The 143,396-nt window shown below is 46.1% G+C and overlaps 3 protein-coding genes across 4 annotated transcripts in view; 1 reads left to right on the forward strand and 2 right to left on the reverse strand.

Moving 5' to 3' along the window:
• The first annotated feature begins 6,224 nt into the window (after positions 1-6,224).
• Positions 6,225-69,866, forward strand: Drd2 (dopamine receptor D2). 2 transcript variants are annotated; one of them, XM_021633303.2, is made up of 8 exons: positions 6,225-6,547; positions 55,908-56,223; positions 60,273-60,382; positions 61,486-61,622; positions 63,800-63,990; positions 64,938-65,024; positions 66,453-66,783; positions 68,578-69,866. In XM_021633303.2, the coding sequence occupies exons 2-8, from the start codon at positions 55,939-55,941 to the stop codon at positions 68,769-68,771; spliced, it is 1,335 nt and encodes a 444-aa protein (XP_021488978.1). In that variant the 5' UTR covers positions 6,225-6,547; positions 55,908-55,938; the 3' UTR covers positions 68,772-69,866. The 2 variants fall into 2 exon arrangements, with proteins under 2 accessions (XP_021488978.1, XP_021488979.1); XM_021633304.2 differs by lacking the exon at positions 64,938-65,024.
• Positions 69,867-76,753: 6,887 nt separating this feature from the next.
• Positions 76,754-88,576, reverse strand: Ankk1 (ankyrin repeat and kinase domain containing 1). The gene is made up of 8 exons (XM_021633309.2): positions 88,306-88,576; positions 82,696-82,990; positions 81,568-81,719; positions 81,280-81,329; positions 80,639-80,794; positions 79,851-79,969; positions 79,221-79,257; positions 76,754-78,383 (listed from the first exon to the last, which is right to left on the reverse strand). Exons 1-8 carry the CDS (start codon positions 88,488-88,490, stop codon positions 77,116-77,118), a joined length of 2,262 nt encoding a protein of 753 aa, XP_021488984.1. The 5' UTR covers positions 88,491-88,576; the 3' UTR covers positions 76,754-77,115.
• A 13,052-nt stretch (positions 88,577-101,628) lies between these two features.
• The window catches only part of Ttc12 (tetratricopeptide repeat domain 12), a 46,874-nt gene continuing 5,106 nt past the window's right edge, over positions 101,629-143,396 (reverse strand). The window contains exons 3-22 of the mRNA XM_060377677.1: positions 137,532-137,692; positions 137,010-137,031; positions 136,273-136,350; positions 135,483-135,604; positions 132,280-132,339; positions 126,366-126,437; positions 124,554-124,614; positions 123,702-123,890; positions 122,627-122,696; positions 118,862-118,950; positions 116,665-116,833; positions 110,784-110,876; positions 109,626-109,686; positions 108,888-109,025; positions 108,324-108,422; positions 107,777-107,845; positions 106,791-106,892; positions 104,698-104,797; positions 103,509-103,734; positions 101,629-101,785 (exon numbers count right to left, since the gene is read on the reverse strand). Of these exons, the coding sequence (XP_060233660.1) occupies positions 101,710-101,785; positions 103,509-103,734; positions 104,698-104,797; positions 106,791-106,892; positions 107,777-107,845; positions 108,324-108,422; positions 108,888-109,025; positions 109,626-109,686; positions 110,784-110,876; positions 116,665-116,833; positions 118,862-118,950; positions 122,627-122,696; positions 123,702-123,890; positions 124,554-124,614; positions 126,366-126,437; positions 132,280-132,339; positions 135,483-135,604; positions 136,273-136,350; positions 137,010-137,031; positions 137,532-137,692 (2,057 nt within the window). The 3' untranslated portion in view covers positions 101,629-101,709. The remainder of the gene's footprint in view (positions 101,786-103,508; positions 103,735-104,697; positions 104,798-106,790; positions 106,893-107,776; positions 107,846-108,323; positions 108,423-108,887; positions 109,026-109,625; positions 109,687-110,783; positions 110,877-116,664; positions 116,834-118,861; positions 118,951-122,626; positions 122,697-123,701; positions 123,891-124,553; positions 124,615-126,365; positions 126,438-132,279; positions 132,340-135,482; positions 135,605-136,272; positions 136,351-137,009; positions 137,032-137,531; positions 137,693-143,396) is intronic.

A 143,396-nucleotide genomic window follows, 5' to 3' on the forward strand; every position in this document is an offset into this window, starting at 1 on the left:
CCTGACCTTTGTGCTATGTTTGGCCATGACCACTTTGGACCCTCTCCATACTCTTATTATGAGCTTGTTTTTCTCAGTTGACCTATAGAACCCATCTTTACAGAAGATATCACATGCACTTGAGTTTGGATGTAGTCGTGTCTTTCTTAAGCTTTTCTGTACTTAAAATTCTCACAGGACTGAGTTAATTGTTACCAGGAAACTTTGCACAAAATTGTGCTGTTCTTAAATGTGCCTAAAACAAACTCAGTGTCAGGCCAGAAGTTTGAACCGACACTGCCTACTTAGTCATGTTGAACAGAATGACCTTCTTGCCTCCCATGGATCCTTATTCTGCTGACCATGGTGGATGCAGAGATTTCTGCATGACTTACGGAGTAAAGTGTCTGCTATGTAAGCATTAGGACCTGAGTTCTATTTCCAGAACCTACATTCAAAAGCTAGTTACAAGGGCAGGTACTTATAATACCAAGGCTGGGGAGCAGAGACAAGGCAGATTTTTTGTGACTTTCTGGCAGGCTAGGTTCAACAAACCAGCGAGTTCCAGTAAAACTGAGAGACCCTCTCTCTCTCTCTCTCTCTCTCTCTCTCTCTCAATCAAGCAATCAATCAAAAATAGCAAATCAACAAATAAATACATTTAAAAAATTAAAAGTAAGAAGCGCCCAAGAATGATACCAGAGGTTTCCTTCTGAATACATGAATACATATACATACATGCATATGTAACCACACACATAATATGTCTTTGTTATTCTCTATTACTCTGAGGAGACACCATGACCAAGGCAATATAATAGAAAAAAAGTTTATGGGGGCTTTCAGTTTCAGAGCTTTAGTCCACGACCATCTTGGTAGGAGCCATGGCATCAGGCAGGCAAGCATGGTACTAGAGTAGTAGCTGAGAGGCAGAAAGGGGAGAGAGAGAGAGAGAGAGAGAGAGAGAGAGTATTAAAATGTACTATGCCTATGGAAGCCATTCTTATTTAAACTACCACGTGATTAAAAAGATAACTTCTTATATGTTCACTGTTAAATGACTCCACATTTCTTAATACATCACTTTGTAAGTGTCCAGGTCAGTAACAGTAAGTATGTATATACTCTTGTAAAGCCATCAGCAGCAGCCACCCTTCGAACTACTTTATCTTCCAAAACTGAACTTCTGAGCCTTTCAAATAGCTCCCCACTCACCTCTGCCCGCAGCCTCTTGCAAACACCAGTCACTGTCTTATGGATCAGCTTCTTCAGGCATCGTGTATAAGTGAGGTCACACAATGTCTGTCCTTTTGTGAATGAGCCACTTTATTCAGCATGCTATCGTCATAATTCATTCACACGGTAGCATTTGTGAGAAGACTACTCTTAGAGGCTGAATTTCTATTCCATGTATGTACACATAGTATTTTATTTATCCATGTTGATATCATCTCTGCTTTTTGGCTACATTAATGTTGTTGAAGATGTGGCTAAATTTGTAGAGTGCTCACTTGTCTACCATGCATGAAACCCGGGGTTCAAACTGCAGTCCTAGTTTCAAGAGGTCTCACTCATTAATGGTAGATCTTAGAGCCTGAGCTGTTGGTGTTCTGTTCAGGAAGTTGTTTCCTGCCAATGAATTCTAGGCTCTTACCCTCATTCTCCTCTAGCAGATTTAGTGTATCTGGTTTTATGTTAAGGTCTTTGATTCACTTTTTGTGCAGGGCAAAAAATATGAATCTATTTGCATTTTTCTACATGTAGACATCCAGTTAGACCAGAACCATTTGTTGAAGATGTTGTCTGTTTGGCTTCTTTGTTAAAATCAGATGTGCATAGGTGTGTGCGTTTATTTCTGGGTCTTCAATTTGATGCCGTTGATCAGCCAGCCAATTTCTATGCCAGTACCATGCAGTTGTTGTTACTATTGTTCTGTAGTATAGCTTGAGGTAAGGTATGTAAATACCTCCAGAAATTCTAATATTTGTATAGGAATGTTTTTTAGCTATTCTGGGTTTTTTGTTTTTCCATATGAAGCTTGGAATTGTTCTTTCAAGGTCTGTGAAAAACTATGTTGGTATTTGGCTAAGATCAAAAACTCAAGTGACAACTAATGCTGGTGAGGATGTGGGAAAAGGGGAACACACCTCTCTTGCTGGTTGGAGTGCAAACCTGTACGACCACTTTGGAAATCAATCTGGCCATTCTCAGAAAAATGGAAATAGCCATACCTCAAGACCCAGCTATACCACTTCTGGGCATACATCCGAAAAATGCTCCACCATGCAACAAGGACATTTGCTCAAGCATGTTCACAGTAGCTTTATTTGAAATAGTCAGAAACTGGAAACAACCTAGATGTCCCTCAACCGAAGAATGGATAAATTCTATAAATGATACATTTATACAACCTAATACTACTCAGCCATTAAAAACAAGGAATTATGAAATTTGCAGGCAAATGGATAGAACTAGAAATGATCATCCTGAGTGAGGTAACACAGACCCAGAAAGACACACATTACCATGTATATACTCACTTATAGTGAATTTTTGTCATATAGTACAGGATAGACATACTACAATGTACAGACCCTAAAAACATAAGTAACAAGGAGGACCCTAGGGAAGACACATAAATCTCAGTCAGAAGGAGAAACAGACTAGATAGAGGTAATGGTGGAAGAGTGGAAACAAGGACCAGCAGAACTAATCAACCTGCTCCCAGAGAGGCCTAGGAATTCTGAAGCACCAACCAAGGACAATGCATGGTCTGGACCTAGGTCCTCTAGTTATAAAGATCCGATGGGCATCTTAGGCTTCATGTGAGCCCAATAGTCAGAGGAGTGGAGGATATCTCTGATATGGACTATGCTACCCCCTTCCTTCTGTTGAGATTGCCCTACCAGGGCCACAGGGAAGGAAGATGAACTTAATCTCATGCAAACAGATAAGCTTAGATGGGGGGCTCCCCTGTTCTGAAGAAATAGGGGGAGGGAGGATGCAGGAGAGCAGATGAGACTGGGAGGAGAGGAGGGAGGGACCTATGACGGAGATGTAAATTGAATTAATTAACAAAAACAAACAAACTGCAGCACTACACGAAGCAAGCCTGAAAAGCAGACATTTTATAATACAAGTACTTTGGGAGGAGAGGAAATAGGATTCGCTGTTCAAAGTCATCTTCATCTATATGAGAACTTCAAGGACAGCCCAAGTATTTGAACACCCTCAGAAAGAAAGTTAAGAGTCATCTGCTGAAAATACTATTTCTGTGAGCATGGATGTATAAATAAATCATATACTTTCACAACTCCTTTCCACAAGGCAAGTAAATAAACTACATGGGGAGCTACTGTTTTGTAATGGGGAGGAGTTGGATAGCCGAATTTCTTAAAGTGGGTCACACCTGTGTCTTTACTGTTTATCATTAGAAGGATGCAAGAAACATTTACAAATGTCCATTTCACACTGAGGTGCAAAGCTCCATTAGAATCCGCTTTTAAGGAAATTGGTCTGTACAGGTGACTTTCACACACAGCTGTCAAAGCTCTCAGGTAACTGTTCTCCTGTGTTGGTGCCCTGAATGGCCGTCCTTCTGGAAGAGGTTTTTCTTCTTCTTTTTTTCCCCATCAAAGTGGTTAGTCTAGCCCACCATCACTATCTTCACTAGGCTTTTCCATCGAGGGCTGAGGACACCGCACCTCTCTAAGGGTTTCTGTACTAGGACAGAAACAACCAAGCACAGAAGGCCAAACTCATTGTTTGCTCCATTTGCCTGACCCACTGAGTGCCATCATAGCCTTCCCGGGAAGCAGACCCACACCAGATGCTGAATCTTCCAGCTCCTTGATCTTAGACCTCACAGACATTTCAGTCAATAAGGTGATTGCAACACAGACATGAGAGCCTTAGCCTGGATTCCCCAGGACACAGAAAAGCCTATAACCCCAGCACTGGGGAGGCAGGGACAGGTGTGTCACTGGCTAGCCAGCTTAGCCAAATTGACGAGCTTCGATACAATGAGAAATAAGGTGGAGAAAGACTGAGGGAGACATCTGATGTTGTCCACAGGCCCACACGAATGTGCATATATACCTTTCCCCTATAATGCCAAAGGTAGAGGGAAATTAAGGATTTAGAAGCCATATGAGGTAGATCATCCCCCCCCTCAAGCTCTGTAGCATACAATTAAGGAGTTAAAAAAAGATGATTGTACCCCCTTTCCAGAAAGCATATGAGAAAAAGGGGGCATCTTGCTCCCACCTGACCTACTTGGATCGGGTCCACTTCTTTCTGGTGGTAGGGAAGGCACTGAATGACCTCCAGAGGGCCCTGGCAGCCAGGAAGCTGAGGCTTTGGTGCAGCCACTTCCTGGCCACAGATGTTCCCTGCCATCAATCACCCAGAGCATCTGCTTGCTGCACTGCTTGTTTAAAAAGCAAGGTGCTCGCTAATTGAAAACTAAAAGATCCATCCGTCTCACTCACAGCCAGCGTGAAATCACTCGGGCATGCACGATGTGGGTAAAAGAGGCGTGGGGAGGTGTGTTGTCCTTGGGTGCAGGCCTCTTCCCTGAGGTCACATCGATCTCGCTTCTGCCTCCTCAGCCTAACCTCCCCACCCAAGAGCAGCCAGAGTGCTCACTATAGTTCATGTGTGAGAGTTCACCTCTTATCCTCAGTGCATCCCAGGGAATAAGATGGGATGCCATCTTATTCGCCAATGTAGAGATGTGACCACTGAGACCCAGAGACTTTAAACTACTTAGGCAACATCTACGGCTGGTGAGTGACGGAGGCAGGACCCCAGGCTGGGTGAAACTACACAGAGGTTGAGGAGGACCGAATCCCTCCGTAAGCGTGTTACTTCTTGGGAAGAACATGCCAAGGGCACACAGGGAACCAGCGGGGATCCAACCATATCTGTAATGTTTGAGTGCCTTACAAGCAAATGTGAAAAACTCTAATGTTTCTGGCGGTCCTAATACTGCTCTACTAAGCCTAAAGGAGAGCAGGGAAAAGGCTATACCATAGAATAGTGAACAGGGGCAAGGGAGGGTACAGCGTGCCCACTCAGAGTTTTCCCTCCTTTGAATGTCTTCATAGACAGCCATACTGGTTTCCCCTCCTCCAAATGTCTCCATAGTTGGCCTAAGGAAAATGTGCCAGACACAGGGACTTTTCCACTGCTCAGTCCCTGTGGAGTTTGGAAGGTCACATCTTCTCCCTGGGCCCCAGTATACACCTCTAAACCAAACAGGGATTAGTTGAATATCAAGGTGTTTTCCCGGTCCTGATTTTCTAGAATTATGTGGGTTCTTCCGTGTGGCTAAGTGGCATGACTCTAGCTGTGTAGGGTTGGCCCCCTGCTGTATGCAGACAGCCCTTTGTTGTTGTTGGGATTCTGTGCCACCTTCTCCTTGGGGGCTTGCATCGCTTTGCAGTGCTCAGTTCCCATGAGGTCTCTTTTTTGGTTCTCCACAGGACTTGTTTAGGCCACAGTATTAGGGTGTCTCTACTCTGAATTGACCCATGTGACTTCTCAGTCTGACAAAGAGGCCAACATAGACATGACAAACGCACCATCTGCTGAAAAGGATGCAAGAGAAAGAGGATGGAAAGGGGAACAGGTTTACCCGGGTGGGAAATGATCCTGAGCAGGGCTGAAGAAGATCGTGTTTCTCTTCCTCCTCCAGGTGCCTGGACACACCTCGGTGCCGAGGCAAGGGTGAGCTGGAGCTCCCAGGGCCTTCTTTATTACTTCCATCTGCCCAGGTCTTCCTCTGGGAAAGCACAGCAGCAGGACTAGTCACTGTGGTTTTCAGACCTGAGGCCTGTACCTGGACCCTGGACGCCTTTCCAGAATCTGTTTCTTCTTCAAAGACTTGATGTACTATAGGTATGTATGGCTCTGCCCAGCCCATGGCCCTGATCCTCAAAGGAGGGATCTACCGGCTGGTGTTGGGAATGCTGGACCAGAGTAGGTTTTGAAGAACAAGGTGTTACTTGATGAGTGTAGGGGGACACTGATGGGCGGTCCGGAGTTCAGGCTATTCAGTACTCTGATCTCAGCTCTCTGGGGTTTCTTCCCCAGGTACCATAGTGCAAGAGATAGCGCTGGGGCCCTGGGTGGGTGGGGCCTGTCCCAGGGGCGGGGTTCCTGGGCGCCTCGTGGCCAGGGCGGCCCCGCCCCCTCCTCCCGCGCTCGCTGCCGCGCTCTGACTCCGCGGAGCTGTCCAGCCTCAGTGCTGGAGCTGGTCGCCTCTGGCACGCAGCGCCGCCTGGCCGCCTCCGCGCCTGGTCCCCGCGCTGCGCTCCCACCCTCCCGCCCAACCTCGCCCTGCCCCGCCGCGGCCCGTCCACTGCTCCCCGCGGGCCCGAGCCGGCCGAGCGGCTGCCCGCCGGGGATCTGAACGGCGCGGCGGGGCCGGGAGCCGAGGGACCCGCGGAGGGGACCGGCGGCCCCGGACGGCTGCCGGAGGGGCGGCCGTGCGTGGATGCGGCGGGAGCCGGAAGCCTCGAGCAGCCGGTGCCGTCTCTGCCCCCGGGCCCCCTATGGCTTGAAGGTAAGAACCAGCGGGATGGAGCGACAAGCCGTCCGTGGCCTCTACAAGAGTCGCAGGGAGAGGACAGGGAGCGTCCAGAGCTGACTGGCCGGGAACAGAAGTTTGTCGGGCCACTCCAGCGCCGCCTGTCCCGGAGTACCCTTTCCACTGAGTCTTCGTCGGGCAGATTGCGCCCCGGACGACACCATCCCCTCTTCTTTCTACTTAGCTTCCTTTGCGCTGTCCGGGTGGGAGTCCTTATCCTAGGTACCAGGGAGTGTATCTTAATGCTTCGGAGGCTGGCTGACCTTCGAGAATTTTGGTAAATCGCTGTCCTCCTGGTATCCAAGACTAGGACCTCAGGTGCGTGCGGGAGTTTCCCACCACCCCGAAGGAAGAAGGGTTGTTTTTGATATCTCTGTTATCGGTGCAACCTGAGACTTCTGAAGGGTGCTGGACAGAGAGGCTGCTTCCTGGAGCAGCCTTCCACCCATAGGCTTTCCTCTGTCCTCGGTGCTGAAACCGCGTTCTCTGTCAGCTTCTCTGTGAAGCAGTCTGGAAGAAGGCTGGAGATTTCAGACCCATTTTCCCTTGGGAATGCGGGTGACAGTGGGGGCAGGGGACAGTGGCAGAGGGTGACTGTCCAGCTTTGGGATGGGTCAAGAGCCCTCACTAAGTCCCTATGCAGAGACGAGAAGCTTCTCTCAGCGTCAAGCAGAGCGCTTCTCCGTCCCTTTTTGCAGTGGGCAGCCTGTGAGGTCCTCTTGAAGATCAGAGGTAAGAGAGTGCGCTGCCATCTACACAACAGGCTTTGCCATGGACACAGGCATGGTGCTGTCATTCCCTGGGGATAGGCCCTTGTTCTCAGGAACGGGGAAGCTGCTTTGGCAGTCATCATTTCCTCACTGGGTACCCAGCTGCTTTCTGTTCTGGGGCTCAGGCTGGATGAGGCGCAAGCCAGTTTGTGGACTCCCTTCCAGGGTCCTTATGGCACACTAAAAAAAAAAATCTATGGATTCTGACCAGGATACAAATCTTTTAAGCCAATTCTTGGTTCTCTCCTTGGAACTAGACGTTCAGTGTTTTCCCCCAACCGTGCTTCAGATGCAAATACTATGCTTATGCTTGATTCATCCTGCAGCATTGGGGCTACTTGAGAAATCATTCTTTTCATCTTTCCCTGTGCTGTTGTTTGATGAGGGTGGGCAGAGAGTGGCCTAAGTGAATGCAACCAATTTCAAGAGAATCGGGAAGCTGATTTGCTGGGTCTCATCCTTCCACTTTGCTGTTTCATGTTTACAAATGCACTGCTAAACTGTTTTCTTGGGGCTTTGATAACATCTCTGAAACCAAGTGTGGAATAGGGATGATATTTGGGAGGGTTAGACCCAGAAATAAGGGGGACCTCCTGGCTGTGGTCTTCTTGCTTGTTTGTAGAGCTGGGGATCAATCCCAGGGTCTTGTATACACTAAGCAACTGCTCCACTATTGAGATACATCGCCAGCATTTCTCAGCTTTGGTCTTCTAAAGGATGCTCTGAGTTCCATCAACCTGCCTTGACTGGAAAGTGAAGACTGTGGTCTGCTGTCGAGGTCCTAGGCAGCATTTCCCTAATGGGTTGCAAAGATGCCTCTGTGTCTGAATCACCCGGGAAGCTGGTTAAAATGCATATTTTTACTTCTTTACCAAATAAAGTGCTGAATTAGAATCTAAAGTCGAGGGCCATGATGTTATGTTTTACCAAATCTATAGTTATGATTTGGAGAAGTCACCTCTCATGAAACTCAGGCTTCCAAGAGAGTCTGTGCACACTTTTAATGGATACAAATTAAAGTCTCTCATTTATCACATTGTCTACTAAAGTAAATCATGTTAAATTCTTCAAATACGGGTCTGGGGTGGAAGAACCATCCACCTGATTCAGTCCCTTTACTGGGACCAAAGGTGCAATGCAATTTCCTCTCTCTAAGACTCAGCAATATGGATGCAGATAGCCTTGTGTAAATACTACCTTTCTCTGAGAGCCAGCTTAATGTGTGCCTCCTTCCCACCTCATCTTGTGAGTGATGGTCTTTTCTGCCAGCACAACTGCTCTTGAAATGCCAAGACAAGATTAGTTCAGCCTAGTAGCACGTCATGCTTCCCAAGGCTGGTAGCCACTCATGCTCTCTTGGCAGTGACTCCCTAACTCCACTGTTGATTCTTTGTTCCATCAACTGGAAGGTCCTTTACCTTCCAAGTGGATTATTTCTGTCTATAACATGCAAATGTAGTCTTGAGAATACTTTAGAAGAACCTCGATGTGAGGGAAACTCAGCTTTTCCTCTGATACCAAGGGAAGCAGGGGAGGGGGGAGCTTTAAATATTACTTTAAATATTTAAATATTGCTTTAAATATCAATCTGCTGAGGCCAAATAGGTCTCATGTCACTGTTCTCTGAGAAATAAGGACAAAGGGAAAGACACATGGACTCTCTTGGAGAGCACTGTCTCCGTCTCCCCTGCTAGGGAAAGCTGCACTAAGATATTACAAAGCATGGCTGTGAAGGTCATACAGTGTGTGTGTGTGTGTAGCATGTGTGCTGCAAACATGCATACATACATGCACACATGGGTAGAATATGATGTATGAGACATCCTTGAGCCAACCTTCCTTCTTCCAGAGACTCATTTTCTCACCTTCTCTCTCTCTCTTTCTCTCTCTCTCGCTCTCGCTGTCTCTCATAGTTAATAGCTACAAAACTTGAGCAAGGAAGGTGTTTTTTTCACCTTCACAGGTTATGGAGAATCCAAGCTGTGATTTTTAGGAAGCGATATTTGTGTAAACTCCCAGAATTGTGTGTCAATTGCTCACTTTCGCCTAAGGTTTTAGGTCTTGGAGAAAACTCAGAATATGGCTCAGTCTCCATATTTCTCTCAGATACTTGGTAATAGGACCTTAGAATCTTAGGTTCTTTGGACTCTTTGGAGGTCATCCTGGATGACTTTGTTCCAAAACAAGACAACTGCTCCCTAATACTGAGTCTCCTCTTATTACTATCTCCCAAAAGAGTAGTGTCAGGTTTCTAGTTCCTGGACTCTCTGATTCGACGTATTGACCAAAGTGTCTCAATCCTACCAGGTGCTCTGCTTGACAGGGACACTCCTGGTCATATAAGAAATGTGTCAAAACCATGGACACTAGAAAGGAAACAGCTTGGCTCAGCTTCTCACCAGGAGCCCTCCTCTGTGCCTGTGTTTCTACTTAATTGGGGGAATTCTAGTCTCATGTTCTCTTCCTATAATCCACAAAAGGCATCTTGAGGCCCAAGGCAGGATGCTATGGCTTGTTTTGGAGCCTATGCATCTCCAAGATTTCCATGATAATTTATGAAGAGACTGGGTATGTGGAAGCTATTTATTCACCACGTTTGGGTAGTGAGGCTAATGCTATCACTCTAAAAGGACCTCTAAGAGTGCTGGAATCCAGGGCTAAAATTCCCTGCCTCTCACTTTTTCCCATCATAAGTCTAACTGAAGATTTTTTTTTTTACTTAAAAGTATAATTGAATCATGTTATCTAAATGCATAGACTTGGAAAATACCTTCATTACAGTGTCAATATGTGGTGATGGAGTGACATAAAACCAAGACTTGGCCACTTGGTTTGCAGATGAGTCCAGAGAAAGGAGAGAAACTTGCCTTTTGGAAAACAGAGGCTTTGCCTCATTTTCCCCTTTACCTCAATATGACAAATGGGTTAAATTGACACCCATGGCAGACAAGCTGCCCATGGGAGAGAGTGCTCTATTCTCTCCCTAGGAGGCACAGAGGTGATCTTCTTCAGAGGAACCCAGGCTCCTGTTGGCTCCAGTGTACAGGGAGGAGCCAGAAATGAGTCACTGGAGCCTGGGGACTTTCTGTCTCCCTTGGATAGAAGAGGCTGTATTGCTGCAATGCCCCAGATTAATAGACCTGAAAGTTAAGTTGATTGGAGCATTTTGGAGATTATGTGTCAGTGTGTGTGTGTGTGTGTGTGTGTGTGTGTGTGTGTATTTAAAGGTAGGAGCGGAGGAAAATCGCTTGCAGGGACTCCTAGAACAAGATGAATTAAGAGTGCACTGAACACAAGCAATTATGTCATAATCTTAGGTCACCTGCAAGGATTTCCACTTTTTCCAGGAGGCAAAATGGGAAGTCTGCTCTCTGCCCAGAGAGAAGGGAGAGAAGGGAGGACCACTGACTTCCCCGGAGCCCTGGAATGATGTCAGCTTGTTCCCATGGAGAGCATTAGTCTCCAGTGGCCCAAGGCACTGCCTATCAGCACAGAACTGCAGCTGTGGCTCCAGGGAACTCTCTGCTGTAGATGTCTGAGAGACAAAAATGAGTCCTGGGGCCCCTTCTATTCATCACCAAGCTCCTCCAGAAAGTGCCTGCCTTGCTTGTTCCCAGTTCCGCCTTGTTGTTATTGTTTGGGTCTAAGTGGCCCAGCAGGAGAAAGGCATTAGAAATGAAATCATTTCTGTCGCATACTGTATAATTGCCTCAGTTCCTTCCTGTTACCCCAGGCAGCAACATCACGAGCGGTTCCCTGGGAACCCTTGGTCTGAGAAAGATCCTGGCTCAGGACAGCTTCCTTGGAATGGCTGCTTATGACACATGGGTCTGCTTACCACCACCATCCCAGCCTCATTGCTGGCCTCAACATTACAGCAGCCAACATTTAGCACTCACTTTCTGTGCACAGGGCATTGTGCTCATCACTTGACATGTGTTTTTCCATCTCAACTCACCATCGTGTAACAACTCTGGATATGGGTGCTTTCATTATCCACATTTGGCAAAATGGCCCTAGAGAAGTAAGTGGCTCATACAAGGTCACACAGCTGAAGTGTGTGTGGGGTGGAGATACAAAGCCAGACTGTATGATGGTTAAATAATAGGCCTTGCTGACTTACGTAAGTAGCATAAATAATGAGCGAGGGAGAAGACTGGGGAGGCGGCGGTTTAGTCTTCTTTTATTTCTTTCGTGTGTGGCGAATGGGGAGAGGGAAAGAGAAATGTGTGTTTGTTCCTGTGCCCTTGCACAAGTGCAGAGGCTGTGGGTGCCCTGATTTATCACTTTCTACCTAATTTTCTCAAAACAGGGCCCCTCATCGAAGCTAGAGCTTTTCCTTTTCATGTCGACTGGCTGGTGTCCTCCTCCATCACTCCCGTGCTGGCGTTAAGTACTCATGGATAGGATTGAATTTTATGTGGGCACTGGAGATATGAACTCTGGTCCCTATGCTTGCACAGTGAGTGCTCTTAGGTCCTGAGCCCTCTCTTCAGTCTGCATATATCTTCTTTAATAGACAGTGTGCTGCTAAATTTTACAGTGATACCGTGAAAGGAGAGGATGGGTGAATTTACTCTGTGGCATTCTTAAGTATGTGGACTAGCTGAGAAGTGTCGCTCCACCCTGGATCTGAGCTTCTTTGGCTGCAGTGCACTAGGAATGTCGCTGAGTGATCGATGGAGTCCTAGGTGTAGGAGGCAGGGGCAGAATGGAGGCCAGAATGGTTATACGAGTCCTCCAACTTGGAAGGAGGAAGGAGGGGCAAGGTATGAATAGGGCATCTTTTACACTGGACTGGAGCTCAGTGACCAGCCTTCTTTCCCACACGTGAGTGACTCAATCTGTCCAAAGAATGAAAAGCAAACTTCTGTTAACATCTAGGCTGTTGTTGCTTTCTTCAACACCTGTGCTGAATGAAAGCTAGTCTTCACGCCTCAGCTTCCTGGCTAAATAGACAGGAGAGGGTGCACAGTCCTGAGATCCAACCAATACCAGGGCAATTCCTGAGAGATGCCTTTAAGGACTAACCAACTGGTGTTTTTCTAGTGGGCAAAGACAGGAGAGGCCTGAGTGTTGTTGATCAGAACATCTAACCCACACGTGAGTTTCTTCGGGAACAAAAAAAGGGAGCCAATATGCTTCTTAATACAGAACTCCTCCAGGATTCAGCATCAAAGGTTCCATTAAACTGATGGAAAAATTATATTTACCTTGGAAAAAGCTAGCCAGTTTCTGGCCTGTTGTTGAATCTCGCCGTGTGTTTTATGAATATTGTGTACCAATGTTTTGCTCCTTATTTAACCCTTTAAAGAAACCTAGGATGGCAGGTATGCCTGTGGACTCTAACCTCAAAGGCTTGGAGTCTGGTTCTAACCCTGACAATTTTTGGCTATGTGATGAGAGGCAGACTGATTAATCTCTGTTGACCTGGGTTTCTGTATGAGTTGGATGTCAGTGATAACAGTGTTTGGTGATGATGACTACAGGTAACAGACGAAAGGCATTGGAAAGACCCTTGTTTAGTAATGTCGGGGTGCCCACTGTAGAGGCTGTTACTGAGAACTACCTTTCCCCCTTATTCAGAAGCTGATTTTACATCTCTGAAATTATGTTCCTAAACTTCCAAAGATTGAAGCTTATGCTTCTTTCTTATGCTCCACATATATCCTTACCAAAATTATTTGGCAGGCACCTGTCAGGAATGCTTGCTCATCCAGAGGGAGAGGGTCTTGAATTCCTTTGTCACCCCTTTGAATTAGGCACTGCTGAGCTCCCATACCACCCCACACAAGCCATAAGGAGATGTCAGTCTTCCTGTTGATGGCTTCACATGGTCCCATTTTCCCCCATAGCATCCCAAGTCCTTCACCTGCTACCTTGTGTTTGATCCTTCCTAATTGACAGAGATTTGTGGTGTGGTGTGCACTTTGGAAAAGGCCGTTTTAAAATTCAAGGTAGGAGAAAAGGGCTGAGGAGATACTCAGTAAATGAGCACTTGCTGTCCATGTGGGGGGATCTTAGTTTGAATTCCAGCTGTCGTGTAGAGAGATGGGCATGGTCAGGTGCTTGTGTTATCCCATCAGCATAGGAGAGGGCAGAGACAGGAGAATGGCTCTCGGTGCCAGCCTTTGCTAGCAAGAAACTCCATCTCCAGGGAATAAGGCAGAGCACAATAGAACAGGACCCCTCTAAACATCTTCTTTTGGCCTATGAACCTGTGTGCATGACCATGAACACTAGCATATACAACACACACACACACGTACACACACCCCAAGATAAAACAAAACAACAACCCCACCCACCCCCCGAAAACCAACCCTTATACTTTCTGTCTTCCGGGGATGTTAAATGTCATTCATGTATTGGCATGAGGCACAGTCCTGCCTGAGAAAGGAGTGGAATTTAGCAGCTTCTGGTGCTGATGTCTTCCAAACCAGAAATAGACTTATCCTTGTGGGCCTTGTCATTTGTCTATGAATCTTTCCCTGGGAAGGACTCTTGTATGTGATGTAGCTACAGGCCAACTACATGTACTTGCTTCTTTGTGATGGGAAGAGATTTCAGAATAATGGTGCAGATTCTGTTCCCAGGTCAGCCTCCTCAGCTGTTCCTGTTTTAGACTCTGAGCATCTTTATCTCTTCCATTCATTTATAGCAGACCCAATAAGAGAAGTACTGACAAACAGAAACTAGCATTCAAGACCCAAGCAAAGGATTCAGGGATCTATGCAGTGGATCCATGTTCTGATACACAGAATTTCTTTAGCGATGTATACAGCCAAGGGCCTGATATGATTTAATAAGAGGTAACACATCTGTGGCCAGTATTCTCTAGAGAGCTGGGGATCAACACTGACCTCCAATTATCCCAGCAGCTTTCTTAGTTACAATCGATGGTAGCCAACATCTAGAGTGGCCCTCAGACTCCTCTCCATCTCCTGGCATTCATGTTCTTATGTATCTGTTCCTACACTGAGCAGGGCATGCCTGGAGCCCTCTAGAAAGGTCTACTGGAGTTTCAGCCATTGGGTAAACTGTGTTAGAAGCAGGGTTTCCCTGTCCAGATGGGCCTTCAAGTGACAATAGTCCATGTCTTCACTGGAACGTTTTGAAAGACTCTGTGGCAGACTCTCCTACCTGAGTTCTCTACATTCCTGATCCACAGAATCTACAAGGCAACATATTTCTTGTTCTAAGTTGCTACATTCTGGGACAATTGATTATGGAACAATAGATAACAGATACTCAGTCAGAAATCATTCTCTACGATTATGCCAATTTGTCTTCTGAAATGCCATGAAGTACACTCACTGACTGCTGTATACAAATGGCCTGGCTGCCTCTTGTAAGCCTCCTCAATGGCCCCTCTGCTTGTGTTATCCCTCGTGTTTTGCATACCATGGCCAGGAATCCCTGCCACTAACGTCTTTTCAGACCTGCTTCTGGTTTCCATGTTCTGTCTTCCACGTCCCTGTTCTCTGGTATCCTTTGCTATGGTAGCCATGCATCATAAATTCTGTTTCTTATTCTCTCATTGAACTGGCATCACTGAACATCTACTGTATGTCAGGTATTCATTTTGGTTGCAGACATGTCTGTGAACACAACAAAGATCTCTGCTTTCTTGGAATTTATGTTCTATTGGAAGGAGACAAATGGTAAACCATGTTGTAAAGAGCAAATTACTGAGTATGTCAGAAGGTAACACATACCAGGGAGCAGAGGGAACAGATTAGGATTACAGCAATCTGGAAGGCAGAGGTGTGGGACCAGAGATAACTTTGTAGAATTAAATAACATGTGCAGGAAGGATGGATGGACCATGTGGAGAGAAAGACACTTGAGGGAAAGAGTTAAAGGATGTGGAAGTGAGCTGTTCAGACATCGAGGGGAAGGCAAACATCCCAGACAGTGAAATCATCCAGTCTGTGTTCACTTTCACACATTTAAAATAATTGTCTTATTCCCTGTGAAACAATAGTAATGATACTCTGTATTTTTGGAATCCTCTTTTAATTTTCAGAAGCCATCAAGCAATAATAATCTCTTTCATCTGTGAGGCACTTTCGTATATGCTGTCCCAAAAGCTCCTTGCAGTAACCTACCAGGTAGTGATTCTGACCTGTTGTAAAGATTGGCTCAGAATGTTTTCAGTGCTGGGGCTGAGCCCAGATCCCAAGTATGCTCAGCAAGAGCTGTACCACTTAGCCACACTCTCTGCCCTCTCATAGTCATTTAGTATTGACATCTTGCTTTTCCAAAGTGTGTGTGTGTGTGTGTGTGTGTGTGTGTGTGTGTGTGTGTATGCATGTGTATGCATATGTGTGTCAGTGTTCTCACTCCTGTGTGCACATGTGGAGGACAGAGTCAACATCTCCTGCCTTCCTCTTTCTCTTTACCTTGTGTTTTGAGACAACGTATCTCATTGAACTTGGAACTCACTGCTTCAGCTATATCGACCATCCAGCAAGCGCTGTGTGTGTGTGTGTGTGTGTGTGTGTGTGTGTGTGTGTGTGTGTGCAGGGGGTCCACCTGTCTCACCCACTCATTTCAATACTAAGGCTGCAAATATGCACTGCCACTTCTGGCTTTTATTTGGGTGCGTGAAATCTGAACTAGGGTTCTCATGCTAAAGAACCAGGCACTTTACCCACTCAACCCCAGATCCTTATATTGCCATCATACTGCTGGTATTTTGATTGTACCTTTTCTATTACCCCTACTAGACTATGAGGGTTTTGAAGTGGAGACTCTGTCTCATACTTCCATGGAAACTGCTATCGCTGAAAGTGATGCTGGGCGCCATGGAGTCACTTAAGTTGTGGAATGGGTGAGTTATGGGTCAGTGAGTGATGTGTTGTAATTCCTGACAGCTTCACACCCTCTAATCACTTGAAGCTCAACATGAGGTGGGCAGTATATATAGTGTTCTTTATGTTAGTGGGCCAGCAAGGTGCTATATGCTTCTTCTCCTTCATCCTCAACCAGTACTAGCTAGCTGCCGTGGCTACGTTGTGGTTTGGCCTACGGGAAGGGGAGATACTGAGTTGCTAGTGTTTGCATCAGCCAGACATGTATGCCAAGATGAAGGTGCTGAGAAGCCGGAAAACATGGACTGATATATGGGTGCAGGTCAGCCTGGGTACCCAAAGACACTCAGTGTGGAGCTGTGCTCGGCATGGTTTACAGTGTTCTTTGGGGATCATGTGTTTTGAAGCTGGGACTTGCAGTTTAGAAAAGCAGATAAGTTCTCAGTTTGTAAAGTATCATTTAACCCTAGACTGTCTAAAAGTCTTAAGCTCTGTACCTATGTTTCCCAAAAGTATTTTTTAATGGTGAATTAAGTTGCTTTCTATTCAAACATGTAGAACTTAGTTAGGATCCTTAGTACACATGTAAAAAGTAAGGCATGGCAGGCTACATCTAGCTATAATCCCAGAGCTGGACAGGTATTCAGAGATAGAAGTCTCTGGAGCTAGCTGTCCAGCCAGCTGAGCTCAGCAAGGCTCAGGCTCACTCAGAGACCAACTTGAAATGGAGAAGTGATAGAAAAAGACACCTGATATCAACCACTGGCTTCTACACATGCACACACTCACATGTATGTACACATATGTATACACATGTACACACACAGAGATAGACATAAAGTGGGATGGGCCCTCTAGCTATTTATCAGCATCACAAAGCAATTCAGATTATGAACTTGGAAACTGGAGTGATAGAGGCTCAGATTTTTCTTTTCTTTTTTTGTCACTGAGGTATGTGATCTTTCTCAAGTTACTATTTCCTTATTTTAAATGGAGAATTTTCTTTCATCTCATAAAATGATGGTGGCACCTACTTGATGATGTTTTGTGCTGTGTCAATGAATCATGCATAGCAAGTGTTTGGCTTGGCACATGACATACAGCAATCTCTCAAACAGCTTTTACTAAGGCCTGACGAGACGAACCCGTGGTTAAGAGCACTTGCTGCTCTTGCAGAGGAAACCGGGTTTGGTTCCCAGCACTCACAGCAGGCAGTTCACTACCACCTGTATCTTGACTTCCAGGAATCAGACATTGTCTCTGGCCTCTCTGCATACCTGTTCTGTGCCCACGTGGTGCATATGAATCCACACAGGCACACCTACATACACATGAAACAAACTATGTTTTAAAAACATTTGTTTGTATTATTCTTATAATTATCAGTCTGTCCTAGGGATGTCCACAAGTCCCTTCCCAATGTGTGATCTGCATTTTATCTTCTCTTCTGGAGAAAAATAAGACCCCATTGCAGTTAAGTCAACTAGACAAGTAGTATCTGAGTTCCTTCTGAAAGGGCCCAGGATCACACAGCAAGGGAACAGCAGGGCTGGGTTACACTCTCTTCTACCCCAGGCCTTTTTTTCTTTTCTTCTACCCTCTGTGTAGCTGGCCTCAAAATAGAGCATGGATTATTTTATAAACACAGTGGATAAAGAATAGAATTTGGATTAGAGCTGGTACAAAGTATGGCCAGAGGCATCAGCAGGGACCACACTGTGAACCTCCAGACCTCATGAAGGAGATGGGTGTCTACTACCCTAAGGAAACCAAAAACCATTTTGAAGGGTTAGATTTTGAGCAGGAGAATATCTCCATTGGTTTGAATTGCATAAAAAAAAATTCAGAGCCTCCTGTGTGGGAGAACTAATTACAAGGAGGAGAAGATGTACTGGCAGAGACACAGTAGAGTGTTTGCAATTGTTCAGGACAGTGATGTAGGTGACCTAGACAAAGGTGGGCAGTGGAGCAAGGAAGGCACTAGAACCTGAGGATTTGTGGGCTATAGAGGATGAGGTGAAAAGAGAAGCCAAGGATGGTTATGGGGCAGTGAGGCAAAGTGTGTTAAGGATAAAAGTATCTTGACTCTGGGCTGGAAATCTGGATCTGTGAAAAGGCTGTGAATATAGGAGGAAACAGTCAACAGGTTGATGGTGCTGGTGGGGACAGGCAACTGGAATAAGCTAGGCTTGTTGAGTGATGGTGCTGGGACACAGAAGCAGTTGTGGGCACAGAGTGGGGGGAGCATAGAACAGACAACTCAGGGCCCAAGATGCAGTCATGGGAAACACTGGTTGGATTGGAAGGTCTGAAGGTCACAGAGCTGAAACATGAAGCTGTTTCCAGATAATTCCACCCACATCATTGTAAGGACTTGGAGTTGGGTGAAAACCATTCAGCTAGATGCTAACAGCTTCAGTGAAACAGGGGAACAGACCAGGAATCCACAGACAGCCATAACAAAAGGGATGGAGACACCATGGTGGGAGGCATGGGCCTCGAGGATAGACAGGGTCTTTACAAGAGAGTATAGGAGTGGTGACGAGGCATAGGGATTGGAAAGGGTGCAGAGGAAGTGATGCTCTCAGATGAAGCTGGAAGAGGTTGATCTATACCTCTGTCCTGGGTCATTTTTGAACATTTTTTTTTCCTGTTTCCTCACTAGCTCATAGAGTCACTAGATCTTATTCCTCTCCCATCTACAGAACAAGAGAGAAAGAGGAGAGAGGGTGGTAAGTTGACAGAAATGAGAGATGAAAGGAATAGAGGTTAAAAGAAAGGGAAGGAGAATAGATGAGCTGTATCCATTACTTATCTGCACCCAGTATATCAGAACCAGTCACTTAACGTAATATTTCTCTACCTGGATGCCTGCGCCATTGATCTTGAAGGCTGATTTCTACTCAGTCTTCACAACTGAAAAAAAGCACCAGCTCTTCTAAAGAGCCATCTCTGGGTTTGTTTGTTTGTTTTTCTATATTGCCTGGCCTGTTCGGAGTGGGGTCTCTTCCTACATGTTCCACATCATACAGTATAGGATTCCACGCTACTGCATTGCAATTGTCTACTGGCTGGCTTGTTTACCTCATTTGATGGTTAAATTTCTTGAAGGTGGTAATGGGATCCTTATCACTCAACATGAGGCAATCAGCCCACTGCAAGTGTCCATACTGGGATAGTGGTCATTTCCCACAGCAATACACATGTTCAGTTGTAAGAGAGCAGTGGTCTTGGAAGACAAGCTTAAGCCTTGTGGTTGCTCCTGGAATCTTTCGCATGGTTAAGGCAGGCTGGGAATCCCTCCAGCAAATGGTTCAATGTGGGAAGATCTCAGAATGCCAAGAGTATAAAGAGCTTTGAGGATGTAGGGCACTCTTCATGTGTGGGTGAAAACGTCCTCAGAGAAGAAAGCAATGTGACTGCACTCTCAACGGACTGCTTTTCAGATAGCCAGACCCTGACCTTGATTCTGGATATGCCATACACCTAGGTCATTTTAACAAACCAGGCCCACCCTGGGCCTCATGGCCAAAGATGATGTACTTCACACCCTTCTCTTTTTCTTTCCGCTTTCCATATCTGATGAACACTTAACTGCATCATCTGTCTTCTAAGAAATCTTAGGAAGTAGAACATTAGTTAGAGCCAGGCTAGTACTTACACATTTTGGAGGGTTTATGGACTGTAGAGCCACCAGTGGTCTCATTATTTTATAAGTGCGTGCATGTGTGCACACACACACACAAGCATATGATGGACAGGTTGGTGTTCTGTATGTCAAATGATAATAACATGTAGTTGGTCACTGGAGTACCTGCCTCGCATGTGTGATGACCTGAGTCTGCTCTCTGTCTTAGTCATGACCAAAAAGCAAGTTGGGGAGAGAAGGCTTATTTGGCTTACATTTCTAGATCACAGTCAATCACTGGAAGGAGTCAGAACTGGGACTCAACCAGGTTGGAATCTGGAGGCAGGAGCTGATGCAGAGGCCATGGAGGGGTGATATTTATTGACTTGCCATGGCTTGCTCAGCCTGCTTTTTTAGAGAACCCAGGGCCACCATCACAGGGCTGGAGCTGTCCACCATGAGCTGGCTCCTCCACCATTGATCACTAATTGAGAAAATGCTGTATGGCTGGATCTCATGGAGGCATTTCCTCAACTGAGGCTTCTTCCTCTCTGATGACTCCAGCCTATGTCAAGTTGACATATAAAACCAGTCAGCACAATCCCTGTTATCAAGTGCAGTGGTGCATGTCTGTGATCCCATTTCATAGGAGGTAGAGACAGGAGGATCAGGGGTTCAGGGTCATCTTCAGCTACATATTAACCTCAAGGACAACCTGGGTTATATGAGATCTTGTCTCCAAACACAAATAGAAAGTCCCACAGCCTATTGGATGTTGTGCTGTTGTCATTCAAAATAATAGATCAAGTATGGTGGCAACTCTTATGTCACTAGTCAGATCTTATGGACTGGCCAGTGAGGAATGGACAGTAGAAAGGTCAGTTCCTAGGCTCTATACATAGCACACACTCAGACATTAGTAGAGCATCAGTAGATGAACGAATGAAATACCTCAAAGATAGTGGGCTCTGGGGAAGGGTATTTTGGTGCTTGACTAGTATAACAAAGCTTTGGGTTCCATCTACAACGTCCCTAAAGACTAGAGAGCACATGGTTGCACATCTGACTGGAAAACTAAAGGCCTAAGGCATTGAGAAGATCTCCAGAGACAGAGGGGATCTGGGAAGACCCCTGCCAAGTTCACAAATGTTGTAAAGCTAGGTAAACTTGAGGGATCTATTAGCTTCATGTAGCTGGCATAATAAAATACTCCAAGCTGGGAGTTTTAATATAAGAGACACTTCTCTTCCCATTTCGGGGAGAGGGGCAAGAAATCCAGTGCCAATACATTGGCAGTATGTGCATCTTCTGAAGGCTCCTGGGAGGAGCAGCCTGAGAGGCTTTCAGCTCCTTGTGGTTCCTGTTTCTTGGCTTGTGGGACCAGCACTCCAGTGTTTGCCCCCACTCCCATCTTCACAATGTCTTTCCTGTGGGAATAATAGACCTTGATTTAGGTCCCACTGTGAGTCAACATCCTTACTAACTATATCTACCAAAGCCCTGTCTCCAAATGAGGTCACATTCTGAGGTTCTGTGTGGCCGTAGACTTGGAGGTGATACTTTCAACCTAGTTCAGAGAGCTTCCTGCCCTCCTGGTCTCTGAAGGCATCTTCTGCATCCTCCAGGGAAGGACCACTTCCTTCCCAGTCACCTATTTGGGAACAGCTGCCAACATACCTAACTGTAGTCTCACCTCCCAAGTTGGAAGGCAAATAAGGACGAGAAAGAAAGCAATTAGAACAACTGGGATCTGGGGCTTAAGGGGATTCGCTGGCCTGCTGGCAAGGTAGCTAGTGTGGAGGAGCAAGATAGGGTAGTTTGGAGGAAAATGAGTGGAGGAAGAGAGTCACTTGAGTCCAGAAAGGGGGTCCCATGGGAATCTGATGTCCAGGGTACTCAGTGATCCTAAGGGCTGGGTGCAAATGTTGGGTTACTTATACAGTTTCAAAGAACTCAGATAGTGGGGTTGTCCACTTGATATCCATTATGTAAGTGTTTATTTAGTGTTGTCTGTGTACTAGGCTGTATTTAATGCACTTATTTGAAAAATGACCACACTGAGGCCCTGGTAGGCCAGGGTAATTGTCTAAGACCCAAACTTAGTCCTTGTAAGTCTCAGTGTACCTCACACAAAGCCAAGCTCTTCTCCTTCAGGCTGCAGTTTGCCAAGGGTACCTGTGACTTCTCTAGGTAACAATTTGTCCCTTTGGCTGGGTGGGGCTTGACTGTGAACAGTGTTTGTTTCCACAAGTCAATTTACTGTTGCTATCTGTTGTGACAGGGCCAGAGGGAGGGACAAGGAGGTTTCTGGATTCTTGTCATCAAGTTCAGCTTCACCAGAGTGACAAAAGGAAGGCATGGGATGCAAGTTCCCATGAAGAAGAGAAAGGACTTCACAGACAGACTAATAGGGCCTGAGGGAGTTGTGTTAAGTGTACCTAGCCAGCCAATGTGCAAGGACATAGTGGCTACTATTGGTGCCAGGTAGGTTTTTTGTTTTGTTTTGTTTTTGTTTTTGTTTTTTGTTGTTGTTTTTTGGTCAGGCCACTTGAGTGACACTTGAATCCAGAGAGAAGGCTGAATGGTCTCATTGTGGTAAGAAAGGAAGGAATAGGAGTAGAGTGGGTCTTGAGCTCTCAAAGGCTCCAACTGGGACATGGCTTGCAGCCCACACTGGCATCCTGAACTCTCGATTGCCCATTGCCTCCAGCCTCTCTCGCTTCCATCTCTTCTATATCCCTACCTGCCCTCTGTTACATCTCTCCATACCCGGTCTCCATGGTAATGTCACAGCTGCTAAGCCTATGGTCCTGGTGGAGGAGAGAGGAGAAAAGGGCAAAGGCAGGAGGGCATGTGGCCAGCAGTGCCCACATTCTGCTTCTGCACAGTGTAGCTGCAATGGGCCATGAGACAGTGAGGAGGCGTGAGGAGGAGGGATATACTCAGTGCCCCTGAGCATGTGTCTCCCCAGAAACACAAACAAACAAGCCAAAACTAAACCAAACCACCACCACCAACAACAAAAACCCAACCAACCAACCAAACAGGTGGCTCCTGAGCAGCAAAGAGACTGTCTGTCTTCAGGAGGCTCTTAGAGGTCAGTGATTTGTGTGTATGTGGGCCTTTCTTAGGTAAGAATCACACTTAGTTTATAACCCAAGTTCTGTGTAGCCCCAGAAAGCCCCTCATGTCACTAAGTTTTCTTGTTGCTGGCATCAAATACCTGCTGTGAAGAAACTAAAGAGAAATAGGGTTTATTTTGTGTTTTGGTTAGAGGGATGTACAGTCCGTCATGGCGGGAAAGGGGTGGTGGGGGAGGCATGTAGTGAGCCTGCTCATGATCTCACATCTCTGCAGAACAGGAAGTAGAGAGATGAATGCCGATACCCAGCTGGCTTTTTTCCTTTTCCTCCTTTAGTTGAGTTCGGGACTCCAGTCCATGGGAGGGTGAGGGCCACATCCAGAGCAGATCTCACCACTCAGTTATCCTCTTATCTTCTCGGGAAGGCCCTGACAGGTCCACCAAAATGCAGGCCCTGAAAATGCCCTAGTTGTTGTTTTTTTTCCAAGCAAGCTGACAAAATTAACCACTACATACATGCATGCATGCATACACACACACACACACACACACACACACACACACACACACACACACCTGGTGGTCACTAAGTTCTTCTCCAAACTCCATTCTGCCTGCTGGCAGCAGCTTGTCAGCTCTGTAAGGCCTGGGGTAGTTGAGGACATGGAAGACATGGCTGCCTGCAAAGACGCAGGGTCCTCATCAGATAGCCGCTGGCGTTCTGGCCCTGGGAACAGTGTGACCAACGTGAATTGTAATGATGATGGAAATAAGCCACTTGTCTGGACAGTCAATTTGATAGTGTCCCTAATGACAGCCTTCAACTTTCTGCCCTCCAGACAGAGTCACTGGAAAATCTAACAGAAGGAAAAAAAAATCCAAAGCACTGACAAAGCAGAGCTAGAGCCCAGTGCTCATCTTTTAAACCTGTGGCTCTGCTCCTAGCTGCTCATCTGCAGGCTCTGCCTGCGTGTGCCCGACTCGTGGGGCTCCCAGCCATCTCTGGAGTCTGGAGTCTGGAGTCTCCTGGTTCTAGTTTCACTTCTCCACCCTAAAAGCAGCCTGTGTGTGTTAAATGTTCCTTTCCCTGCTTCCCTATTTCTAGAAAGATGGATGAAGTTGGATTGGGCTTTTCCAGACTACCATGTCTAACAGTTGCTCTTGTGACACATCCTTCCATCCAGAGCTTCCTTAGAGGGTCCAAAATCTCATCTGCATGTGGACACTACTAACTTCCATCTTGAAGGCTAGACACTTCTTACCTACAGCGGTATTCTATTTACGCTATTCTGGTTGTTTTATCTACAGTTTAAAAATATAGCGGGCATGGTGGTGTATCCCTTTAATCTTAGCACCCGACAGAGGCAGGCGATCTTTGCCAGCCTGGTCTACACGGCGAATTGCAATACGTATTTAGGGTATTGGTGAGATAGAGGCAAGCACTCTGGCTTTCACTGGATTTCATGAGCTCCAGGTTCTAGTGAGGGACTGCCTCAGGAAGGAAGGTAGACAACAACTGAGGAATTGACAATAGATTGCTCTCTGGCACACACACAGTCACACACACACACACACACCACACGAGAGAGAGAGAGAGAGAGAGAGAGAGAGAGAGAGAGAGAGAGAGAGAGAGAGAGGGAGGAGCTATAGAATGTCATTTCCCTTATCCACACTATTTTTAATTGTTGCAACAGACATAATAATTAAGGATTATAATTAATATTCCCGTTCTTCAGATGAGAACATTGAGACTCCAAGACTCTATGTGTCCACACGTGTGATGAGAGCTGAAGCTGGTGTGGAGCCTGGACTTGTCACCCCCGAGTCACACTGAATTCTACCACATGCGACCCTGCTCTTTTCCACATTCATTACAATGTATAGTGCAGGGTAGTGTCATGAATTACCTCTTTCTTCCTGTTGCCTCTTCTGTGGCCCAGCACAGGTTAGTGAAGGCCCCTTAGGGCCATTTGAAGAATGACTCTAAGAGAGACAGAATGGTACATTGCAAAATTTAAAACACAGATAACTTAGAGACATAAAAAATAAATGTGTAAGTGCAGCTCACAGCACCATGAACCAGGAGAGTGGGCCGACCTAACGTGAACTCACACACCAAACACACTTAATAAATTGCATTTATTTTTAACAGCAACAATCCGTGCTCCCCCCTAGATCATGAGCACACACCCTTTCAAATAAATTAAGGCTTTAATTTTGGCTGATGCCTTGGGAGCAGGCGGAAGGGAAGCCCGGCAGTGCATGGCTGACCTCTGTGGCCTGTCCATTAGAAACTATCCAGGGCCGGTGAAGCAGTTCGACACTCCTCCTGCAGAAGCAATCTGACACAACTCCTCTCTCGCCTGTGCCTTCCTGGTGAAACCTCTCTGTTGGTTCAGGCCTGGCATCCTACCTCACCCACATAGGCCAGAGGATGCAAAATTTAGGGAGAAGGGAGTCAAGGTGGAAAGGACTTCAGAAAGCATTTGTAAAATGCATATTCGTTGCACTCTGCTCCCTACAGGGATGTGTGTGTTTGTGTGTGAGACCTGCTAAATGCCCGGCTTAGACACTGTTTAATCAGCTGATCTGTGGCCTCGGGTAGTTGTTTTTCTAATTGCAGGTCTTGTCTGTGTCACCAGCTAGCTGGGAGCCTTTAGGGAGCTAAGCTAATTATTATTTTTATTATTATCTTAATGTCTAGCCTCCCTCCGCACTGCCTTGTAGAACTCAAGTCTTTTGCTAACAGTCCCCAGAGACGCTGGGGCCTGACCTGCCAGATCCCACCCACGGTGGAGGCAGCCCTCAGAGCCAGAGGCTCAGCTTGCTGGGCTGGCAGTAACCGGCCCTGTCTCTAATGAGCCGACCAAGGTGACAGCCTATGGCTGATTGGAGCTGCTGCCTGCAAAGGGACCTGGATCAGCATTAAGCTACTGGCCTGGAGAGCAGCCTCGAACAGCCCATAATTTCCAAATTAGATGCTTCTGAGGCCTGGATTATTTTGTGGTGCAGACAAATCTCTGAGGCAGCTCTGGCAGAAGCTGGCAAAGGCAGACATAAGAATCTGACTGGGGAAATGATTTCATTCAGAGTCAAGCAGGCCCAACCCTAGCCCATTTCATTTAGATGCAAATAGAGCTTTAGTTCCCAGAAAGCCTCTGGATGCTTTGGTCCTTCTTCTGGGGGTGATGTTGTGTAGTGTGTGTGTGTGTGTGTGTGTGTGTGTGTGTGTGTGACTTTAGAGCCTCTTTCTGGCCTCTCAGAGTCTCTGGCAGTAGGAGGAGGTATTTGCTAGAAAAACCAAACTGGCTTAGAGCTCATTCTATGACTGCAAGGATCTCACGTGGAAGAAGAACTGCAAATGCTGAGGAGTTAGCTCACAGTTCACTGCGTTGGCACAGGCAGGGCTGTACAGGCCAGGAAGAACACAGGAGACTGCTTTTCTCTCTCTCTCTCTCTCTCTCTGTGCACATGCATGCATGTGTGTTTGTGGGAGTGAGTGCACCAGTGTGTGTCTATGTATTGGTGTGTGCGTTGTTTGTTCACTTCGTTTGAGACAGATTCCCATAGGGCCTAGAGTTCACCAAAGCAGGCTGAACACGGAGTCCCTATCTCTACCTCTCTAATGCTGGGGTTTCAAGCCTGTGCTTTCCTGTGGGCTCTGGAGACTGAATTCAAGTCCTCATGACTTTAATGGACGCACTTGATTGACTGAGCTACTGCCTCTGCCTGATCACGGCTTCCTTTTTTCTCATAAAAAAAAAGGATTTATTTCATTTTTAAAAATGTGCATATATGTGTGTATGGTGATACATATTCATGAGTGCAAGCCCTTGTAGAGGCCAGGAGCAGGCGTCAGATCCTCTGGAGCTGGAATTGCAGGCATTGTAAGCTGCCTGACATGGGCGCTGGGGACTGAAGTTGGGTCTTGCGCAAGAGCAATGTGTGCTCTTAATGGCTGGTTCAAGGCTCCAGCCTCCGGGGCTGCAGATTAAGGTCCTCCATTACTTCTTTGCCTCCTTCTGTTAAATGAATGGGTATTCACCGAATCAAGCCACACTCTGCAGCAGACATTGTACCTTTAATGGTCCAGGCTCTGAGGAAAGATGTGCTCTGATGTGGCCCCCAAGCCTCTCAGAGATTGAGTGCCTCATGACGGGATTCACACGGTCGGGACGCATGTGTAGCGCCATCTTTCTAAGCACCCTTACCTCTCCCAACTGACTGGAGGGCACAAGGAGAAGCATCCCGCTGTCTTTACATCTCTTACAGGCCCGGAGAAAGGTTTGCAGACAGTAGACATAGGTGTCTGCTGATAAATAAAACATAGGCATTCATTTCCAAAACCTAACTGCAGAGCTAGTTGAATGAACCATTTGAGGTCAGACCCTTGTCTCAGCAGCTCCCACGGGGATGGCTGCCCGGGAGATCATGTGCACAGGGTCCACCGTATCCACTCATTTAGGTGTGGGGTGGGATGTGAATCCCACTAAAGACTAACTTTGTTTGTGTGTGAGTGTGTGTATGTGTGTGCACACGTCTGTGTATGCCTGCGTGTGGAGGACAGAGGACTTCCTCTATTGCTACTTTATGGAACCAGGTCTTTCACTGAACCTGGAGCTAACCAATCCAGCTAAGCTGGCTGCCCATAAACTCTAGGGGTTCTCCAGTCTCTGCATCCCTGGTGCTGGGATTGCAGGCATGTGTGGTCTGGGCAATTTTTTACATGGTTCATGCAATAGAACTTGAGTCCTCCCATTTGTGCAGCACGCTCTTGACTGAGCCATCCTCCCCTCCCCCAGCCCGGTGATGGATTGTTATAAGCGTACAGTTGAACACCGTTAGGAATTATCTTCACTGCTGTACAGCAGTCTCTGGCACACATTCCTCTTGCAAGGTGGAGCCTCTGTACCACTGAACACAAGCTCCGCATCTCCCCAGCCTCCTGCACCTCCCAGCTAGTGTGATTGTACAGTATGTCTTTTTTTTTTCTGCTTAGCATAATGCCCTTGAGATTCGTCAATATTGTAGCATGTGGTAGGATTTCCCTTAAAATAAAAAAAACAACTACTTCTTAAAACAATTAGCTTCATTACAGCATCTTCCATTGAACTTTATTATTACCATTTGTTCACGTCCCTAACTATTCTCCCTCCCCCACTCTCTTCCCTCCCATACAATTATTTTTATTGAAAGTGATAATTGCACATATTTAGGACTGCAGGATGAGGCTTTGACACGTGTTTTATTGCGGAATGAGCAAAGCAGGCAAATTAATGTCTGTCATTTTCCATCACTTCTCTGTAGTGAGAACAATTCAAATATACTCTTTCAGATATGTGAAAATACTCAGTGTATTCCTATTAGTGACAACCACCTTGCTATGGAGTGGACAGCTAGAACATAGTCCTTTCCTTAGCTGGAACTTGGCACCTTTTGACCAGCACTGATTTCCTGGTCCACTCCTCTCCTTCATATTTTGGTAGCCACCACTCAGACACCCTCCTTTTGACAGTGATGTTTTTCAGATTGTTGACAGAAGTGAAATCATGTAATGTTTATATCTCTATGGCCAGGGCATTATATAGTATGACGCTCTCCACGTTTGTGTTATTTCAAGTGAAAGGAGTTCAGTTTTTTTTTTTTTTTTTTTAAGGCTGAATAATGCTCTACTGTATACACATACCACATATTTTTAAAAAATCCCTTCAGCTGTGCTGCGGAAGTTAGTTTTCTGATCCCGATTGTAAATAACTCTGCAATAAATATAGGCGCGTAAATATCTTTTCCACATATGGTTTATCAATTATGTGTGTATATACCAGAAGCAAGATTGCTATGTAATGGGGTAATTATATTTTTCGTTTTTATTTAATTTATTTACTCATTGTGTGTGTGTGTGTGTGTGTGTGCTGTTCATCACACGTGAGTGCATGCGTGTGTACCGTGACGTGCATGTGGAGGTCACAGGGTATCTTGCAGGAGTCAGTACTTTCCTTCTGCCATGTGTGCCCAGGGATAGAATCGTGCTGTCAGCTTGTCACAAAGTGCCTTTGCCACCTAAGCCTTTTTGCTGGTACTTTATCTTCATCTTTTTTTTTTTCCTAAAATGGCTACACTACATCCCTTTCCCACCAACGCACAAACGCTCTTCTTTCTCTGCCCCTTTAGTGCCTGTTGTCTTCCGGCTTGTCGACAACAGCTCCCCTAACAGTGTGAGGTGGGGTCCTATGATTTTAACTTCCTCATCTTCACGTTTGTTTCAGTTTTACTTTTGGAAAAACGGTCTCATGTCATAGACCAAGCTTGTCTGAGACCAACTGAATAGCCCAGGCTCCTTGGCCCTGTGCCAATCCTCCTGCCTTAGCTTCTTCCCGAGTTCTAAGATGGCGATCATGAATGGCCCTGCCTAGATCAAACTTTTTTCATTTGTTTGTCTGAGTTTTGTATGTCTTTTTTTTTTTTTTTTTTTTTTTTTTTGAGAAATAATCACGCAGCCATCTAGATCTGTTTATAAAGTTGTGTGTATATTGCTGTGTATGTGCAGGTGCCTTTGAAGGGCAGAAGAAGGCATCAGATGCCCCGGGCCTGGAATGGGTGGTTATGAGCTACCAAGTGTGGGTGCTCTGAACTGAACTCTGGTAGTGTGCAAGAACAGCAAGCGCTCTTAAATGCTGAGCTCTAACTTCACCACTTTTTAATGCTTGCTTGTTTTCCTGTTGCTAAAGAGTGTGGGTTTCCAGTGTGTTTGGGGTTTGAGCTTCTTGACTGATTAAGGTTTTGCGAATATTCTCTCACAATGTACAGGCTTCATTCTTCCAGCCATTTCCTTTACTCTGCAGAAGCTGTGGGCCTGATTTAACTCTTTGCCGAGGTGTGCTTTTGTCGCCTGTGCTTTGGGGTCATGTGAAAGCAGGGTATAACTGCCCGGTTTTTATCTTGTAGCCGTTCTTGTTTTTTTTTAGTAGTTGTGCAGTCTTAGGTCTTGGGGTTAAATTTTTAATCCCTTTTGAGTAGACTGCTAAGTAAGGGGTGATGTAAGTGTCCTAACTCATTATTCTGCTTGTGCATAATCATCTTTCTTCAAAACCACTTATTAAAGAGACTGTTCTGCTTATTTGTGACCCCTCAGGTTGAAAATCAACCGATAAAAGCAGGGAAGGTTTCCCTCTGATATCTCTATTCCATCAGGTCTTCTTTCCTTATTAAAAGGTGTGTAATAGTCTATCTTACGGGCAGCCCACATTTTCTTTATCATCTCTCACTGGGCTGCTGCAGCTTCTGCTACTGTGAATAATGCTTTTACCAAGCGTGGGTGCGTTGTTCTTTCAATTATTTTGGGCCTCTCCCCAGAAATGGGATTGCTAGAGCTTATAATTTTAGCTGTAGTTTTTCGAAGTACCCCTTGCTGTTCACTGTAGCAGTTACACCGTTTTATAGTGGTATTAAGAGGTTTATAAGGGTTCTGATCACCTCACATCCTTGCCAGTACTTGTTCTCTTGTTTTCTCACAATGGCCACAGTAACCAAGTGAGCTGATGCTTCCATGCCTGTACTGATTGAGGCTAAATATCTCCTCACAGGTTCACCCTTTCTGATGGAACTGAACAAGGACCCTCAAAGTAAATAATAAAAGAGACAGATATTATAACATGGGGTTTCCTGGCCTAGGTTGAGAGAATCCCGAGGCTTTTTGGGAATCTGAATAGAGGTAGCACTTCTCTTTTCCTTTTAGCCAGGGCAAGGAAGAGGTAGGCGGTGGGCTGGTCCCTTATCAAGCAACCAAGGGTCAAAGGGTGGGCCAAAAGAAAAGATGGGGTTCTGAGTGGACTGAGGTCCTTAACGACTCTGAGCTTTCATTTCCTCATCTGTGAAAAGGATTCATTGAGGACTATTTTAACAGCCAACCTGCCAAGAAAAATAACACTATCATGTGTGGCACCTGGCAGACAGGTTGTTGTACAAATATCCTAAGTGCAGCCGCTAGCAAACTGCAGCAAACTGCCTGCCAGACACCGGACTGCCAGGCTGGGGAGAGCAAGCCATACAGTGAGTGTTAGCACACCACGCAGGTACCTGTGAAAATGCCTTTCTTGGTGCCTCAGATGAGTGAGGCCCTTCCTTTGCCATGGCAGAGGAACTCTGCATGACCCACACACTAACGAAAGTCATTCAACTCCATGGACAGTCAACAAATCTATGCTGACCTTCTGTGACGTACAAAGCTGTGTTCTAGCAGCAGAGCATAAAGATGGGAGGAACAAGGAGGCCTGCTTTGTAAGTCACAGGAGCCAACTTTGCCCTCAGGGATCTCAGCCTGATCACATGGCCTGTGGGAGTTGTCATATCATCCTGTGCTATGTTAATCACTTCCACCCTTGTTTTTTTCTGTGAGGTGTGGTCTTCTTGATGACCAGACATTGTCTGGTTTATTTTGGTATTTACACTTACTGGAATTTTTAAATAATTCGATAGGTGTATCCGAAGAGTCAAAAGTCACAAATCTGAAGCAGGATAATAAATGAAAATAGATAATCACACAGTACTTCTCAGTTGATTCAAACCCCACTGTTTCAGAGAGTTTTTAGCTAAGAGAATTAGGACTTATGCAATACTTATGGTATATGAGGCATTGATATAATTACTCAACACACACTGTGCTGCACCGAAGGTAAACTTTATAATGATCCCATCTTTATATTTTCCAGTATGTTCTCAGTATCTTCTCAGTATGCTCCCAGTATCTTCAGTTCCTACAGGAGTGAAATGAGCAGTGGCAGCAGCTAAGAAGGTACCCCTAAATTATTTGCTTGTTGGCACTGTATGTGGAGAGCGGAGATCCAAGTCTGTTACTCAACTGTCCCATTAAGTAAGAAAGGAGCTGTTACTCTCCTTTGAGAAAACTGGAGCTTTATGGGAGGGAAGGACAGAGAGAGACAGAGACAGAAAGACACACACACACACACACACAGAGAGAGAGAGAGAGAGAGAGAAAGTGACTAACCTTAACCATGCAGCTAATAAAAAGCAGAGCTAAGGTGGTGACCCAGACCTTCTAATCCCTGAGCAAATGACCAGCAAAACCAAGCGTAGTCTGCAATAGTCTAGACTACAAGGGCTGGCTCGCAGAAGGGAAGAGCTGACGTCAGTCAGGGAAGCTTGTAGATGTGTGGGCATTTGTACTCTGGGGACCAAAAGGCTCCCTTGTTAGCAGATGCTATCTCCCACCTTCCAGCCTGGGCGCGTGCGTCACACACACACACACACACACACACACACACACACACACACCACACACGGGTACTGTGACCCTATACCCACTCCCCAGTGTGGAGAGCAAAGGAAAAAGCCTTAGGCAAACTCACCTCATCTAATGGGACCGACAGGGGAAAGGCTGTGCAGCTTTTGTCTTTCTCATGTGTTTGTTTTCTAACTGTAGGTACCTAAAGAAGCCGCCTGTCCTCAGGCTATGCCAACAATACTGGCCTTTCTTGTAGTGTGGTTGTGTTGTCTGAGACTGGAGTGTGTCTATCTTTCACATATATGGGCAGGTTATCCTGAATCCCTCAAGTGCTGATGGGTGGCTTATAGGAATCCAGTGTGCTAGGTTGCAGGGTCTAGGTGAGAGGAGAAGAGGAGACATCAGACATTATTCTGACTTCTACTCCAGCCAGCTGATTCTTCTCAGGAATTTAAATTTTGAGTCACATAAACCGTTAAAGTAATAATTTTCAAAAGGTTAAAAACCTATCTCTCAAACATGTTTGTGCCAAAGATTTGCATAATTCATTAGCTGGGGAGTTTGTGAGATGACAAAGCTGGCTTTGCAAAAGAATACAAGAAATACCTGTGCTGGGTGTCTGGTACATGTCTGTAATCCCAGCACTTCAGAGGTGGAGGCAGAAGGATCACAGGGAGTTCAAGGCCAGCCTTCATTACATAGTGTATGCCAGATTAGCCTGGGTAATATAGCAAGACCTTGTCTCAAAAAAATCAAAGAGTGTCATGTATGGGGAGGAGCTCCTCAGGCACCAACCCTACTTGAGGATCTGCTGGCCGCTAATGGCTACTGGGGATAGGGGGTTGTCTTCTTCAGTAGTGGAGCCACTGAGAAGTTGCCCGTACTCTAGTCAATAACTGCACACTCACTTACACGCAGGCATCCCTAAGTAAACCCAGGAGTCACACACACAAAATAAGCACATGAAGGTAGGTGGGGGGCATTCTCAGGGGAGAATAGAGTCAGAGGAAGTAGAGGGGAGAAAGAGAAGGGAATGGAGAGTGTGAATTTGGTCAAAATATATTTGATACATAGATGTAATTGTCAAAGTGTATATAAATATTATTTAAAAAACAACACAAAAAGCAAACGAGATATATGTGTATTTACATGTACATATCAGTTGAAGAAACCTGGAATGGGATTGCTATAAAAGGCAGTGTTCTATAGATTATAGAATTCAATACAATCATTATGCATGAGGTTATCTTCATCTGTCCTAATGAGTAGTAATGTTTCTCAGGTTTTCAGGTTTTAGCCTTATTAACATCTACCATATTGGGAAAACCTTATGGGTAGTAAACCCTAAACACATAAAATGCAGCTCCCTAGGTTGGCATGACCCTTAAGATACCTTCTTAACAGCTCTAAGAAATTCAACTGGTCCTGTGGTATGGAGGATTCTCCAAGTTGCTGGTTAGGATTATCTGAGCTATAAATTCTGAAGCCATAAAAATAACTAAAGGCCAGTTTGGGGGACTTTCTGGACCCACTTGGAGAAGGACCTAAGATAAAGATAATTGACTCCATGGTCATAAGTGGAACTCCACAGTGATGTCTTGGACCACCTGGAATTAGTGTCATTCGTAGCAACTACCCAGTGCACACCATAGACAGATTGCTTCAGTTTTGCAATGTACAGTTAGTTATCCTGTGAAGTTCAGAGGTCCCTCTGAGGAATGCTGGCAAATAGCTTACCTTGTGACTTTTGAAAAAGAAGCTATGACCTCTGTCAAGAGGACCTGGCCTCCCTAGGAGTTGATGGAAGACCATGATTGTTTGAGTGATTCAAAGATGGTATCTGTCCAACTCATCTAGCATTCCAGATTTAGCCTCTAGAGACTAAATGAGCGTTCAATAGACTGTCTCTCCATTCCTTTTTTAAAGATATCAAGACCAGCAGCCAATGCCATAGGCCTCAGACTGTCCTAATAACAAAGCTCTTTCATCCATTCCATCCTGGAGATAATATGGAATCTAGGAGAAATGCTATGGAGAGAGTATTGAGATGTGAGTTCTGATCTTGCCTCTTCTACTAACTAGCTGAAAGATTCTGAGCAAATTAAGGACAGTTTCTTCAACACTTAAAGAATGCCCTTGTGAGGACTTTGGAGAGTCCAATCTTTTTATTATGGCTTTGGATGGAGGAAGCAAGCTGGATCTGCCCCATGGGAGACCTCTGGCCTATAGAGTACTATCAGTCAGAGAGTTTCAAATAAAAGCACACATTTCTGTGTTCTTTGGAAAGATAGAAAGGCCTTTCTGATTTCAACTGTGGGCAACACACTTGTGTGAGTACATTCACTCGCCAGAGATGAAGGCCAATTCTGACCTTTCCTTCACTTCCCTTACAGCTTAAAATCTTGGGTCTAACCCCTAATAGCTATCCCATGGGAGACGTCATTTTGTTGGGGACATCTCTGTCATGTCTGTCACTCTGTGTACTTGTTACTCTATGTTGCTGTAACCACAAACTACACATACACAAAGTACATCAAGGAAAGATGTGTTTTGGCTTATAGTTTGAGAGGTGTCTGTATTATCAGGGTAGAGCATTATCCTGAACAAGAAGTAGAGAAAGGGAGCATGGGAAAGGAATAGGGCAAGATATAACTCCCAGGTGCACCACCCCCAGGAGCCCACTTCTATTACCTGGGACCTACCTTCTACCTTGTAGTAACACCATAGAATACCATTAAATTATGACTCTGTCCAGTGATTAGTTCTTGATTAGGTCAAAGCCTCATCATCTAATTGCTTCTGGAAATGCCAAAGCAGATACTGCCAGAAATGAGCTTCTCTAATTATCTAAGTGTTTGTCAGTCCAATCAAGTTGACAATAGTATTAACCACCACACTCTGCTAACAAAGGCCTTTATCTACCCAACCCGTTTCACCGAATGCTTTCTCCAGTCACTGGGAAAACACTGTTCACAACTGGCCCTGGCCTCATGTATTGGTCCTAGCTGAATGGAAGCTGACCAGTCACTGCTCATGTATGGTACACAAATGGTTTCCATTTTAAAACTGAAGGAATGCCAAGATCTTTCTTCCCTACCTGCCTAACTTCGCAGGACATGTCAGGTGCCCTTCTTTCCCAAGGACCTAGGATATTTGTCCGCATCATCTCTTTTGGACCCTCTGTCAGAACACAGGGGGAGCAGAAGAAAGAGGGTGCAATGAGCCCAGTGGTTGGGGCTTCCATCAGGAAGTCAAAGGATTGATGAGATTTAGACAGGCCTGGGAGTGGAGACAAGTGGAGAAATAGTGACATTCAAGTTGATGGACTCAGCAGATGATGTAACACATGGAGGCAACAAAAGAAGAGCCAGAGGCTTAATTTAGGAAGGCAGACATGACAATACAGACCTAATGCCGTGGCTCTGGGCAGTGAGTAGGAGTAGGTCAAGGGAACTCCTGAGTCCATCCCTATCCAGGATCTAGGCCTGTGGACCTGGCTTCATTGACATACACTTGGCATGAATCGATCAAAGAGGCCACAGAGAGCCAGCCTTTTATTGATGAATTTTTCATACCTGGGGACAACCCACATGCAAGAATGGGATTGAGGAAGGGATGGAACAGGCTGCTGGGCCTTTAAGGGAGGACTGCTAAGAATACCAGGCCTTGGAGTTATGCCTCCTCAACTTCCTTCTCCATTTTAATGGTGCTGGGGACAAGAGGAGATGTTCAGTGCTGTTGTGGAAGAACCATCATGGGGCCATCACCGTGAGGCCACATCCTGCAGTATGTGGCAGTGATTTCTGGGCTTACAGAGTGGGGAACTGCTCTGAGATGTCAGAAGTCTTCTTATTCCAAGAGGACCTGGGGACTTGCAGCTCATCTAAGCTGGGGTATATAGCTGTGAGCTGCTTGCTTCCAAATCAGGAATGCCCCAGGCTGAGGCTAGACTCTCTTTCTCATCGTTCTAGGCTGTCTTCTAGGACACTCTACTGCCCTAAGGATTGGGAATCTCATTATGATTGGAAGAGTGTAAGACTTACCTCCTGTTTGGAAACATCTGGCTCCATTTCACAGACTGATGATGACTTCTTAGCTTGGTTGATATTTATATGTATGTGGACATATATGTGTATTACCCTCATCATAGCCACAGACTCCTGCTGGACAGGTACGGTGGCCACAGCATTCTAACATAACCTGACTGACAACCCAGAAGCTTCTGGGCAACCTTCGGCACAGATAGGTCTGGAGACCCCAACATAGTAAGTTCAATTTAGGGCTTGGAAGATGACACATCTGGCAAAGCCATACATATTTAACCTGAGAGCCAGAGGAGCAGGTAAGATGCTTAGGTTACATAGTTAGAAAGGAGGACAGAGTTGGGGACAGATTCAGGTACTGACTTTAACCTTGGAGCTCTTTGGTCACATCCTGCTCCTGCTTCTGTCCTCCCTCATTTCATCTGTGTACGCCCTTTGGCCCAGTGACCCACCTGCATCTTTGGATGCTCACTGAGTCCCTGTGGGATTGCTTATATGCAAGGGAAGCACATTTGCTGGCAGGCTACCTCACATCTTTTATGAATGTGGTCCAAGATTTTTTTTTTCCACAAAGGCTCAAATAGGCATCTTGAATGGGGCCAAACCTTTCCCTTTCTGGCTCTCAAGGTCACTTCCATCCATGCCCATCCAACATCCTGTACTATAAAATATTCCAAGAACAGACTAGCCAATAGGAAACCTGAGAGAAGGCTGCAGAATGATGCAGGAATGCATGAGGGGAGGCTGTGTCGTGGCTGGAGCTGCTCCACTGGAGAAAGGCACAGGTACCATAGAGCAGAGTATGGCTGCTCAGCTCTGTCAGTCTCCTCAGCCCACGCCTTTCTCAATCCAGGCCCCGGGCATGTGTGGGCTCCTATCTGTGAATGCTGGAGCACTGCGTGGGATAGGCTGAGTCTTCAAGGGCTACAAGATCCTTTCCACAGTGCCAGAGAACGTCTACACAGGTCTGTGTTTATTCAGTGTTTGTTGAGCAGCCTTGTTGGCTGGGCACTAATTGTTCATAGGTATCATAGCCACAGACAGCTCTGCTTGAAGAGTGGAGTCAAGTCTCAAGAATGCCCTTCCAAGCAACATAAATGTGGGAAGCTACTGTGCTGTACCTCTGTGGATGTAGAGTAGCTTGTACCTGCTTTGTGATGCATAGTAGTGACCGCACTTTATCAAGGTTGTTTTCAATGCTTTTACTCAGAATGTTTTACTTTCAGATAATGATTGAGAATATAACAACAACAACAATAACAATAATAATAATATAATAATAAAGCAAGCCAGGTACCACAATAGTTACAGAACGATGCTGCTTTGTAGGCATTTGTTTTTATTTATTATTGTTTTTAATAGTGTGAACTGGTTCTCTCTGCTATTTTGTTCAGATGACTGCAGAACCTGGAAAAGCTATTGCTGTTATATATATATATATATATATATACTTTATTTATATGTTTACATATGTTAATTTAAATTTTTGGAACTTTAGTTATGCTGTCACTCTGTGAAAAAAAAATAAGTCTCCCAGCTTACCCTGTTGAGCTGGTATTTACAGAAATTAATAGCCATACTGGTCTATGTCTTACTTTTGTATTGGTGTGATAAGATATCAGACCAAGAAAGAGTTTACTGGGGCTCATCGTTTCAGAAGGTCAGAGTCCACGGCTATCATGGTGTAGAGCATGGCAGCAGGCAGGCACGGTGCTGCAGCAGTAGCTGAGAGCTTGCACAAGACAGAGAGTTAACAGGGAACACCATCAGATTTGAAACCTCAGAGCCAGCCTCTAGTGACACAATTCCTCCAACAAGACCACACCTCCTAATCCTTCCCAAACAGTTCTACTAGCTGCGGACCAAGTATCAAAACATACGAATTTATGGGACCATCTCTCTCTCCCTTTCTCTCATTTTCTCTTTTACTTCTTATAACTTTTTAATTTTAATTTTTTTTTAAAAAATGTATTCACTATATATCCTGATTGAAGCCTCCTCCCTCAACTCCCTCTTCCCCTATCCCCTTCCCATTGAAAGAGGGAGTTCTCCTCCTCTGCCATCTGCCCATAGCTTATCAAGTCTCATCAGGACTGCCTAGATCCTCTTACTCTGTGGCCTGGCAAGGCCGCATCAACAGGGGCAAGTGATCAAAGAGCAGACAACCAAGTTCCTGATGGAGGCAGCTTCTGCTCCACTTATTTGGGATCCCATATGGAGACTGAACTGCCTATGGGCTACATCTAAGCAGGGGGTCTAGGTCCTCTTCATGCATGGTCCTTGGTTGGTGCATCAGTCTCTCCAGGACCACCTGGTCTCATATATTTTTAACTCTGTTAATCTCCTTGTGGGGTTCCTGAACCCTCCATGTCCTTCTATCACCCCTTCTTCCATAAAAGTCCCTGCGCTCTGCCCAAGGTTTGGCTGTGAGTCTCAGCATCTGCTTCGATCCCCTGTTGGGTGGAGCCTTTCAGAGGACCCTCTATAGCAGGCATGGGAGATTTTCCCATTCCAACCATCATAGTCTCAAAACATTGCATTTAATTCTCCCCCATTTGTACAGGGATAATGTATTATACTAATTATATAAGTTCTTATTTTTCTGGGTTTGATTATAAAGTATTTCTGAGTTTAAAAACAGTCACAGACAGCCAGTTAGGAATTCTGTCCCACCATCACATGTGCACATTTAGCAGGAAACTGTGATGGCTTCCTGAAGACAGTGTCTTTCTGTACCTGGTGATGCCATGATGCTACCTCCCAACAGAGGTTTCTGACCATCTGTTTACTACGAGAAGGCCAAGGTTAGTGGAACCTGGCTCTGAAGTTGGTGGAGAGTACAGGTTAGAGCCCATGGGTTAGCCATAGGATCAATCATTTCTCCAAGGAATGATCTTGGAAACAGACTCCCTCTTGTTCCAAGAGAGATGGCTTGCATGCCTGCTTGCATTAGCACAAAGAAATGCTGCAGGGTTCTTAGCCTTGTTTCCAGAGGTGCCCGAGTCAATCAACACTGCCACATTCACGGAACTGATTTTGGATTTATTGTGTATATCAACAGCCACATGGCTACAATATCTGTATAAATCCCATCATATTTTCAGAGTATAATGGTGAGTGGTGGCCTTGTGGTGGAGGAGACCAGGACTTTACTGGTAAGTAGCTCAGGCTTTTAGTTCTCTGCTGATGCCTACTAGCCATCTTACACCATTGGCCTCCCTTGGACCTCCTGCTTTGCCTGTAATAAGAAGGGGTTTGTAATATTTACCACTTATGCCTCTTTGAGGGCTGGGGAAAGAGGTGTGTCGAGTGGGCTACGTGGTGCTCGCTACCTGATGAACCACCTTGCGCTGTTATGATCGCTCTTACTCTTGTCCTAATGGTAAACAAGAATCCATTTTCTCCAGCATTGGTCACGTGGGACTCTCAATGTAGAAGGAAGGGACCCATCTTCTTAGTAGAAATGACATAGCAACCACTAGGATGACAAGGATCTGGTAATTAGCGGTGAGATCCAGGCTAGCCCACAGGGTTGTCTCACATCAAGCAGCAGAGATGTGAAAGGAGTGAGTAGACAGCTGGAGCTGAAGACCAAGTGGGATCCTGGCCAGGAAAAGGACATTAGTTAAAAACTAGTGAAGTATCTAGGAAAAAAAATCTGCCCTTTTGTTAATAACATTGAAGAGCAGTTTCTTGGTTGTGTAAAATGATGATATTAAGGAGAGCTTGGTAAAGGGTATATGGAAACTCTGAACTGCTTTTGCAGCTTTCTGTAAGTCTCTAGTTAGTTCAGATAAAGCACACGTATCAGGCTGGGCATGTTGGTACATGCGAATAATCCCAATACTCAGGAGGCAGTGGAAGGAGAATAAAAGTTTTAGGCCATCCTTGACTACTCAGAGAGTGTGAATCCAACCTGAGGTATGTGAGGTCCTATGCCAAACAAACACAGACAGACCTGCAGCTGCCCCAGAATGGTCAGGTGAGATGTGCCTCTGACGGTCAAGTACCCATGCCAAGGGACAGCTTCACAGCTTCTTGACTGTCCAGAAACTACATTCCCTCCAGCTCCAACCTGCACATAAGGAGATGGCTCTCTGTCAAGCCCCCTAAGGCTTTTCTAACCTGGAACAATTCCCTCCTCTTTCACTGTCTTTCGTGACCTTTGAGACTTTTGGAGGGCTGCAGTGAGGCATTATCGAATATGTGACACCTACTTTGAACATCCGTGGCGGAACGGGCAGTACAGACCTTGGCGGGCTTGCTCTCATACACTTGCTTGCTTATATTTTTCTGCTGCCAGAGATACTGCTTCTGCCAAGAATCTGCCCTGCGGAGCGACAGATCCTACGCAGCTACAAGAGTGGCGGCGAGTTAATCTGTTTAGCTTGCTACATTAGCCATGCCACCTTCCCTTTGCAGGAGGTGCGTCCTTTTTTCTTCTCGCCCTGGCCAGCTTGTGCTCACAGTCACTCTAACTGAATAGACTCCCTAAGGACAAGGCGACTGGCCTGTCTTCTGTAGTGCTGTACTCACGGCTCTTAATCAAGGCTGCAGATAATACGGGTTCAGTAAGATATACTGCATCAATGGCGAGTCATTCTAATCAGCATCAGCAGCCACCCACCTACAGAAGTCCTCTGTACTTGTTACCTTCCTAATTACTGTTTCAAAGTACAAAGTCTCACAGTTTTAAGGATGCAGGGAAGTCCTGGCTGGCGGTGGAGGCCGCTGGATACATGTATCCTCAGTGGGCAGTGAATTCTGTGGTTTAGCTTGCTTTCTCCTGTCTATCCAGTCCACGACCCAACATCCCACCTCAACAACCCAGTCTAGAAGCTTCCCAAACTGACAGCAGTCTGTTTCCTAGGTGCTTCTAGATCCTGTCAAGTCAACAATATTTTATTAACCATCACAGCCTTTTATTCAGCATGCTTGATGGGCTCATTGAAAAAGGCCTTTAGAGAAAGGAATTACTAAACATAATAGATTAATCATTGTGTTTTACCTTACAGAACTCATGTATGTTCATTTTCCAAATTATTTGGGTACATCTTAGGTTCTGCCTTTATGTCTGAATCCACTATTTAAAGTGGATAATAATAATCTCAAATTATTTGAAGTAGCATAGCTATACTGTTGCTTTTACAAATTCTAATATTTTTAAAGAAAAAACATATTTAAGTTTCCGAAAATATAAACACACATTTTAAACAATTTTTTAGAATGATCTCATTCCTTTGTAATTAGTCAGGATTCCCCCACCCTTCTGCCCTTTTACTTTTGTTGTTGTTTTCATCTCTTTTTATAGTTTTAATTTAAAAAGAATTTTATGTGCAATTTTTCTTTGTCAGAAAACTTCCCCCATGTGTTCCATTTCATTTTCATGGGTCAATAATATACATTGGTGCCTGTATGTCACGGTGTATGAAATAGTGAACTGAATTAACGACACTTGTCAAAAACAAAACAACCTTCTGGCCTGAGGAGGTCTGGCTGCTATTGCTGGATTCGTGGAGACTGACCAGGTTAGTCAGCAGCCTTGATTTTCCCAGCCTTCACTGTTATCCATCTCTCTCTCTGTAATAACGACTGATTTTGTGTTATGGGCTGTTCAAGGTTGCTGCTTCCCAGGAGCTTCTGGCAAGTGCCTGGCTCATTATAAGCTTGTTTCCTATAGTTCTTCCAGTATTGACTTGATGGGCAGAGCCCTGGAGCCTTCCAAGAACTGCACATGAAGGGCAGGGCTCTGTACTCTCCCTGAGATTGTTCATGATGGGCATCTCTTAGCATCCTTCCAGCAATAGCATGCCTGCTATGGGCATCCATCTGTTTCCTTTCCTGAAATAATGATTGGAGAGTGGTGACTCCTTCACTGCTCAAGAACTCTGAGGTCACTGGAGAACTTCTGACGCATATGGTCTTTCATTAGCCACTGTGGAACTCCCACTCCACTCCAGGAAATCCTAGATGCTCACATGGCTAAGAATGAATATAATGTAAACCTTGCTGTTGATGAGCCTAGGACACAGGAGTGACGGACTTGTGGATTGTGATACCCCAGCACCAATATCAATCAAATGCTGTGACTCTGAATGGGGAGTAAGTAAATAATTCTTCCGGGAGAGATCACAACAAGCTTCCTGAAGGAGGTAGTCTTTGAGGAGCAATAGATCTGTAGAGAGAAAGAATTTTGACATTGTTCTCTCAAATGAACCAATTTTACCAGTGAGCATGCTCACAAGGTTGCTCCCTGCCATGGAAATTGCAGGTACTAGTGGCTGAATGCACGTTACATGTTTTATCATCAGCATCCTGGAGAGGAATGGAATCCTGTGATCCTGTACCATTCAGCAATTCTTAGCATGTGCGTTAGAATTACAAATGAGGAAAGGAAATGAGGTAGCAGCAGACGGCAGCCATTTCTCAGAGGTTTGGGGACTGCAGAGGAAAGGCAACAGGCAGGGCCTGGCCTAGGTCACCAGTAGCCTTGCCCATGAGGCTGGCATACCAGGCAGATGCCCCCTCTCCACTTACCACATGCTAGGAAGATGGAATGTTTTGTTTCAGCCTGCAGTGTGCACCCCAGTTCCTGGAGAGATAAACACTTTCTGAGCTGCTGATGTAATTAGATGATCAGTCATAGAAAATCTAAAGCAAATACAACTTTTGGGGAGGGAGGTTTAATTATTATTATGATTATGATGATGATGCTGTCATTTCTATTATTATTAGGAAGGGAAAGAGGCCCAAGGGAAATAATCTGGAGACTGGGCTCCTGTGTCCATGGAGGGCTGGAGACGTACACAAAATCACTGCCCTGCCCAAAAGGTTACCTCCAGCCTCCTCAACCCCATTCTTCTGCTGCAACCCTGTGATGGGGACAGGGGTTATGGGAGAGAGTGCTAGAGTCTCATTCACATATAGCCCTTGTTGTTCAGTAGCTGTTCAACTCAGTTGCTCTAAAAATGTAAAACAGGAGACAGAGCTTAAGTGCTTTCTGGAATCTGACAGTAAATATGAAACCCGTTGGTTGTAGGATTATAAAGATTGGTAGCATCTACGGTACACCCAAGAGCTTGTGTCCCCAGCCAGCCAAGACAGGGTGTCATGACAGGTAGGAATGTTGCCAAATTCTTCAGGTCTAAGATCTCCTAAGATGAGGTAATTGATGAGAGCATAACAGGAGGTGTAGGGGAGAAATGGCGGCCGTCCACGTCTCGTATCCTTGGAATACCGTCATACCTCATGCACAGCCCTCTAGCTGCCATCTTCAGTCTTGAGTAAAGCTGGTTGCCTCTCTCTGGATCCAACATGTTCCTGCCATGCAAGAATGCTGATCCAGAGCCAGATGTGGCTCCTTCCATAATTCCAGCGCTGGAGGTGGAAGCAGGAGCATCAGTAGTTCAACACAGGCAATTCAAAGCTAACTCTAGGCAGCGTAAGACCGCATCCAAAAATAAACTAAACTAATAAATAAACTGATCCAGAATTCCAAAAACTTAGCATTCTTTAAATAAGAAAAGCTGTAGATCCATATTTTAATATGAAATCTCTAAATATTAAATATTGACATCAAATTCCTTTCCTCCACAATGTTGTGTGAGTCCAACACATTCTATCTGCAAAATTAAATGTTACCCATAAGCTGTTAGGTTGCACGTTTGAGCTGAAAAGGATTAGCAACCATTGCTGGATTAGTGGAGACTGGCCAGAGAGTAGGCAGCATTGAACACTGCAGCCTGCTATGATTGGCCTCCATCTCCTCCCATATACAAACATGGACTGATGTCTGTTCTAGGTGGTTCAGGGTTGCTGCTGCCTGAGAGCTATGACAAGCGGATGACTCCAGTTTCTCAGATCTGCAGAGGCTGGGCATTCTCAGACCCACCTTCATGTGTGAGGGAGAGATCATGATTTACAGGTGAAGCCGAGGTGCATGAACTTGGCAGCACGCTGATGCTGCAAGGAAAGGAGTCCCCCTCCTTCGTGCCACAGCCATCAAAGCTCTCATCAAGCCTGTGCCTCGGGGAGCTGTCACAGCCTCATTACTGCTAATTCATCTTCACTTAGTGCATCAAAAGGCTGATTTATGAAATTGGGTGGGTGCATAGGAAGTTTGATTAGTAACATTATGTTGTTTGCCACGGGCTCAGGGAACTTAGCTCATCCACATCCCAGGAGCTCAAGATAAGACCTAAGTATTTGTTCTGCCTCTGAAATTCTCAGGATCATGGAAAGGTGTGGTAGTTCCCTGGGGGTACCTTCTCTATTTCTCCCTTACCCCATAAGTGGGTCTCTGAGGTTCACCGTTGGCCTGTTATCAAAACAAAGGAGGAGGGTAAATGCGGGTGGCTCCATGGTAAATGGCTCTCACTAGCATGGCTTAACTCTCGACACCAAAAGAAATGAAAATAACACAATGCAAGGATTGCACGTGCCAACACACAAGGTTTATACAGTGCTGAGGGTAGATTCCAGGGCTTGGTCATGCTAGGTAAGCACTCTACCAGCTGAGATTTATCCCTGGCATCTTCCTCACCTAGTGATAATATAGGTGTCATAAATCTGGTTGTTTAAAGGAAGACCTGAACAGGAAAGGCAAGAGAACACTACTTTTTATGTAAGACTTTCAAGTTAGCAAGCTATTTTGAAATATCATTTTATTTGATTCCTCTGCTACCCTCTGAAATAGAAACAAGAGCACTCATTATCAAATTCTTATTGAGTATTAATTATTTAACTGAGAATTAGAGGCATGGCTCATCAAGGCAACACAATTAAATGGCTGCATATCAGACACCTGCAGTTGGATGAACTAATTCAGGTTGATGATGCCCTTACCAATCACAGAGTCTAACGGTCTTGACTGAGTTCTCTGCTTGCCCACCTCTGCCTTCAGGGAAAGAGGGTGTCTCATATCCCTTGTCCTTCCAATTTATCAGAAAGGCTACAGGCCAGCTATGATGTACTTTTGTGTGATTCAGAGCGTCAAGGTTGCTGCAATCTGCAAGGTATACATCAAGAACATTTTTAGGGTAACTATAATGTGCCCTAGCATGTCAGGCTTTCAGCTCATGGATGTTGGTGGGAATTTTGTAGCCTCATAGCTGAAGTCTCTAGGTATGAAGATGACTGGGCGCTATGGATAAATCACAAGGTCCTCTCACATCCATTCATCCTAGTATGAATTTTTTGCTTGTTTGTTTTTCTCTGGGATTCATACACAAATCAGGTGAATCTATCTCTCTGGCAGTTGTCACATTCCTCTTTAAAAACAGTCGCTGTCAGCTACTGGACTTGCTGCTAGTGGGGTTACATTTCCTAAGTTAATTTCAGGGCAATTCCAACAAGGGAGGAATTATTGCTCAATTGTCCAGATAAGAAAACTGAGATACAAAGACAGGCAGAGTGGCACATACCTTTAATTCCAGCACTTGGGAGGCAGAGGCAGGTAGATTTCTGTGATTTTTGAGGCTAGCTTGGTCTACAGAGTGAGTTCCAATCCAGCCAGAGCTACAGAGTAAGACCCTGTCTTAAAACAACAAACAAAAAATTCAAAATAACAACAAAACACACACACATACACACACACACACACAAAAACAACCCTGAGGCACACAGTGCTTGAAGTGTTCAAGCTGTGACCAGAACCATGTGTATCTCTGTGGTGAAAATAAACACAGGCTACATCAACCTGTGTCCATTACACTGGGTTGGGGTTCTCACTGTCTAGAAAAGTCTGAAAGATTGAAGGATTGGAAGCAGGAAGCCCTATGCATGCTTCCTGCCTGTCCTTCCTGCCTGTAGTTGAGACAGGGCCACTGCTTTAATGCTTCCTTCTGCAAATGCACATCTTGATTTCCTCTAAGTAAGGATCCAACAACCCAGGGAAACAAGTGGGTCCATACCCATAGTACTGCTGGGAAGTAGATGAGAAGGACTCAAAGGAAGCCCTAATGGACAGGAAGCAGTCAGGCTGACTGGGCCTGAGGGAAGATCTTTGAGGATACTCTGGAGCCAAGAGAGAATGAGTCACCCAAGTTTTTTTTCCATACATACTGGTTCTACCCAGAATTCTCTGGGCTCAGTGCTCCCCAGAACTCATTTTTTTTCAGAGCAGTTTGGTTACCCCAGGTAGTCCAAGAATGTTTAGTGTGGGGGGTGTGATAAAGAAATTATAAAGAGGTGATTAGAAAAATCATTTTGTGAGAGAAATTTGAGACATATACTGAAGCAGGAAGAGCAGCAGCAGGAGCTCAAGGTCTCCATCGCCTCATTTCAAACACAACTTACAGACACTTTTATTTGCATTGTGCCTCCATTTTTATACAATTTTCAAATAAATCTCAGACAACATGTTAAAGTCATGTATAACGATTTCATTCTGTACCTCTACATCATAAAGACTCACCAAAATTTAAGCTGAATGTAGCTGGGCATGCTGGTATATGCCAGGGATCTCAGCACTTGGGAGGTGGGGGCAGAAAGATCAAGAGTTCAAGGTCATCCTTAACTATACAGTGACCCTGAAACAAGACTGGGCTATTTGGGACCTTGCTTCTAAAAGGAAAAACATTCAGCCAGAGCACCCTTATTGTGCCTATAAAATGTTATTCATAGTCCTAATACACAAAAACCTCCTGCCAAGATTCTCAGTTGTCTTAGAAATGTCATGGACTTTGAGCAGCTGGTTTTTCTGAATCAGCACCCAAATATGTTCACACATTGTAACTGGCCAAAGGAGCACTGGAGTAGCTTTTATACCAGATGCTTCTCTATCTTTTGGTTTCATTTGTTTGTTTCCTTGGAATTTATTTTTTGAAGAAAGCAGGCCATTTGCCCTGTAGCACTTTCTGCTATCTCGATTTTGTATACCTTTGGTGAAGTTCACTGTCAATTGGTCTTTGAGGTCCTGAAACTAAATTGCTATTTATTTGGGAGCGATAAAGTTCTTGCGTGGCCTATTCACTCTACTGCAGCAAGGACTGGGGGTGGGGGGTCTTTCGCCCTTTTTGCCTGAGACAGAAATGGTCCTCACGCTAGCTTGCTGCACCCTATGGAGGAGAGGTTGGGGAGAGCTTCCTGAATGTTCCCAGCAGCAAGATCGAAATCCTGCTGTTATTTAGACTGAAGCTGGTGGATCCAACCAATGTAGTCTGTGTCTGTGCCATTTTTTTATTTTTTATTTTTTTTTATGAACAGGGCTGCTTTTTCATAAAGCAGAACAATTTTCTGCCAAATAGCCAGGGTTGTTTTCCCTCTTTCTAGAGCAATAAGGCTCAGGATTTGTTTCCCTCTTGACTTTCAAGAGCATGTTTTCTCAATTCTTTCCTGAAATTAAAGTAAAGGTCAAGGAGGCTGGTCCGAGATTCTCGGCTCTCTCCTTTTCAAGCTCCTGCAGAAGGGGAGTTGCTGCTGTCTGCATCTTGGGCTCAGATGACCAGCCCAGCACCTTTGGGAAAATCAAACTTATCAGGTCTTTTCTTGGTTGTTGTTGAAGGGAGGGAAAGAGAGAGAGAGAGAGAGAGAGAGAGAGAGAGAGAGAGAGAGACAGACAGACAGACAGACAGAGAGACAGAGAGACAGAGAGACAGAAGAGCCAGTCTGTGGGATCCTTTCTGGTTTAGATCAGAACAGTTTCCAGAGGCTTCGCTCTCCCCTCTGTGTTCCCTTTCTCAAGGAGGGGGCCCTGGCCCCCATCCCTCTGACTGCATCCCACCTGTCAATTCCGGTGAGCTGCCCTGGAGATCTGCCCCTTCCCTCACACTGTGAAGATTTTTAATCAAAAGGCGGCACATGCTGAATGCTACCTCGCTTAGAACCAACTGAAGCTTTCCTCCCCGCCCCTCCCCACACTGAGTCACTCAGCTAACAGTTAATTAATGTGTGACACTTTGACAGTTTGTGCGGAGACATTTTTACGGAGCTATCAAAATCCACAGGGATAAGGCTGGGAGCCACACATGCCTGCTTGCCTTTACTGAGTCTCCGGTAACTGCCTTACTCCAATGCAGATCTCGAAGGCCAGCAACCAGGGAAGATGACAAAGCTCAGCCGTCACTCCATTGCTGCCAGGGCCTTCCGGGGGACAGCCACATTGTCGCCTGGACATACCAGTGACACCTGGTCGCTTTGATAAGGAGACAAGCAGGGAAGTGTGCCTGGGATGAAAATCCTAGAGGCAACACTCCAGCCACTTTCAGCTGGGAACAGAAATAGCCCACACGGTCAGCACACTCAGCTCCCCGAGAAGATTCTCAGTCAGGGGTCCCTCTGTGGCTGAATGAGGAGGAGCTGTGTGTGCTGACCCCAGACTCCTCTCCATATCCCACAGAATAGCTGGCTCTCAGTTTACCTCTGCAATGCTTTAACATCCTACTCGGCACTGTTGTGTGGTGAAAGCTCTGGGGACAACATTGCTTCTTCAGTGGGACACTATGAAAAGGCTGGGGGATTCTGGGTTCCCTGGCCTTCAGCAGCCCAGAGTCCAGCTCTGGGCTCCCTTTCCACAGAAAGCAAGTTACCTGGGACCCAGCTCTGGCCTGCCTATGCCCTCACGTATCCATGCACTCTCTATTGCTGATACTGTAACTCTGGGTGCTACAGTATACACTTTGGGGAATATCTTAGAAGGACCCTGAGAGCAAGGACTCTGTCACTGGGGCCCAGAAAGTCAAGTGGGTTCCCAGAAGAGGAGTGTGGTCCCCATGAAGAAGGATCCAGGGGTCTAAATAGTATAGACCTGTTCCCTTCACTTTGAGGGTGGAACTCACTGAGGCTGTGGAGGGGGCTATTCCTCTGACCGTCACAAACACGTGAGCCAGTTGACGTAGGAGAAAGGGTTTGTCTGGAGAGAAAGATAGCGGTCTCTTGGTCCTGTTGTCTGGGGACCTGTGTGGAGGTGACACATCACGGCAGGAGCCTCTGGTGGAGGAAGCTGCTCTCCTCACAGCACCTGAAGACAAAGAGAGGAAGAGGGTCAGTTTCTGAGGGCTCACCCCGTGCTTTGAAACCTTCCACATGCTCCACCTCTTAACGCTGTCACCGTCTTCCAATAATGCCAACCTGGGAGTAAGCCGTGAATTAGCACATGGGCCTTGGGGGACATCTAAGACCCCAACCACAGAGCACCTTTCCTTCCAAAATCTTTATTCAACTATTGACACCTGCGAAGGACCCAGCTTCTCAGTATACCTAGGCTTGGGTGTTGAGAAAGATGTTCAGGGGTGAGAAGGGCCGTATACCTAGAGCTAACAGCATATATACACCCCATGCACACACCCCCTCCTCCATGGCTCTGTGCCATCCTAATAGTTTTATCTTTCCTCTTTGTCCTTTCCACAGACACCAAAGACCCTCAGCCCAGGAACTAAGAAACTCTGCCATTCAAATGCTCATGTTTCTGGCCACCATTCCAGGTTCTTGGAGTCTAGGTCTAGGGGGCCTCAATGGTGGGCACCTTTGGGGTGCATGCCTGGCAGTAGGCCCCTGGAAGATGATCCACCTAGGACTCTTAGTCTGAGATCTGTCCATCCCCATCCCAGACTGAGGCTGCCTCCAGGTCAAGAACCTATAAAGGTCTGCCATTTGATGAGAGTGCCTTCTTCCTTCCCAACCCCAGCCCCTCCTGGAGCCCACAGAGACACTAGAGAAAGAGCCACTCCTGAACCACAGCCTGGCCCTCCACGGAGAGGAGAGGTAGTGGCTTGTTTCCAGGGGCCCTGGAGAGAAGCACCCTACCTACTCACGCCCAATTTCCATCCAGCAAATCACTCCACCAAGCTGCTTTTGACATGTAAATGAGAAATGCCCCCCCTTACTTTTTCATTGAAATGCTTAAAGTCTTAGAAAAGAAGAAAAAAAAAATTGATGTGTTTAAGACAGCAGTGTCTCACCCGCCATCGAGCCTGATAAGGGATTGTTAAATTTTAATTAGACAATTAGATTCCTTCAAGTGCCAAACTTCAGAGGAGGCAGCACAAGAGAAGCTGAGAGAGCGCAGGAAACCGGCTGCTTGGGTTCACGAAGCGCCGGGGTTGCTCTTCCCCCACCTGCCAGCTCTGTGCACCCTTGGAACAGAGATGAGAGGGCACAGAGGCGGGAGTGGGCATGAAAAGGATGACCTCCCCTTCCTGGACCAACCAGCTTTCCTTTGGCAACCCAAGCTGCCCCAACAGATGGAAGGAAAGCTTTGGCCTCACCCCAGCGGGTCTGGGGACTAAACTTGATCACTGCCCGCCCTGCTCTCCCCCCCCATCCCCACCCCGTACCCGCTAAAGTTCATTCTCGGAGAAAACGCCTTATTTGGGAGTCATCCTTCAATTGTGGCGCCTCAAAGCAGCCCTTTTTCTCCCCACCTGCTTGTGAGGAGCCACTTCTGCTGACAGGCTGAGAGCCTGCCTGTGTCTAGAAGTGTGTGTGTGGGGTCCCTCCACGCCATAACCTCTGTTCCCCTCTCTGTCCCACACTGTGTGGCTCCAGCGTTTGGCTCAGCAGTGGGTGGTCTCTGCAGGGTGTCAGCCTAGGCTGCCTGGGGGTTCGCCTCTCTGCACCAACCAATCTCTCAGCTTCTCCCCAGGGAAGGCTGGCTTATTTCCAAGTTAGGGAGCACACACGAGGTAGGCCTTCATGAGGCCCATGGGGCAAACGGCAGAAGCCACTGAGGTTGGATACCCCAGCTCTATGTTCTTGGCTTGCTATTTCCACACACCCGCTCCTTCCAGTCATCTACTCTACGCTTCTGAAGAGGACCACGGTTGGTGCAGGCTGGAGCTAGGCTCGATGCTTGAGGGAAACTTGATGGGGACAGGTACTGAGCACCAGAGTAGATGGCTCTGGAGGACCTTTTAGTTGACCTTTGCCTTTCTAAGCAAGGGTAGAAACAGTGAATCAGTGAATGCTGAGAACAGATGAGGGACAGATGGTTTCTGTGGCTTCAGCGGCCTGAGGCTTAATAAACCACCTACATGAAAGATCTCCCTGTGATCCTGTCTGTCACAGGATCAGCTGAGAAGAAAAGCTCAGAGGTCCCATAGAACCCATGGGTCCTTGTCTCCTAGTGAGATGGGTGGGGAGCAGTTGTCATCACCCCTTGATGATCAGGGAGATATAGGGGGTACTTTAGGGAGACTGACCCAGACATCCCTTGAATGAGCCTAGCATCTCTGGATTAAATCATTCAATTATTCCTCAGAAGAAACAGTGCAGCGGCTACGTTTGTAAGGCTGAGATATGGCCATGACCACATCTCCATGTGTTGTTCCACTAAGTGCTCATTGACTGGGAACTGTAAACTGGGAGATTATGTATTTTTTCAGGAGGAGGTAGGAGCCACCTACTAGGAAATGGAGGTTGCATTTGGAGGGCGATGAGCAATTCTTCTGTATTTTTAAAAACCCAGCCAAAATCTTTGTTCTTACATGTGATCATATTTATCTGAAAATTCTTATGACTAGAATAATAATTCAATGTGAGCAATAGTCTCAGCAAAAAGAAAACAACAAAAATGTCAGTCATTCTCAGCCAATCCAGGGTCCCGGTTGCTGTGTGGCTTCTCATGCTCTGCATATAATTCTGGGAGCAGACACTGACCTCATTTGGCTTTTTTGGAGTGAAAAATCCAGCCCATGATGCCTCAACACAGGCTTTCCATTGTCTTTCCTATAAGGATAACCTCTGGCAAAATCTAAAAAGCCCGAGGGTTAGAGGATAAGGACCTAGGTGATAGGAGAAAGTCCTCTGGGGCTCTCACATCTCTTGCTATTTCTGGAGGGTCCAACAATCTGTGCAATCCAAAGGTTGAAAGAAAAGAGGAAGGGGATGATGAGTGCAGAAACCTGATCCTGTCAGGTTTTCTCATGCTTTCCAGAGGTGCCAGAGTGGTAATCTGCTTCACCTGTTCTAAGATTCCTTCCTCCCGTTTCCATGTCTATAAAGTTAGAGTGCTTTTTGTAACTGGCAGCTTCTGAGGTCTGTGCTGAAGTTCCTCCTGTGCTGAGATTCTTCTGCTTTCCTGGTGTTGCATAAACCAACACCAAAGCTTACATCCTACTCTGTCAGTGCCTCTGAAATGTGGTCAGTCTTATAGCTGTGGACTTTAGCAGGTGACCCGGGAAAGCAGAATCCTTCTGGTTAGCTGTCACCTCACCTGGAGTGTTTGTTCTGCAGCAAGGGCCCAGGCACAAGCTTTGCCTCATCTTGGACCATTTTTTTTTCCTTCCTGAAGCATCTCCATGTGGTCTTTCTTCTGTTCCTGCAATGTTGGAAACTCCTTCTGTGTCTAAAGTTCCTCTTCTAATGGGACACAAGTCAGCTTGGAGTAGGGTCTACCTTGGTGGCCTCATTTCAGTTAATTCCCATTTAAAGATTCCATCTCCAAATGCATTCTGATACTGGGGTTAGGGCATTAACACATGAATTTTGTAAGGCAGATGAGAGGAACACAATGCCAGGAGCCATTACTGGAGCTGACATGCAATATCTGTGGTGCTCTTAAGCTGCATTACTTCTGGACATTTGTGAATCTAGTGGCCTACATTAGCCAGAACATTTCAGGGGTGGAGGGGTTTTCTTCCCAGGTCTACTAGCTGAACTATCTCCCCTGATTCAGTTCAGCAAACATGCTCACTGCCGACAGACCGCAGAGTAGGGAGGTCTGAAAGAACGAAACAGTGTGCTTTTTATATGTTTGCTCCATGAAAACAAAGCAGGGGTCACACGTGGTGCATCCTTGAGAAAACTGGATGGAGAAATCAGACACACAAGTGTGGGTGTCCAGGACAGAGCCTGGAATGAGCAGTGGGAGCCCCAAGGAAGGTGGCAGACGGTCCAGGCTCGTTCTAGGAAAGGAGACTTCTGAGTCAGTCTTTCTTTGAAGCATGTGTAGGCTCAGACTAGAGTTTCTCAGATATGTCCCTTGTTTATAAAGAGGCAGTAATATTGAAAGCTTGCAGACTGTAGTTTTGAGGTTGAGACAGTGCATCTAAAATCACTTGGCAAACTCCTAAGACTTTTATAAGTCTGGTTTCATCACTTTATATCACTATTATGTTGCAGAACCATGAGTTTGGTCTGACATTAGAACAGGTGGAGGAAGGGGACACAGGGAGCTGAGAATCATGAAAGGGGACACAGGGAGATGAGGATCATGGGAACAGACACAGGGCATTGAAGATCATGGTAGATACCACTGGCTACACTAGGAGCAGGACCAAGACAACAAGAAGGGGAGCAGAGAGATCTGGGGTAGAGCCAGGCCTAATAGTAAATTCCTGTTGTTCTGGTGACTAAGAAGCCTGAGGCAAGAGGATCACTAGCTAAAGGCCTTTCTGGGTTACAGAGTAAGTTCAAGGCTAGCTTGAGTGACTTAGTAAGACTGTCTCTAAATACAAAGAAAAAGAGCACTGGGAGGTGGCTTGGAAGTTCTGCTTTGCAGGTACCAAGCCTTTAGTTCAATCGCCCCAGTGCTGAGAAAGAAAGCAAATGAGAGTGAAGAGTTCCTCTAGACTTCAGTGAATTGCCTGGAGTTTCTGTGTAGCAGGTTCAATAGATGCTGATTGAATAAATTAATGTCAGAAGCAACCAGCTGCCTGGTCAATATGTACATACAGGCATCCTGCTGTGTGCTCCAGGAGGGAAGACAAGACGAGTTGGTTTTGCTGAATATATCGTCAATTCGACACGATGCTTCACTGCCTTTGAATTAGGAAACTTGCTGCAGGATTGCATTCCATGTCACCCCACACTGAATCCCCAGAGATCTCAGAGTGGGGCGTCATCTGTCTGCTTCTTTCCCATTTTTGTCTCAAATGGCATTGACTGGTTGTTTTCACATCCACCTGGGTGGAAGAGTACCTGGAGGTCACCGTGCTTTGTGTGGACTGCCTCGGAATGCCAATACATTTTTCTGCATCCTGTGGAACAGGACCACCTTTGTTAGCAGCTGATACTGCATTGTGTGTGTGTGTGTTGTTTTAATCACAATAACCCAAGCCAAGCCTGAAGCCTCCCAAGTCTGCTCTTGAGCCCCCTTCTTTGTTTTCTCTGTGAGTGGTTCCCCTTCTTTGTTTTCTATGTGAGTTTTGCTACCAGTTTTCCAGAGCCCTAGGGAAATCATGAGCTGCCATAGATTTTTTTTTTCCCCACCTTCTCAGCCTCTTTTCCTCTGCTGTGCCCAACTACTTAACCACCAGGCTTCATGACACCAGTTTCTAAGGTCTATTTATGTCCACTTCCATGACTTCCACTTAAGTGACTGCCATCTCTTAGCTGAAGTATGGTTATCTCATTTTGCTCTATGCTCTCTTCCACCCCAAAAGGCCAGTGAACTTTCAGTAACCCCACTTGAATGGTATCATTCTTTCACTCCTGTTTCCATGGAGACTGAAGCTGACAAGACCCAGTCATGTTGGCTTAAGAAGGACCCTCTGGCTTAATTTTTCTCAACCTCATTGAGACACTCTACATTTTTAGCTGAACAGAATCATTTGCTGTTGAGACTGTGCTATTTCCTCCTTGGATAAAACATCTTCCAACATTTAGTTGCTTAAGAAGCTCTTCCTACTTCATCTCAGGAATGGGGTGGGGTATGTTCTGTGGAGCCTCATTATTTCCTGCTCAGATTCCTGCAGTGGCTTTCTTCAGGTGTCCTGTTTCTGCTGTGGACCTTGCCCATCCACTATCTACGATGCTCAGCTTCATCACTCTGCAAGGCAAATATGAATGTGTAGCAGGTTCAATAGATGTTGGCTTTTCAGGCCCTCTGTGGTCTCGCCTATATAGCTGCTCTGATTCAACTCATGCTGAGACTCTTTAGGCTTCTGCTCTCTCAAATCTCTTTTAAGTCCTCTAATATGGCATTTGCTGCTTTCTGCCTGGACCCTACCCATAATCTCCAGCTCTATAGGTGTCTAATTTCTACATATATTTCAAGTCTCAGTTGACTGTCACTTTCATCAGAAAGCTTTGCTTGAGTACATAAAGTAAGATGTGTATCTATCTCCCCATTCCATTTCCTTTTCCCTACTATCACAAAGTTAGCTGCTTTATTACTTGGCTATCTTTTTCTTTCTTTCTTTATATAACTAAAGATTGAGCCAATGGTCTTCTGTACCACAGAAATATATCCAAACCTCTCTTTTTATTTTATTTTTTTAAGTTTTGAGACAGGGTTTCACTAAGTTGTTAGGCTGATTTTGAACTTACTCTGTAGCCCAGGCTAGCCTTGAACTTTCTATCCCCCTGAATCAACATTTGGAGCAACTAGAATTACAGGTATGTGCCACTGAGCAGAGTATCTATTATTTCCTCTAGAATGTAAGATATAAAGCCATGTATATTTTGTTTGCTCGTATTTTCTAGCTACATATAAAATAATGATTAATAAATGTTAATAGCATCAAGAATTAATGGGTTCCCATTTCTATTTCTACCACCAGACGCTAGAACTCTTATCTAATTTACCATGCATATGAGTGGGTTGAGCAAATGAAAGAATGGATGAGTAGTTCTTTTGGAGCTTATTTATTTTATTATACTTGGAAAATGTATATTTTTTTCATTTATTAAACCAACTGTTAGGAGAACAGAAGCAGGCCCCAACATTGTAATATTACTGGATATGAGCCTACAGACCATAGATTGGAGAATTCTCTACTCTGCTAGCTCTTGGGTTTTCCACAGGGATCTCTCTACGGGAGGAAGCATGCTTTGGAAACCTTCACACTCCTTCTCTGTGTTCATTTCTCCTGGCCAGAGCCTTGCCACCCAGTGGCCCCGCTGCCCCAATGGATCCCCTGAACCTTTCCTGGTACGAGGATGATCTGGAAGGGCGAAACTGGAGCCGGCCCTTCAATGGGTCGGAAGGAAAGGCAGACAGGCCCCACTACAACTACTATGCCATGCTGCTCACCCTCCTCATCTTTATCATCGTCTTTGGCAATGTGCTGGTGTGCATGGCTGTATCCAGAGAGAAGGCTTTGCAGACCACCACCAACTACCTGATAGTCAGCCTTGCTGTGGCCGACCTGCTGGTGGCCACACTGGTCATGCCCTGGGTCGTCTACCTAGAGGTAGGTCTGGCTCCCTGCTTGCTCCAGGAGGACCTTATACCTAAATCTAGATTCTTAAGTCCCTGGTGGTTTCTGCCTGTCCCCCCAGATGGCCTTTCCCTCTCCTCTGGACTAGTTTTTCTCTTTATGGAACACACAGGGATCATGTTTATGACTGTCATACACAGTGTGCTTCCTAAGCACAGGGCCCCCTGGTAAGTATTTTATACACAGCAGCTCTGGAGAGCGATACCACTAACACCATCTTGCAGATAATGGGCCAGCTGGTCAGAGAAGATAAATGTATATTCAACTCACACAGCTGGAAGGTCCAAGCTAGAATCCTGTCTTGCCTTGGAACTGCTTCAGTCGATTGTACTAGAAGTGGGACTAAGTGGTGAGAACCCGTAAGCAAGGGGCAATGTCTGTGCTCCACGCCTAAAAGCTGTCATCACTTTCTCCCATCTCAGAAATGGGGGCTGCTATTTTGTGCTGTTCTTATCTCCCATTTTCAGTGTATTCTCATGCCTATATGTTGGTAGAGGCAACAGTGGGCAGTCCATGCTGCAGCTCCTTTCCAGGGAGGATAGTGCAGCCTCCAAGGACAGAGCCCAGCTTCAGTATATCAAGCTGGAGGGTAGGCAGCACCCTGCTGAGGGCCTTGTAGCAGACACATTGCAGACATTGGTGGAGAACCTCTGAGAACTGACACTTCTCTGCTTGGTTCCTAGAACAGGAATCAGAGGCTTTGAGAAGCGGTCCATCTTGACTCAAGCCTCACAGTAAAGGGAAAAGCTGCTGGTAGAGAAATCCCAACATGGGTCCTTTCTTCCTGAGGATACTGTCCAGGTCTAGCAAGAAGATATGGGGGGCTGGAAAATTCCAGAGCCACAAGTGAGGTGACACTTTGTCTACCTAGGAGTCTGGGGTGGTGTGTCCAGGGCCGAAGGCAGTCTCAAGTCTGGGTATGAGGGAAGATTACTGGGTATTAAGGATTGTTGTCATTTTTGTTGTTGTTGTTTCTGTTGCTATGATAAAATACTCTGACAAAAAGCAACTTAGGGCAGAAGTGGTTATCATGGCTCATAATTCCAAGTTACAGATCATTATGGGGACAAGGGAAGACAGTTACTTGAAGCAGATGGTCACATCTTGTCTACAGTCAAAAGCAGATAGAAATAAATGTGTGTGTTTAATGCTTGGCTTATTCTCTCAACTCTTATAGGGTCTGGAACCCTACTCATGGAATAGAGCCACCCCCATTTATGGTAGCTCCTCCTACCTCAATTAACCCATTAATACAACACAACACAACAACACAAAACAGAAAACAACAACCAAAAAACTTCCAGGCATTGACACAGGCCTTCCCAACACTCAGTGAGACTCTCTTTCCAGGTGATTCTGGGTTGCATCAGGTTGACAATTGAAACTAAACACCCACAGGCTCCCACCTCCTTTCCTCCATGTCCCTCTTGTTTGTGAGGGCACAGAATTTCTCCCTGAAGAACCTTTTGATTCTCATGCTTGATCTGCCCCTGCTACCTTCCAAAAAAGGGTCCCTACACCTCTAAAGAGTCCTATTCATGCAACAGTGATGAGGAAAATAGGACTGCAAGTGACCTTTGTGTCCCCTGGCTTCCTTGCTTATAAGTTAGAAATAACAACAGTATCTGCCATGTAGAAGAGTTTGCAAATCAATTGAGTCACTATATGAAAAGTGATTAGAATGGTCCATGGCTCCTACTATATGACAAGGCTGATGAAAGTGACAGAGTGACAGATATTCAGCATCCCTTGACTTAGAGAAGATTTCCCTTTCTCCTTTCCCATTCTTTTCTCTCTTCATGTACAGGCAAAGAGACACCCTCTTTCCAGAGTGAAACATATTCTGTCCAGGGCTATGACATGGGTTTTGTTAGCTTCCAGCCTCCATGTGTTTATTAGGCTGCAAGATAGAGACAAATCTCTACAGAAACTGTATTGTGATCTCATTCCCTCATGAAGATGAATTATTCCCAAATTTTCACCATTTTTTTTTCAGAGATGAAGCTGAGTGCCTCAAGAGGCAAGGTACAGAAAGCCTTTCCTGGCTCCACCAATTTCCACTTGGATAGCTAAGGGAGAGAGTCTTAAGAGAGGGCAGGGAGGGATCTCCTACTTCCTGGGGACTTCAAGATCTCATATCATTCATAGTAACAGTCACTGTGAGCCTTTTCTAGAAGAGGTGTGATTGCAAAGAGGCTTCAGAGTTATTCGTTCACTTATTCAACACTAATTAAACAATTTATCCTACTCCTGCCTTGGGCCTGGGGTCTAAGGAATTTTGTGCCATGAATAAAAAACAAACAAACAAACAAACAAAAAACAAAACAATGAAAAGAAAATAAAAAACAACCCTGAGGGCTTAGACAATTCAGTCAGCTTGAGGCAGCATGAATAGATCTCAGTCTCAGACTGGGAACTTGTACCCAGGCTGGAAATATTGAGAAGGCTTGCAGCAAGGAGGACTAGCCATTCCCAACTACTTTCCAAGAGAAGCTGCTCTGAGGATCATAAAAAAATCATCTTCCTTCTTCACTAGGGATCTGGACAAGCTAGAGAGGAATAAGTTTGAGAGCTCCTCAAAGGAGGGGCTGTGTGGACCATTCCCCTCTGTATTCAGAAATCTAGGCCTGAATGTGGAACACACCAAGTTTCTAAATAGGTGTTTGTCAAAAGGAAGAATGGAAGGTGGGAGAGAAGAAGAGCAGAGAAGATGGGCAGGAGGTCCTTAATATCTTAGACCTGGGTCCTCAGGAACATGAAGGCAGCCTTTCAGACACCAGTCCCAGGAGGACTCCAAAGCTATTGTGAACCAGATGGGCCCAGAGGTGCCTTGAAAATAAATTGTAAAGCATGGAAGCCCTGTCCATGCTTTACACCTGGATATCCAGTCTTTGGCTCCCACAGAGCAGGAACAGGCTTGTGTGAACCCCTATGTATGCAGGAAAACTGCTGCTTTGTCCATGGAAGGCCGAGGCTACTCTACTGCCCTCATGGAGCTTACATGACACTGTTTGGTTTTGTGTCTGGGAAGGGAAGAGAGGGCAGTCAGTGTTGATGAGGAACAATAATACAATTAGTATGGGGCTCTCCTATGAGTAGAAACCAAAGATTTCCTCCACAGTTAGGGTACTCCAGACTTGCAGAGTTAGCTAACCCTGGGAGGGATAACTTCACCCTGGATCTGTGTGCTGCCACCCCCTGCCAAAAAAAAAAAAAAAAAAAACAGAGCAGCAGAGAGTAGTGACTATAGTTTGTCTGTGTGGTGAATAGATGCCAAATAGACAAGACAAACAGAATTTTGGAAGACACATAGATACCATTAGGTAAATCACCGAGGTGTTTTACAGATTAAGGTTCGAAGTTGAGGCACTCAGGTAAGGTGAGTCATCCTTCTTCTAACATAAAGTTCTTCGCATGAAGTAGAGCTCCATGTCTGAAAGAAGAGAGGCAAGGGGTACAGGTCCCAAGTCTTCACAGGGACTATGTGCTCCCCACTGCTACTCAGCTGGTGACCTGTAAGATTCCTGTGATGGACCGTAGGGAATGCCCCCCAGACAGGACCTAGAACCACCTAGGAGACAAACCTCTGGGTATGTCTGTGAGGGAGTTTTTAGTATTAAGTGACCTAAACTGGGAAATGCCATTCTGAATGAGGGCATTGCTATTCTATGGGGTTGAAGACACGGGCTGAATATGAAGGAAAAATCAAGATTTTTTTGAACACAAGCTTTCATCTTTCTTTGCTTCCTGACTGATGACTCAATGTGACCAGAAGCCTCAAGCTCCGACCACCACGCCTTTCCACCATGCTGGACAGTATCCTAAAATTGTGAGCCAAAATAAACCCGTCATTACATTGTCTTTTGTCAGGTGTTTTATTACACACAGAGAGAAGTCGTTAATACAACTTCGAGGTCCATCCCCTGAGATTGTTTCCGAACCTTCCCCATTAGGTATGAGCCACCGGTAAAATAATCACCCCACCACCCTGCTTTCCCCGAATGTTATTGTTTTGTTTCCAGGTGGTGGGCGAGTGGAAATTCAGCAGGATTCACTGCGACATCTTTGTCACTTTGGATGTCATGATGTGCACAGCAAGCATCCTGAACCTGTGTGCCATCAGCATCGACAGGTGAGGACGGCCATGTTGGGTGAGGGGATCCTGGTCATTCACCTTTTTGCTGCATGCCTCACCTCTTCTCAGAATTAGGTTCTGTAATGACTGGCTATGTGTGTGTGTGGTGTGTGGTGAGTATGGGAGTGGTGTGTGTGTGTGATGTGTGTGTGTGTTAAGTGTGTATTGTATGTGATGAGTGCCCCTCCATTCACAGTACTTTTCCTGCATACATAGGGGTTCACACAAGCCTGTTCCTGCTCTGTGGGAGCCAAAGACTGGATATCCAGTTGTAAAGCATGGACAGGGCTTCCATGCTTTACAGTTTATTTTCAAGGCACCTCTGGGCCCATCTGGTTCACAATAGCTTTGGAGTCCTCCTGGGACTGGTGTCCAAAAGGCTGCCTTTGTGTCCCTGAGGACCCAGGTCTGAGATATTAAGGACCTCCTGCCCATCTTCTCTGCTCTGCTTCTCTCCCACCTTCCATTCCTCTTTTTGACAAATGCCTATTTTGAAACTTAGTGTGTGCCACACTCAGGCATTTGTGTGTGATTGTGTGTGGGGCTGTGGTGGTGTGTGTGCATGTGTGTGTGCATGTGTTTACTAAACTGTATTCTTAGAGCCTTTCAATTACATAGCTGGATATGTCATAAGGCTTCCAGAGGCCCGGCACTTCTCTCTCAGAGGACTGTTGGAAGGTGAGATGTTATTGAACGAGGAGTGAGTGCTTGGCAGAGAAATGTGAGGGAAGATTAGAAAGGGTTGTTATCATTATCACTTATTGCTAAATGGAGCCTTGCTCCAAGGGACAGAAGTACCAGTTGTTAACAAATTCTTTTACCTTCTGCAGTCTAATACAGTAAGGGTGGTTTCAAATGTGCAAAGATCCATGGGAAAGTCTACAATCCAGGTGGGGAAACTGAGTAGGGAATGGCTTAAGAGTACATAGTAGCTGATGCTCGTGGGTGCTTGTGTTTGAAAGTGGGGACCACGGAAAGAGCTGAGTGACTTAGGCAGGCTTCACAGAGTCAGGCAGAAGGAGCATCTGTGGTGTGGTGCATCTTGTAGAGTGAGGGGTTTTATGGCCTGCAACCCAGACTTACAATCCCCGCCTTTGCAGGTACACGGCCGTGGCCATGCCCATGCTGTACAACACTCGCTATAGCTCCAAGCGCCGAGTCACTGTCATGATTGCCATTGTCTGGGTCCTGTCCTTCACCATCTCCTGCCCACTGCTCTTTGGACTCAACAACACAGGCAAGTCTGGCCTTTGTCTGGGGCTCAGATGGCTCCATCACTCTGTTCTGTTCAGGATAGTGAGTGGCTGAGTCTTAGATACAGATACAATGGTGGCCTATTCCTACCCCAAAGGGGGTGGATGTATTGCCCACATCCAGTTCAACTTAGAGTTGTTCCAGATTGTGCAGGAGAGGAAACGGTGCCTCTAGGCACATTGGAACTTGGTGAGGAGTAGGGTAAATGGATGAAGAGAAGGTCTGGCCACTTCCAATCTTATTCAATATGTTGAAGCAAGCCAAACAGCCTTACAAGCTGCACATGTGTTTGTATGCTCATGTATATAACCAAGGAAGTTACTCCATCCACATCCACGTCTGATAGTGGTATTTGGGGGATGAGGTTGCAACCCAGTGGGTCAGCTGAGCCAAGGTCTCATGCTGACTGGAGCAAGAAAGGTAGAAACAAGTAGGAGGTGAGCCAACCTCAAGCCCCTTTTTGTAGGAGGCAGAGTTTGGAGCAAAAGGACAGAATTCTTGTAGTACGGAGCATCTGCTCTGCAGAGAGACAAGTGCTATACTGGTACCTCCGTGGGGCAAAGACAGAGAAGTCTTGGAAGTTTGTAGTTCACACTATAGGTGCTACAGGAATTCCCATTAGTGGGAAGAAGGCTGATTATACTTGAATTAATTCGTAATGGACTTGATACCAACAGATATCTGGTCTAGTTGGAAGGGACTATGGATGCATATTAAGCACTAGAACACAGGTGGGTTAGTTCAGTAAGTAGGTGAAGTTATTTCATTGTCAAAGTTATGGACTAGCAGGACCTCTCCTCCCCACCCCCTATTATATATGAAAGGCTAAAGTAACGGCTTCTCTTATTTATTTATTTATCTATCTATTTATTTATTTATTTATTCTCAATGCAGTTTATTCAGGAACCTTGAACAATCATCTGACCCTGGGGAAAGCCAGCCCACAGCTTAAATAGCCTCTGGGTAGCCAACCCCAGCATGCCACGTGGGCAATGCAGATAGGTCCACAAACATGGAAGCAAGCCAGATCCTCAGCCTTAGCCAAATGTAGAGTTGTTTGTGACAGACAGCACTCACCATCGGGAAGGTGGAAGGCGGAAACCAGCTCCATCTTTAGGGCTTGGCATTATGCAGCTCTCTACAGCTCCCCCTTTTTGTTTTAGACGCATCAGGCAAGAGTAGAGGTCTGATCTCTGATATTAGAAATAAATTGGGACTTTGTACCGATGTTCATTTAGGTGTCATCCACCCAAAGAGCATCAGACCCGTCTGATACCTTTTTCTCAGAGGCGGGACCTGGGGCATCAACCCGCATGCAATCAGACTTGCTCTTCTCTGGGTCGAAAGTGGCTGACCCTGAGTGCAGTGCTTAGCCTCACATCCTGAGCATAACATTTTAGCTTTTTATGATAGCCAACCATGCTTGGGGAAACTGTCCTGCTTCAATGGCTGTAAAGGACTGAATGATCATGGCTGCATTACGCTGTTGTGAGACTCTAATCTTGCATATACACCACAGGCAAACCAAGGAGACCAACACCAGAAGGCCTGCTAACACTCCCATGCCCGCCCATTCCTTCAGATGATTCATGTCTGCAGCAATCCATGATGATAATCCTGTGGCTAGTCCTGCGTCCACTCTGGTAGAATTTACTGTGATAATGGCCACTCTCAGCTGCTCCATCGTAGTACCGAATTCTCCAGTCCAATTACCTAAAATATAGCTAGACAATTGTTTAGACAGATTTGCAGCACAGGAAAAATTCTCATGTTGTATGCTAGTGACACAAAGTCCAGCATACTTTCATTGACAACGGCTTCTCTTTTTTTGAAAATACATTTCCTTGTGTCATATCTTCTGAATCATGGCTTTCATATGTGTGTAGAAATGACAAAAACAATGAACAAGTAACTAGAGGAGGGTAATGAAAAACTTGAAAGCAGTTAGCCCAGCTTTACTTCTTACTCTTAGCTGAGGATTTCATACTTTTTTTTTTTTAACTGAGCATTCATTTGTATCTACCATTTCTAGGCAACACTGAGTACATAGTCTGTAAGATTGTCTCTGATGCCCACCAAGGATGTGTGTGTCCTCTGGTGCTGCTATGGCCTGGTGGGCCTGCTGACACATTGCCCATCTGAGTTTCTCCTTTCCCCTAGACCAGAATGAGTGTATCATCGCCAACCCTGCCTTTGTGGTCTACTCCTCTATCGTCTCATTCTACGTGCCCTTCATCGTTACCCTGCTGGTCTATATCAAAATATACATCGTCCTCCGCAAGCGCCGAAAGCGGGTCAACACCAAGCGCAGCAGCCGTGCGTTCAGAGCCAACCTGAAGACCCCACTCAAGGTCTCAGATCTCAGCCCCAGCAAGGGTCCCTAGCTTTATCAAGGGAGCTAATACTACATCTGGGCAGGGCCTGGAACACTGCAGCAAGGTGGAGGTCTAGGCTGGAAAAGCTTCCTGGGTCTGGGTGAGGGAGTGGACATCAGAGGAGTGACAGAATCCTTAGAAAAGGAAGCTGGGGTCCATCGTGGGAGCTCAGGAGGATTCTCGATGTGAAGATCTTGTGGCTGCATAAACCAATTCTTTCTTGATCTGGTTCTTTGTCTCTTCCTCCTCATGTAGTTTTACCTTTCTCATTGTGACCTCCATGCTTCTTTTCCCCGCCCTCCATCTTCTTTGTACGCTCTGTTCCTGCTATGCTCTGCCCTTCTTTCCATGTAATCCCTGCCTCTTTTTTTCTACTTTCTTCCTCAGCCCAAATTCTTTCCCTGTGTTTTTTTCTTTTTAAGTCATATACTCTCTCTCTTCCACTCAGCACTCTACAATAAAGATAGTATGGGGGTACAGAAGAAAAACAAGAACTTATGAGTTAGATGCATCAGGTCCAAATCCTGACGTCATCGCATTTTTTATGTGTGTCCTTGGGAATGTTGCTTAGCTTCTGTGAGCCTCGGTTTCCTCGTCTGTTAAATGGGAGTCACCACGTGCAGTTGACAGGGTTGTCCTGAAGATTTGATGTGAGAAGGAATGTGAGCATGTGCCTAGCATGATTCTGGGTAGGTTCTCTACAAAGAACAAGGTCCTTTGGCCTCTTGCCCTGCCCACTTTCTCTCATCACAGCACCTGCCTTCACTCTTGCCCCGACTGTCTCTGGGGCCCACACTTCTCTAGCTGAGGAGCCCCTGCTCAGAGTCTGAGTTCTCCATGGACTCCCTTGTCTCGGGTTTCTAGCCCCTGGCCACCTCTCCCTCCACTGTCTTGTGTGACCCATGTGCTGGCTCACTCCACAGGGCAACTGTACTCACCCTGAGGACATGAAACTCTGCACCGTTATCATGAAGTCTAATGGGAGTTTCCCAGTGAACAGGCGGAGAATGGTAAGTGTTCAGGTCAGAGACTCAATGGTATCTTTCTGTTCCCAATGGAGCCCACAATCCCTGACCCTGGGACTTCAATAGCTATTTCAAGGGGGAGAAGTGCTTCCTGGCACCCCTCCTTTTCCTCAGCTAAGAGCACATTTACCTTGCACACATCTGAGCATGGGTGCAGTGAGACACCTCAATTCTGCAAGGCACAGATACATAGAAGCTTGTTGGAAGAAGTGAACTATCCATATAACCTAGTAAAAGTGACAATGTGAGCTAGTTCCACTTCTCAAACACCTGCCATGCTTTCTGTTATCTCATCAAATCCTCATGTGACCCTGGGAAGTCAGTCTTACTGGTCTTTAGCTCACAGATGAGGAAGCCGAGGCTCAGAGAGTATAGGGTAGTGATGGAGTGCATATTCGAGCCCAGATCTATATAACCTCTAAATCCAACCTCTAAGCTCAAGTCATTCCATTCAGCGTCTGCCACCTTCTGGATAGGAAGCTTCTGAAGTTGTGGGATAATGGCCATCAGTGGGGTGGGGGAGGAGCAGATCAGCTGGGGTGGACCGGAAGCATATCCTGAGAGTAGAACCAGTAAGTGCAGACTCATAGCACCAGAGTTCAAGAGGCAGGCCTTTCATCCTCCTGCTGAGGAGGGTTATATGAAGTCCAGCAATACGTCTCCACAGCAGGGTTCCCACAATTTGCCTGCATTGCAAGGACAGGACTGTAATGAGCTATTTGTGAAGCAGCTACTAAAACAGATTTCAGTTTATATTCAAGGCAGCAGCCCATCTTCTCCATCTGGGCACACAGACCGTATTTTGGAGGATGATCTAAGATTACCAAAGCCTGGGACATGGGAGTCTAAAGAGGAACTGGGAAACCATGTGTGGATCCATGCTGGACCTTCCAGGTCAGCCTGGCAGGGGAGATACGGAACTTCCAGATCAGCCCCGGGCTTCTGGATCAGGCTAGTCATCCTACATGCTCGTGCTGGTGCAGGAGCCTGAACTCTAGCAGAGAGGGAAGGACGAGGGAAGGCTTTTTATGTAGTTGGAACTGAGTTCTTGAAGGTGAGGCAAGACTGAATGTTAATCAGGGGGATTGTCTTAGCAGCCAAATTGGTGTCTGACCCTTAGGGCTCAGGAAGTGTCACTCATGTTACAAAAAGAGAAGTGCCCTGTGCTAGCACCCACGTTTTTCTAGCGGATTGGGGCTTCAGGGGATTGCTCTGGGAAGTGGGCCAGGAGTGACCGCCATGAGTCTGAGTGCTGTATTCAGATGGTTCCTGCCTCTCCATGATGGCTCTCTTTGTGCTCCTGACAGAGGAGCCCTGTTGTTTGCAGGAGTGTGCAGAGGGGCAGGAAGACCAAAGAAGGCTTGGTAGCTTCTGCCCAGGAATTTCACCCTAAGTTTTCTGCCTCCACCACAGGACGCTGCCCGCCGAGCTCAGGAACTGGAAATGGAGATGCTGTCAAGCACCAGCCCACCAGAGAGGACCCGGTACAGCCCCATCCCTCCCAGTCACCACCAGCTAACTCTCCCCGATCCATCCCATCATGGCCTCCACAGCAACCCTGACAGTCCTGCCAAACCAGAGAAGAATGGGCATGCCAAGATTGTCAACCCCAGGATTGCCAAGTTCTTTGAGATCCAGACCATGCCCAACGGCAAAACTCGGACCTCCCTGAAGACGATGAGCCGCAGGAAGCTCTCCCAGCAGAAGGAGAAGAAAGCCACTCAGATGCTTGCCATTGTCCTGGGTGAGTCGGCTCTGGCTGATGGCCGAGGCTGTGCCATGCCCAGCCCTGGCTGGAGAAAGGGAACAACCCTGCAGGTCCCAGACTCTGCCTTGCTGACTGTGGCTAGAGGGTCATGAGTTGGGTACTTCTTCAGGCACAGGCCACACTCCTTACAGGCAATCAATAGTGAGTAAAATACCCTGTTGGGCCTGTTGTACAGAAAGGTTTTGTGTAGTTATATACACATGCTCAACCTAAGCAGTTTGACCTATGTCTGAGTTTCACTGGTCTCTGGTAAGACACCAGAGGAAGTTGCCTCTCAGGGTTTTTGTCATAGTCAGGATAACACAGGCTTGGGAAAGCATCACATATGTGCATTACTGAATGTTTTGTTGCTATTACTGATGCTGAGGAATTGACACATACACATTTTCACTCAACTTAAGTCCCTATGGGACAAAACTATGGAAAATAAGCTAAGTCTTTGAGAGGAAACTACAGATTTGCTTGAGCAGGACTTTTGAATAAAGTTCTTCTATGGGCTGGGGAGATGACTCAGCTGGTAAAGTGCTTGCCACCACTAAACCTGACAACCTAAGTTCAATCCTTCAGTCTCATATGTCTGACTGAGAGAACCAATTCCCACAAGTTGTCAGTCTGATTTCCATGTGGCATGTGGATGCTTCCCCACACCCTCATACACACACACACACACACACACACACACACACACACACACACTAAAGAGCAATTATTATTTTTTAACTTATAGAAAATTGTGTGAGGAAGGACAAAAGCTGGAAAGTAGACTGATTCAGGTTGTTGCAAAAGGAGGGCAGGGTGTGAGTTTGCTATTCTCATGACACTGGGACCCCATCTGATGGCGTGGAAATCGCAGCACATGCATGGAGAGGGCCTAATGCCCTCCTGTGCAGAATCACAGGCCCCAGAAGTGTAACAAGTATCTGAGGTGTGGCAAGATGGGTTTGAAGCCAGGCGCTACATGGCAGTCACCGGTTCTGCTCTAGGGTCTTAATACTCCAGGACACTGCTCTACGCCTAAAATATCTCCTACCCTTGCATGCTGAGTGTACAACTGGAGCTAGTGCTTTTGAAGCCTTCCTGAGTAAGACAGCATGGTCTCCAGGTAGGACCAACAAACGGTGTGCCTCCCAACACTGAACAGTCTTGGGAAAGGCTGGAGGAAGGGCCTTGCCATATGAGGAGCCTAGACAGATGGGAATCAGATCTCAGTTGTGTCACTCAGTAGCAAAATGGTCTCGGGGATGTTGTGGAGCCAAAATGAATGTTTGTTTCCCATTGAATTCAACAGGCCACCATGAAAATTAAGTAAGATGGATATTTAGCTTTCTCTTTTTCTAAATTTTATGTCCCGTGCTGCTGAGAACAAATTCTTCCTGTTGTCATCAGCTTGAGGATAACATTGCCCCCATTGGTGACTGGGAAGTGACCAATGGTGACTTGGTGTGCCCATTTGCAGAGACAGACTAGGGTAAGAAGGCTCACATCTCCAATTTGTTTTCAGGCCACTTTTTTTCCTAGCAGTCAGATACCATACTAATTTAGCAAAGTGAGGAAAATGAGGCTGAGGGAGGTGCAGGGACCCTTTCCCTACAGATGACTGTCAATGTTTAGATCTGAAGCCAGGGGGTTCCCTTTGCTACCACCAGCAGTTAGCAGTCGCGGTGCCCACAGGGAAGCCTGTGGCGGAGCAGACAGGAGGACAGGGAGCACGGTCCACCCAGGCCAGTTTCTCCTTGGCCCAGTGCCAGTCTGACCCTGCCCTCTCCCCAGGTGTGTTCATCATCTGCTGGCTGCCCTTCTTCATCACGCACATCCTGAACATACACTGTGACTGCAACATCCCGCCAGTCCTCTACAGCGCCTTCACATGGCTGGGCTATGTCAACAGTGCCGTGAACCCCATCATCTACACCACCTTCAACATCGAGTTCCGCAAGGCCTTCATGAAGATCCTGCACTGCTGAGTCCGCCCCCGCCCTCACAGCAGCTGCTTCCCGCCTTCCTGCCCAGGCAGGCCGGACTGCACCCCTGCGAGCTGCGGGCAGAAAGGCCCAGACGGACTCGGCCTTCTCCCAGCCCAGCAGGCCCTGCAGTGTTAGCTTGGCTCGGTGCCCCTCTCTGCCCACATACCCTCATCCTGCCGGGGTAGGGCCAGGGAGACTGGTATCTTACCAGCTCTAGGGTTGGATCCATGGCTCAGGGCAGCTCACAGAGTGCCCCTCTCACATCCTGACCTTGTCTCCTTGGCACCAAAGATGCAACGGCTTTCTTTGACCTTTCTCTAGGGCACCAGAGTTCCTAAGGCCAGAAACTATGTCAATGGCCGAGCACACCCTGGCGGCTGGCTTGGCCTGGCCCTTGCTTGTCTGTGTTGGATCAGGTGGTGGGAGGGAGACAGTTCTTATTTCACAGGGACTGCACAGAAAAGCAGGGAACATGCCAAGGCCTCCAGGCCACATTGGTGTCAGGAGACACATATAAACACCAGATAGCTCCACAGACCCCAGAGAAAACTGAGGCTGAGAATCTGTTTTCTGCCCCAACTCCAGTGTGAGCCACTTCTTCTCATAGCAGTGGGTGCCACTATGTCCGACCTTGTTATAGCACCCCATGTGGTTTTGTGCCATTTGGGGGGATGGGAACAACTTTAATTCTCAAGGGCCCTAAGAAGGACTGTAAGGAGAAAACTAGCTGATCTCCTTCTACCCTCCAACCTACTCTGCCACTCCTGACCTGCCTTGGACATATCCGTTCCTCACAGCAAATGCTGACCAGCCTGGGAAGTCAGGCCTTGGACCAGTGTTGGAGCTCAAGCTGGAGGTGGTAACTTGGGGCTCTTTGGGGAGTGATGACCTCTTCTATCTCCCACTTTCCTTCCTTTCCAGTGCCTCTGCCTTGGAGGAGGTTGTGGATGGGGGCAGGGGTGCTGCTGAGATCATTGGACCTGGCCTAGTCCAGCCCTGAGTGGGGACGGGAAGCTGCAGCTTGGAGGGTCCTGGGCTCCAACTCTGTAACATCACTATACATGCACCAAACCAATAAAACTTTGACAAGAGTCATTTCCATGGGCCCTTGGGTGGCCTGGAACACCACCAACACCATCTTTAACACGTAGGTATAGTACATAGGGAACAACAATAATAGGGGATCCAGCTACTCTGGCTCCTGGTGCCTCTGCAGGACCAATTTTTAGCCACCATGGCAGAGAGAACTCCACAGTAAAGGTGGCCTCTGAGGTATTAGCTTTGCTGGTAGCTGTTTGTTCCCAGCCCCACCTCTAGCATGGCAGTGTGAGGCGGGCAAAGCCTGAATGCAGTGTACCGGGCAGATGTCCATCTTCTCATTTCCAGGCATGATCAAGGCTCCAGGTTTTCCAGGTCTCAGGCTGGCAATGCCCCGACAACAGAAGCTTGACTCCTTAAAAGTGAAATAGAAATCAACCCAGTGAAAGGGGAATGTTCTTGGCACCTTAAAAAGCAGGGATAATGACAAACAAGGCAGGGGCACCCACGGGCTCAGGCTCTGGGGAGCTGTCAGGGCATGATTTGCATGCTAAATGTAATATTTTTAGCACCAAAGTTTGGAGCACTTAACTTGCCCTGAACATTTAATTATGGACTTTGATCTTCTTGCTGAACTTGAATCTAGTGCTAAGCTTTGGGAAAGGCTCTTGTCCCCAGGAGCACCCTGGTTCCAGAAGGTAAGCTAAGCAGATCCCTTAGGGTAGCTCAGAGCCACCAATGACTTGGTGCCCATCTCCTGAAAGGGATCCATTTAGTTCAGATCCTCATTTAGTCCAGAATCCCCAGAAAACTCTGCGCTGCTGACACTCACTCACTAATCAACCAACACAACCCAACCAAACCACCCCCCCACACACACACACACGTGTGATATGCTGTCACCCTATGGATGGATGGCTGATCTTGACCTGTCTGGGAGACTCAAAGTTTGTTTCATCGTCAGAAGTCTTACGAGAATATTCAAGTTTACAAGCTTCGAGAACTGGAGGAGGGGAAGGAGGGAAGGAGGGAGGGAGTAAGACAGACAGACGGACAGAGGGACATAGAGCACACACCTGCAAGTGGGAGAGAGAGAGAGAGAGAGAGAGAGAGAGAGAGAGAGAGAGCACTCACCTGAAAGTGAGGTGGGGAGGCAATCCAAGGAGCAATCAGAGAAGAACCCTGTCAGAGAGAAAAGGGGAAGAGGGCAGGGCAGGGGCGGGAGGCGGGGCAGGAGAGAGTTGCCCACAATTGTCAGGAGGCTTCAAGTCTTTCTTCCAGACAGCAGATTGACAGCTAGAGTGGGCAGGGGGAGGGCTGGGCTCCACCCTCTCCCCATTAAGCGCTAAGGAGCAAAGGAATGGGAGGAATGGGACCCAGAAACACATAGCAGAAATGGGTATCCCAGGCTCCGGCTTTCCAAAAAAGGCCCCACCCTTTCCTTGATGGGTTTGGGACGGAAACCTCAGAACTTTTCCTCCCTACTACCTTTCTGACATTTCCAGTGTTCCTATATACCCATTTTAGACTGTCCTTGCTCCAGAGACTGCATGGCTTTCTTTGCCTGCTGTCCAGTCTTCTCTGGAGCCAACCAGAGAGGACTGTCCTCTTGAATGCAAGAACAGAGTCTGTATCTGTGACTTTGGAATCTATCAGTACTGAGTATCTTTGGCTTTGTTTTCACGGATGCTCTTCTCCTAGTCCCAGGGGGCTATTCCTGTGCTCTGGCCTCACTTTAGGAAGGTGGTTTACCTAGGTGAAAAACCTGGATCCCTGACTAAATCTTATGCCATCTGTTCTGTGCAGTGTAGTTGGAATGGCTAGTGCGGGCAGATTTATTTTATTATTTTATTTTATTTAGATAGAGATAGAAAAGCTTTTTGAGACCAGACCTTTAGGGTGGTACCCGGAGATCCATGCAAACAGCAATTTTCTGCCCAGTAGCAGGTGGTGGAAAGCGAAAGGGGACAAAGTTAGTAATAGCAGGAGGTTAGAGTCTGGGAGTTTTATGTTTCTGAGGGTCCTTTCCTATTTATTATGTGTCGGTAGCCCTGTCTCACCAGGTGAAGCAAGAGGCTGGAAGATAGAAAGTAGCATCTTCTAAGTGAGAAGACCTGTGTGACCCAGCCCCCAGTCTTATGGGTGAAGTGGGGAGGTCTCTGATGAATACCTTTTACCGAATCTTCACTCTGCCCCGGTTACTTCTAGGGCAGAGAGCAGGGTGATGGCTGCTGCTCTGTCTAGAGAGCTCCTTTACTGCCAGGTTCATTTTTTTTTAAAAGTCCCCTCATGTGCATTGCTTCTACCTTACCCTGTTCTTAAGGATGCAGACATGATGCGTTGGCTCGATCTACTTTAGACTGCTGGAGCCTTTTGTACTATAGCCTGTAGATCACCTTCACTCCTGTGTCTCAGTGGTTAGAGCTAGTGAGCTGAGGGAGGGGGGTTGCCCTTGCCTTGTAGTGAGTGACCTAGCACTATTGTAGGTGTGTTCCAAGGTCACAGCCCACCCCAAGGCCCAGAGAGTGTCTCTCCCCTTCCTTCCCAGAATGCATGGCCATGGAAAACTAGGCTGCTGTGTCTTTGGGCATCACTTTCACAAGGTCCCCAAAGTTTGATTATCTGTGCTCTATTCTAAGAGAAAAAATTTTCTCTTGTTTAGGAGAAACTGCAAGAAACTGAAATGTTGAGTGCTTATTAACTGCCATGCTATCTCATAGGCTTGGCATCAGATTCAAGCGTGACAGCACCCCAAGGACCAGTGCTGCTAAGTGTCATGACTGAAGCTAAGGAACTTTCAGCAACTTGAGGTCCTTGAAGGCTGTGACACAGTCAGGCTTCGTATTCAGGTCTCCTGCCTGGACCTACATTGCCAGCCTTTTCCAGCTTCCTTCTGCTCACAGAAGGAAGTGTAGTCTGGCTTACACCCTTTGTACTTTATATGGCATTGCACAAAATTCTCCAGCCCCCATTGCCTGTAATCTGTCCAAACCACCATGGGTAGTACATGTGTCCTGGGCACTAAGAGGGGAGAGAAGGAGATATAGAAATACCAGGTTGTACACCTGAGCAAGCAACACAGCAGATATCAGGGGGTGTCAGCTCGGTGCCTTCAAGAGGAGTGGCCTTCTCCAACAAGGCCAGCAGGAAAAGCTTCTCAGGTAAAAATAAGTGGGCTGGATCTGGTGGCACGGGGGATACTTACAACACCATCAGCCACAGAGGGAGGAAAGGAACTCAGGGTTAGCACGAAGGGCTTGTCGTATGATCCTAGGGCTGGTGAGCTCCATAAAGGGACGGTCTTGAACAGATGACTAGGGCAGCCATGTGAATGTCCAGAAGGCTCCCTGCTGACTGCCCTCTCCTCTCCCACAAGATTGGAGAGATTGGCTTCTCTTTCAACTTCACTCGGTGTCCTCCCCAGCATATATTCTCAAGGCTGTAAAGATGCACCCACAGGTGACTGAGAAAGTTTTCTGCAGATCACTGAAAGCCCATGTCCCATCTGAGAAGGTCACACAGGCCAATTGGAACTTCCGGTCTGCAGTTTAACTCCCTGGCTGTGACTTACTAAAATACGCTGCTCCTTCTGGTTCCCTGCTCTCACATCTAGAGGCGTCCCATCTAGTCTTCAAAGCACAAGGAACCATTTAATCAGAGGTTTAGAATAGGGATTTACCTCTGTACATGGTAAGGAAAGAGCAGGTAAGTGGAATAATGCTGTTGAGGAAGGACAAGAGCTGGAAGACAGAAGAGAAACAGAGCAAAGGTGAGTGCCGATGCATCCCGGGGTTGTGTGTGGGCCCAGAGCATCCTCACTTCAAAAATCTACACACAGTGACTGGAGCACCCACAAGCCTCCCTGTGCAGGGAACGCCTACATCGAACAGAGCATAAAACCAAGACTCTAGTCCAGATTTGTCTGGCCACCTCTAAATCCTCTCATAGCATGGTATTCCGATTTTCCACCACATCATCCAGTTTCCTCATTGCACTCAGTTCCTGGAGGTCTTTGCAATGCATTGGACAACCAGACTTTATCCACCCTCTGCTTGCAAAGAGGTAGGAGCTCTCCTCATCCTCTCACAGTGAGACTAAGCCCTAGACTCAAGATGGACATCAGAGTCTCACCCACCGGGAATCTATCCCATTGTCTGCCTGTTGAAATAATCTGTCCCTTCCACATCCTGGAGCTTATGGAGTACCTCCTATGCCAGCCTCTGGCCCTTCTCAGCTCCATCCATGCCACCTTCAACATTTACATCTTTCAGGAGGCTCTTTGTGATCACCAATGCTTAGATTGGAAACTGACTCGAGGAGGCCAAGAAAGGAGAAATCAGCAACTGCCTCTATCCAGTATGACTACTTAAGTTTAGCGATATTGAAAACCCAATCCTTCAGCCACACTTATCACACTTCAAAGACTCAGTCCCACAAGTGACTAGTGGTACCCTACCCACTAAGCAACATGAATCCCAGAGATTCTTTCCCTCCCTTACAGTTTTATTGGAGATACTCATCTTAGGTTAGCAATTTGGGGACCTTCAGCTAAGATGGAAACAAAGGGTGAGGAACAGGTTTGTGGATGGGAAGGCAATATTCACTTTGGGGTGATTTGAGTTTGAGGGTTCTCTAGGACCTCCAAGTAGAAATGTACAGTAAGGAATCAGGGTTCCAATTTCTAGTGCCCCAACCCCTAGGTACTTTAAACATAGTGGAAACCCACAAGAGACTCCCTTCCAGCAATTTTAAGGACCTCCTTTAAATCCAGCCCAAATCCCTACATAACTGAGGAGGCAGGTGTGTCCAAATGAAGCTTACTATAGATGCCATATGTATCTGTCTAGGGTAACTTGAGAATAGAGCAGACAACAAAGTCATTTTGTTCAAGACTGAGCCCAAACTATCACCTCTGTTAGCTCTTGGAGGACATGATTCAAAAAAGCAGGCATCTGAGAACCTCCATGCATTCAGGACCATCAGAGCCAAAGTGATTCGCAGGCACAGTCCTGACCATACCTCCATGACACCCTTGCCATGCACTGGATAACAAATGCCAATGCATTCCCCCACTTCCCCACAACAGTTTTCTTCAAGGTTATCTGTGATAAGCCAGACACCATCTTGTACTATGGCTGTTCTATGCTTACTTGGGTGTGAATATGCAGTCCCTACCATCTCCTCTGGCTCTTCTAGATTCCTAGACTTGGGGCTACATCACTATGTCAGGGTTTAAGAGGGGCACACAGCTGCCTCTTCCCTCTTCTTCCTCATTGTTCTAGGAGACAGAACTAAGTTCTCTGAACATGATATTTAGGCAGATGGCGTAGAATAGGGTGGAGAAGCTGTTATAGAACAGAGAACTAAACAATCTGCCGAGTGGTTCTCAAACCCCAGGAGTTTCTATTACCTCTCTGGACGAAGACTTGCTATCCTCGCTGTGCCATAGGCATGGTTCTGTTGAGAAAAGGCCTAGAGACAGCCTTGGTTACAGCTCCTGGTGGTCATCCTTAGCCCTGGCTGCTCTACTGCAGAGTCATTGAGCTCACTCACATCAGGTATGCCCTGCAGATTCTGGTTTAATCGTTGGAGAACACATTTAAAGAATCCCTCTTTAGGAAATCCTAATGTGTAGACTAGTCTGACAGCTGCTTCTTGAGGATACAACCCAGCCAAATTCTGACCCCAGACTCACCCTTGGCTGTCCCAAACTGGCCAGAGCACACCCAGAGCTGGTCCAGAGACCCCAAGGCAGAAGAAGTAAGGCTGCCACAGAGAACTCATGCCCAAGGAAGGGTGGCACATAGGGCAGGCAGGGCTCCTCTGCCCTATCTTTCACCACATGATGATGCCAGGGTGCTGATGGGGTGGGAAGATGAGGCAGAGGGAGAACCTGCCCTCCTCATACCCCGTCAGAGCCACTGCCTCACTGATCATTGAACCAGGCTTCGTAACACACACAGTGGACATTAGCAGCCCTGGCGCTTTTCCATCCTGCCCACAACTGCTGGGTAGTCCAACGGGTGGGTGGCCTGTATGTGTTCATAGAGGGCAGTTCTTGGAGCAGCTGACAAGGAAGGAGTCAAGTCCCTGCTGCTGCAGCCCCACCCCAAGCCCAGACAACCCCCTCTCACTACCAACTTCAGCTGTCCTACCTGCCCCCACACATTAACTTACACACATGTTCCACACACATGCATATATTATGCCTCCATACCTCCATCCTCTCTTCCCTACCCTGCCCGCTCCCCTGCATGAATTTACAAATGCATTCTATACGCATGCGTGCGTTATGCACACGCCTGCAACTAATCTTAGCTACCCTGCCTCCTTCCACATAAACTCACATGTGAGTATTTTATATGTACACAGACCATACCAGAAAAATCACATGTGCATGCATACACAGTCACCCCACTCCCCTCAGCTGCCCGTTTCTCTGCCCTTCTATGCTCACATACATGTATTATGCACACATAAAATATATCGGTCACTACACACAGGTATAAGCCATGTTAACCTCCCTGGCTCCCATGGGTCCGCAGTTGATGTATGTCTAGTTGAGACAATCAGATCATCAGCTTTATTCACTCTGAGGTTTGGAACCTGACAATATAACTGGGTACAGAGAAGTGTGGGGTTGGAGACAGGAATCTGGCATCCCATTGACGAGCACATATCTGTAGTTTGGTAATATCTTTCCCTCACTCCAAAAAGAATATATAGGACCCCAGAGGCTGAGACCAGTGCCAGCAGAAGTTACAGCCATTGAGGTGACAGGAGCATGTCTGAGACTAACAGTGAGCTGATATGTCCTTTTAGTTCCAAGTGCATGATCCCTGTGTAACGTAGCTATCCGACTCTCCTCTTTCCATCTATGGTAAAGTGCCTAGAATACAAAATTGAAGCTGAGAAGAGCCCTCTCTTCTCATTTTTAGGCCTTCCTTTATTTGGGGGCATGTTTCTTGGAACACAGGACTCCATTATTCAGAAGCAAGTGGCAAATGATGGCAGGGGAGGAAGTTTATCTTGGGTACATGTGCTCATTTAAGGAGAAGGAAGAGCAAGGCTGAGCTGGAGATGACGTGGAGAGGAACTGGAATCATTTTTTTTTTAGGCAGACTGTAGTCTCCTCAGCTCACTGGAACCTTCCTGGTTCCTTCCATCAGCAAGGACCTGGTTCCTCTCAGGGTCAAATGGGCAGGTAGGAAGTGGCTTCCCAGATGACAAATTTCACTCTTACAAACTTCTCCCCTTCCAGGCAAAGAGACCCTGGTACACCTAAACTTCTGTCTGGGATCAAGGCTCAGAAACTCCCAGAATGGCTAGCCGAAGGCTCCTTGCCCTCCAGGAAGGCCACTATGCCCTGCTTTGGGCTACGAAGGGCCAGCTGCAGGGGTGTGCAGCCAACTCCATCCTTGACATCCAGCTGAGCACCAGCTTTGACTAGCACTTTAAGGATGGCTGTGTTGCCCTTGAGAGCAGCCAAGTGGGCAGGTGTCCAGCCAGCCTTGTTGCATGCGTGGACATCAGCACCATGCTCCAGAAGGTGGATGATGCCCAGGAAGGTCCCTTTCTGCACTGCCAGGTGGAGAGGAGTCCAGCCTGACTGTTCAGCAGTATTGGGGTTGGCCCCACCCTGAAGAAGTGCCAACATCACCCCCTCCTCTCCATGGAAGGCAGCCAGGTGCAGGGCAGTCCATTGCATACTTCCAAGAGCATCTAGGTCTGCATGGCTCTTGGCTAGCAGATGGGTGATCTCCAGGTGGCCCTTGTAAGCTGCTAGGTGCAGGGGTGTCCATCCCTGTTGTGTGGGTAGCTCAAGGCTGGCCCCATATCTGAGAAGCATCTTGAAGATAAGGTACTTACCCCTGGCTGCAGCAATGTGCAGTGGGCTGTAGCCACTATGGTCAAGTGCGTCAGGGAATGCCCCACTCTTTAGCAGGTGTTGGATGGCTCTCACTTTCCCCCTCTCCACTGCCAGGTGCAGGGGTGTCCTCAGGTTTCTCTGCTGAGCATCCAGCTCAGCTCCCTGTCCTGTCAGCAGCTTGACCAAGCCAATGTGGCCAAAGTAGGCGGCCACATGGAGCGGTGTCTTGCCCTCAGCCTCATGTGGGTTGAGGTTAGCCTGACGGGAGACCAGAAGCCGTGCCACATTCTCGAAGTTATTCTGTGCAGCCAAGTGGAGTGGGGTCCAGCCCTCATGCTCCTGGACATCCACCAGGGCCCCATTGTCCAGAAGCAGCCGGGCAGTGTGGTCATCCCCATTCTGGGCTGCAAAATGCAGTGGGGCCCAGCCATCCTCATCTGCCAGATTGGTATCAGCACCATGTGCCAAGAGTAGGGCACAGAGGTCAGGCTGCTGGTCCTGGGTGGCGATGAGGAGCGGCGTATAGCCAGAGGCTGTCTGGCAGTCCACATCAACCTCATGGGAAAGTAGCAGCCTCACTTGCTCCAAGCTGCCCCGGGCCACTAGAAAGTGGAGGGGAGTCACCTTGTTCTCATAGACATCACTTGGGACCAAGCTCTTGCTGTCAGAGAGCTGTAGGATCCACTTCAAGGAGTCGCCTGAGTCTGCTTAGATAAAGGGATAGATTGAAAAAAAAAACCCATCAGATCATAACCTGTTCAGAGGTCACCTTGAGCATCCCCCTGCCTCCTGGAGACAGTTTGCAGAGAGAGCCTAGTCTTGAGGGCAATAGCTTTTGTGGTATCAGGGTTCACTGACTCTGTTAGAGCTTTGAGCCTGTGGTTTTTGCAGAGGAGGAAGGTTGATCTGGGGCTGGGAGGCCTGGATGAAAATTCATCCTCCACCCATGAGCATCCTCTGACTCTGCTAGTGGTCTGCCTCTTTGAGCATCCACACGTAGCTCTTTAAAGGGGAGATGAACTATACTGGCTTGTTTGACCGGTGGAAAGACAGATTAGGCAGGAACAAATGTTCAGAGAAGAACACGAGAAAAAGGCAGGCTGTGAAAATCAGAACTCCACTAGAACTTGGGCTTGTGTGATATAAGATCTTCAGGACTTACGCCCTTCTGCTCCATCTACTGTGTATCAAAGCTACATGGTGAGTATTGCCAAGAGTCACTCACTTAAGATTCTGGTATGTATGGGATAGGCACTGGATACATCTTTTTCTCATTTTTTTTTCAAAGAAGTCTAACAAAAAGCCAGTATTGAGAGCCAGTGTTCTGTTCTATCTCTCAGGGATTCTAATCTTTAAAGAGCACAGACATGAAGAGGGAACTGATCTAGAACTTCAAGAACCTTGTTGTTTCTGAACTACCCCTGATATGTGATAGGCCTGAAAATGAGAGAGGACAAGGAAGATGAGTAAAGAGAACAGAGAGATTTCCCCCCTTGTCTCCATGCAGAGTCTTGGCTTCCATCTCGGCACAATTGACTCACCATAGTCTGCACGCTCCTGGTTGACCTCCCTGCTGACCTGGGAAGTAATACACATGGTAGGTGGGTCATCAGGGTTCAGTTCTGGCCCTCCCTGCCTTTCCTCTCTGCAGATTTACATTCTACTGTTCCTGGGACACCTTCCTATAGCATTGTCCCCCCGCCCCAGCATATGTATAGAAGAAATCAAAACAGGGGGAGTTCTGGGGCTTGGCCCTCATTTAAAGACTTCAGAGTAGACCTCTGGAATCCCTGATAGTTTCTGTCAGTTGCAGTGTCACAGTAGTGACAGGAGATTTGAAGGACAATGTTGACATCCACAGAGTGACAGCTTCGAATAGGATCCTTCCCAGGGCTCTGAGCCACAGCACCCACGGCCTTCAGAGAACAGTTGGGTAAATAAGGAAAGGTGGCCTTCCCTATGGGCTCTGGCAGCCCCCAGCTAGTCTCCCTGAGAGCTAAGTGTGGGCTAGCTTGGCTTGTACTTCCCACGTCCCTCTCAGCAGTCAAGTGGCCTTGTAAATGACAACCTTTGCCTATCCTAAATGACCTCGCAGGTTATCTAGAGACAATGGATGTCACACAGTGGCTTCCAGTACCCCTAAAGTGGTCTGTTCAGCCTGTCATGTACACCTTGTGTGGTCGGCTCAGTGATGGCTTGCAAGACACCTTCCGGGTCAGGGCTTCACACTCAGGTTCTGCCACAGGGCTCTGGAGCAGGGACAGCAGCATGTCTGTCTCGATGGTCACATCTGTCCCACAAGAAATAGGGGTAGAGAAAAAGGAAGTAACAAGCAAGGTCAATGGTGCTTACTACATTTTAGATATTCTCTTGTTTTCCATGTTCTCTTAAAGACATTCCTAAGTTTATGTATGTTCTCATTTGCCCACAATGAGGTAGGAAGCTGAGCCCTACTGTTGACATGGCTGAGGTATATTTGACCCAGTGACCCAGCCAGTGACCCTCTGAAGGAAAGTCTGTTTTCACAGAGAGAGAAGGCAAGGACCAGGTGATCTCTAAGATGCCCACCCCAATGTGTGTTATCCCTGGAGGAACAGATAACTTTATTCCATCCAGCCTATGGGATGAAGTTATATTCATGAATATATATGAATTCTTTTATATTCCACAGTAATGAGCATTCCCAAAGATAGCTTCAGAGCTCAGTGACAAGATGGGTCAAATGCTATGACTTCTATTTGCTGATTTTATCTCCCTTAGGCACACACTCTCTAAGCAAATCCATCCTTAGCTGCGCAGCTCAGAGAGTCTGCCTTCCCAGCCCACCCTGAAGGTGTCTTATACATCTTTACATCTTTCTGAGCTCTGGTGCCAAGGGTGTCTCTGCGTGTGTCTCAGGAGAAGGGTATCTTCTGTCCCTCCCTCTCTGATTCCTGGGCAGGGAATAGTGGGCAGATACTTAGAAAGCATGGCCTCTTCTTGGGGTCTTGGTCCCAGCAGCGTGTCATCACGTCTACCATCTGATGGGCCTCCTCTGGCCACTCAGCAGAGACAGCCTGCAAGGAGGGCCTCATGCCTGCAGCTACCCGGATGATAATGGTCATCATATTGAGCCCTGTGAGGGAAGACCCAGGCTGTGTAGTCAGATGACTAGCAAGTGGATGGAAGCTGGGAGGAGCCCGACAGGATGGGAATGCAGTAGGTGCCCTGTACATGCTCATTGAGTAGTTAGCTGAGTCTGGGACCTATTGAGGATCTTATTGAGCAGCTTAGTCACTGGTCCAGCTCTAGCCAAGACTCAACATGCTCCTCATATCCTTTTTCTTTGCAAAGGTAACAGAAAAGACAAACAGGCCTAGGGAAAGGCTTTGGCTTTCCATACTGTAAAGTGCAGGAGCTTGGGTATTAGAGCTATAAAGCAAGGTCGAGGCTGATACCTATTCACCATTACAGAAGCACTAGCATTTGGGGATAAAGGGAGCAGAGTAAGGTAGAATCCATGAGGATCTCACACTATTGGTCACACAACCCATCACTCCTCCTGTGTTCTCTCCAACCTCAGCCTCCCTCAGGTATAGAGAGACCATGATCATCTGTTACCTGCATAGGGTTTCTTCTGAGTGAGAATCTCCCAGATGACAATCCCAAAGCTGTAGTGGGAAATATATTAGCAGAGAGATTTAGTATAGCATCCATGACCCCTAGCCAGGCTGGGCCCGCAATCTCTAAAATCCCTGGTGAAGCCTCTCCAGGTCCTCCTCATTTCTCCCTTTCCATCAGCACATGGAGGAACCAATCTTAATCCTTGTCCTACTCTGCCTGTTAGCAGTGGGGACCTAGCTGGGATAGCAACCTGTCACATGACACAGAGCCCATTTGCTCACTCACCTGTACACATCATATTCAGGTCCTGGCGCCTTGTTATTCTCCAGAAACATTTCAGGAGGGATGTAGCTGAGTGTGCCCCTCAGAGCTGATCTCTCAATGTGCTGCATCTGGGTTGACTGCTCCATCCATTTGGATAGACCAAAATCTGAAATCTGGGAGAAAGCTGGATGCTAAGAACAGGGTAGCCACAGACACCTTTGGAAGCCGTCTGTGCCCCCTGCCCCCACCACTGCTCTCTTCAGTATACGAAAGCACATGTGGTTTTCAACTTCACTGACAACCAGCTCTACTACACACTACCTAGATGATCCTGAACGAGTTATTCATCTTCAGCCTCAGTTTCCTCATCTGTAGACTGGAAATCTGTGTATCTCCAGGGTCCTTGTTTTTTCCATCTCCATGGATCCTGAAACATCTCATCTGTTAATCCTCTGCTCCCAGCCTTTCAGACTGTCATCCATTAAGAGACAATGAGATTGGGTACAGAGATGCCTCTTTAAACCCCTTACCCTCATGATGGCTGGGTATTCACACAGGATGTACATACATTAAGAACAAGTTTCACTCCCTTGCCTGCTTCAGGGAGCTGTTACTCTTCAACTTTGCCTAATCTTAAAAAAAATAAATAAAAGGTTCACAGAATGACTATATACTGCAACTAGGGTCAGAAAATGAAGTAAGGCCCTGTCAGAGTAGAGTAGATCAAGAAAGGTCTCCCCAAGGAGATGATGATAAATCTGAGAGCTGAGGTATGACTAGGACTTTGCTAGATAAAGAGAGAGTTGGGGGAACAGAATGTGCAGAGGTCTTAACCACATAAAAATAGGTTTGAGCACAGAAGAAAAAGGCCACCATGACTTACTAAAAAATCTCATTTATACATTCCTTTCTCAGACAAAGAACTTGAGGGGTAGAGACTATTCTATCAACTTTCTAAGTGTGGCCCAGTGAGCATTGCTGTGCACATCACAACCCCAGTCTCATGTCCCGAAGTTGTCTACTTACCCATATCTGTTTCAGGCTTAACCTCTGTGTACACTATTTATTCAAACAAATGGCTCAAACTCTTGGCTGGCTCAGGTAGACAATCCTGCTACACGGAGGAGGGGTAGTGTGCATTGTCATTACCTTGACATGCATGTTGTTGTCCAGCAGGATGTTGCCTGGCTTAAGGTCCAGGTGGAGCAGGGGTGGCTTGATGCTGTGGAGGAAGTTCATGGCTAAGCTGGTCTCATGGATGATGCGGAACTTGAGTGGCCAGCAAAGGCTGTGGGTAGGTAGTGTCTTCTCCAGGGAACCACCGCCCATGAACTCCATTACAATGCCCAAGGGATGCTCGCATACCCCATAGATGGACACAATGTGTTGAAACTTAATCTTCTCCATTTTGACTGCTTCTTCAAAGAGGCAACTCACCCCAGAGCTGTGGAAAGAGCCAGGAATGAGAAACAGGAATTACCAGGACAACTGGCAGAACACACCAACTCAGCATGATGCAAACTGGGGAGACCCAGGGAAGCCTCTGGAGCTTGCAAGACAGTGGAAGAGAAGTGAGGGGTTATAGGAATGCCAGCAGGCAGCCAGGACTGGGACTCAAGCTGCTACCAGTGAAAAGGGAAGAAATTTGCGGGCAAGTGTATCCATTTTGTAGCATGAGCCACAAAAATGCTGGAACACAACCTACCATTTATCCTGCCCACTTGCTTACATGTTCAGTTTCCCTAGCAGTTTTCAAACCTCTGGAAGACCAGTATTATGCTTCAGGCTTCTGTTTTAAAATAGCATCTGTTACCATTTCGATTATGAAAATAATACATGCACCTCATAGAAAACCTAGGAGATGCAGAGAGTTGTAAAAAAGAAGTCTTGCAGAGTTGGCCTTGACTAACATTTTAGTGTGTTCTTTTATGAAGTTTTCCAAGAGCCTCTTTTCCCTTTTTCCCTCCCTCCTTTCTCTCGCTTCTCTGAATTGTTATTCTCCAGAAGCATGGTCTTTAATAGATGCAGAGTAGTCTGTGTTATGAATGAACTATAATCAGTACCACCCCCCTCACCTCCACCACCACACACATATATTGTCATGCGCTGCACAGTACATCTTTGTGGGAGTGAACTGAAGTCAAGACTTAAGGGCAAGCACTGCAGGCCCTCTTGATTGTTTCACTGTGTGTGCCCACAGAACTGTAAATATGCAAATTGCAAGAGACTGGGGATTTGAGGGGATGGAGATTAAGGAGGAATGGCACATTTAAAAAGCAAGGTGTCTGCAACGCTGTGCTGCTGCTGCTGCGGGATGCGTGGGAAGCGGCTGACAATGCTCTCAGGGTCACCCTGAGGAATCAGCCAGAGGATCTGGCCTCTAGAAACATCTACTCTTCTCCAGGCACCTGAGCAGATGGCTACTCCAGGGCTGGCCCCCTCTGACCCTTCTTTGCTGTTCCAGACAGCTCTGGGGGTGTTTTTACTTGCCCCCTCCCCGCTCCTGGATGTGTGGATATCAGAATACTATCTGCCTTGACGTAGACAAATTGTGGGGACTTGAGGTAACACTGTGCCACCCTCAAGGCTTAGTAATCCCACTTGAGGTGTGCATGACTTGAGACAAGGATCTCAAGGACTCAGTTATAACCTGCTTAATGGGAATAACAGTAATTGCCCCGAACAGCTCCCAGCCATACCCAGACTTCTTCAGTGGGTTTCTGTCTCTGTGGCCTCAGCCCTCATTGCTCCGGCCCTCAGTGGGCAGTTCCAGTCTCTCTTCTCTTACCCCAGTCATATCCACATTTTCCTGCAACTTCCCCGTAGTCCTTCTGCTTTCCTGCTCTGTTAGCTAATTTGGAATGCTCAGCTCTTTGCTCATTTCAGACATTCTGCTCATCCCACTGCATACCCTACTTTCTCCGGTCACCATCAGCATCTCCAGTCAGACATTTGGTGCTTCGATGCTGCATGTGTCAGAAGCTTGACTCTTGACCTCCCCCGTAAGACTGCCTCCTCCTTTGGCCTTATGGATCTCAGCCAATAATCTCCCCATCCTCCAGGCCTCAGACAGGTCCTGGATCGGTCCTGGATCCATCACTGACCTCTTATTTCATCCCCACAGGCAGCTACACCACTGAAATTTAGCAAGGATCTGGCTACTTCTTAACATCTCTGAGCCCAAACCTCCTAAATTGCCTTTCTGCTGTTACCTTTTCCTCCAAACACATACTTTTAAATATAAAATGTACATAGGAGGGGGTGGAGAGATGTTTCAGCAGTTAGGAGTGTGTATTCTCTTGCCGAGGATCCAAGTTCCGTTCCTAGCACCCACGTGAAGTGCTGGGAGTTACACCATGTGTAACTCCAGATGCAAGTACATCTGATGCCTCTAGCCTCTGTGGGCACCTGCACTCATGTATACATACCTGCCTTCACACACTCATATGAGAAAATTAAATCTCAAAAAAAAAAAAAAAAAAAAACAAAAAACCCAAAGCATCTGTAATAGCAAATGACTGCTCTGCCAGTGCATCCACTGCCTTTCTTCTCCCTAGGAGTTGGAGACAAGGGTCTCTCAAAGCCTGACAAAGGTCCATGTGTTCTCCTCACCCCTTCCATAACTCTCTGACATCATTTCATCCTAACCCATACCCTTCTCTCTGCCCACATGCCAAGTGTGTTGCCACTCCAGGAAGTTTGGATGTGTTGTTTCCTCTGCCAAAACACCTCCACTCACAGACCCAAATGGCCTTCCCATTCCTCTGTATCAGTGACAACTCAGATTGCCTTAGTTAATGAATACTTCAAAGACTGTATAAATGGCATCTCTACCTTAGCTCTAGCCATTACGTTGTGCAGGCAGTTCAGCTGGCCTGCCCTCAGAGGCCTTCAGGGTCCTGACAACATCCTATGTCACCACCTGGGCCCGGTGCTTCAGATAAAACTCCTCTGCCATTCCCACCTGCTCTCTTTGCTTTGTTCTTTCTCTCCTTCAGTTTCTTTCCCCTCCCCTCCTCTTTGACTTTTCTCCTTCACCTCCCTACCATGCTCTTCTTTTTCTTCTCCTCTAATTCCTCCCCTCTTCCTTCCCCCAATAAATCTCTCATATCCAACTCTGTTGAGTGTGTGGCATTTTAAAAAACACCCTAACACTATCCATCCTTATTCCCACACACGCAGACGACCCACAGATGAATACTTCTAGACCAGATTTATTCTTGGGAAATCCCAGGACTCAACTCTCCTTAGGTAAATCAGTGGAGAAAATGTCTAGCAGTCCTAAGTGCTATAAATAGAAACTGTATTGTTTATGTGCTCATTGCTTCCTTCATTAGAATCTAAGCTCTACGAGGGCAGGACCTACTGACCTCACTCATTCTAAACCACTTTGGATTTAGAATGAATGGGTCCCCGCCTTGGCTTCAATTACTACTTAAGACACACAGCCTGCGAGTGATAATTATGACAACTCTTCTGGACTGAAGGACATCTGACATTTAGCAAGTGTGTAGACTGAGAATAGTCCTCTTCAAACCTGGGCTTCATGGTCTCTTTTACCCCAAGACCATCATTCAACAAATACCTATTTAACAATGGCTATGAACCAGGCACTAGCAGAGAGCAAAATAGATACAAGTACCTGATGTTACAGAGTAACATCCTGGTGGTTCCTGTCTTCCTCCGGCATACCAGGCAGGGCGCAGACCTCAGCATCCTTCTTTGTTGTTCCCACCTCCTCCCGCCCCACACACAGTCAACCAGCACAAGGTCCTGTTCCTCCCTACCTCTCCTTTCCTTTCACCCTGTCTCCACTACCAGCACTACCATCGGGGTCTGCATCATCCTTTGCCTGAAGACATCAGTTTCTTCACAAGAACAGTGTTCACCCTCCCCCTTCTAGTCTATCCCCTAAGCTGCACATCTGACAACTTCCCTCCCACTAGGTTCTCCAACCTAGTTGCAAACGTTTCAGTGGCTTTCCCCTGCTCTTTCCTATCTTCCGCTTTGGCCATAAGGACTTTTCCTTACCTTTGTACATACTGTGCCTTCCTTCACAGGACCTTTACATCCTCTATTGCATGTAAACTTCTTCCTCACCTACTCAAGTCACACTCATTGACATTTCAGCTCCAGGGTGACTTTCTTAAGGAAGGTGTTCTGCTCTCAGGTAGGAAGGGCTCAAAGGGCCATTTTCTGCGTATGTTACAGGGGCACACTCAGATTGTAACTAATCTCTCTCTCTCTCTCTCTCTCTCTCTCTCTCTCTCTCTCAGCTTCAAGATCCAGAGAGCAATAACATGTCTAATCCACTCATTATTTCCTCCCAGGGGCTGGTATAATGTTGGACACATGCTAGAGAGTAATTAGTTTTCATCAAGTGGATGGATGGATGGATGGATGGATGGGGAATATAATGAAGCTAAAAATATAGCCATCCACAAAACACTCACTAGCTACAGTTATTAATAATTTTCTTATTCCTTTATAGTCAGTGAATCTTAAGAACTTGGGAAGGAAAACTTGGGGCAGTTTTTATTATAGTCAAAGCACAGGCAGGTCATTGTCACTTCCTCATGCTATTTTTAAAACATATTTCTTTGTGTGCGTGTGAATGTGTCACCACTCATACATATGGGTGTGGAAGTCACAGGAAACTTGCAGGAGGTCATTTCTCTCCTTCTACCATGTGCATCCTGGGGATCAAACTCAGCTCATCAAGCTTGGCTGTAAATGCCTTTATATGCGGAGTCAGCTCATCAGTGTTCCTCCTGTTCTTTATTTCAAAGCCTATACATGGTTTGGAGAAATCTTACACTCACCTTTCTCTATTCCAGAGCCAAGAGTATTCTAAGCAGAGAAAAGAGCTAACACAAAGGCTGCTATTGAGGGATATTATCAAGTCACAGAAAACATAATAATTAACATCTAAGTAAGAGTCTGGGTGTCCAGTTGCTGTCCCAAGAGGTGTTATGGAAGAACACGTTTTCATACTTGGGCCTAACATCTCAGATGTCTCCTTCCTGGGTGGAAGGGGAAGCCCAGAGTAGGGACCCATAGGAAGGCTAGAAACAGTAATGGAGAAGTGTGGCTATAGCACAAACCGTGACGGCCCAGTTCTAAGACAGACACTTACTGTGGGACTGTGGACTTAACTTTCCAGTAGGATTTATTTCATCTGGCAAGTGATCTGCATCTGCCCTGCCTCAGTTTATCCCCTGTGGAAGGCCGGCAGTATGGCATCAGCTATCTGGGGGTATCCTACCACAGCAGTGCCCAGCCTCCAAGTCTTTTCAGCCTATAGTGACTGGCATGGAAAGGGAGAAGGTGACAACTTAGAGGTCACTGAACAAAATGTCACATCTCTTAGAATGCTCAGGTTCACCCTGAAATGATGCGGTGAGGAGGGGTTGTCTGAGCATCTTCATACAACCAGAGGAAGGAGGCAGAGCAAGTTGGATTTTTGCAAGGTAGTTTCTATTACCTTTGACCTCTTGGGATGCCAACAAGAATCTATTGTTTGCCTACCGTATTTCGGTTCAGAGGAAGAGCTGAGTCTGGGGAATTCAGACCACAAGGCTCATTTAAAAAATAAACCTTGACATAACCAACCAACCAACCAACCAACCAACCAACCAACCAACCAAAAACCTGGACAGTTGTCAACCTCATCCTCGGCTCATCCCTTCCTCTGAGCTCCCTAGACCAAACACTGGTTCTACCCCAGTCTCTCCTCTGTGGAGGGGCGCCATCAGCTACCTGGTGTTTTCCTTCGGGAGGCCTGGGGAGCACTTGATGGCATACTGGGTCCTCCAGCGCTTGTGTCTTGCCTGGAACACCTGGCTGAAGCCTCCGCTGGCTACTCGGTGCCATTCTTCCTCAAAATCATCACGGCTGAAGATGGTGAGGCCGCTCAGCTGCTGCTCCAAGGGGCCCGCTGCCATGGGGACGGGAGGCCTTCTGGCCCCGGGTGGCACCACACACTCCTGCGCACCTCCGCACCTCGCCTTGCTCTGGAGGCAAGCTGGGTGGCTCCAGGAGCCTCTGCTTCCTGCTCTTCAGGTCTGGGAGGGTGGGAATGATGAGGTAAACTGGTCCTCCCTCCTACTCCACCTGCCAAGGTGGGGAAACCTAGCCAGCCCAGAGCCTGAGGCTGCTGAAGGGAGGGAGAGAGATGGTCCTGAAAGAGGGAAGGCCTCTGAGGTAGTTTTTCCTTTCTCAGTCCAGGCTAGCTCAACCTGGCAGAGCTAGGGAGGAAGCAGAGCCATGCTTGGAGCTGGGAGTCAGAGTTCAGCAGGAGAGGCTGCCCTGGCGTTGTGGCCCAGGGTTAACTGGGAGCAGGCTGCTTTGCATTTTCCTGCTACCCTTCTACAGAGAACTCAGTGCTCCTGAGAGTGGAGCCCCAAGTCCTGCTGTAAGCATGGGGTGCAGAATATGTCTTTTTTTTTAAGTCTGAATTTGACTGGCTCAGTGTTTTTCTTGTTAGTTTGCCAACTAACAAGGCCATGAGGCCAGCAAGGAGGGTCAGCTGAGCAGGAGGACTACAGCTGGACTGCCTACAAGGAGCCATCTTTCCTCTCTGCAGGTTATTGTCCAGAGGCAGGTGATGCCTGGGACACTTCAGCAGGCAGGTGCTACCTCACCTGCAGCAGCAGGACAGACTGACCCACAGGGAACTTCAACCAAGTTCAGGTTTGAAGAATCCACCCAGCAGAGGAGGAAATGCTTGCTCTTGTGCCCAAATCTACAGAGCCCCTCTGTGCTTGTGTTGATACCATAAATTCTCTAGACTCCTAGGAGATGGAAAGGTGAATGAGGGGGCTGGGGAATCACAGTGGTAGAACAGGGGGTGTCTCAGTGGAAGCTGGGAAACTTGCTCTTTCCATAACACTTTATAAGGGCTCTATAGGATGTAAGGACTGAAGAGTGGGCCTAGTGACAGTTATCATGGGGAGTAGGCATGGCCACTACTACTTGAGCACTGTTAGCATTGTTCCAGGTTCAGTAGCCATTTGCCTACTATGTGCACTTTATAGGCATTTTCTTGTTTAAACCCAGAACAGTTTTATGACAGGTACACCCATTTATAGATGAGAAAACCGAGTATGAAACAGTAAGTATTCCATTTCACATAGCCATTGGAGTAAGTGGTGATTAACGCTCTTGGTTCCTAGAGAAATGGGCTGGGTGTGCTGGTATGTGAGGGAGCCTTTAAGAATGTGGGAGAAAAGGGAGGGAAGTGCTCCCTGGAGGAAGGTGGAGGTGAAGAGAGTAACACCCTGCTTGGGATGTGACGTCAGAGGGAAGGCTCCTGGCTGGAGCAGGGCGGGGCCATTGAAGCACCCTGCCTACATCTTCCCTTCCCAAGAGTGGAAGATTTGGAACACAAAGGCCACTGCAGTCTGAGAGAGGGAGAACAGGGGGACAGGGCGAGGTCTCTGGCTTCCTGCTGAGCGAGTGAATGAGGAGACTGGAAACTTGAATAGGCCCCTGTCCCCCGGAAGCCTCACTCCGACAGAACCGGACCCCCTTGGACATTTTGCAAGACCAACTTAGGTTTCAGAGGAAGGTACAGGGACAAGCCACCGGAATCATTTCTGCAGTTATACCTGCAGTGGCTCTGCAGGAAAGGCAAGAACCTGGAAGTCTTCAGGGCTGCCTTCAGAGACTCCCAGCAGAAGTGAGGGAAGGGTCAGCTCCTGGAGGAGGGGCCTGCCAGGGCTCAAAGCAAACTGCCAGGACCTCAAATAAAATACCCCTGTGAGCTTCTCACCAAGGTGAAGGTATGTGGACACTCCCAGCTAAGGTTTCACTGCAGAGCCACCTGTGGAAACAGGCCAGCTGTCGAGCACCCTGGCACACTGGGCAAAATGAAAGCCATCGCCTCTGGCAACTATCGTGCACTTGTTCCTCCTTGGATCTCGCTAATGGGGGTCTTTGGGTGAACTCTAGGAGAAGTGAGGCTTCCTGGGTATGTGGTCACAATGGTGAGCATTCACACACCACCCACCAGTCAGTGCACTGACCCAGCAGTTCTGTGATACTCTGGACACTGCTGAAATCCAGTGGCGACTTTCTCTAAACCAGAATGACAAGTCATTTGCACACACGAATTTCCCTATCTGTCTCCATTCTCCACACTGCAAACTTGCTGCAGAGGGCATGCTGGACGCGTTCTGACAGGCTCCATCCTGAACCTGTGTGCTGAGGGGAGGACAGTCACTGTAGAGGAATGAATGTAATCAGGAAGTGGGGTGTATGCTCCAGAAGGAAGCAAGGAAGAGAAGAAGAGAGGGGAGGGGAGAAGAGGGGAAGAGAGAAATAGGGAGGGGAGAAGAGAGGGTCAGCCAGAGCAGCAACAGCTGGCTTATTATCTCAGCAGTTATTGGCCCTCAATTTTATTTTTTTCTCAGATATCTCTGGGTCTCTCCATCTGTAAAAGAGAATGATTCTTTAATAGGAATATCTATTTCCTCACGCTTTATACAAACATAAAAATCTAATGGACTAAGGACTTAGATATGAAATAGTAACACACAACCTTTAGAAAAATATCCTCTTTCCCTTTATTTCTTTGAGATGGGGTTTTACTATGTGTTCTAGAATGACCTTGAGCTCATCATGTAATCAAGGCTTATCTTGAACTCATGATCCTCTTACCTCTGCCTCCCAAGAATTAAGATTAGAGGTGTGCATCAATACACCTGGCCCCAAAAGAAAATATTCCTGGCTTAGGTTAAAGCAAAACAAAACAAAACTGTGAGACTTAATACCACAAGAATGTCTCAAAAATGAATCATTAATGAACTAAACATTATAAAAACATACTCTCTGGAAAGGAGCACACGAAGGTGATAAGAATATAAAGTACACACATGAAGAAAATATTTGTGAACAGAAACCTGCATAACCATGTCCTGTTGGTTCCTAGGGTATATAAAGATATCTTCAAAGTTAGTGACAAATAAACAAAAGTCATCATAGGAAGTTATCCAGTTAGAAAGTGGAGAAGAGATTCAGACTCATCTTGTTGGGGAAGATACACAAATGGCAAATAAGGACATGAGAAAATGCTAAATGTTATTGGCTAATAAGCAAATTGAAGCCACAACGAGAGATGTCAATGTACACAAAAGAGAACTATTAAAATAAACATCAAGGCCAAATGCCAATGAGAAAATGGACCACATATACATGGCTGGTGGGGGATATAGGCCCAGCCACTCTGCAAGACAGTGAGGCAGTCTCTGAGAAGATTAAATATATGATTACTGAGTGACCTAGCAATTGCCCTTTGGGGAAATAAATCCCAGAGAATGAAAGCCATGTTCACATAAAAGGCAGCACTTGATTGTGAACTGTAGTTTCTTATGTAATATCCAAAATTTGCAAAATGGCAGAGCAGGTGAAAGGTTAAACATACCGAGGCAGATACACACTATGGGAGGAGTATCAGCAACTGTTGGCAGGCACAACTTAGTCTAACACTAGGGAATTATAATGGTTTTTAAAACCAGTTTTAAGAGGCATACACATTGCATGTCCCCATTCACAGCCTTGAAGTGACACAAGTACGGGCATGGGAAACAGGTTGGAGAGTGTCAAAAGTAGGTCGGGGAGAACTGTGGATGCAGCTGCAAATTCTTAGGAGGAAACTGTTCCCTGTCTTGAGCATGATGGAGGTAATCTACATGAAGCAAACTTGGCACACATCTGCGAGAAATAAAATATGACTCATTTTTAAAGATACCAAACCCACCTGAATGTGGGTTGTGCCATCTCCATGGGCTGGGGTTCTAGACTAAATTAAAAGCAAGCAGGCTAAGTCTTAGCATTCGTCTTTCCCTGCTTCCTCCCTGCCTCACGCTCCTGCTGTTAGGTCCCTCCTGAAATGACTAGGTCTACCCTTCAATCTGGAGCCCCAAGAAATACCTTTGCTAGGTGGCTTGTCACAGCATGCAAGGTAACTAACAAATGCTGGTAGAAACCTGCCCAGTAAAACCACACGAACGAGATCTTAAATAGAGACAGAGGAGCACACAGAACAAAGGCCGTTCTTGTTACAAATTGGCAAAGAATTTAGCTGAATTTTGTCTGTGTCGGAGGATCTGGTGCAAGATCCAAAGTAGGAGCAATGAACTAGGAAATCTGGCAGAAAAACTGTCTAAGCAGCAAGCATTCACGCTGCTTCATGCTGCTCATGGCCACATACAGTGATCTGTGAGAACAAAGGGATGAGCTAGAGGCAGAACTTATAATTAAAAGTAAAGCTGGGCATAAAAACCTGGAAAATGCAATCCTGCCACACAAAGAGAAAATGCATGCAAGTGCGAAGCCAAGGAACTGCTTTCTAACTGTGAGATTAGGGTGGCCAAAAGGGAGCCAGGTGTGGCTCATCAGAAGCATGGGGTGTGTACATTGTTGGGGGTGAGGGGTGGGGGGAGATCTGAGGTCATTTTAGAGATTCCCGAGGTTGTCTCAAGCACCTTGTGTGCAGGAAGAGATCACTGCCCAGGGTCTGTCTGGGTTTCTGCTCCTTAAATCTGGCATAACATCCTTTGGTTAATTCAAACATGGCTTAAGCAGGGCTGGGCCCCAGGTGCCACATGTGGCCCAGATTCTGAGGTATCTGCATGATACTGCATGTTTCAATGGCATTCACATGGTGGTGTTTCTATAGGCAAATGATGTAAGATCCATGGAGTCACGGCCCTCCTCCACCCACACCCCAAAGGATACATTCACAGACATGAAGCCATGGAAGTGAACCCCTAAGAGGACCACAGTAAGAAATGTGACATTTGAGCTGCTGCAGGGTCCCCAGGGCAATCTGTGGAAGAGCTGTGGTGGCTAGACTACCGTGGAGACCTCGGAACTATAGGGACAGCGGAATGGAAAGCCGGCACTGGAGAGCTGCAGTCAGGAGATTCCAACCTGAGAGGAGCCCAGGAAAATCAAACCACAGGTTTAGCACTATCTCACGTTTTGGAAGTCCAAACCACCTAGTGTATCTAAAAGAGGATGCTTCTGAAATAAACTATTATCTTCCAGGTTTAAGGTTTAATATCTGCTGTCTTGGGCTTTGGACTCAGGGAAGCTTGTTACCCCTTTCCTCCAACCTGTCTCTCCTTTGCATTAGGAATACTTACTCTATGCCTGTTTTGCCATTGAACTTTTTATCAAATGTGTATGTGTATGAGTGCACATGTGCACGTGTGTGCAAGTGCCAGAAGCCACAAGAGAGTGTCCGACCTCCTGGAGGTAGAGTTACAAACAGTTTGACTTGAGTGCTGAGAACCAAATTCTGGTTCTCTTCAGGAGCAATGAGTTCTCCTAACTATGGAGCAATCTCTCTGGGTCTCTGTCATTGAAGCTTAGAAGGGGATTGCTTTTTTGATTGATTTTACAGTCTCATAGCTGGACTCCAGAATATCAAGCTAAGAAAGGACCAGGCTGCTTTCTGTGCTAGTTACAGTTCTCATCCCTGTGATCAAAACACTTGAGAGAAGCAACCTAAAGCAGGAGAGGTTTATTTTGCCTCCTGGTTTCAGGGAATTCCAATGCCTCATCATAGAAAAGCATGGGAGGAGAGATCCGTGGCTGCAAGGTCAAGAGATAGTGCTCCTCAAGGGATGTGCAGACCAGAAAATACAGTTTGCTCCCAACCAGAAGTGGATTCAGCCTTCAAGGGCTACCCCTCAGTGAACCACAGCACCACCCGCTGGGGATGAAGTGTTCGAGTTCATGAGCCAGTAGGGGACACCTACATTCAAACCCTGACAGCTGCCATGTTTGTCTTTTCAACTTGTGCCTGCTGGCCTTTCTCTCTCCCAGCCATGTTCCGACTCACTACAAGACTGTGACTAGATGCATCAGTACAATCTAGCCTCCAGAACCACGAGCCAAATAAGTCATTACTCCTTATGAGTGACTTAATCTGCAGTATCGGGTTATAGCAGCAGAAAAGGAACTAAAATGGTTGGCAATACCTGAACATTGTGTCTTGAACATTGGAGAGGCATGGTTTCCCATGGTTCCCCATGGCGTCGCTACTAGAATGGGGAGGGGGGAGGGGGGAATTTCCTCGTAAACTGGAGACTCAAGCAACCCATTGGCCAGTCTCCAAGGTTATAACAGGTCAAGGGTCCAGACCCAAACCAGTAGGCTGGCTGTGTGTCCTGAGCTTATGTGGAAGGAACTGATCCCCTTCCTGTTTGTGTTCATGCTGGTCCCCAAACTTCTTCAGAAAGCAGCCTAGTGGGGGCCACCTTTTCTAGCTCCCACTGCGGACTACTTCCACCACCCTGCAAAGGGACTTGCTTTTCTCAGTCACTTCACTGACAGTGCAGCAGCAGTCCTGTTGTTTGAACTGACTGTGCTTCAGAGCCTCCTACTTCAGTCTGTGACTCGGATTTTGTAGGATTCCATTAGAACTGAGAAGCAGGGGGAGGGGGAAGCATTCATTTCTTTTTTGTTGCTTTAGTGGTCTCCAGAATAGATAAGCAGGACAACCAGGACTACAGGACTAAATTCAGCATTTAAGTGTGTGTGTGTAGGGGTGCCTACATAAACTCTGAAGCACAGGAGATCAGATCTTCTCAGAGGTTATCTGCAACCTCTCAAAATGGCTTCTTCCACTTGAATGGCTAGACCAGGCCTTAGGCCTTCTGTTGTTCACAGGCAGTACAACACAAATCCATCCCATGTCATGTAGGTTTATGAGGGAGAATCTGGTAACAACCACATACATACCAGGAATGTGGTCACCAGTGCTATATAGTTATGGCTTTGGGAGGCAAAGGAGCCAATGCCAGAATGGAGAACCAAGGTCCTCTCAGTACTGATGATGCATCCAACTGCTCTTGTGGGCAGGATGAAGACAGAGACATGGTCCTGCCCTTCAACTCACCTGTCCTTATAGTAAAATTATACTCTTTCAGCCTATGTCCACGTCTTTTTGTCTAGGCCCTAAAACTTCCCATAAGAAAAAATTAAAGGACCTTGATAAATTTAATTCAATTTCAGAAGCAAACAAAAGAGAACTTTGTAATAATGAATATTTCAAAGTATATCACACTGCAGAAATTAAGAGAGAGTGTGGGTAATGTGAGCTGAAGAGAGCTTTGTGTGAAGTAGAAGGATGAGGGAGGGAGGAAGGGAGGAAGGGATGGGATGCATCTTAGACCAGGTGTTTAGCCTTTGTGTACCTCGTTTTCCTCATCTGTACAGAGGGTCCAGCACTATTCCCCACTTCATTAAAGAGCATCTATAACTTACTTAGTATTTGAAGAAAAGGTGCCTGTCAGTTCTGTTGTGCCAGGGCTTTGTGAGTGTGTGGGATTTGCAGAAAGAGAGGGTCTTTTGGAAACGAGTAGAGGACAGCAGGTATGGAAGGCGAGGCACTGAGCAGAATGTGTGGAAGGTGAGGGAGTGAGTAGAACATAGGCATGCAAACAATGAGAAACCCCTGAAGCAGGAGAGGGACACAGTGGGCAGCTGTCACTCAGGAAATAATGTCCAGGCTTCTTTGAAGTGTTGGAACACGACAGTGAACCCCAAAGATGTTGAACCTAGGGTTGAAATAGAAGATGGGTTGGCCTAAGAACCAGAACACAACCCTAAAACTTTCTTTAGGGCTCAGTAAGGTTACACTGGATGGTTTATAGACAAAGCCACATACACAAGACTTCCTCAGCATTTTTATATTGAAAAATAAGTTGAGAGATAATAACAGATGTGCATGTTTTATATTCAACCTAAACCCTATGAATCACAGCTCTTACAGGCTGTGTAAAGACTGCCTAGGCGTCTGATGGTAGGTTAAGGAAAAGAGCCTGGGAACCTTCTCAGTGGCACTTGAGGAAACATCAAATTCTCCATGGTTTTATTACACCCCCCCCCCCGCACACATATACACATCATATTACACACACAAATATACACATACCACACATTACACACACACACAAACACACTCGTCAATTGTGTAAAGGTGTTTGGGAAGGAATACTAATCGTGGCTACATCAGGCAGAGTGCTGTTGATCTGGAGGGAGGTGGAGAGCCCAGCAAGGAGGTTTTCCAAGTGAAGTCAACTCTTGCCTTCTTTAGTCCCATTGAAGCTGATATTGTAGGGCAGCATCTTGTTCAGAGCACCAGTGCCACTGTGCACTAATGTCAACCTTTCCCATTCCTCTGTGGTGTTACAGGCATAGGTTAGACTCCAAAGGATACCCACTGAGGTTTCTTCTGTTTCCCAGGACAAAGAGTAGGATGAGGGACATATGGATAGGGGTAGACATAGAGGCAGTGTATTAATGAAAAGAAACTGCAGAGCACAGAGCAGGTCTGCCAGTCGGGAAATGTCAGAGCTAATCGCCCCAGGCCACACAAGGTTGTGTTCCTTTATTGGTTCTTTGCATCATGCACATTTTCCTGTTTTGAGGGGTTTTCTCCCATATGTTGTTCTGGTAGCATATGGTATAGCAGGGTTGAGAAAGTAGACTAGTGGTATCCAGTCTTTGGTTCCCCCCTTGCCATTCCTTTCTTTCACGTGTTCATTCCATCCACCCACTCCTTTTTGGCAATGCCAGGGATTGAACAAAGGGCCTCAGGCATGCTAGACAAGCACTCTCCCAATGAGCCACATATAGTGCATCTCCAACCCTACTTCCCTGACATACAACCGCTCCTGGCCCCACCTGAATTCCTACCAGCCCTTCCCTTCTTACAGGCTCGTGGATTTCTGAATAACACTGAGCCTGGCTATCCACTCCTTTAACTCCCAGCTCTGGGGGAGGGCCACACAGGAACCTATCCAACCTTGATCAAAACCCTCATGCTTCAGAACTCCTGAGAGGACCCTGCAGGGATTGCCCAGCAGGGGCATCTATGGGAGTAGCTAAACCCCTGTAATGATGTAGCTGCCTCTTTTCAGAGCCTGTGGTGGGCCAAGCACGGCGTGGAGAGCTTCATAGAAATCCCCTAGTTAATCCTCAGCACAAACCCATGAAATAAGTATCCTGTCCCCAACATCGCCACCTTTTATGTCGCAGACACAGAGCGGGGGGGAGGGGGTGAAGCAACTCACTGAGGTTCTAAGATCATAAAGGGTGAAGAGAAGCTTTGAATCTGCAGTCTGACCATGGTGGGGCTGCCTCGCAGGGTCTCCTGGTCTTTTGTCCCTATACTTCTTTGATCCTTATGTCAGACCATTGTCCAACTAGGGCCAGATTCCCACCTGGCCCTTCTGAGTCAGAGCTTCCTTGTTGTAGTATAAGAAGCTGTGGTTGGACATCATTGGCCAGTGACTTGCATCAAGCAAATAAAATCAGAGAGATTCCAACCGAGCAGAACCCAGGGAGATGAACCCTGAAATTCGACATGGGCATGGACTTATTTTCGTTGCTGTGCATACTGCTAATTCTCACTCTCTCACCCTGCCTTTTATCCAGCCTAAATCTCCATTGCACCTCAGCTCACCCAGTTCCACGTGAAAATTCATCTCTCAGCTTCAGGAGATGAACTGCATGGGCGTGCATGCACACGTGTGTGCTGCAGCTGGAGGGCAGGGGAGAGTCAGAAGGAGCAGATGGAGCTGCTGAAGATTAAAAGCACAAATGTGAGGTTGGCGGTGGACATGTGACAGCGGAGCAATGCTCAAGCTGAGCTGAATCCTCACTGGCAGGAAGCCCTCGCCACAACGGGCAGTTTGTTGGAACTGGCTGGTAATAGGAGACCAGCCAGTTCCAGAATTAGGAAGACCTCTGAACTCCACACCTGGGGAGTCCTGAGTCTTGGGGATGGCTGGCAGAGATTCTCATTATGCTTCCTAATGCTCTGCTAGTACCCCGTGAGATAGCTCCGCACCTTGCTGGAGCAGAGCCCTAGACTGGCCAGAGCCTGGTCCTTCCAAGGGCTATCAGCCCTGGGGCAAGGCATTCTTCTTTGTTTTTGTCTTTTGGAAATTGAGATTACGTTAGAGATCTTGTTAGAAAGAAATGAGCCATCCAGCTGGTGTCTTGCTGCCTTGTAGCCGCTTCGTGGTCAGGAGCTGAGGAAGGCTGATGCTCAGTGGGACACCCCTCCCCATTTCCAGAGCAGTGGGGAAGATGAGGCTAATGACATCCTGATGAGTGTGTGGTTGCAGTGACAGTTCTTGGGAGCAACAGGTTTTTTTTTTTTTTCTGGTTTGTCATTAGGGCAAAGAAGAAATAACAGGAGCATCTGCTGGGAAAGGACATGACCCCAGCACATTGCACTAGAGCAGTCAGAGGCACCTAGGAATACAAGCGCAGCCCAGCCTCAGCTCTGGCATGTGGCTCCTAGGGAGAAGCACTGTTTACTAGAACTCCAGACCTGCTGGGATTGGCATTCTTAGACTGACTATCTCAGAAGTGTATAGGAAGGCCACTGCTGGCTGGAGGTGGGGTTTGGGGATGCTTAGGCATAGGATGGAGGAACAGCAAACATGGTCAAGGGCAAATACTTGTCTTCAATGACATGGAGTGACTAATAGATAAATGGGTTGTTTGCTGGAGAGGGAGAGGGAGGGAGGAAAGGGATCCTTTCCGGTCTAACCATCATGGTGATTAAGCCAGCTCCTGTGCTAGACGCTTGGCACATATCCAAACCAGAGACTGTCAGATGGGACTATTACTCTCATTTCACAGAGAAGAGACTCAGAAAAAAAAATAGATGTTTCATGCAAGCCACATTCAACAGGAGAGAAATGTTTCATGTTAAACAAAGTTAAAAATCATCTGAGTCTTTAGTTTGAGGTTAACTTCCGACTTATCTATTTACAGAAGATTTGGCCCCAGGCAAGGAAGTCTTAGCTTTACTTCTGTAGTGAAGACAATATCTGCGTCATGGCATCCTCATGAGACTGCCAGTTTGTAAGGCATTTCTCTCCACCTGTATGGAAGCTGTGCAGTGGGCTTGCCACCAATATGATTATGACTCTCTTGCAGGTCCTCTCAAGCACAGCAGAATGTGACATTTCACTCTTTGGGGATGGGATCCTACCTGTAACAGCAATTTTTCAGAGCCAGAGAGGAAGAGTGTAGCACAGTTAGAGAGGCTTGGACCTCGAACTGGGAGAGCAGCCTGTTGATTCTGCATGCTGATAGCATCTCCCAAGCCCTGTTGAGTTCTCTGAAAGAGGCAGATATGGTAGCCTCTAATTTCCCTCTGTGCTCTGTTGAGCATCATACCTACAATTTGCCTGCTTGAAGGAGGTTTGTTCTCAGGGATGGGCAGGTCCTGTTTTCTCTGCTGAGACCTGTCACCTGTATGCTACCCCCTGGGGGATACCGTTAGAGCACCATCTCAGAGTAACTCAGTGTGCTCTTACCAGCTGCTGACAGTTGCACCAGTCCCACAGAGAGGGCCCTGGGTTAGTAATTTTCATCCAGACTTCCAACATGCAACTGCCCAATCCATTTTTAGGAGAAAAAAAAAGTTCTTAATTTAAGCCAAGTACTGTTCTGCCAGTGAAGAATTTTTATCTTCCCAGAGGAGTGTTTCCTTTCCTTCACATTTCAGACAATATGTGGCTTTGATCCCATAAAGGAAATGATCTTATCAACTCCTCAAATCTCAACCCCTTAAGCACACAGGATGTCAGTGAAGGTCTGTAGCCTAAGAATGGCTCCTGTCATGTTTGTTCAGTAGTGTAGCTCCTAAAATACCTTTAGCTCTAATGTCAGCTAGCTTTCTGTTACCGTAACAAGTACCCATAACAATGAATTCGTAGAGTGAAAAGAAACTCCAAACCAAAGCTCCCAGAATGGCGCCCCCTGCTACCTGCCTGCTGTGTTTCTGGGTTAAGTTGCTTAACCTCTCTGAGCTGAGAACCATCAGCAAACCTAAAATAAAACATATCCAACCTACCTATGCTGTGAAGGTTATATGACGTTTATTTTGGCTCACAGTTTTAGAGGCTTTAGGCTATGACTAGGTGGGTCTATGACATTTAGGCTTCTGTTAGTGAGAAACACGCTTCAATGGTAGGAACAGGCTGCAAAACCAACTTGCCCATGGTATGGCTGGAAATCAGTAGAGACCAAGATCCCATAACCAAATATCACTAACACTAACTGGCTCTAACAAAACTTCTACCACCTGTCAAGCTGAGGACCAAACTTTTAACGTGGGGTAGTCTTTGGGGAAGCATTCTAGATCTCATATAGCCTCAATAGGTCATGCACAGGTTAAGCATAGGTAGGTATTATAGTAATAATAGGTATTCTTCTAGATTTGCTTGATGGTGCAGATAAGCTCCGAGAGGTTAGGCAGTTCACCCGTTAACACAGCAGGCAGATAGTAGGGAGAGCCATTCTTGGGAGCTTTGGTTTGGAGTTTCTTATTTTTCACCGTACAGAGTAGATCCCGCCTCCTTCCCTGAAATGGCACGATCAGCGACTGCACTGAGAAGTCAGAGAACTGTTATTTAGTAAACCTTTCATTTGGAAGTCCACAGGTGACCCTGGTTTGGGGACAATGGGAAAGAAGCAGTGTGTTTGGGAATGGATCAAACAGGAGTGTAGAGTGGGTTAGGGACATAAATGTACATCCTTTGGGTTTCAGTAAATAGAAGCTTGTGTTCTGGCCCTGTGAGTCCAGAACCGTCTTACACATAGAACAGGGCTATTGTAAAGATCCTCAGGCCCAGGGCTGAAAAGAGCTCCCTTGTCAGGGAGTCACTCACCACTACACAGCTCAGAGTTCAAAAGCATATGCCCCAGCTGCAGATGGGATCCAGGGAGCTGCAGCTAACCTGGTGCTACCGCCAGTCTCTCAAGTGGCCGAGAGCCGCAGGCAGATGCTGAACCGCCACTGCCAAACACCCCTGATGTTCCCCCCAGGATCTAGCTCTCATCTACTGGAGGAGCTGCTGCAAGGGCATCTGGGGAACAAGGCTTTTGGTTGGCTGGTTTCCAGCCTCTGTAGAAAACGAAGGAGAAAGTCAGGGATATGAGTGACAGATGCTAGAGCGAGTAGTAGCGGTTTTTACCATGGTAGCCACCTGTTCTCTCCTTCCCAGTGAAAACTCAACAGACATCGCATTCTGTAGTTGGGTATTTTAAAAGCCTTTATTGGCAGAGCAGTGGCCCCTGGCACACAGTTATGTGCATAAAGACTGCACACAGGCACCGAGTCTCTCAAGAGTCTTTCAAGTGTTTCACTGTAGAGTTGAGAATTTCTATCCCGTGAAGCGCTTGCAGTTGGACAGCAAACCTGTGGCAATCAAGATGCAGAATCCAGGTCAATATATGTCACATTTCACAGCCACCTTCTGCAAATGGATGCTGGCTGTGAACATGGGCCATGTCACTCTAAGGAGAAAGGGGAAGTGACAGTGTCACTGGGGAGGCCTAAAGATCAAAGAGAGTAGTCAGGGTGGGGGTGGGGTGGATCCACACAATACTGGGAGCCCTGGGAGTGTCAGGTGTGACAGGGTGGGCAGATGAAGCTGTGCCCTTAGGAACTCCTCTGCCCCACCACAGCAGGATGCCACTTTGAACTTATCCTAGCTAATTGTTTCACTTTCTGCTTGATCGATTTGAGAGAGCCTGAAAGGGCTTTCAGTGTCATCCAAAACAGACTTCTCATTTTCCAGGGGGAAGAAAAAGGGGTGTGCAGCCCTACAGCAGGAATCATCCTCACGGTTCCCCCACTTATATGCAAGGGGCCATGGCACAGTGGCAGGGGAACACCCTGAAACACACATGATGGGGTGACTAAGCACTTAACAGGTCCAGGACAGGAGGCAGAGCTAAATGAGAACCAAGAAGCAGAGCTGAAGACCAAGTCTCTTGCTCTGGCTTGCTGGGTGGCCTCAAAGGTGCTGTTCTGCAGCCCTGCCTCTCTAGCGGGAGACTGCTGCCAGCCCCGAACAGTCCTCCATTTGCTTAGACCCAAGTCAATCAAACCAGTCAACCAATCAGCAAAAACAGACAGACAGACAGACAGACAGACAGACAGAGGTCTGTTCCAGAAAAGTAAAGAAAAAGATGAGAAGCTGAGTATGGTGGTGCAGACCCCTAATCTTAGCATGGGTGAGGCAGAGGCAGGGGGATTGTGATGACCCTGAGCTACAAAGCAAGTTTCCAAGTTCCTGGCCAGGTGAAGAAGAAAGAAAAGGAGAAAAGGAAAGAAGGAAGGGAGGGACAGAGATAGAGAAAGATCGAGAGATAGAGTTAGGAGAGAGAAAGAGATATAGAGATATTGAGAGACAAGGGGACTGGAAGAGATGGGGCAGAGAGAGAAACAGAGGCAGGATGTGTTCGTCTGGATATTAAACATCCTTAAAGGTCTGTGTGCTGAGGCCTTGTCCATGTCACTGTCAGAAGGTAATAGTTGCCTTAGTACATTGGGCCTAATGGGAGGAATTTAGGTCACTGGGGTGTTCTCAAAAGGGAGTTGGGGAATCTGGCCTTTCCTGTGCCTTTCTTGGCTTGCTGGTCACCATGACATGAATGGTTCCCCTCTTCCCATTTGCACCTGCCATGAGGCACTGTGTTGCAACAGGCCCAAAGCAACAGGCAACTGGAGATGGAAGCCTCTGAAACCATGAGCCAAAATAAATCTCTCTTTAAACAGCCATTTTTGGTATTTTTGTCACGGTGACATAATGGAGGAGAAGAGACAGTACTTGTGAGAGAGAAAGGAGGAGGATTAAGCTAAATGGAGCAGGTTGGAGGGGAATGGATGACAAGAAAACGGTAACCATATGCACGGGACCAAACCCTGTCAAATACATTCCTTTCTTGGGTGGGAGGCTGTGGTTTCTCCCAAGGGACCCTTCTTCCAGAGACGTTGCTCACAGGACCCTGACAGACCTGCCCAGAAGGCACGAGGTAACCCCACGGAGTTCCTCACACAGCACTTGGCTTGCCCCGCTCTTTCTGAGATCTGACCAACACTTGGGTGGCCTGGCTCAGTGGTGACCACAACAAACCTGGGCTCAGCCGTGCACAGCTTCCCCAGCGCGATGCCCGCGTTCAGCTGCACGGGTGCCTCCTGTGAGTCGCTGCCTGCCAGCTTCAACAGCAATTTCACGATGTCCGTCTTCAGCAGGGAGGAGGCGGCACTGGGCACCTCCATGCAGTTGCCAAGGCAGAGGGCAGTGTTGCCCACCACAATTTCATCCTCCGAGTCAAGCAGCTTTATCAAAGTGTTGAACGCTACAGGGAAATATGAGCAACCTAAAGAGGCTGACAGGAGGATATGGGGGGCTGAGGGGAGGGTGGCAGGCTTCTCCAGAAACGTGGGGAAATATGTGCTCTCTCCCTGTGACCCTGTACCATGGTACAGATGGGCTTGCATAGCCTGCATGGTGGTTTAATCCCAGCACCCGGGAGGGCAGAGACAGATAGGTTTGTGTGAATTCCAGGCCAGTCTGATCTACATAACAAGTTCTAGGCCAGCTGGAGCAACATATGAGACTTTGTAAGTCTGCTTTCAAGATCCCCCATACTATATCGGCTGACGGCCTGAGTGAGAGGCAAATGCATCATTTTAGAAGGAAGGTTCTTGCCCCCTGTGGGCCCCACCGTGTCAGTCATCTTCAGTGTGTGGGAAAGAGGTGTGATGAACTTTAGGAAACTTCCTCTGCTGGGAGACCGCCTCTCTATGAATAGCTTCAGGAGATTTAGGACTTAAGTTAGATCATGGAAGAATTAGACTGCTCTTTGGTCCTATGGTAACTCTGCAGCTTTCAAATCTACTGAATGAAGTGACATCAGACACTCTCCAGGTTAACTTTATAAAGCAAACTGGCCTCAAGCCCAAAATTCCAGTTGTTTTCTTGTGGTTGAAGGTGCTTTGTTTGGCCCTCCATCCGTGAAGGAGGCTGGGGCTAGGCCAGTTCCAGCATCACTATGGAAACAATCCAGGTTCGCTTGCGGGTGGAGGGAGTTGTCCAGTTCCTGCCCGTGATCTTTGAGCTGCCTGGCATTTTACCCAAGCATAGACCAAAGGCCAATGAAACACTCCGTGATGGGAGGTGAACTGACATCCTGTAGTGTAAACACTGCAAGGGAGTGAGGCTGCCCGCCTCTCCTCCCTGCTCAGCCTCAGCTCGCTCTGCAGCTCCCGGGCTGGATCCCCCCTGGGCTGTGGGCTCCCTTAATGAAACTCTCACTTACTTTTATCAAGTCTCATTAATTCTTCTCGAGCTGGATGATAGCTGTTTGTGCAGATAGCCAGTATCTTTACGGCATAACGCGACGCTGTCTGGCCTCCCATCTAGGTTTCAGAACAAGATCAGTAAACCAACATCAAGGTTTTAATCACTCTTGCCTAGATACCTCAGTGATAACAGTGCCAGTGGCCTCCTTGCCTTCTAAAAGAGAATTAGATGAAGCATGACGTGTGCTTCTTAGGTGAACAAGGATGGAGTGTTGCTTATATCCACCTGTCCACCTAGGCCATGCCCAGGTTGTCAAAGGAACTTTTATTAGTCTGTTACAATTGTTGTCTTGGAAGCTTACTGCCTCCTCCTGCTAACCTAGGCCTAGTTCTAGAAGCTTTTAGAACTAAGCTAACCTGGGCCTACAGCATTTTCAGCCTCTGAGACTAACTGCTTAATAGGCTCGCCTTTTCTCCTTTTTACTGAGCTCATAGCTGGATTGTTCAACTCAGCTGTTGTGGCTCATACTCTTCTCCCAGCTGACTTATTTAATCTGGCCTTTCTCTCAGCCTCTGAATTGCTCTGCTTGGCCTCCAACTAACTTCAGCAATCTTTTCTAATCTTCCGGCTCCTTCTCATTCTCTGGCTTGTTCCACCTTCACCTGTGTTCTTCTCTGCACCCTATTACTGTCCTGGTAAAACTGCCTCTTCCCTCTCTCATTGCCCTTTAAGTAGCTTCTCTTTCTTCTCTCTTTCTTGTGAGAGTTGGGCGTATCCTATTATGTCAAGTCTTTCTCTGATTCATCACTGTTTCTGCTACTCAATTAGACATCACTTTCAAACATGGGTGCTTCATTCTACAAACTTTCTTCACCTTCATTGTTTGGAATTAAAGGTATGTACCACCACGCCTAAGCTTTTCTTTACATGATACTTGCTCTAAACCAGGCTGACCTTGAACTCAGAGATATGCTTGTCTCTGTCTCCTGGATTAAAGGTGTGACTGTATTCCAGCCAGGTCACACAGACCTAGAAGGTCTGTGGATGTGATCTCTTGCCAGAACAGCCATATTCTGAATTAATATTCCTCTACATAGGGTAGAAATACAGGCCTGTCTCCTATATATGTGACACCACTAGGAGGCTGTATGAGAGACTATCATTGACAACAGTGATACTGTTCAGTAGCAGACATTTGCCCAAAGGGAAGCAAATGCCACCATGCCTCCCCAACACCTCCCCATCCTTAGGTCCTTTGGCCTTTGGAGAATAAGGGTTGACAGTTTTTGTGAAGAATCATGAACTGAAATCATTGTAAGAGGTAACAATTATGCAATCATAACCCATAATATCAGGGTCTTTAGGATGTGTGTGTGTATGTGTATTCATGCATCCAGCAGTCTCTGACATAGTGCCAAAAATAGTATTATTAAAAACAGGCACTGACCAAGTATCAGTCTTAACTGAGACCCTCCACCCTGCCTCCTGTCGTCTGCCCTGCCCTGGTAGCACCTTCTTCAGTCTGGAGCTTGCTTTCTGCCCTACTCAGACCAAGGATTTGTGCTGCTGCGGCACTGGCATGAGTGAGTGGGCCTTGCAGAGCATGGGGGTGACCTAGAGGTAGCAGCCTGATAATCCCGTTGCCTTTTCCAGTGCATCTAGTTCCTCACTCGGATTCACTGCACTCACTTCATTCCAACATCCTCTGGTCACATGACAATTCTGCAGCTTCCAGAGCCCACAAATGGAGTTACAACTGGTGCACTCCAGAAGGTACCAGCAATCCATGAACAAAATAATTGACTTAAGAAACCTTGCAGAAAGCCATTTAAAGTACCTTGTTCAATCAAGGACAGAGGCTGCATGTTTCAAAGCTGGGCTTGGAGGGCAAGCAATTTTTTTTTTTTATCACCGTGGCTGAAGAACAATTTGCTTTTTCATTCAGTGGTCTCTGTCACTGTTTGGGTGGACAGGCATAAGAGGCTCTCTGTTCAGGCAGGGATGACATCTTGACATGTTAACTGACCAGAGCCCAGCTTCATCTGCTCTCTGAGTTGAATGGGTGACCTCAGGACAGTTAAGAACTTGTAAACAGTGCAGTTACTTTACCCTCAGGAATTTAATCATTTTCTTCACAACCCCTGCTGTCACGGCCTCCTCCACGATGGTTACAGAGGTAGACAGGGTCCGGCTCAGAACACCTGCAGCTCTCTGAGGGGACACAAGGAGGATGCTTACACATCCCTTCCTGAAATGCTGACAACTTTAAAAATTAATGAAGAGGAAGAGTTTAGTTAGGCAAGAGCAATCATTTGTATTGGAAGCCAAATTTATTCCTAGACTTTTGAATGATATAATGGCCAAAGAATACCTAGTGAACATGGTTCTTTTTTAAAATAAACCTGCCAGGTAAGTAGCTGGAAGAGCTGGAAATACTGTCTCCCAGAACAGAAGCCCAGTATAGTTCCGCTTTACACAGGGCCAAGCCAGCTCAACCCTTTCTGGGTGCCTCCCAGACCTCAGCATCAGCTGAGAAGATGCTCTCCTTCCAGGTCCGACCTTTGGAGTTTTCAGTTTTCATTTATCTAAAGATAAATCTTTACAGATCTTTGTTTTTTTGGTTCAACTTTCTGGAAGATCTCATTTGTTTTATTTCCCAGCTTTCACTTCATTTAAAAAGTTTTATAATTATAATTATTTATTATTGGTGTGGGTGTGTCACAATGCTCAGGTGGAGGCCAGGTGAGGGGACAGCTTGAGAAGGTCTGAAACTAATCTTTCTGCCTGAAGTCCTTAAAGGGCTGTTTTCTGATACCTGTCCTGGATGTTACCTTGTCTGGCTAGGTTTTAGGTCCTGCACTGATACAGAAGTGAGTAACTGAAGAGTGTACCCTAGGGTAATGGCCAATGGCCTCCTGAATTGTGTCAATGTTCTTCTTCATGTCCTTGGGTTCCTGGGCTCTACAAAGATCACATGCATATGCTTGCGGGGCACCAAAGTTCTCAGATTAAAGGCGAAATTTGGCATTCGTGTGTTTGTGGGCTTTGAGGAGTCCACCCACACAGTACCTCAGCCTACTTTTTGGAGAACTTACTGTTAGGATCCCTCCATCCTGGCTGTTCAGCAGAGACAGGCACTTTCGGCTCATCTCCACAGTCCATGCCTACAGACATGGGGATAGGGGAAAAACAGCTTTAAAGCTGACAGTCAGAATCCACTGCAGTGTTTTTTCAATCAAACAGAGCCAACCACTCTGTCTGGGGCTCACAACACGCATGCCCTTATTTCTCTACAAGAGCTTCTTTTATAGCTTTCCTATCTGTTTCCTCTAGTTCCGGACCGTGATTCCATAGAAGAGCACGTATTTTATTTGTCTGGAAATAAAGCGTGTTCTGTGTGTGGACAGTTCTCTGAATGAACACAGGAGTGACTCTTGCCCTCAGCAAAGTGGCAGAGCATCCCTCCATCCCTCTATCCCTTCATCCCTCCATCCCTCCATCCCTCCATCCCTCCATAACTCCAAGCTGCTAATGTTTAGGGCCACAAGTCTCTGTTCACTTTGTGAAAACATGAACAAGTCAAGCAACACGATATGGGCAGTCTGTCCCAGGGACCCACGGAGGGTGACAAGAGCATTGTACCTTAGAGAGGAAGGGGCCCTCAAGACACAGGTTCATGATGAGTCCTAGGAGGGAATACATGACCTCTCTGAACAGGTCCATGTCCTCCTCACACTTGACCTGAAAACAAAATAAAGTGATCATCTTGCAGCTTTTCATGGTCATCTCTTGCCTTAGATGAGTGTCTTGAGACACCCATACTCCTTATATTGTCAATATCATGGGCTTGGATGGTGGTGCAAGCACAGACATCAGTTCTAGGAATTGGCATCGACTTAAGGGCAACAGAAGGTGTCTCGGGTACGGTGGCTATGGTGCTCTGGCTTGGCAGGCCCTGGGTTTGCACTGAAACCTGGGCTGTGAAAGTGGATGATCAGCTCCATCAGAAAAGCTTCCACATCTCCCCAGGTCGGGGAGACTTGATCTATAGGATTGTGGAGGCCACTCCCTCCACCAAACCTACAGCTACAGCAGGGGATAAGCCAATGGGACCCTAGTCCCTGAGAAACAGAACAACTGTAAGAAACCAGTGCTCCACATGAGGATGGGAGACCAACTTAGACTAGAAAGGCTGTGATTACATACCAGGAGGTCCAAACAGGCATCCCTAAATTCTTCACAGCCCAACATGTGTCTTCTGGCTGTAGACTCAGCACTGATGTTTCCCATCAGGGCAATGCACTGGCAGAGGGCCGAGGGGCTGGTTAAATTGGGCTCTCGTTTCTACAAGCAAATTCAGAGACATCTCAGACAGCAGATAACCAATGCTGCAGGATTTTCTGGAAGTGCCCCTTGCTCACCAAAAGGTTGGGGGATGAGCTGTGACATCAATGAAGTCACCCTGATCACAGGATGGAGTCACTCACTTGGCTTCTTCCCCAACCAGCTGCAAAATGTTGGGGTGTGGTAATGCTCCTCCAGGGTCTCCTGAACTTTCTATGGCAGACACAGCATGTTCTCCAAGGAGAGCCCTCGTATTGCTACCCTTGTCTTGGTGGGGTGATTTCCACCCGGGGAACAAAAGCCACAACGTGTCCTGAAGACACACTTTGTGCTGGGAGGGCTCTGAGGGAGAGCAGCTTGCTCTGCTGCCGGGTCAGATGCAACCCACATGCCACCGTTTCCCCCGCAGCCAGCCCTGTCCGTAGGCCACTTTTATTTGTCCTGCCCGCAGTTGCTTTAATAACTGAGAGCTGTGTAAATTCCAGCTGCGAATAAATGACTAATCAAGCTGAGAGACAACAAGGGCGCTGGGATGTAAATTGTGTTTCAACAGTTCTGTCCAGTATCTGCCACAGAGGAGACAACTGGGGGTTCGCTCACCAGAACACCTGTGAGTGCAGGGAGGACACTCGGAAGGTTGGCCCGGAACCAGACTTGGAATCTGTTGAGAGAACATCAGCCAGGATAGTTCTTAAATGATACAAACCACACCATGAGGCTGGCATCTCGGGGGATGCCTCGGGGAGTTACAAACAGGGTCTGCGTGACTTGCGTTATGCATTCATAATTCATTCTGCGCGCCTAAGATTAAAGGTCACTGGGTTTGTCACATGACTTTAATTTTTCTCAGGCTAGGGAATCATCTGTGATGTGAGGCAGCAGGTCTCAGACAATGGTTCTTGTTGGGAGAAGTTGCTGGACTCTCCGGCTTCTGCCGAGTTGTCCGAATTCCCCTCTCCTTGCTCTGGGACTATGTATCCTGTGTGCCCAGCGCAGGTGGGAAACCATGAATGCATGTTTACTCATCATGGCCACGGGAAGGCCCAGACACGTATCACCACATGCTGGTGCAACATTCCAGGCCTGCAGCCCACCCCAGCTGGTCCACCTGTGAGCATGAGAGCTCTTTCTTCTATGACTACTTTCCTGAGCCACAGCTGACACACTCACTGCAAGAAGCTCTGTTGTCAGTAGTCACCCTCCTATTGTCTGGATGAGACTGGTCCTAGGACACTGTTAATATCAAGCTGTGCAGATGCTCAAGTCCCTGACATAGAATGACACAGTATTTGCATATAACCTATATAACCTACAGGGAACTTCACAGCATCTCTCATCATTTGTAGTTACGGTACTGAAACAATGTAAGTGCTACATAAATGCCCATTATACGTATCCTTTAGAAACCAATAAGGAAAAGGGTCTGTCCAGGTTCAGTACTGAAGCAGTTTTTAGAAGTACTTTTGATCCATGGTTGACTAAGTCCACAGATGCAGAATTAATAGAATCAAGGGCTAATTGTGAGTCATGTCTTCCAAGCCCACTAAGGACCAGGTTACTGTCCACCTGGAGGGGACTGGGGTGAGAGTGGATGGCCATAGCCCTCTGGAATCCATCATTGTCCTTACTCAGCAAATCTTGTAATGCTCACCTAGAGAATGTGGCTAGTCTCTGTAGATGCTGGTATTTTTTTTTTCAAAGATCACACAGCTTAACAGAGGCTGAAGAATTATTAGTTTACAGAAACAAAACAATTACCTTTCTTCCAGAGACAAATCTGTGAGTATTCCAATGGCTGTATTGGACTTCTTGTCTGAGAAGTCAAGAAATGACAGCAATGCTTCATACAGTCTGCAAAGAGCCATTAAAAACACAGAACTCAGAACTGGATGTCTTCTGACCCCCAGCATCTTCAGTAATGTGCCCCCGTAAGGAGCCCAGGAAGACCTGAGCATGTGGGTAATAAAAGTTAAAAGGATGTACCGGCCATACCCACCCAGGATCCACAGACACCATCCTTCATGGATGGCTCCAGCTCCAGCGCTTCATGTGAATTCCCAGGTAGATAAACAGTTTTAATGTAAGTTCGCTAATTAACCAGACACCAGCTTGGAAGAAGTTTCTGGTGTTCTACCCTGTGGCCCTGTCTCTGTTGAGCTCATTAACTCGGACGACATCTAAATGGCACAGTTCCTAATATACTCATAACTAAAGTGGGAGGGCCCCCTAATAAGACAGGTGATGGAATAAATATTTAACAAGATCTTGACAGGCTGCTTAATATAGCGTATGGTTTTAATAGAGTTAAGAGACCTCTACTGAAAGCTGGAGATTGAAGGTGAAGAACAGAGCTGGGAGCCTCACTTTGGTAATGATTCCTACAGAAATGATTCAAGGGCTTTGAGATGCTTGTAAACAGATTCTGGGCAAACAGTCCAGTTCAGCTGCCAGCAGAAGCTATGCAACCTCAGGCTTCCCAAAGAGGACTTACTGTCAGCACACCAGAAGTAAAGGTGATGATCCCCCCTCCGGCAACCCAAGCGTTGCCGGCATGCTGTGTACGGTGCTCAGCACCTAGCTACTGGCTGCAGCGGCACGCGCGCAAATAATGAAGGAAAGCGTTAGGAATGTGCTGGAACAGACTCATGCTAAGAGCCTCAGGGTCTCCGTAGCAGGATGTGGTGAGGGGATAAAGGTGAAAGGGCTTCAGTGCTATATGATGTCTACGCTGCATCTTCAGAGAACAGTGATGGTTATTATTATTTATTCATTCAACTAGTTCTAAACTACCACTGACTACTGTCCAGGCAATGAGGTAGGTTCTAGGAACATAAATAAGAAACCAGACACTTTTTTTTTCTGGCCTCAGGGAGCTTGCAGGCCAATGTCAGGCACAGGGATACAGGACACATCAGACAGAATACCCTGAGGTACTCACAGACCATAAGGCGTCTTTGGGACACCCCAGTGCTCCTTGCCGTTAGCGCTGAGGGTGCAAGGGGAGAATGGGGAGCAGGGAGGTGAGAGACCCAGACAGAGGCCAGTTCATGATGGGCCTTCCAGAGTCTTCTACAAAGTCTGGGTTAAACTCTGCCTTCTCCCAAGTGTGAGGAGTAGATGACTTCCTGGGTGATGGTGGTGGGGCTAGGGAGATGTACAGATTCCGGGACTACCCTAACTTCAGATCTCTGGGAGACTGCAGTTTAGCCAGGTTCCAGGTGACTTTCATGAATTAAAATGATAGTCTTCCAGGCAAGGAAGAGTCATGTCACAATTTTAGATAGGAAAACAGGACCAATGCACATTTTAGAAGCATCTCTTTGCTGGTTTAATGGAGGCCAGATTGGAGGAGGTAGGACTCAGGGACAGAGAATCCCACCAGGGAGATGTGTGGTTGTTCTGACTATAAAGGTTACGGGAGTGGGAGTGGGGAGGCAGTGGCAGGGTGAGAGGTACTCGTCAGTCATAACCCTAACCTTAAGAGAAGGCATAGACTCTCTCTTAAAATCACAGTCAAGAAAGGAGCCAGCATAGGATCCTGGGGTCCCTAACTTGGATTATGACACAGGAAGGTTGATACAGGAATCCAAGAAGGAAAGCTATGAGGTAGGAGGAGGGACAGGGTGGATGATATCAACAGCTATGGCATGAAGTCTGAGAAGGGTCTGGTCAAAAGGACCAAATGCCTCACAGCAGTGGAGTGACAGCAAGACAGGAAAGAGCCTAAGGCTGACTGTTTGGGAGTGTAGCAGGCACCCACTTTTAAGGTACAGAATCTAGGAAGGACCGAATCACCTGATGATTGGTAGAGGAAGTGTCATGTTTGTACTGGAAAAGCCTCATTTGGGGCCCCTAATGTTGGGAAATGGCAAAATTTGATGTTCTCTTTAGACTCTCCACAGTCTGGGCTGGCCTTGGGACATACAGCCACAGGATAGGCAACTCACAGTCAGGGTAGCTCTAGAGGTAGACTGGTTACCTGGAGCAGGAGTTGGGAGGGGTGTGACTCACATCCTTACCAGCTGGGAAGACCTCCAGTCTGGGAGCTGTCCTAATACCTAGCTCAAACCTAATGGGGACAGATACAGTTAAGATGCTGAGTCTTCCCCAGAGGGGAGTGTGCATGCGCTGGGTTGGGCCACTGCAAAGGGGCCCCCATGCTGGATGGGGCATGGCTAGATGGTGTTTCTGAAGTTCAGGTGTCTCTAAGCTTCTGCAAATCCCTTGCCTCCTCGAGAGTGTACTCTAGTGCTTATCCATCAGAAATAATTTGCTCTGGAATTAGTCCAAATTCCTCCTCTACCAATTTAGTTCTATTTTCTTGGTCTTGAAGATGAATGTTGATGAAGCTGAATAGCACCGAGGACAAACAACCCTCGGGGTCATCCAGGTTTATCCTTAGATGACATAAGCAAGTAAGCTCCCTCACCTTGTGACAACACACTTCTCCTGAGTGCTGTGATTACCTACAGAGGACAGTGTGTCCCTTTCCACCTCATCTTGATCAGAGGCACACTTTCTGCTCTTTTGATGAGCAGTTGCCTTGGTGGATGAACCACAGTTGAGAGTATGGTGCAGGGAGCCAATCATTTCACTACTGTCTCAGTGTAAGACTCTAAACAATCTACCCCAAAGAGAGAAAAATGATCATTGAAACAGGAGGTTTACTTCAACTATCGGATAGGGATGCTGGTGGCTCTTCTTACTGTGGTAGAGTTGTTAGCTGGCCAGCTTCATGATGGCCATGTCCCCCTCCAATTTGCCTTACTCTGCCACAGAAGCCATGCTTCTGGGTAGCCCGGGACACAGTTCTACCAAACAGTGGCCTTTTTTTTAAAGGGAACATCTAGCGGGAGCTTAGTTGTGTTAAAACAGGGATATGAGGCTTGATGTAACCCCAAAGGATAAGGAAAGATAACGGGAAGGACAGCGATCTTGACCTTGGAGTCTTCAAGCTATGGGTTGTTGTCTTTGATCGTTTTTTATCACGTGGGGAAAACAGGCCAGGCTCTGCTTGGCTTAAGGTCCTTTGGGGTAAGTTGTTTGCATAAGACAGGAGAAAGAGATCTAAACTGACATGGACCAAGCTCTGTGGGTTTTTTTGTTTGTTTTTGAAGGGCAGAGGGTGGTGTGCTAAGGACTGAACCCTAACATGCACTAGGCAAGGGTTCTACCATGATACCAGCTGCCTACCCTATCACACTTCCATACATTTGTTTATATTACACAATTATATGTAACATATAATAGCTAGAAATCTATTATGGAGATATAAATATATTTATTATAAATATATATTTAAATATTAAATATAATTTATGTGTATGTATGGTGCATAGTCACATGTGGGTGTTCTAAGGGGCCAGAGACTACATCGGATCTGCAGCTAGAGCTATGGGTGGCTGTGAACTGCTTGATATGGGTGCCAGGAGTTGAACTCAGATCCCCCGCAAGAGTAGCACATGCTCTTCACTACCAAGTCATCTCTCCCGTTCCCCACCATCTCTCTTATGTTCATTTCAAGTGTTTGGTGCAGACAAGACTTTCCCCAGGCAAAAAAAAAAAAAAAAAAAAAGACAGGAGGATTAAACACTGGACGATGTGAGTCTTAAACCCCAGTGCTTCCTAAGCCCTGTTGTTGCCTGCTCACAACATCTGGGGAGAAAGGTGACCTGATGTGCTTCTGTGAGGTGCACAATGTTCTGTCCTGCTTCAAACAACCTTGCTCCAGCACAGAGAACCAATTATGTCTTCTTCACACTTGCCCAAAGACGGACATTGGCAAAACCAGTGGACCTGAAAGCAATAAGCTGAGGTCTCCCTGCCGATATGAAATTAAGCAAGACCGTATGGACCAACGTGGGGCTACAACGCCCAATGATCTCCAAGACACTGGAAAAGTTCAAGTTGAGACTCTAGCAATTCCAAGGCAGCTTGGGGCAAAAGTGTAAGACAACAACAGCTATAGCTGCCCAGAGACAAAAGATGGTTTGATAGAAAATTAAATGTGATTGAGGTGAGTTGATGGCTGCAGAGTCTTCTGAAAAGTCAACATGCTTTCGGAGACCTTCATCAGCAGTCCACCTGCCTGGTGGGCAGAGCTTCCAGCTTGCCAAAGCCATCCTGGAAGCCACTGGGGCAGTGACTGGATGGAAACAGGAAGATGGAGACCACCCTGTCCTTGGCACACAATGAATTCCTCATCAGATGGACGGGTGAGAGGGGCTCAGTCTGCTCCAGAGAGATCTGGCTCCTTTTCGTTCAGAGGACAGAGGGTGGGGGCTGGGCTCCAGAGAACAAGCACCAGGGGACAGCCTGTGGCCTTGTCACTTGCTGTAGCTTCTCCTGCGTGCTCTGGTAACTGGGCAGCAAGACTCCCTCATGTTACCACACACCAAAAATTAAGATGGCGGTGAAGACATCTGGCAGATTAATTTCTGAAGTTACATCTGAAGCGTTCACAGTTCAGGCTACTGTAAATGCTTTTTCTATCTGTTTAAGCCATATGAAACAGTTGACGTTCACTTTTCTGATCTGAAAAAAGTGGCGTGGCAATTGCATATGGTCAAATTTATAACCGGAAAACAAGTAAACAATGTAACTGAAAAAATAAATCAAATAGGGGCTGAGAGAGAGAGAGAGAGAGAGAGAGAGAGAGAGAGAGAGAGAGCTCAGTCAGTAATGGTGCTTACTACACAAACCTGAGGACTGAGTTTGATCTACAGCACCCCACGGAAAATGGTTCGTGGTGGCGCGCACTTGTGGTGCAGCACTGGGGAGTCATAGGCAGGTCGCTGGGGCTTATTGGCTGGCCTGCCGTGACTAAACAGGGATCCTGATGCTAGTGACAGCAATAAATCCGGACAAACAAGGTGGATGGCTCTTGAAGAACAACCCCCAAGGTTGACCTCTGGCCCCCACAAGCATGCCTATACTTGCGCAACTTTACACACAAGTGCACTCATGTATATATGTATACTTGCCTCATGCAGGCACTTGCACACTAGCACACACACACACCTATATATATACAAACATATTAACACATACATCTGTCCTTACACACTAAAAAAATAAATAATCAACAAATACAATTAAATTTTAAGACTTTTAAAAGCACAGACAGAAATAGTCACTGGGGTTCATGTAAGTTGTTTTAGAAAGTCCTTTTAGGAGGCAAGCACAAACTATCCCTATCTGTCTCAATCTTGGAGAAAACCTCATAAAAAAACACATTTGTTTTATTAATTGAAATGCCTGAAGGACCTGAAAAGCAAAACACTAGTATTATGTTAAACAGAAGAGCAGAGGAGAAGCGAGGGGAGGGACAGGGTAGCCGGGTCTGACTCTAACGGCGCAGAAGCAAGTGGTCCATTTCCAGGCTGGACTCTGTCTGCCCATGGAAATTCTGCCCCTGACAAGTTCAATGGTCTCTGCATGTGCAGAATCGAACCTTGGCATGGTCCTGAGTTCAGCCGGCAGCTTGTCTGATAACCCTCCTGATAGGGCTCCCCTCAAAGGCTCCTGCCGTTATTGTCTTTCATGAAGATTCATGAGACAGGAGGTATGGGCAGCTTGACCTTGTCTACTTAGTGGTGACCTCAGGGTCATAAGGAAGATCCCACTGGCAAAGGCTTACCGGGTCAGGTCAAGGTGCTTGATGACGTGTTTCCGGCCATTCTCCGTTTGGGTGAGCTGCAGCAGTAGGGCCAGGCTCTGCTGTTGAATAATCAGGATTTTGGAGGTCATGAAGGAAGGGAGCAGCTTGGCCATATCGGGGTGGGTCACAAGCAGGCGCTGGTTTTCCTCTGCAGAATACAGGTGTTATCAGCCTGGAGCTGCCACGGCAGCACTTAAGCCAGTTCTGTTGCCCACCGCCCTAAAGGGAAGCTGGCTCTTATTAATACATTTGCCAGGCAGAATAATGACCCATAAGAACCGGACTCAGCAAAAACCTGTATCGGAATAAGCAGAGTGATGACCCTTACTGATAACTAGCTCCTGTGGCCCTCAGCTTCTTCATCAGGAAGATGAGGGCAACGACCCACCTGGTAGGGTTTTATGACGATTCAGCCTGCCACTGCCTGACGGTGCTACACAGAGATCGGCTCTCATAGATTACTTACATTGTTGTCGTTATTATAAAAGTTTTCTCAGTGGGTGGAACATGGGAATGAATAAAGGAAAAGAATTTATCTTAACTGGAGTATAATCAGAGCATCAGTCTTCAGAAACTGGAGAGAGCAACCATTCGTATTCTTGCCAGGAAACTATGATACCATGTGAGTACTCTACCTCCATCCTTTACTGTGAGCTCTTTCCAGAGCTCTACCAGTGAAATTCAATGACATTGAGTTTGCCTGCTTTGCGTTCTGAGCAGGCAGCAGGGAGCAGACAGAACACAGGCAGGAGTATGGGGATAAGTAATGAACCTGATAGCAACTAGACACAGTGGCAATAGAACGCACTGGAGGGATGGTGTCCTGGCTTCAATCTGAAACATGCTCAAAGGTTTCAGGGTTAAAGTTTTGGTTGCTTTGATTTTGTGTTTATTGAGTTGGGCATGTCAAGATTCCCTGAGCTTCAGCTTAGAATATGCTTACCCCAGTTTAGAATATTTTTTAGATATTAAAACAACATAATTCCAAGGCTCACAGAAACAAAAGTATCTGGGTTATTATGCCTGATTCACAGGGAGAACACACAGCCTTTCTCACCTTCTTTCAGGATCTTGGCAAACATACAGCCCTGAGCAAGGGACTTTGATACTTCCTGTTTTGTTTTATTTTGGTATGGTGTGGTGTGTGTGTGTGTGTGTGTGTGTGTGTGTGTGTGTGTGTGGCCAGAGGACACCTCACATGTCTCCTTAGGCATCATTTAAGTCTTTTCTTTCTTTTTTCTTATGACATCTTACTGACCTGGAAATCACCAAATAAGATAGTCTGGCTGACCTTCAGCCGCATTCCCAGCATGCCACCACACTTTGTTTTTGGTTTTTCTGTTGTTGTCAATGAGGGTTCTGAACTCCAACTTCAGTGCTTGGCTTTATCTGCTGATCTCTTCCAGTAACTGGGCTTCCTGATAAACTAGCTGTCTATGGCCTAGGTCCTTTCACGTACTAAAAGAAAGGAGATTGCCTCCTCATACTCGGCTTATACCTTGCACATACTACTTGCAGGCTCCACCCTGTCATTATCCTCATTTCTAGTGTTTACCTTCTCAAGAGCAAACCCATTGTTATGAAACACTTTTTTTTTAGATTAAAAAAACAACTTAAAATCTTGATATACTCGGAAGCCACAAAAGTGACTAAGAAAGATTGTGCAAAGACTTAATGAACTCAGGAGGATGTTGTATGAAGAAAGGGAAGAGTTGACAAAATAAAATTCTTCTGGCATTTTCCTGTTTCAGTAACAGATGCTAGTCAGTGTCCGAAGACACTGACAGTCATATATCTCTAGATGCTGCAAGAGATGCTATGGTCAGCAAAAGCAAGTATCTTTAAACAGCCCAGGAAGGAAGCTATCTGTCCTCAGTGCTCAGGGCATAAGCAGAAGCCATGAATCTGCAGAGCAGGGAGAGACCCTGGGGGCAGGCACTCATTATGCTGACAGTGATCCTGCCCACTCCAGGAGGAGGAAAAAGAGGAGGAGGAGGTGGGGGCTGGGGAATGAATTCAATATAGAACTTGCTTTTGACCCACATACTTTTTGGAAGGAGAAGGCCTGGAAGTGTGGACACCAGTTCTCCCTTCCCTGACCTCTACCATGGTGGACCATGCAGCTCTCACGTCTGGGGCACACAACTAGCAATCAACAGTGAAGAGCCAGGCTTACCATTGTCATTGCACACTGCTTGCCAGAGCTTTAAAACGGTCACGCAGACAACCTCCTCAACTGCATCTTTCCCTTCTGCGAAGAGGCACCTGGAGAAGACAGGGAGCACAGCATGGATTCTGAGAATCTTTTTACCCCCAGACTCACCAAATACAGATTTAAGAGAAGCTTTTCTTTTTTTTTTATTCTTTATTAATTACACTTTATTTACTTTGTATCCCCCCTGTGGTTCCCTCTCTCCTCCCATCCCAATCCCTCCCTTCTTCCACCCTCTGCATGCATGCCCCTCCCCAAGTCCACTGATAGGGGAGGTCTTCTTTTCCTTCCTTCTGATCCTAGTCGATTAGGTCTCATCAGGAGGGGCTGCATTGTCTTCCTCTGTGGCGTGGTAAGGTTGCTCCTCCCTCCGGGGAGCTGATCAAAGAGCAGGCCAATCAGTTCATGTCAGAGACAGTCCCTGTTCCTAATACAATGGAACCCACTTGGATACTGAACTGCCATGGGCTACATCTGTTCAGGGGTCTTAGGTTATCTCCATGCATAGTCCTTGGTTGGAGTATCAGTCTCAGGAAAGACCCCTGTCTTTTGGCCCAGATTTTTTGGTTCTGTTGCTCTCCTTGTGGAGTTCCTGTCCTCTCCAGATCTTACTGTTGCCCACTTCTTTCCTAAGATTCCCTGCATTCTGCCCAAAGGTTGCTCATAAGTCTCAGCATCTGCATTGATAGTCTGCAGGGCAGAGCCTTTCAGAGGTCCTCTGTGTCAGGCTCCTGACTTATTACCTCCTTTCTCCTTCTTCTGATGTCCAGTCTCTTTGCCTTTCTGGATAGGAATTGAGCATTTTAGCAAGAGTCTTCCCTCTTGATTCGTTTCTTTAGGTGTACAGATTTTAGTAGGTTTATCCTATATTGTATGTCTATATGAGTGAGTATATACCGTGTGCATCTTTCTGCTTCTGGGATAGCTCACTCAGGATGATCTTTTCCAGATCCCACCATTTACATGCAAATTTCATGATTTCCTTGCTTTTTATGGCTGAGTAATATTCCATTGTGTAGATATACCTCAATATGTGCATCCATTCCTCCACTGAGGGGCATCTGGGCTGTTTCCAGCTTCTGGCTATTACAAATAAGGCTGCTACAAACATGGTTGAGCAAATGTCCTTATTGTGTACTTGACACTCTTTTGGGTATATACCTAGGAGTGGTATAGCTGGATTTTGAGGAAGTGCTACTCCTAGTTCTCTGAGAAAACACCAGATTGATTTCCAGAGTGGTTGTACAAGTTTACATTCCCAACAGAAGTGGAGGAGAGTTCCATTTTCTCCACAACCTCTCCAGCATGTGTTGTCTTTTGAGGTTTTGATCTTAGCCATTCTGATAGGTGTAAGGTGAAATCTTAGGGTCATTTTGATTTGCATTTCCCTGAGGGCTAATGAGGTTGAGCATTTCTTTAAGTGTTTCTCTGCCATTCGATATTCCTCTATTGAGAATTCTCTGTTTAGCTCTGTACTCCATTTTTTAATTGGATTACTTGATTTTTTGCTGTTTAACTTCTTGAGTTCTTTATATATACTGGATATTAGTCCTCTGTCAGATATAGGGTTGGTGAAGATCCTTTCCCATTCTGTAGGCTCTTGTTTTGTTCTGACAACAGTGTCCTTTGCTTTACAGAAGCTTTTCAGTTTCATGAGGTCCCATTTATTGATTATTGCTCTTAGAGCCTGTGCTGTTGGTGTTCTGTTCAGGAAGCTGTCTCCTGTGCCAATGAGTTCAAGGCTCTTACCCACTTTTTCTTCTAAGTGGTTTAGTGTGTCTGGGTTTATGTTGAGGTCTTTGATCCACTTGGACTTTAGTTTTGTGCAGGGTGATAAGTATGGATCTATTTGCATTTTTCTACATGTAGACATCCAGTTAGACCAGCACCATTTGTTGAAGATGCTGTCTTTTTTCCATTGAATGGTTTTGGCATTTTGTAAAAAATCAGGTGTCCATAAGTGTGTGGATTTATGTCAGGGTCTTCTACTCGATTCCATTGATCCACCAGCCTATTTCTATGCCAGTACCATGCAGTTTTTAGTATTGTTGCTCTATAGTACAGCTTGAGATCAGGGATGGAGATACCTCCTGAAGATCTTTTACTATAGAGAACTGTTGTAGCAATTCTGGGTTTCTTGTTGTTCCATATGAAGGTGAGAATTTTTCTTTCAAGGTCTGTAAAGAATTGTGTTGGTAATTTGATGGGAATTGCATTGAATCTGTAGATTGCTTTTGGTAAGATGGGCATTTTTACTATATTAATCCTGCCAAGCCATGAGCATGGGAGATCTTTCCATCTTCTGATATCTTCTTTTAATTCTTTTTTCAGAGACTGGAATTTTTTTTTCATACAAGTCTTTGACTTGCTTAGTTAGGTTCACACCAAGGTACTTTATGTCCTTTGTGGCTATTGTGAGGGGGGTTGTTTCCCTAATTTCTTTCTCGGCCCTTTTGTCTTTTGTATACAGGAGAGCTACTGATTTTTTTGAGTTAATTTTGTATCCAGCCACTTTGCTGAAGGTGTTAATCAGCTGTAGGAGTTTTCTGGTAGAATTTTTGGGGTCACTCACGTATACTATCATATCATCTTCAAATAGTGATACTTTGACTTCTTCCTTTCCAATTTGTATTTCCTTGATCTCCTTCAATTGTCTTATTGCTCTAGCAAGGACTTCAAGAACAATGTTGAAGAGATATGGAGAGAGTGGGCAGCCTTGCTTTGTCCCTGATTTCAGTGGGATTGCTTCAAGTTTCTCTCCGTTCAGTTTGATGTTGGCTATAGGTTTGCTGTATATTGCCTTTACTATGTTTAGATATGTGCCTTGTATCCCTGATCTCTCCAAGGCTTTAAACATGAATGGATGTTGGATTTTGTCAAACGCTTTTTCAGCATCTAAGGAGGAGATCATGTGGTTTTTCTCCTTCAGTTGGTTTATGTGGTGGATCACATTGATGGATTTCCATATATTGAACCACCCCTGCATGCCTGGGATGAAGCCTACTTGGTCTTAGTGGATGACATCTTTGACGTGGAGAAGCTATTTCTTAATGCACATCCAAGCTGGACATGGTGGCACACACTTTTCATTCTACCACTCAGGAGGCAGAGACAGGTGGATCTCTGTGGGTTCAATGCAAATATGGTCCACCCAGAGAATGAGTGTCCATACACAACTACATAGCCAGTTCTCTCTCTAACAGCAAAGGCTAAAACACAGGGATTGATACATAGAGGAGGGTGGACAGGCAGGGGCCATCGGTGATGAGTGGCCATACAAACATCCAACCCATGATATGATCCTAGGCCTCCTGGGTCATTCCTGCACAATGTTTAACAGACTCAGTACATCACCTTCTACTATACCGCTTCTTTCAGATAAACATGGAGTCAACCTGGACCCAGCTGCTTCTACTTCTTTAAAATACCAGTAAATTCCAAAATGAGAAAAAGAACAAATGAATGTGGTGGGAAAGCAGTGAGGCTGATGTTTGTCTCACTGGGAAGCATGGAGAGGGCCTGTGGGACAGGCTTCCTCTCTGTCAGCTGCAACATGACATAAAGGGCTCTGAGCTCAAGGGGGTTCACACATGCTCTTTCAGGGGTCACCCTGCTGCATAGGGAGCAAGGACACAGAATAAGGCTTTGCCTGTCTGATAAATAACTATTTTCACGAACGCCTATCTTTCTTTTCTTAATAGACATTTGGCTCTTCCCAAACATCCCTACCTTTTAATGATCTCATGGTCACTGATGGTGCTGAATCCATTATACGTTCTGAATAGTGTTCGCTCTGTGCCTGAAACAAAGCCACAAGAACCAAGTCAGGTTCCTTGCCCACCAGATTGGCATTTAGCTGCAGCATAGCCAAACCAATCACAAGGTCCCTGTGGGCGAAGATGAACTTTCACACCCAGAGAAATGTAATTGCCGTGAGCCATTCAATGTGTTATATGGTAAGAGGAACTGCTCAGAAAATATCAGCATCTCAGTTCATTACTCTGAAGTTAGAGAGCCCATAGTAGGAGTTGTTTAATCTCTGGAAAGAACTGAAAAACCACATGACTCTGGATATTTACCTTGAAGCTGTTTTGGGGCTCTAGAGAAGAACTTGCAATTTCTACGAGGGGGCAATCCAGGAACGACTCTGTTCTAAACTAAAGGGGGACCAGAAACTCCATCCTTTTCTACAAATGATATTCTGTCACTGAGCAACCACAGTTGTCTGAGCTCTGCCCTCAGTGTTTACAGGAACTGGTAACAGAATGGCATGATCTCATTAGGAGATGGAGCTGTTTCCTCTGAAGTTATTTTCATGTTCCAAGCAGCTGTTATGTGCAGCTGGGGTGACTCCTATAGTTTATCATAAAATTTCTTCTGTTTTTACATGGCTTATGGTGCGTGCACAGTATAGGATGTTGGAGAAGATGTGGGGGTGTATGCAAGATGCGTGGGACACACAGGAGGAAAAAGTTTATGGAATAAGTACACTTATATATTTAATATTTATATTTGCATAAGTATAAATAAACACACCACGTGGTATGAGCATGCAATACAAGCACATGTGGAGCGCTGTGCGCCACCTGTGTGTGTTTATTGTCTGAGTGTTGAATCAATGCGTCCTCTGAAGAGGATGGGGCACAAGGGGAGGTGCATTTCTTCCATACTCCTTTGGTCACCAAAAACTGAAAATGTTTTCGATCAGTATTTGTAGAAGGGAGGGGATCTGTGTCTCTCAAAGTCTGGACCCCATGTCTTCACACTGACAATGCTCATGAGAACATATGCTTATGTAACTTACTGTCCGCCATCATTTCTGTCAGGATCTCAATGCCTCCTGCATAGAACAACTCTGTCTGGCCAGGCTTGGATAGGGTTTCCAGGAGATTTCTCGTTGTCATCGCTGTGTTCTTTCTTGACTTCAGGGATTCACGAGCTTCTGTCTCTTGACGATCAGCCTTTTCTTGAAGCGTTACTTGACTTAAATATTCTAGCAAAACAAGCAGCAAAAAGTGAAATGAACAAGCCCCTAACAACCCTAACAATCGACAGAACCGTACAAGAGGCTGCCCCTCCTACCTCTCTCTCCTGCCCTTGCCCACTCCCTTCCTTTCTTCCTTTCAAGGATGTGAAGCATAAAGCAAGAAAATAATTCAGACTTTTCTTCAGGAAGGGGCCGTTTAGTAGCAATGTAAAATCTAACCACAGAGTCCAAACCATCTTAGAAATTCGGCGGAGTCTAGAAGTCTATCAGAAGATGGCACAGAAGAAAAGAAATGGAGGAACCCGAACACAAGAACAGAGGAAAGAAAAGCAGGTTGTCCTGTGATTTCTGTCATAGCATTTGCTCCCCACCCCTCGCCCACATCATGCTCATAAGCACACACAATAATAGGAAGAGCATGAATAAAAACTATGTCAAAGGGACAAGTAAAACTGGAGACCTGTTGATTGAGACCCGGGAAGAGGAGAGGAGCACAGCCTGAGGTTAGAGGTACAGGCTGTGAGATGGGCGAAACATGGAGGGCTGGGCAGTACAGGAAAGGCAAGGCTGTGTGTGGTCTGGACGAGGGCAGAGAAGATAGGGAGGGCACCACAGTGGAGCACAAAGAAAAACAAAGATTTAGATGGATCACGGCCGGGACCTTCTCACCTTTCACCTGTGCCTGCAGCTTGGGGTCTATCTCTCCCATCTTCTGATAACACTCTCTGGACTGGAAAAGAGAAGCAAGACCTTAAAAAGTGGTCAGTGGTAATGGTGATTACAGGGCAGACACAGGGCACCCTAGAGCTTGGTTCCTTCATTATCTCTTCCTATCACGCTACTGCCCTCACCCCCACCCCTCCCCTTCTCCCAGCACAGAGGCAGTCAGGGAGAATCGTGAGCTTTTGATATTTTTGCTTGGGCTTCTTAGGATTTGTGGCGCTACAGGTACTATTTCAAAGCTCATTTTAAAAACTTGTTTGTTAAATACAAACTGTGATGAAAACTACCTAGTCTTGAATTTTTATGGACCATGTCTGCTGGGGGTTAAGAATAATCATAATGTATATACTAAACTTATATTTGATATTTGCACTAAAAACCTGTCAGCTATGTCCAGGTTCAGGAATAAGTGAAACTGGAGACTGTTGATTGAGACCCAGGAGTAAGAGAGGAGAATGGCCTGGAGTTACAGGTCCAGGCTACAAGAGCAGCCAGTGAAGGCTCGAGTCACTGGCCGCATCAGAGCTTGACAGGGAGTTCTTACTGAGGAAATGGTTAGATAAAAAGTTTCTAGAAAAGGGAAGACCAGGTCTCATCAGGACTGGCTGCATTGTTTTCCTCTGTGTCCTGGCAAGGCTGCACCCTCCAGGGGGGAGGTGATCAAGGAGCCAGCCACTGAGTTCATGTCAGAGCTGCCTACTGGCTACATCTGAGCAGGGGGTCTAGATCCTCTCATGCATAGTCCTTGGTTGGGGCGTTGCTCTCTGCAGGCTAGGGTCAGATAGTAGGGGAGAAGGACCTCCCCTATCGTGGACTAGGGGAGGGGGATAGGGAGAGGAGAGATAGGAAGGGTGGGCCTGGGAGAGGATGAGGAAGGGGGATATAGGGGGATAAAAAATGAATAAATTGCAATAAATAATAAACAAATAAAAAATTTAAAAATAATAAAAATAAAAGTTAGAGCTAAGAAAAAAAAAAAAAGAAAAGAAAAAGAAAGACCAGTTCAAGGAGATTGGGGGGCTAAGATTGTGTCACTCAAATATATATATGAGAACTCCTGAGAGAGCACCCAACCAGTCTCTTAAGAAAAAAAACAAAAAAACCTTAAAACCTAAGGAAATATATGTTCCTATCTTCAAGGTTGACCAGGAACACTCTAGAAAACTGAAATTAACAATGACTAGAAGAGGACTGGACATCAAGGTGGAAGGAGGGAAATGACTCCAGAGTTGTCCTCTGACTTCTGTGTCATAGCGTTTGCTCCCCACCTTGCCCACATCATGCCCGCAAACACACACAATAACAAGAAGAGAATGAACACAAGGACAACTATCACATAAGCAAAAAAGAGTGTTATTCCAGGGTAGACAGGAGTATGTTAAACACAGTATTTCCTCGGTCCCATAGCAAATCTAGGAATGGTTTCTGCGGGCTTCATAGCTATGACCCCGGCACGGCTTACCACTTCCACCATCATCCGCACTGTGATTAACCCTGTGATGTTGTAAGTGTGTACGTTTGGAGTAATGAGGTTACGAACGAATTTTGCTTTCTTGTTGTTCACTTCTTTTCTCCGAGGAAGTTGTGCCAACACTAGTAGAGAATTCTGCTGACATGAGCCCTACAGCTAGTGGGGCTGTTCCGGATTTCACTCAGCATCCCTTCCAACTGTCTTATCTCAGGACTTCAGAACACATTAAAATGTGGACTAACATCTAACCCACTTACGCTCTGACGTACACCTCGCTAAGAACGTACCTTGCTGTAGTTCTTCAGGGCCAAGTGGGCTTTTCCCATGTGGAAATAGGCTTTTGTGCATTTTTCATCACACTGCGGAGAAGAGAATGGCTGATCGGGGGTCTGAAGTCATTAGGCACTCTCCTAGGCTTAGTTCACAGGGCGAGGCTAGCGCTTTGGTTCTCAGTATAGCTACCAGAGTTGACAATTAAGACTTTATGTGCATTTGTGACCAAGCTAATTGCTGCCTGCAAGGAGCCTGGACACATGGGCATGCTCTCTTCCAAATTAGTGATAGTCAGCTCTCACTTCCATTCAGAGACTCGATCAAGAAGTAAAGCAAGACCCTAACTTTAGAAGGGCCCTCAGCATTGGCTGAGTGTTAGAACCACTTGGAAGGTTCACATACATCTGGACCTGGCTGCCCCAGGACCAAATAAGTTACCGTCTTAAGTGGGGTCCAGACAGATTATTTTTCAGATTTCTGCGTGATATAACTATGCAGTTAAGTGTGAGAGCTACTGGCTCATTAGTAGACAGAGTTCTCTGGGGGAAAAGCTATGGTTCCCAGTGTGTCCTAGTGGGCAGTAGGCAGGCCCCTTCTTGAAAATAAGCCTCAGCCTGAACACTGGTGTACTGTGTAACACCAGCCAATTGTTGTGTTCCCTTTGAGCTCTCCGAGGAGGAATCTGGGTCTTGAAGTGGGGTTGCCTCCCACTTCATTTTAGACCCAAGTATGTCTGCCAGTCACAAAGTATCCTCCAAGATCTTCTGTCTGACAGCGAGTGGGCTGGCCCTTCTAACTCTGTGGTAAGGGAGAGAGAACAGCCTAGGAGTAAGAACACCGTGCCCTTGAGAACTGTTCCCAGCAGAGCTTCCTCCCAGTTACCTGATGATATGGGAGGCTGGGAGGTCAGCCACGGGAAGCTCCTCCATGGAGAGAAAGCTCAACAAGGAACTCCAGCCGACTGCCTCAACTTCCCCAGTCTGTTTCTGCGGTATATCTTGAGGGCCTGATTTGATGATGTTAACTCTACCTGTTGCTATCTGTTCTTTCGCTCTGATACTCTTCTGCTTGGGATGTTCTTCGAGACCTCTAGCTCTCATGCACTCCCGTTCCCTCCCTTTCCCTCTCCCCACCATGCTCTTCCTCACTTCCTCTCCTTATTCTTTTACTTTGGCTTGCTGTGAACTTAATAAACTCACTCATTTAAATCAGAAAGTGTGGCTATTCTGGATCAGTCTTTGGTTATGTAGAACAAATAGGAGTTCATATTAGTGTTACTTAAGATCTAGATGGATGCCCCCAACAAAAGGGAGGGTTTAAGTGCACAACTAAGGATATACCATTTACAGAAGGGCCCTGCCTCTTCCTACTCCTCCTCATGGTAAGTTTGCAGGAAGCCATACAGCACAAACATATGAACTTAAATTTGAAGTATCAGTTAATTAACACTCATGGATCCTTTCATAAGCAAGGTATTGAATCAGCTGAGACATCCTTTCGGGTTTACATTTAGAAGGTTCAAGAGGTCAGTCTCTGGAGTCTAAAATGTCCTAGGTGAGTCGACAACTCAGAATGTTGGTTAGAAACAACTATTTTCCTTATCTGAAAAGCAAAGATAGTAATTTCATTCTTTCTCTCTCTCTCATTGTTGGGAGGAAGAATCATGTAACACTTAACACTCTGCTGGGTAAGACTCATTAGCTGCTGTTGCTGTGGTTACAGCAGCAACAATACATTTTAGAGCCAATGTGATTTACAGAAAGGCCAAATAATAGTAAAAGAGGGAACAATAACTGCTGGAGAAACTTTTATAGGAGTGTTTGTATGTATAATATTTCCTGATCTATTACTAAGTGAATGGGAGTAATAAAGAGAATAATAAGAGCTCAGGCTAATCAGTCTGTTCCATGGGGTAGGCGCTGTGCTTGATGGCTCATATGGGTGACCTTCTGTGAGCCTCATAGCGATGTGGCAAAACAGACCCAGGCATCCTCATCTCACAGACAAGGGAACCAGAGTGAGAGAGGGTGAATACTGCATCATTAATTCATGCAAGAGCTGGAATTTCAACTCTGGCCACTTAATTCCAGGACACAAGGGCTTAAAAATGTTATCAGGCTTGGGGACGTAGGCTGCCTAATATGCACAAGACCCTGAGTTTGATTCCCAATACTGGGAAGAGCAACAAATAAAACCAAATATCCTTCAGAAATATGCTATGAATAAACAAACATAGACTACAGGAAATGCTATCCTCCAGTTTCAGTAGAGGAGACTCTAAAGAGAGAGACGGTCTAAAATGGAGCAGGCAACAGGGGAGGGATTTGACTTGAATCTTGAGTGAAAGGAAGAACTGAAGGGAAGATGATAGGGAGAGAAGGGAATGGAGTCCAGAGTCCAGAGGCAGGAGAGCTCAGAAGCCCTATGGACAGCCCAGCTCTGACTGAAGTGGAGGAACAAAAGGGGATGGAAAGGGTGGGCTAGAAAGACTCCAGAAGGAAGTCTCAAACACCAAGTGGGAGGCTGGTGCACCATTGGTGGTGGCAAGAAGGCAGGACGGTCTGGAGGTGGTGTGCAGAACTGACCAGAGCAGGGAAAGGCAGGGAGATGATCAAATAGTCCAGACAGCCACTCAGAAGGAGGGCCGACGCCTAAACTTCTGGTGACAATCTCAGGAAGGGAAGTGCAGGCATCAGAGCTGCATCAAAGAAAGATCAGCACCGACTGACTATGTGTGATGAGAAGTCAGACCTGAGTCGAGAGGCCTGGAAGGCATGTGTGCCTTTAGTAGAGAGAGGCCACGAGGGCAGGTAGAGGAGAAGCTGTCTGCATGGGAAGACAGAGTTGGTTTGGGGGATGCCAAGACAGCCAAGTGGAAACCTGTATGAGGTGGCTGAGGTGGATCTGGAGCTGGGAGAAGCCACACAAGCAGATCTCAAAGCTACTTGCAGAGACAACAGGTGCATTCACAAGAAAAGACAAGGAGCTTCAAGGGCCCTACAATGAGAAAATAGGGCAGGCAGCAGAGCGCTGAACGTAGCAAACTCGAAAAAGGATGGAATCCAGGAAACAAGAAAGGAGTGACCAAGGGGAAGAGAGGGTGCTCCCCACTTCTGCTCATGAGAACCGAGTATTCAAAGCATATTCATGACAGAATACCAGAGACACACTGCTGGGGGCATGCAGGTCCCTGAGCTGAAGACCATGGCCTTCACAGGTGGAGCATAGACAGGCAGCTGTAGGTATGGCATCATCCCCTTGCCACCCACAAAGAGCAACTAACAGGTCTTATGACTGGACCTGTCCTGTCCAACCAGGAGTCTTCTGTCACATGAGCCCCACGCTCTCTTTGAAGGAGTGTGGTCTTCAGAGCAGGATGAATTTCATTATGCAGGAAGCGTTCTGTGGGTTGTGACATGCGTCTGCTCCTAACGGAAAACGGCTTTGCCACCCTTATCTTCGACAAGGAACATCTGTCCTGAAATATTACTTGCGCTGGCCCCTTCCAATTTAAAAGTGTCAAGAAATGTTAAATTGGCATGAAAGTTCCCACACCATTAATGACAGAGTGCCAGAGATACTCATTTCTAAGATTTTAAAGCGTTTTTCGAGACAGTGAACTTTTTCTTGGAATTGGTGACTTCCACAAAGAGTGGAACTTCACCAGTCTTCAGATTCCTTTTTGTGTCGACCCATACCTCTCTTTGGGAGTCTCACCAGGCTCAGCAAGGCTGGGCCCCGAGTGTCAGGGATTCTTTTAATGCCAGCTCCGGTGGACCCACCCTGCTTTGGTGTCACCACCCAGTTGACTACTTTGAGCTTTGCTCAACATTTGGGCAGAGGCCAGTGTGTTAGACTGGGTCAGCATGGGGTGTACCTAACTCTTTGGTCCTTGGCTGAGTAGGGGACATTCTGTGGGGACCCTATGAGGAGAGAAATAGGATCTCAGAAGGCATGTGAGCCAGGGATCATGGGGTTTAGGGGATACTGGCAGGTGCTTTTATTTTACAGTAGCTAGTTAAGAGTACAGGTTGACATTGTGGCCACTGGCTTTGTGACCCCGTGTAAACAGCTTAATTCATCTCTGAGCCTTCACCTTTTGGTCACAACAAAAAAAGGAAAATCGTGGCACTGAACAGAATCTATACTGTGAGCCTGCAGCAAAAAGACAGAAAAAGACACTGTGAGCAAACAAGGTGACAGAGTGGGTGAGTATGCCTATGATGGAGGTCCGATGCTGCCATCAGCATGGGGCCACTCTCATGATGGAAAGACCTGCCCTGTGTGATTGAAGGATGACACAAGCAGGTACTTCAGGTTATCTGCAGGTCCACACGTGTTTTATGAACCACTGGAATCAAGGGAGATTTTTCTGCTTCGTCCTTGTTTCCCCTGCTCAGAGCCTCAATAGTAAAAAGTAGGAAAGAGGAGCCATTGAGATGGCTCTGCAGGTAAAGGCGCTTGCCAGCCACGCCTGGTGACAGTAGTCTAATCCCTGGAACCCCACTAAAGGTGGAAGCATAAAACCAACTCCAGAGATTCTTTTGACTTCTGTACACATGCTATCACATTCACACCCACACATATCATGCATACACACACACACACACACACACACACACACACACACACACGCGCGCGCGCGCGCGTAAATAAAAATTTAAAGATTAGCAATAGAGTATAGCCAGTATGTGGCCATGAATGTGTACTCTTGATTCAGGTCATGGTCACTGGGTGAGGCCAAGCATGCTGTCCTGGGGAATTAGAGGCACTGGATACACCTGGACCATTCTCCCAGCATCTCAATCTTATCTGACTGTAAATTGTTTAAAATAATATAGTCACATTAGAACAAAATGATACATTTATGAGTTAGGTGTGATGGTTCAAATCTATAATCTGAGCTACTTAAGAGGCTGAGGTAGGAGGGAGGGTAACAGGTTTAAGGCCAGGCTAGTTAACTTAGTGAGACCTTGTCCCAAAATATAAAAGGCTTGGAAATGTGGCTAAGTGGTGGCATTCTTACCTAATGTGTGAAAAGCTATAGGACAGAGAGAATGATGACAAGAAAGAGAGAGAAGAAACAAAAAGATAGAAATAAGACAGACAGAAATGAGAAAAAGAGGCAGAGTGGGGAGAGGGGCCACATTTTTATGGAGTGCCACAGAAAATCTTTTTTTAAGATAAAAATGCTTCTTGTTTCTAGACCCTTTGAGGGGCTTATGCACACTCTCCTCTGAGAAGTTTCTTTGGGTAATTTCTTTTCAAAGAACCATGTGACGGTGTAAGGTAGGGAAGCTTGGATTTAGGGTTTTTTACACATTTAGTCAAAGTCATTGAGTTGTTGAAACATTTAGGATTAATTGTGGTGCCGAGAGCTAAGCAGTGCTTTCCTCTCTGCACCTTTGATTCTCCACGTGTATGCTCTTGGAGGGAACAGGAAACAAAGCAGTGTGCATGTTCCCGAGCCCGAGCAATAGCAATTTATATTTCTGATATCCCACAAACAGAAGCGGGTATAAGCTATTTCCAAATGAATTCATCCAAAAGGAACTGGCCCAGACTGATGAGGAAGATGACATTGTAGAAATCTTCTCTGTGCCTAGCCCTAGAGGAGAGGAAATGATGTTTTCCCTATGACAGGAAGTAAGGGATTTGACAGCACCAAGTGAAGAATGAGCTAGGTTGACATAAAACCTTTATAGACCAATGGTGACAGTGTCTCTGGAGCACATGCATGAGCTAAGCACAATGTTCTGACCCTCATGGCAACCCTATTCTATCCCATTTCACAGATGAGGAAACTGAGGCTCTCTCTGAAGGTCTTCAGATGACACATATGGAGAGGTTTTCTACACAGTTCAGGACTCAGAACACAGGCCAGAGCAAGCCTAGTGCAGTCACGTGGGAAAGGAAACAGTCTCTTACCCTCAGAGCCCAGTCACAGTCCTCGAGGGCCTTCTGATAGTCTCCAAGTTTTATATAAGCCTGCAACGACACAAATACCAAATACTCAGACACAACTCTGTATCAGAGGAGTCTCTAGTTAGTTCAGAAGGGACAGCTGATATCACCAAACAAAGAGAGAAAAGAACATGGATTCAGGAATATGGGGAAAGCTAGGAACCGTATTCATAGGTGTGATGACAGATTGGTGCAGCCATTATGGAAGTCAGTATGGAGGACCCTCTGGAAACCACATGACCTGGCAGTAACAATTCTGGGCATTTGCCCAAAGGACTCTACCACGGAGGTACTTGCACACACATTTAGCAAGGAAATGGAAGCAGTTGGGATGTCTATCAACAGATAATAGGTAATAAAAATGTGATTCAGATACACAATGGGATTTTATTCAGCCATAAAGAAACACAAATTTTTCAGGGAAATTGGTACATCTGGGGAATATATAAAAGAGGGGAAAAGACAAAAACCTCATGTTCTTTTTCATTTGTGGATCCTAGCTTATATATGTGTGTGTGTTGTTTGTATGTATTAGCATATGTAAAAATGTGAGTACAAGTATAGGTCATGTAACCAGGAAACCATTTTCCTAAATTAATTAATATTTCTAAATTAATACTTACTAATAAAATGGGAGAAAGAGTTAAGGAATATATTAATATATATTGTTGTTTTCTTTCCTCTTATTTTTCCATTTTCTTTTACCAAGAAACACTACATAGATTTTAGGTACTTGTTTTTTTTTGTTTGTTTTTTTTTTGTTGTTGTTGTTTTTTAAGTTCCAGAGGAAACCATGTAAGAAAAACAAAACAAAATAAAACAAAATACAAAATACAAAATACAAAACCTGGGCACCAGGAGGATGACTGATTTCTCCAGGGTCCTCAGTTTCCAACAACAATGCCAGCGCACCTAGGTTTCCTCATGGCCCAAACTTTCCAGTGGGGCTGTAACATTCTCAACATTAAGTTGAGCTGTTTCTACAGAAAAGCCAGTTACATCGCCAGGGTGACATTGGGGAATCAAGGCATCCAACCAAATAGAGGCGGGAGCGGGCAACAGCCAGCTGGTGGGTTCTGCAGCACAGCTCCACACCCGCTTCTTCAGGTCTCGAGTTACACTTGAAAATCGTAGGGGAGGAAGGAGGCAGTGCCATCCTCGACAACTGGACAGCTGAGGCCATGGTCTCACGATACACGGTTTAAGTTCTGAACAACTCCGAAGTCATCAACATGGACTTCACCATTTTCTCTAGACAGCCTTTTACTTTTATTTTTCTCTTCTCTCCAAGAATCTGACACCCTGTGTTGTCTCCATTCTCTTCTGCTTTCCCCGTTTTAAGAAGAACTACTTTTCTTAATGGCAATTAAATTCTAGATTTATCTAGTGAGCACTAGCATTGTTGATTATAACATTAGCTGTAGGAGAGAAACAAAGGCAATGGCTGGGTAGGTTTTTTTGTTTTTTTCTTTAGCAAGAAATATTCAGTTCCTAGCGACCTTATTGTTTTCTAGCACCACACGGCAAAAGGAGAGACATTTTAAAAATAGTCAGTGGTTCAAGTGATTTCTAATACCAGGCAGCACATTCTGTTTTTATTTTGCTCTGAATGTGTGCTCTCAGAAAGAGTTGGAAGAAATTGCTCTCCAAAGCTTTTCACTGTGTTTCCTTATATTTATCCACAGCCACCCTTAATGGGATTCTTATGACTAATCAAAGGGTGGTTTAAAATTGAATACAGTAAAAATGCAACTAATTTAGATGAATTGAGGAGGATGGACAGCTTTCACTAGATACAAGTCTGAATTACACAACATTTTAAAAGCAATTCAACTCTATTGGTTCCTAATCACTTCAGGGGGACTAGCCTGAATGAGCATCAGTAGGTAGGTATTTTCTAAGACAAAATTTGGTGCCGAGTAAGAACGAAAAGTAATAAGTGTATTAATTGTTTGCACTTAAATGATTCTTCTGAATTCTTTAAATGGACTTATGGCTCCAGTGTTATGTAAGTAATGGGATACCAGATAGCTGTGACAGACAGAGCACTGGGGGGAGGCATATAGCAGGTTTTGTCCATAACTTAATACTTACACTCTTGTTAGGGTAATAAGATGGGCATTGCTAAAGCTTTTTTGTGGACTTGCTTTCTCATAACAATTTTTTTTTTTTTTTTTTTTTTTTTTTTTTGTCGCAAATGGTGGTGGGAAAGGATGCCTGGGCTCTAGTCAGAGGTATGCGGATGGTTCAGGTCATGAGGTTGCATTTTTCTTGGGTTTATTTGTCATTAAATCACTGTCACTCTCCAGACTCTGCAGCCTTTGAATATCCTGTGCCTTGCTTTGAATACTTCTCCTCCACAAATCCCAAACAGACACTCCTGAGTTACAGAAATTGGAGCTGACGAGGGCTGCCTCTCTGGTAAATGACATGGTATCAGGACTGTCTTAAAGAGGTCCGGCTGACAGGTCCTGTCTGTCACGAGATCATGTCCATGAATCTGCCACCCCAAACTTCGCTGTATTTCAAAGATAAGGTTACTAGTGACATGTTTGTTCCAAATGAGAGTTATCAGCCTCCTGCCTTTGTTAAGCAGCAGGTAAGAAACATCAGGGGTGGGGTAGTTAGCTATGCCTGATGTTTTCAGAAACTGAGTTTCCCTGTGAAAGAGACCTGAGGGGAAAGGGCTTCAGAACCTCTGAATTCTCCAGAAACTGCAGTAGATTTGCTGGCTACACCATTTAAAACAAGTCAGGTTTGATCAAATGAGCAGGAAACTAGCTGAGATAACAAGCCTTTGAGAGTCCCACCAAAACTGGCGTGGTGGCAGATTCCAAGTTCTCACTGGCCATTTCAGCCTCCTGGGTTTCCCTTTATATGCATGGGAGAGGGTGCCTGGTCATCACGAGTGGTGTGCAGGAGCCAACTGGGAGAAAGCTGCTTATGCATAGCTCTCCCCAGACCCAGTCACACGGGTGGTTAAAGGCTGACTGTGGCAAGTGTTCATACCGTGGAAACTGGCACTTGTAACAGGAAACCACAAGGGCTGGTTGGTAAACATTCACCAGCCCACCAGTGATGCTTGTCTACCCTTGTCTTTGTTGTGACAGGTTTCCCAGCACCCGTCTTTGGAGTCGCCACTGTGGACGCTGGCGTGGGTCACCCACCTGGGCTCGGTTGGTGTACAGCACTTTCATGTTCTTCAGCTTCCCCAGACCTTCGCTGTAGTGGAGGATGGCTGCTTCATAGTCACCCTTGGCAAAGGCCTCATTCCCCTTTTCCTTTAGGGCTGGGAGAACAGAAGGCAAACAGTGAGCTCTCGTCAGAAGGTCCTTCTAAATTGCAGGTTTTCTAGCTTAGTGAATTGCCACTTATTTTCTCTGCAGTTATTTGAGGTCCAATTTCTTTAACTTATGCTCTTCAAATTTATGCTCAGGTTTTCTATGCAGCTCCTCAGAGAAATAGTATTTTTCTGAACTGAGGCTTATATCTGCTTCATCTTACTTACCCTTGACCAAGACAAGTGTCCCCATCATCTTGTAGCAAGGGGGAGTGGGCAAGAGCTGATTAGACATACCATCAGATGTTTAAAACAACACAGAGAGCTCTGAGCACATTCATGCCCCCGACCCCAACACATGCAACTTCTCTTTGTCGATTGTCATGGATTTTGCCTCTCCTCCCTCTCTTTCACTTTTCTTTCTGACCATAGCTTTAGCTCAGGCTAGCCAAGCACCATTCAGGAGTCAGGAATCTTTGTCCTGAATCAGAGTCTGTGTCCTGCTGACTGCATGTTGAGTAAGACCGGAGGACAGATGATTTCTGCCTGGCCAGGTCCTCTGGCTTGCCGGTCCATCGCGATCCCTCCCACCTCCTGCCACATCAGCACACAGGCTTTCATGGGCTCTTTCCAGCTGGAGTCATCCCAGAGACTGAAAAGTAAGGACCAACAATTACCATCTGCTTGGGCTTTGCTTTCTTGCCTTCTCTTGGCTCGTTCCTTTGCATCCTTCTCCACAGACGCCAAGAAGGCCTCTGACAGCAGAGTAATTTACACCGTTAAAAAGAAAAAGCCAGATACTCTAAGCAGTCCTTTAGTTCAAATTCCAAAGGAAGCCACTTTAGGACTTTATAACTCTACTTCTTATGCATACATATGTCGGTACACCCAGGCATGCTTGTGTGTGTGTGTACATGCACACAACGCTGAGGCAGCTAAAATGCCACTTTCTTAATTTGACATTAAATGCTAACCTGTGTGGTGTATTATTATGCCTGATGGCTATGTCTACGCCTCAGGTTTGAATTATATCTTTTAGGAGAGTTTTTTCTTTGAAGAGGGACTTTTTTTTTTGTTCTATTTAGCATAATGAGCCTCAGAGCTGAGCAACACAGAAAGTATCTGCCTCCCTTAAGCAGTGAAGGGAAAACTGGATCATAAAGAGTAACTGAATTCAGTTTACAAAAGATTGACCAGGAGGAAACAAAACAAAACAGAAAAGCCTCTGTCTGTTGCCTCTTTGACCACTGACACCAGGTCTGGATCATAAGCAGGATTTTGTTCTTGGGTTGTTAGTAAGCCCAGAGGCTATAATTTAAGGGTCTGGAAGTCACATAAAAAGTTCTATTAAAAGAAAACAACAACTGATCCTAAATGAATAAAACACATTGGAAGACAGAGATGCTGTCCTTACCTGGATTCATTTCATCTGCATTCTGCAAGGTACCAGTTATCATAAAAACAAAGAAACAAAATTTAAAATTCAGTCTCCGGTAAATGTGCATATAAGCCAAGGGAGCAATCTAACTGCAAATGAGGAATCAGGTCATTTTTTTTTTAACCACCAATACTGATGGCTCCAAAATTTAAAGGGGCTTGCTTTAAAGCTGGAGATGTAAGTGCGGGCACAAGTAAGGGTCTGATCCCTCAGAATCAACACTACCCAAGTCAGGGAACCCCACCCCACCCCGATCCATGACTATGTTAAGTATGGATTGGTAGAACATGTGGGTTTAGACGTATAAGCTCATGAGGAAGAGAGGCTGAGTTTCCCCCAAGGAACGCTCAGAAGGCTTATTCCATATGGAAAACAGATCAGGAAGCCTGAGAAACAAGCCTGTTCCAGCTTCATCAGCTGATCTGAGGTCATGCTCCCGCCTCAGCACAGGTCTCCCTACTGTATCTACTTATATAACTCCATAGCAGAAAAAGAAACCTCTGGGGCTTTGGGGGGACTGATCATGGTCTTGTTCAAGGTTGTCCTGCATCCTTCCTCCTCTTGATCTCTCTCCATCAGCAGGATTCTCTTTTCCGTCTCTAGGACAGCCTTCTGCTGTATGGTGGGATCGTCAGAATTCATCTCTTGGATTAAAGTGGCTAGAGGGAAAAGCACATGTGATTCAGTCAAGCAAGTTCTTCAAACAGAAAGACTCCATCCATGGAAAGGATGGTGTTGAAAGTTAATAAGGATGATCCATAGATAGGGGAAGAAGGTAATAGGAAGCCCAATGAATCATTGGGATGAATATGAAACAATTAAGTATAGCACTTGCTTTGCCTGGGGTGGGGGGAACGGCAAGGGAATTTAACACTGGGCTTCAACGAACAGAGTTTTAAATCACTATTACACTCTGTAGTGATTTATGGACTGCTTATTAGATGTTGTACATCTTGCTGAATATTAGAGAAAAAAAGATAAATAAAAAATCCTTTTGTTTTGTTTGAAAAGCTTATGATCCTGCGTGGGTGATTAGAGTAACACAAGCAGCTCTGGGACGCACAGAAACAACAGCCTCTAACTGTCTCCCTGCCTTTCTTCATTGTGTTGTCTACACAGATTGGTATTGCTAGGCTGTCACTGAGGGGCATCGCTCTCCTCTGCCCTCCTACCCCACCTACCAGATAAATCTGTTCATCTCACTCCAATTTCAGATCAGTCTAATTATCCACACCCTGAAGCCTTGACTAGGGGGCTGAACACTGATGAAGAAAGATGGATAAATACTGGGGAACTGGTTCCAGTGTGACTGGGACCTCCAGTGACCGCCAACCTCCTAGCAACCCTAGAATGGCATCCCAAAGTAGGCGGCCTACCATTCTCTCAAAGACCTTCAAGTCTCTAGCACTCGAGGTCTGACCCTTCCAAATAGAGGGGGTTGGGTACTCACTCAGAGAGGAAAGGGATGGCACCAGGACAGAGCTCTCTTAAGGTCATGCTATCTCACACAGCTGCCCCCATCTGCATCCATCTCTGGTTCTCACCAGAGAAGGATGCTGTCTTTCTTGCATGAGGTTCGAGCCTCTGCTTGTGCAAGTGATGTAGATTCAAGGGCTAGAGAAACAGCCTGTACTCTGGAAGCGAAGAAATTTGTTGCAAGTTTTGCTAGCTATCTGAACATTCTGGCTACTTGGTTTTGTAAAATATGCACTATCGTGTGGTCTGTTTTCTTTGTAATATGCTGAAGAGTCTCGCTCAGTACCTGTGGTTCTCGATGATTTACACACCACGAGTCAAGGGTAATCCAGTTTAGTATTAGCAGACATTCACGTGGTTTAGTTTTTATGTTTCAGACAGTAGTTAATGCCTAGTTAAATACCTGTCTGTGCATATTAAATATTCTTCAGGAATATGAGTATGTCAGGTTTCACATCTATAAGTAGTTTATACGAGTTTCTAAGCTGGCCGTATGGTTACGCAGGTGAAGGTGCTTGCTGCCAAGGCTGACTGCCTGAATTCCATCCTCAAGACCCTCAGGGCCAACGAAGGGACAGACTCCTGAAAGCTGTCCGCTGCCATTCACAGGTGAGTGTGAGCCCCTCGCCCTGGTAAACAAGCAAGTGCAATTTTAAAAAGGTCTCATGATGAAACCCAATACCTTACATGCTAACCTCAAATTTTATGGAATAAATGGAAGGATGAGTCCAAGGAGAGAAAGAAGAGAAAGGAAGGAAAAAGAAAGAGAGAAAGAGAAAGAAGCTACACTCCTTCACGTTACTGCCACCATCATTGCTGTTGGTGATTGGGACTGAATATCTTAGCAGTTTATGGGTCATTTAGTTTTTGTTTTCTATGATATTCTTATTCTTATGCTTGGCCCATTTTCTACTGGGTCATTTGTCCTCTTTGCATTGACTGAAAAGACTTCTATACAGATTCTGAACTAGTCACACAGATTTTAAAAGTCTCCTTGGGTACAGTGTCTTTTCATTTGCTTTTATGGAAGCTTTGATTGCTCTAACATCTCCCAGCTTCCTTGGGCACCAGCATATGAATTCACACAAACACACAGATATACACAAGCATCAGTCTTTAGTCTTATTTTCTCATCCGTTCATTAGATCACCATGGATAGCTGAATTTTGTACAGTGTGGGAGCACAGCTTGCTGAGGAGGGTCCTTGCCTTCTCCAGCGTGTTTCATCCTCTCTGTTACAGATGTGAAATCCTCATTCCTTTCTAATGCTTGTACTTTCTAGCACACTTACATCCTTACCTGGGTTACTATCAGGTTTTTGTTTGTTTCTTTCTTTTAAATCTCAATGAAGAGTTAGTTCACCACTGTTTTTTCCTGAGGAATTTTTCTGTTTATTACTAGCACTTTGCTCTTCCACATGAACCTTTGAGCCATTTGTTGAATTTGAGCACAAACCACTTTGGTTATTTTGATTTAAACTAATTGTGCAAAATAAGTTGAGGAGAACTCTTGTCTTTGCCAAATGTTATCTAAGAGAAAATACATGTCTTCTTATGCACAGGCATTCTCTTATGTCTTTTCATAAAATCTGTATTGACCAAGCCCCAATCTTTATTCTAACACAATTAGTTTCTCCTTAACACTCTTTCTCAGTTTTGGGACTCATTAAGGGCAGCATATTGCAGTAATCATATCTTCTTTTGTTTCTCAGGGGTGCAGAGGTTTGTCAAGCCTTCCTTGTTTTTGGTAACGTCCATAATTTTTATTTGTTCGTTTTAACATTTATTTAATGGCTGTCACCGCGGGGGTGGGGAGAAGAACTTGAGTGTGCAGGTGCCACAGAGCACAGTAGGGAGGTCAGGGACTGTGGGGGGGGATTGGTTTTCTTCTTCCACCATTTGGGTGCTGAGGCCAGAACTCTAGGGATCTTCAGCATCTTTAGCCTCAGAGTCATTTCTTTGGCTTCACTTTAAGAGTTTCCAAGAGTACTGGGCAAGTATTTTAGAGAGTCTTTTTATTTGGGATTATTTGTTGTGTTTCTCACCGCTAGTCAACAGGGCTGGTGAGGAAGACAAGAGCACAGCAGTTCAAGGTGAAAGCTGTCACTATGAATAATCATGATCTTGACCATTTATAGAAGGCTGTGTTTGACAGCTTTTATTTTCTGTCGAATTATTTTCCATACCACACTCTTGGCAAGCAAGCCTTAAGGTGTCTCTCATTTAACTTGTGTTTTTCTTCAGGAAGAATTCACCCAGCTTGGAGATTTGTTTTATTCATTTACCTGCTTACCTATCCAATCTCATTCATGTCAGCACGAATTTATGGATAATATTTTCTACTTTAGATTATAATATAAAAACTATGTTGTTTATTTTGTTGCTCATATTGTCCCCTTTTTTCCCACTGGGAGTTCTTTCAATTAAAATTTTATAATTTTCTCCACAAAGATCTTAAATATGCTTTGACAGATTTAGTTTGATATTTAAATGCAGTATTCCTGAGGCCAAAAAGCAGAAACCTCATTTCTAGGGATGAATATAAAGGAAATAAAATCATCTATGTCGTTATCTTCACCCCCATATTCATTACAGTGTTTTTCCCTATAGAAACATGGAGAATCACTCTGAGCCTAGACAAGAAATATGTCACCTCCACTCTGAAACTCATAAAAGCAGGGTAGAATGGTGGTTACCGGAGGTTGTTTTGGGGCCTGGAGAACAAAGAGCACAGGTGGGTTGTAGTCAGTCGAGAGGAATACATGCCATGGCTGTATCACACAGAATGGGGAACTATCAGGTGCTGTGCGTTTTGTAATTGCTAGGAGGGTAGACCTTCAATGCAGTCACCAAAAACGTTGTCAAGTATGTGCTTTGAAGGGTTTATTTGCTTGGCTTGATTAGTTCATAATGTATACTAAGTCAAAATATGACATACATCACAAATATGTAACATTTTGTTAAGTAAAACTCAGTAAGGCCTTTGTCTTAAGGTCTGTTTCGCATGGAATTTATGTTTGGCATTTATTTTTGCGTGTTATTTGGCTGGTAAACATTTTTACATATTTAAGCACTCAGTCTACCTCTGTCTTATGGATGTGTTTCTCTTGGCTCAAGTCTAAAGCCTATTGCGCACTGGACAACTTCTCTGACATCTTACTCATCTAACTTGATACACCCATCTTTCTTCTGAGTTCCTGCTACTTCAAATGCCCCCATCTCAGTAACCCACTGGCCTCCTACCTGTCACTCAGCTCTCAGGACACAATCCATGTGTTCTCATTCTCTCTCAGCTCTCACAGGCAGGACACTAAGGCTTGTCAAGAATAACTTCTAAGTGTGTTCTAATCTATGCACTGTCTCTATGCCCACTGCCTTAACTCTGAGTCCAGCGGATGACTCCTAACTCCTGAAGTGCTGGGAGCAGCCTTGTGACTGGCCCCTCAGCACCATAGTGTCCCCTCTGGTCCACACTACACACCCAGCACAGGGACTCTCCTAAGACATCAGCGGTTCCCACTCTAAGGATTCCCCTCAAAGGGTCCCTGAAGCATTCTTCCTGGTAAATGTGAATTCCTTGCTACAGCTTTCTCAGCTGCCCTCTTCCCGCTTCTCTTTACTCGGTGGGGACCCCTCTCTCTTTGCTGACGTCTCTGCACTCCTATAGGCCTTTTCAATCCTTCTGTTCCCTAGGAAACACTGCACTCTCTCCTAGCTCCCGGATATCCTATCTCTTCACTAGCTGACTAGAACACCCTTTCACATCCACAATGGTCAGCTCCTACTGACTCTCTAGACTTTACTTAAGTTTCATGTCCTCAGAGAAATTTTGACATCTGCCTCAGGCTGGATTGCATACACCCCCTCATATCTATGCTGAAACCCTACTCTTTTGGTCTTTCAAGAGGTAATTAAGTGACATCAAAAGAGAAGGGGTGATTAAATGATGTTATAAGAGTGGGGCCCCAATCTACCATGACTAGTGTCTTTATAAGAATATACATAGAATAAAGACAGAGATACCTATAAACATACTAGGAGTTTACAGAATGCCAAATAGATTGTACCTAGAAAGGAAAGTCCTCCCCACTACTGCCACATAATAAAAACACTAAATGCACATAAAGAAAGAATATTAAACACTGCAAGGGGATAAAGGCCAAGTAACACATAAAGTCATATCTATTAGAATTATTACACCCATCTTCTCAATAGAGACTCTAAAAGCCAGCAGGGCCTAGACAGATATCTTGCAGACTCTGAAAGACCATAGATGCTAGTCCAAACTTAATATACCCAGTAAAACTTTCAATCACCATAGATGAAGAAAACAGGATATTCTATGATAAAACAAAATTTAAACAGTATCTATACACAAATTTAACCCTACAGAAGGTACTATAAAAAAAACTCCAACCTAAGGAGGTTAACTACACCCCCCCCCCAAAACCTCACAAGAAGTAAAAAAAAGAAGCCACACCAGCAAAAACAAAAAGGGACGCAAACACACACACGCACACTCTACCACCACCAACATCAAAATAACAGGGATCAACAATCACTGGTCACTAACATCTCTCAACATCAATGTACTCAACTCCCTAATAAAAAGACACAGGCTAATAGAACATATCTGAAAATAGGATCCATCATTCTGATGCACACAAGAAACACACCTCAGCAACAAAGAAAGTTATTACCTCAGGGTAAAGGCCTGGAAAAAGATATTCCAAGCAAATGGACCCGAGAAGCAAACTGGTATAGACTTTTAACCAAAATTTATCAAAAGTGATGGGGAAGGATACTTCATGCTCCTCAAAGGAAAAATCCATGATGACACCTCAATTCTGAACAGCTATGCCCCAAATACAGGGGCACTCACATTTGT

This window comes from Meriones unguiculatus, chromosome 1, assembly GCF_030254825.1.
Source record: "Meriones unguiculatus strain TT.TT164.6M chromosome 1, Bangor_MerUng_6.1, whole genome shotgun sequence".
NCBI lineage: Eukaryota > Metazoa > Chordata > Mammalia > Rodentia > Muridae > Meriones > Meriones unguiculatus.

What these genes read in the sequence shown, in the direction of transcription:
- Drd2 (XM_021633303.2), top strand. Translation starts at nt 55,939, where the DNA reads ATGGATCCCCTGAACCTTTCCTGGTACGAGGATGATCTGGAAGGGCGA. An exon ending in CCTGGGTCGTCTACCTAGAG is followed by an intron (nt 56,224 to 60,272) that starts GTAGGTCTGGCT and finishes TTTTGTTTCCAG; the next exon opens with GTGGTGGGCGAGTGGAAATT. An exon ending in GATGCTTGCCATTGTCCTGG is followed by an intron (nt 66,784 to 68,577) that starts GTGAGTCGGCTC and finishes CCCTCTCCCCAG; the next exon opens with GTGTGTTCATCATCTGCTGG.
- Ankk1 (XM_021633309.2), bottom strand. Translation starts at nt 88,490, where the DNA reads ATGGCAGCGGGCCCCTTGGAGCAGCAGCTGAGCGGCCTCACCATCTTC. An exon ending in ACAACAACATGCATGTCAAG is followed by an intron (nt 81,720 to 82,695) that starts GTAATGACAATG and finishes GCTTTCTCCCAG; the next exon opens with ATTTCAGATTTTGGTCTATC. An exon ending in TCAGAAGAAACCCTATGCAG is followed by an intron (nt 80,795 to 81,279) that starts GTAACAGATGAT and finishes CTTCCCTCACAG; the next exon opens with GGCTCAATATGATGACCATT.